Source organism: Crocodylus porosus, unplaced genomic scaffold, assembly GCF_001723895.1.
Source record: "Crocodylus porosus isolate Cpor-Errol unplaced genomic scaffold, CroPor_comp1, whole genome shotgun sequence".
Taxonomy (NCBI): domain Eukaryota; kingdom Metazoa; phylum Chordata; order Crocodylia; family Crocodylidae; genus Crocodylus; species Crocodylus porosus.
Window position 1 is genome coordinate 70116 of NW_017728949.1, and position 119153 is coordinate 189268.

The window sequence follows — 119153 nt, forward strand, 5'->3', positions numbered from 1 at the left end:
ACTCCACCCATGACTGGACCACGGGTATAGAGGGCTATACCCTGTACAGGAGGGATCGTGTAGATAAAAGGGGCGGGGGTGTAGCTCTCTATGTTAAGGAAAGCTACGCGTTCCTGCAAGCTGATATAGGTGACCAGGGTGGATGACTGGAGACCCTCTGGGTTAAAATCCGTGGGGAACATGCCACAGGGGACACAACAGTGAGAGTCTACTACACACCTCCCACCCAAAGTCCTGGGCATGACCAGAAGTTCGCCCGGGAACTGGATGAGGCCGCATGCTCCAGGACCATGGTTGTCCTGGGTCACTTCAGTTACCCGGACATCTCATGGGAGGATCAGTCAGCAGAATCCGTGCAGTCGCAAAGCTTCCTCTCGTGCGTGGATGACCTGTACCGGACTCAAGACATCTACGGGCCAACGAGAGGCAAAGCGCTGCTCGACCTGGTACTGGCTACTGGGGATGACCTAATTGGCGACCTAGTGATCAATGGGAAGCTGGGTGACAATGACCACGAGCTCATCACCTTCACCATCCGCCGTAAAGCTGCAACTCAGTCAGCAACACGGAAGTCCTTGACTTCAGGCCACAGCTCCTTCCAGCTGCAAACCAGCTGGGACCTAAGTACCTAAGGAGCGAAGTCTCTCAGTGAGTTCAAAGCTGGGTGAGAAAGAGTTTCCTGGCATACAAAAGCCTTGAGAGTGCAAATATTCTCCTGTTCTGTATCAGAATGAAGCCAAGAGCTTTTAAAATGACAAAGCAGAAGGAAGATACCCTCCCCAACCCCACGTGAGTTAGCTCTCCCTGACTCCCACCAGGACGGAATTGAACTCTAGTTTCTCCAAACCCAGCTGCACGCTCCAAAGTCCAGGCTATTGGGAGTGAGATGGGGTTGTATGTTTCTCTTCCATATAAAAAATTCCACCCAAACTGAAACAGATATGTCTATGCCCAGGAAAAGCTGTGGCTTTGATGAGGCAGACTTTCCACGGAAAAGCCATCCCACTGGACTATCCCCAACTGGCTTGCCCTAAGGTTGTTATTTCAGTGTTACAGTTCGGAAGGGAATTGTTTGCAAGGCATCACACTCCCTCTTGGCATCCCACCGTCCACATCCAGGTGGCAGGTGGGCACCAAGCACCTCTTCTGGAGGGAAGTGGCTGCGGGGGTTGATGTGAGGAAAATAATATGACTGTGGAAGCATGCTCTGCGGGGGGAGGGTGTTTCTAGGTGGGGTGTTCCTGTGCCCTCAGCCTCACCCAGAACAGAAGTTCTTGCAGAGGCCATAAAGAGCCCAGGTGCTGAGAACAAAGTGGCTGGCCTGCTGTGAACTCCTAGCGAGAGGAAGCAGGAGGGTCAAGCCAGCCTGGCTGCTTCACCCTGTTGGGGCGTGGGGGAGCATGCGAGAGAGCACGCAGCCTGCTTGGGAAATTACTGTTTATCTCTTTCCCTCTTGCCCCTGGGAATTCCCAGGGTCCGACAGCCCCGGCTCCCAGCCCTCTGCACTAATGAGAGGTCAGCGTTTTCCAGCCGTGCTCCCCTGCGAGCTGGGACAGTGGAATGTCGCTGGCTTTGGCCAGGACTTCTGACCCCAGGCCCCCAGTAAACATCCTGCCTGAGACTAAAACAGCTCCCTCCTCCCATCTGGTGGGAACATCACAATGGCGGGTGGGGGTGGTGGGGAGGACTGGGCTGTGTCATGCTCTCCATCTGTTCTCTCCCATCTCGCCATTGGCTCAGTCAGGCTCCTGGCCTTATGCTGCTCATTCAGAAGTTACTGGGCCACATCCCCCTCCCAACCACACTGGTGCTTGCCAGTGACTCTGCTCCTTCTACTGATGCCAATGGGCTGGGGACTGTGTGGCTGGGACATTTGTGTCTGGCACTAGGCGAGAATCTAGAACAAGGCTGAGGCCTGCAGCATGGGCAACTGGTGCCTCCTTAGTCTGGGGGAGCACCCACAGAAGCCAGCGGTGGCATCGGCAGTGGGGACAGAGCTGGCGAGCACCTGCAGGTGCTGCTGGCTGCGTCGGTAGTGGGGACAGCCTTGTTGGGGGGGGGGGCATGTGCTCCCCCTGCCCACATGCCTCCCCTACCAGTTGCCTGTGGCCTGCAGGTTACTCTAAGCTGGAATTGACATCTGGCTGTACTGCATGGCCTTGAGCAAACTGCTTTGTGCCTCAGTTTACCTTTCTATAAATTGGGAGGAATGACACCAACCTCTTCTGTGCCATGCTCTGACTCCTCTGGATGAACACGCAAGGTGGAAGTCCCAGCTCCTGGTGAAGCAGGACCTCTGCTTGGCTTCTTCCCATTGCTACAATTTGGTTATCTTAGCTGGGCTTCCCAACACAGTCACATGCCCCAGGAGAAAGGAACCTATTTTGAATGTTAGCTGGGGTGTGGACGTGTTGTCCCCTGGGGAATACGTGCTAATGGTTCATTCAGCCCTGTCTGCTTATAGAACTGCTTCTTTCACAGGGTATCTTTCTGGGAGACAGCCAGGGGCTGCCCTCACCCTGCTCACACTTCATGGCCTATTTATGAAGTCATTGCAGCTGATGAAGGAAAACCCAGCTCCCTAATGTCCCAGGCAAGCGCTCTGCTGCTGAGCTAGTACATGGGGTCACACTAGTGTGTTGCAATCAGTCTCCTCACCAGACATTGCTTTCAACCTCTCCCTTTGCCCCAACGCAGAACTTGGGTGTACTGTTGCTTTGGGCACAGCAGAAGCAGGGAAGTCACTGGAAGTGCCTCACATCCAGCCTGTCCCTATGAGGGACAAGGTATGTGAGCTACAGGATGCTAGATGGGATTCCTGGCTGTGAGTACTCTGGCATGTGCTGAAGGGGGGGAGGCAGGACTAGGTCACTACAGTGAGGTATATGGAAGGTGAGTGGGGGCAGTCAGGCTGGAGTCCTTTGTGGAAAGCTGTAGGAACTTCCTCCCTTCACACACTCATTCAAAATGGGCTGGCAGGACAGAGCCTGGATGCCCAGCAGAGCTTTTCTACAGTCAACATCATCATCGCCTGAGGGGAGTGTGAGGAAAGACCATGAGGTGGTCAGTTAAACCCACTGACCACAGCGTGTTATCCCCTACCGCGGTGCTCGGCCCACAGAGGATGTGGGCTTATTGCAGCTCCTGCTCCACGGACTGCCCTCACAGCTTGAGCCTCTCCCTCCACCAAAGGCAAAACAAGAGTCGAGGGCTGCACGTTGGGCAAATCCAGACATAAAGGGCAAAGTTTAATAGTGAGAGAATGAACCATTTCTTTGAGAGAAAAGTCTGAGGTGCCTCCCATACCCTGTGTTAGAGGCTGGATTTCAGACACCCTTTGTCAGTGGGGTTCCTATTGGCCAGACCTGGCCCTAGCGCTCTCTGTTGAGGCAGTGATAGATCCAGGTCTGGTGTGGCCAGGTCTTCCCATGCCTTGTAAAGGGCACATTAGTGCCTAATAAAGGGGCCAGGAATCTGCTGGGAGCCAGGTACCTAAAAATTAGGTGTAGCAATGTCTATTATTTTGTACCTCTATGTCTTTTTTCTTGGATCAAACCCCTCGTAGGCTATGATCTACTCACCTTCTTACCCTTATATTTGTTAACCAGAACAACTGACCTCCCAGTGTCCCGTGCTGTAAGGAGTCCTCTGACTATTCCCAGGGCTCTTCTCTGAGCTTTTCCCAATATATTAACAGCATCCTTGTATTGCAGACACCAGCACTGGGAACAGTCTTCCAGTGGCAGTCATTGCCATGCCGAGGACAACAATACTACTACATCCTTACTCCTGCATGAGCTCCCCCCTTCACCTCATGGATCACTTTAGCCTGTGTGAGCTCAGCATTACCCTGGGAGCTCACATCCAACTACTATCCACCCTGACTCTTTCTCATCCTGCTAACACAGCTTGCGTCTTTTGTTCCTACATCTATATTTTTGCATTTAGCCACATATAAAGACTGATTGCTTGGTTGTACCCAGCCTACTGAGTGACCCATCATTTCCATTCCTTGCTGCTCCCCCTGCCCTGTGTCACTCAAAGCTTTAACAGTCACCAATAACACGCTCTAAGAACTGGACCCACAACAGGCAGTGCAACCCTGAGCACCTGGTGTGGGAGGGGACATTTAGGCACTTGGTAGGTGGAAAACCCAGCCCCTGGTTCCCAAGCTGCCTAAAAGTGGGATCCACAGAAGTCTCATTACCCAGCAAATCCTCTACCCTGGAAAGAGGTGCTGGGGTTTGGCAGACAAAGAGTTAAAGCCCCTGTAAGGGATGCCAATTTGCCAGCCCCATCTCCACTCCCTTTCCCCACTCCCCTCCCTTTAACATCAAATGCATAGAGAACCAAGCTGGTGACTTTGCTGTAACCTCAAAGTGATGGGATGGGAAATGTCCCAGCAGGCTCCACACAAACACGCCTATAAGGCCAGATGGAGTGGAGATCCTGCACTGGCAGCTGCGGACCTAACCCAGGAATGCTGCAAGGAGGTGAGTACTAGCAGCCCAGTGTCAGCTGGCACATGGCACTGGACAGCTCTGGAGGGCAGGGTGGGTGTGGGCTGCTCCCCACCAGGGCAGAGCCCTGCTACTGCCTAGTGCACTTCAGGGCACTCTTGCAATCCAGTTCACAAGTCACCTAGATGTAGGATCAGGGTCTCAGCTCAAGGCCTTGCAAGCATTAGAGAGCACAGGTTTGCCTGGGTATAGCCTGTGGGTTTGTCACCAGAGAAGTTTGGAAGGAAATGGGTTTGGAGGTAACAGCCTCCTGGAATCCTTGCCCTGGTCACATGGCAAGCATTGCCCCCATGGCTCATCATGGCTGCAGGGCATTAGCAATGGACATCCTCTTGCAGTCAAGGCCAGCTTGTTCCACCCAGACAAAGGCAGCATTTTCTGGGGAGCAGAGGCAGTGATGGGAAGGCAGGACTCCTGGGCAGAGGTTTAGCTAGTGATTTGTGTACCCTCGATAGAGATGTGTGTGTGTGGGTGAGACACAGGGGTTGTGCCAAGGGCCAGAGAGCTGGAAGATGGGAGTGAGGGGGAGGTGGAAGGGAAGGAGGGCCAAACTCCGGAGGGCCTTATCTGATGCCAGCCATGGCTGCCATTGTGCATGCTCCCCAGGAGGACACCATTTTGGCACTCTTCCATCGAAATTGGTATCTTGGGCCCATGCCCTGCTTTCCCAGCCCTCCTTATACTACTTTGTCTGGGTTCAATATCCAGGCCTCAGAGGTTGTACTATTGGTGGGACTAGAACCAGGAGTCCTGACTCCCACTCCCTACTTGAGCCTTAAGACCATTTTACCTCAGTGGCACAGAGGACAAATGTGGACCCTCACAGTGTCATTTCCCCCAGTTGCTTTGCTTATGGCTATGGTGTAGCCCCAGACTGTAGCAAATCAGTAACACCTTACCTTCTTCTTCACCTCAGGCACCTTGATGGAGTTTTATATCAGCTATTTCCCTTCAAAAAATCATAGGAAAGTAGGGCTGGAAGTGACTTCTGGAGATGGTCATGAAATTTGGGGATCATGAACTTTGGCATCATACAGGCCCCTTGATATATTCTAGCCGTAGAATAGCTAGTGCCAATGCCCACATACTTGCACCAAAGATGCAGCAGCTCAGGCCAGCTGAGGTTTGGCTAACAGAATGGGTGAGAGCACAATGACTAGGTGCAGGCAAGTCAGAGAGGCTGGAGCCTAGCTGGCATCTCAAAAACATGATGCAGCCCCAAGATGAGGGTACAACTGGGAGTGGGGCACAGAAGAGAAAGGAGTGGGACATCTGGGAACCTGCCCTCCTCTCCCTTCATAGTTAATAGGAAGAATAGCCCAGCAGTTGGCACAGGGACCTGGGAATTCACAAGCAGTAGCAGAGCTGGGCTGGGCAGCCTTTTTCTGCAGAAGTCAGCACTCCCGATGGTCTGGTTTTCCCACATCTACACTAGGGAGAGAAGGGGCAGGCAAGGGTTTGGCTGGTTTATGTTGTAGAGGACTTTGAGCCTTGCAGCTGGTGCTGCACATGCTGAAGGCACAAAGGTGCAGGAGCTGTCACTTGAAGACAAGGCATAGGCACCGAGGGCATGCTGGGGGCATGTGGTGTGCAACTCTCCAGCTAGGATGTACGTAGGGTAGAGGGCTGGCAGGTATTGTTGGGTTCATGGGGTCTTGGCTGTCACCATCTGTGTGCAGGGAAAGGATGTCAACAAGCAAAAGCCAGTGGGTCCCTGAGCATGAAGACACAGCCTACACCAAGCTCCTGCAGAAGGTGCACAACTCCCCCTTCATGCTTGTTGGTGAGTAGGAGCAGAGAAGTGAGCAAGGGGACCCCCCAGGAGCTGCTCCACCTGCCCCAGGTGTGGGTGGGTGCTCCCAGCTGGGTCAAAGCCCAGTGAAGACAGAAGTGGAGGCAGGACTGGAAGAGCTACATGCCAGGAGGTCACTTTCACAGCACCTGCCCTGCACTGTGCTTTTCCCTATATACATTCCCTTGAGCTTCAAGTGACAACATGCATTTAGAGACCTTCCTCCCCTCCCCAGCCCAGCGAGGCACTTCCTACAGCAGCTCAGCACAGAGCACTCAAAGGAGCTGCAATGGGCACAACCTCAGGGACTGGGGAAGGGAAAAGGTTAGCTCCAGAGCACCATCCAACTCCTATCAGGTCCATGTGCTGGCCAGCTCCCACAAGTTTGGTCACACTAAGGACAGAGGCTGCCATAGGGAGCACAGTAGAGGCATGTAACCCAAATGCTAGGACAGCCTTCATCCCATCAAGACCCAATCTTCCTGCCTGCCTCAGCAGATGTCTTGGTTAATCTAGGTGCTCTGTGTTCTTTAACAGGTCTAGGAAGCTTTGTCATGGTGGTAGCTTATGGAGTCTACCTCCTGAAGGGTAGGGGGAAGATGAAGATGTCTTTGCACCTGATCCACACTCAGATGGCTGCCCAGGCCTGTGCGGTTGGGGCCATCACCCTGGGTGAGTGACGTCTGAGCAAAACCTTTGAATGGGTGGTGGGAAACCAGGGAGTTGGGGGTGTGTGCGTGTGTGTCCTTAAACACTATGTAGTCACCTGGTACTACTTGAATTTGGCTCTAAATAGAAGACAATACTTTTTTTGCACTGTAGAATAGGGCCAGAGCGCTCCTGATCTACCCAGGGATAGGAGGGGATCATTTTCTTCACTACCTCTAGGCTGCTGCTGAATTTAAAGAAGCACACGTAAATCATGGAACTTTCATGTTACTTTCACGGGGCTGAGAACAGCATCTCCTTTCATCCAGACTGGGCAGAAAAGCCTAACATCCTCTCTCTTCCCCTCTTGAGACTTAGACAAGTATTTGAGACTAAGCAGACACTTGCACTCTGAGAATGCTGCATGGACAGGCTGGCTGGGCTGGGGGCCAAATACATGAGAACTACAAAGATAAACACCACTCAAAGCAAGAGGTGTATGTAAAACTTCGGGACTCCAAGAGCAGCAGAAATGCTCTGTGGAACATGCCGTTAGCAAATTCCACCAGGTCCAGCCCCTCATGAAAGCTCTCCCCACACTTTTGTGATGTAGATGGGTGCAGGATCCTTGCTCTCCAGCCCTGTTCCTGCTTTAGCAACCATCCTTTGTCACTGGGCCAGTGGGTATCACTTTCATCAAGACATTTTAACTGAGAATCAGACCTCCTGATTGACAGCATCCACTTTGATCTTCTGCACAGACCAGAACCTCAGCCAGTGACTCCTGCCTTGTGCCCCACAGTGCATGACTGAACAGCAGCAGCTCTGTACTCCAGTGCTGTCTGCTTCTGCTTTGAAGCAGTGGGGGAAGCAACCCAGTTACAAGGATGATGCTACAGCAGTGCAAGTGATGTAGCTGATTCCTGCCCACACCTCTGGAGGCCTGCACTGATACCACTTCCTCTCTTGCAGGCACAACCCACACCATGTACAAAGACTACATGCTGAAGCCATCCACAGACAGAGCCCAGAAATAAACCAGAGGAAGCTGCATGGTCTCTTCCACTTGAGTGCACAGAGGTGTGCCTGCGGTCAATAAGCAGCAATCTCTTGCAGAACCCAAGGCCCCTGCAGTCAAACCCTTTCTGCTGTACATCTAACAACCCCTGCTTTCACTTTTCATAAAGTCACATCTAAAGGCAAAAGAAGGATCACACAGAGTTGGTGTCAAGGAAGCTGCTGGGAGGCTGTGCTTGCCACTGGGCTGTGCAGGGCTGTGAGTAGGGACTCTTGGGCTCTTTCTGCAACTCACAGAGGGAATGTGGTGAGGGGTTTGGGCTTGGTTTGGTTCTCACTTGTACTAGGGATGCTGTGTCTAATAGGTAGGGAAAATGACCATGGCCTTCAGCAAGGTAGGAATGGGTGTGGGAGCACCATGGACAAGTGGTGCTAAATAGGGAAAAGAGAAAAGATGCTCTTGTGGTTAAAGCCCAGGCCCATGACCTAGGCGACATACATTCAATCTCCTTCTTTTAACCAGGTCCTTCCTCACCCTTTGTCCATGGTGCATACTCAGGATAAGGAACTGGACTCCTGTAGAGGCATGTACACAGAGCAGAGCTACCCACCATTAAAACTATCACCCAACCCCCTCCTGCACAGGAGCTGTCTTACCCTGGACATAGAGGCTTACATGCAATTGGTGTCTCCGTTTACCTTTATGGTACTTGGGACTGCAAGGAGAGCTGGTTACTGGTACCCAGGAGAAAGCTGAACTCCCAAATAACTACTTCACCTTGGCCTTTCACCAGACCAAGGGGAAAACAATGCCAGATAGAGTACAGGATAAGCACGGTAGCAATAATCACCTTCCTACTACTGCCATAGAATTGCATATAACCTATTAAAAAAATTAGACATATACAAGTCAGCGAGACTGGATGATCTTCATCCAAGAGTGCTGAAGGAGCTGGCCAGTCATTGTGGAACCCCTGGTGAAACACTTCCACAACTGGTGGTGCTCTGGAGAAGTTCCTGAGGACTGGAAGATGGCCAGTGCTGTGCCCACCCACAAGAAGAGCAGGAGGGAGAATCTGGGTAACTACAAGCCAATCAGCCTAACTTCCATCCTAGGGAAAAATCCTAGAAAACCTCAAGGACTCTTTCTGTGATAAGCTTGTGAAAGGTAAGATTCTGAATGACAGCCAGCATAGCTTCATCATAGGCAGGTCTTGCTTTACCAACCTCATGTCCTTCTATGACCAGGTAACTCGCCACCTGGATGAGAGAACAGGTTGACATTATATACCTTGACTTCCAAAAAGCTTTTGATCTAGTATCCCACAATGTCCCCGCAAGAAAATTGGAGGATTGTGGGCTCAACTCCGAGACAGTCAGGTGGGTGAGAAACTGGCTGCAGGACAGGACCCAGAGTTGTAGTGAACAGAACTGTGTCATCCTGGCGAGAAGTGGGCAGCGGTGTCCCGCAGAGGTTGGTGCTTGGTCCAGTACTTTTCAATGTCTTTATTAATGATTTGGATGTGGAGGTGAAGAGCTCCCTGGCCAAGTTTGTGGATGACACCAAGTTATAGGGAAGCTTGAAGATGGGTTACAGGCCTGTGCAAAGCGGCTAGTATTTGCTTTGGATTTGGCCAATCTGGGGTACAGTGATTCCATTCGGAGATTTGAATCACTGTCCTGATTCAATTCAGTCGAATCTCCAAATCAGCCAGGCGAGGCCCATCTCCTGCCCCTTGCTCAGCCGGACAATGGCTGCCTTGCCTGCCCCAGCTCCCAGCACGGGAGGGGGGGGGAGAGCCCCAGCTCAGCAGGTGCTGCTGGGTGGGGAGGAATCCCTGCTGCTCCCCACTGCCCCATGCTGTGTGGGGGGGCTCTGCATGAGCCCTTACTCTGCCCCCCCAACCCCCTCATAGGTACCCCACATGGGCCAGCTCCGGACCTTTAAGAATTAAAAAAAACCTGAAGAAACCCCAGGACTCTCCACTGCTGCTGATGAGGGGCAATCCCTGCTGCCCCGTGCCACGTGGGGGCTCTGCAGGAGCCCCCAAGGCTGCACCAGGAGCAGCAAGTCCCAAGGCTTTTCTCCACTTTTTCTTTTCTTAAAAGGCCAGAGCCCTGGCAGGTGGGAGAGCCAAGGGGATGCTGGGGGGAGCGGGGTCAAGGGGGCTCATGCAGAGCCCCCCCATGAAGTGTGGGGCAGTGGGGATCACCCCCTGCCTGGCAGCACCCAGTGAGCACCGAAGTTTTTTTGTTTTTGTTTTTTTTTTAAAGCACCGGGAGCTGGGGCAGGCAGGGCAGCCATGGGGGGCTGGCAGGGGTCCCCCTCATGGTCCCCTCCCCCAGCCCCACCTCCCCCACCCCTAGTACTTACCAGCTTGGAGTGGCTGCAGCTCCCTGCTGCATTTGCCAGGGACTGCCTGAATCATCAAAGCTCTCTGAATCTTTGCCGAAGATTTGGAGAGCTTTGAATTGATTCGGACCTTTAAATTGGCCCTGATTCAATTCAATTTGGATTCAGAGATTCGGCCACCAAATTGGACCAAATCTCCTCCAAATCTAATCACTACCTAAAACTTCACACAGCCCTAACAGATACAGGCAGATCTAGACAGGTTAGCAAGTCGGGCGGATCGGAATCTGATGAAGTTCAATGTCGAGAAACAAAGTGCTCCACCTCAGGATGAGCAACTCCCAACACAGTTACACGCTTGGCAGCACCAAACTGACTAGCACCATGAATGAAAGGGACCTGGGGGTAATAATGGACCACAGTATGAATATGAGCCAGCTGTGCGATGCTGTAGCAGCCAGTATGGCAAATAATACTCTGGCATGCATCAATTGATGCATCTCCAGCAAAATCAAGGTGATTCTTCCACTGTAGTCAGCAATGGTGAGACTGCAGCTGGAGTACTGCCTCCAGTCCTGGGCACCACTTTAACAAGGACATGGACAAGCTTCAGAGAGTCCAAAGAAGAGCCACCTGTATGATCAGAGTCTTAAAAGCAAAGCCATACAAGGAAAGGCTGAGGGATCTGGGACTCTTCAGCCTGAGGGAAAGAAGGCTGAGAGGGGACCTGGTAGCAGCTTACCGCTACACTAGGGGAGTACAGCAAGGGCTTGGTGAACAACCGTCCACTACGGCACCCGAGGGGAAAACCAGGAGTAATGGCCACAAACTCCTGGAAGACCATTTCAGACTCAACATTAGGAAAAACTTCTTCACAGTCAGGGTGTCCAGACTGTGGAATAAGCTCCCTCCAGAGGTGCTGCAATCACCTACCCTGGAAATCTTCGAGGAGACTGGATGGTCACCTTGCTGGGGTCACCTGACCCCCAGTTGTCTTTCCTGTTTGGTGCAGGGGGGTGGACCCAATTATCTTCCAAGGGCCCTTCTGACCTTACAATTTATGCATCTGTGACCCAACCTGCCCCCATGCCCAGGACTGCGCTAGTCTGAGAAGCTCAGTAACTCTCTTGCCTAAGTCTAGCAAGGATCCAGGCATCAAGTGTTTCTCTGCTTGAGAGACTCCCCACCCCCAGCCAGTGACTGCCAGAGCAAGCCTAACCCATGCTGACTGGACTGGTCTCCTCACAAAACACAGTAGGGCCACTTCTTTCTCAAACCCTACTAGTTGGACTCTCTCTTACAGAGGTGCCTAGCGGATATAGCTTTTACCAAAGTGGTGCTCTGGATTCTCCCAAGCTCCTCATTAGACCTGGCCCTCAGGTGTGTGGTGTAGGGATGGTCTCCAGGTACTGTTGCAGCTTAAAGATCCACCAACTCCATGGGGATGCAGCGCAGGGCAAGGAAGAGGTGCACATCTGGGTCAGCCAGAACTCCCCTCTACATTACCCAGGAGCTTAAACCTTTTGTTAAACAGTTATTGCCAAGGAAAAGGAGATCACAGTGGGGGCTCAGGAGCTCTCCCACCCTGCTGCAAGAGGCAGGGGAACAGATACAAGCGGGTCTTGCTCTGGGGAGTGATACCTTGAACATCAATCCTCCAAGCTGTCTGAGGGATAGGACAGCCTACCCCCTGCCTCTGACAAGCCAGAGAGCAAGGGCAGATGCCTCAGTAGCTCAGGCTGCTGTAAAACTATATCTCTAGTACCCTTGTCCTGTGCTACTGCACTTGGAGAGTGGGACAAGTGGCACTTGGCAACAGGCCCTGTGGTCCCAGTCCCCTCCAAGAGGCCAATTCCTCCCTTCTCCCAGCCTACTCTCTAGAACCCATAACAGGCAGCTACATATGGTTTACAAGATGAGGAGCTAAGCTCTGCCATAGGGCCCAGCTCCCTCCATCCCTACAACCTCCTCAGCCATGCACTCCTCTGCCTCCCTCCCATAAGGACAGGAGGTGTGGCCTTGGGCTGTGTGCCTTGCTACCTGTCACTGAGCATGGGGTGCTCAGACCAGAGTACCAGTTCATGCACTCAGGACTCATTAGAGCTTATTCCCTGTTGACAGTACTTGGACACCCACAGGACTTTCAGCCTCACCTTGTGCATGGACATCAAGGCACACCTGAATTAACCACAAAAAAAGGGCAGGCGTGTCCAGCCTCTGCTGGTTTCCCTCTGCCTACAGGAATGGCTGGGAGATGCAGAAAGAGGTCATGAGGGAGGGGGACCTTGCTTAAGCAATTACTAAGGGGCATCTCACCCTGTGTGGATAGGGTAAGGTCCATAAGAAGCATGCATTCATACAGGTTTGGAAAGTCTCAGAACCAGAGCAGGACATTAGCTCTGTTAGCCCCAATGCAAAAGGCTGGGAAGAGGCACAGAAGCAGGTAGTCTGCTATCTATGCTCATACCAAGTATGACTCAAGCAGGGGCTTCGCAAACTTTGGCCCTGTCCAACTGCAAGGGACGAGCAGCAGAGGTGTGGGAGGGAGGTCAGTGCCACCAGCCACCTTGTCACTGGCTCCTCTTCAAAGGCTGACAGAAAATGAGACAGCCGTTGCGACAACTGTATGTGAAGCAAACCCCACACTTTCTGCACAGCCACTGAACAGCAGGCAGAGGAGAAGGAGTCTGGCCTCCCTCTGTGCTAAGCTGCCCTCAAGGCAAAGATGGGCTATAAGGTGTTTGACATGAACAGTGCTGTGAGCTAAGGTGAGAAGGGCCAAGAAGATTTACAGAGATGAGCAGAAAAGGTAAAGTCCGGAGCATGAGTACTCAGTGCTATCTATGAACCTGCCACAGCTGCCCATAAGTGCTCTAGAAAGAATAAGGTGTCTGCACAGAAAGAAGCAGCTACAGCAACTGACGCAGGACCCCAATCACCTGGACTTAGGACCCAAGGGCTCCAAATCTCTCTCTCCAGAAAAGGGAGCACTTACCCTGCCATGTCACATGACTGAGTGATTCACATTTTGCTGTCAGTTGCATTTATATTACTGCCTTACCCGGCACATGCTCCCCAGAAAGCAAGGGGCACAGGGATTGGGATGCATGGGAACATTGGTGACCACTGGGTGGTGTGGTTTAAGAACAGTCAGCACAAGAGGTCTGTGCTAATTACATGGCTCCAGGGTTCACTATGTGTGCTCTGAACCAAGAGGCTCTCCCTTCCAGGAAAGCAGATGGCAAATGAGGACACAGACACAGCCCCAGGTGAGGGGTTTGTATTCAACTGTCACAAGGGTAACAAAATAAAAACTCATACAAAATAGAATTAAAAAGCAAGATTGCCAGCAGGTCATCTCCTGCTGCCAGCAGTGGGGAGGTCACTAGGAAGCCCCCACACAGAAAAGGAGTGTCTGCCTTTCTTCGGCAACCACAGGAGATGCTCTGTCCGGCAAGTGAAGCATATGATGTGTCCCTGGCTGCAGGAACTTGGGGCAGCTCCTGGGTTTAGCAGAGCTGCTGGACAGCAGGGCAGGACTTTCAAACATGTCCCCAGTAACCTTAACATTGTATCCAAAACTGCTGCTGACAACCAAGGAATGCACACGTGGGGGATAACCCCTTTGTGCCTGGAACTGCCAAGTGCAACTAGATGATTCACTTGTCTGTAGCAACTGAAATGACAGAATGCTGGTGACAAAAAGATAAACTCCTGACAAAGGCAGCAGGCATCTATGCTCTGTTTGATTAGGGACAGAGATCACTGTTCTAGCTGGCACCAAACATATAGAGCTTAGAAGCTCAAGGACCAAGATATTTCTGTGGCCTTGGCAGAGGGACTATGGATGCAGTTTGCTGCATTCCACCTACCGTCCAAGAGCAGCAGGGCTCAGAGGGACAGAGATGATACCCTGAAACATGCGATAAGGAGAGGGGCTCAGAAACCTGGGCAGCGGACACTGGAGCAGTCTCTGGTTAGCCTCTGCTGCAGAGAGCCCGATGAGCATATTCACATAGGGTAGTTCAGGACAACATCCTGCTTGGCCAGCTCTAGCAACATGGGATCGTCGAAGAACTTGCTGATGCTGACGTCCTCGCTCAAGCCCTGCAGAATGAGAAGCAGCAATGTGATGCTAGAAGACTTCATGTAGCCCCTAGCAACTCCCCCCCAGGGCAGGCACTTGGTTAGAGAGCTGGACTGACAGGTACAGCAGTAGACCCATTATGCTACAGCACAAGAGATGTGTGTCTAGGGTTTGCTGCAGGCTTTGGGGGCTCCTCAGCTCTAGCTGAGCCACAGCCACCTTTACTATCTGACTGGCTAAGGAAGGAGCTCTAAAATAGGTGGACAAATGCTGACAGCTACCAAATGAGGGCAATCCATTAATAAGTGGAAAGTATCCCCAGATGTGAAGGAGGCAAGTGACCCACAAGCCTCTGCACTTGAGGGTCCAAGACATCCCCAGCATGCTCCCAACCCCACTCCAAGTAATCCTCCTCCCCCAGAGAACAGAGCAAGGTCATATTTGGCACCTATGTTCCAACAGACTGTGCTAATGATGCTCTTTACTAAAGCTGTTGAGTCTGGCTTGCCCCAAAGCATGAACTTAGTTACAGGCTTGCTGAAAGGCACAGTGGTCTCTATGGTTGCAAGAACACTAGGCCATTTCACAAGGGGATGACAGAGTTGTGGATCCCATGGCACTCCTGGGCTGCAAGATGCATGCTGTGCCAACATGAACAATCCAGACGAGTCCTGGAGGCTGCTGCTGGCCTTACCTTCCTGCGCCTGGTCTTGATCATGAACTCTCTTGCTAGGTGAGGTGCTGGCTGGGGCTCTAGGGGTCGAATGATGATGCTCTTGTCCAGGGGATCTCCAGGCACGATCTAAAACAGGATCAGATTGTCAGCCTGGGAGAGAACCATCACTCCACCATGGAGGGCCACTGGTTTAAACTCATATTCATGAACAACCCTGAATTAGAGCAAACTGGAAAGTACTTGAGGGTATGAGTCTAGAGAAAAATTGGGAGTCAAGTCAGCACAACACAGGTCTTCAGTGCCAGTCTGGCTGGGGCAGGATGCCCTAATTGATTGCCTTAGCCAATGGAAACTCACCTGCCAGTGGTGGAAGACAGAGAGTGAGAAGGCCTGTCCCTGCGTGTGTGTCCTCAAGTCGGTTTCAAACCCAAATGAATCAATAGCTGGGATGAAGGCTTTGATGGTGTAAAGAGGGGAACCTGGGATAGGAGCGTCCTGGGTTACATGACCTCTGCCAAAGAGTTACAAAGGATTACTCCTTCCTATATCTGGTCCTGAGGCATTAGACAAAAACCACCCCTCACATTATCTTTTCTCACCCTCCCAGTCAGCACTGTAGACCAGAGCCAAGTATACTCAAAAGGCTGGGTTTGAGCTCTAAGACTCTGTATCAGGGTAGGCAAACCCTGACACATGTGTTATAACATGGCACACAAAGGCTTGGCATGTGTGCTTCAAGGCAGACAGCAGGGAAAGGGCCGGGGCTGCATTGCTATAACAAGGATTGGGCCCCTTGTGGCTTCCCCACTATCCACCCCTGGCACATCAACATCTTACAAGTTGAGGTTGTGGGTGTTTTTGGCACTCTGCCCAAAAATACTGCCCACCCCTGCTCTTTATCATTCCAATCTTGATTAGCCTACACCCCAATCTCTAAGCACAGTAGCATTGTCATGGCAGGTGGGATCTCCTGATGAGGTCAGGCACCTTTCACAGGTATGAATTCTATGTAAATATGGATTCCATTTCAATAAAGATGGACTCTAGCTGGTTTCCTGCATGTTACAACTCCCCAGGGATGCCAGGGGGACAGGACTTCTGGGGTAAAGGGGTATGGCCTTGCAAACATGCATGTGATGCGAATGCAAACAGGCAAACCAGTTTGTATAGCTTACCTCCGCCTGGCCAGGACAGTGTAGACTGCAGATACACAGTCAGCAGGGGCCTGAACCTCCACAAAGTAGTATGGCTCCATCAGACGTGGGGTGGCCTACAAAAAAAAAGGGAGAGGAACTGCCAGGCATGTACCAAATGTAGCATGAACCTGTCTGTACCTTCAGCACTGGTTGGGAAGACAAGGATTTACTGCTGTGTACCTGATCCCTGACCCCAGCCAGTCTCCAGAACAACTGCCTTGTTGCAGACATGCAGGCTCCTGTCAAGCTATTGCAGGTTTCTTGTCCATTTTACAAGCTCCTTTGGGAAAACCCACACAAGGAGCTACCCTTGTCTTGGCTCAAAGCATCTCAGCTGGTCCCTCCCCCTCCCCAATTTCTCAGCAGACCAAACATATCAACAGAACTGGAGACAGAGCAGATGCTGGCACCTTCTCAGCCAGGCTGGGTTTATGCAGTTTGTAAAACAGGCTGACAACACTTATTGCTAGGCCAGCCTACCTACCTCCCAGGGTGTTTGGAAGATTAATGAATGAATGCGCTGATTTAGACTCAACTCCCTGGGATAAGGACTTGCTGGTGTCTGTATAATGCTACACACCTCCTCATCACTCACTACTGCTGCTCACAGGACCAACTGGCTCCTCACAGATCCTGAAGGAGACTGGTGCAGTATTAGCCCACGTCCCCTCTATGCACAGCACACTTCTTACCATAAGGAAAGCAGAGTATACAACTCTCCTGGCTGTCGGGATAATCTGCCCACCTCCCCGGTGTAATGGCTCTTGAGCAATCACTGCATCCAGGATCTTAAACTTCACATTGCGGATCACTGGCAGCAGGAAAGAAGGAAAGAAGACAGTTAATGACCTCCTGGGACAAAAGGGATTCTACAAACCCCAGCGGACTGCTCCTCCCTGGGACTACCTGACCCACTCCAAAGAGACCAGGTGCCAACAGAAATCTAGGGCTGCCAAAGGACATTCTTGTAGGCTTCAACCCAGAAGGGACCATTAGTCACCTGATCCAGGGCTGCAGGGCCCTGGGCCACACCTCCTGACTACATGCTGCACAGGCCAAAGGCCTCACCGTACATTGCATGCCCCATCTCAAGCCACTGCACCGTGACTGCATGCGCCCCCCTGCAGTACCTTCCCAATGCTCCCACACCCTGCACATTGTGTCACATGGATCCCTCCTACTGTGCCATGCAATGGGAAACTTGGGCTGTGCCACATAGGGTCTCTGGATCCCACCCCCCCAGTCATCTGACCGTAGACTCCTTTGGTCTCACCCTGAGGGATGGGTTCAGACAGCAGAATCCTGAGAAGGGAGGGAAAGCCCAGAGACCCAGGTAGCGGCAGCTGCCAGAGCAGTGGGGAAAGCAGTACTTGGACTGTGAACCTTTTGTTAAGCCCTTGGGGGGCTATAAGGGGCCCACAGGTCACCTGCTGGACAGCCCTGACCTAGTCCAACAGCCTGTTTACCACAGCTCAGAGGTGGGGGGGAGGGGAAAGAGACCACCAAGATGCTTAAGGACTAGCGAGTTCACTATTCTGCTTTATTTTCATCTCTTCTAAGCTCTATTACTTACACTCATCACAGAGGGGCCCTTCCCTAGTCCCCCACTGGAAACCCTGCACGATGCTGTCCTTCACAGAGCCCAGCAGTGACTTATCCACCTAGAAGGAAACAAACGTGCATGTTAAGAATAGATACTGCATCCAGAGGCAGAGACGGAGAAGGACACGTGTTTCTAAGAGCACTGTTTGAGCAATCCTCCTTTCCCAGACAAGAAGGAAAAGAAAGAGATCTCAGGACCATAATTTTCAGAGGTAAGCATTCAAATCTAAGGAGAAAAGTGACTTGGTTTTTTGAGTTGCTAGGAAACACTAAAGGACAGACTGCTTCTTTGGCAATTCTGAAAACTTTGGGGCCAAAAATCACAGCAAATCAGCAGCAAAGCTGAGACTAGCCAAGAGTTTCCCCTTGTCCTAATCAGCAGACAGCACTTGTTCAGAACCTTTTCCAGGGGGCCCTGCTTCCTCTACATACTGCAGGGTGGACAAAGCTACTTCCAGCCATTCTGGTGTGACTACACCACACAGGAGCCTAACCTAAATGACCCGCTCCCATCTGCTGCTTACCTCTGACGGCAGTGTGTCATCTACCAAAATGTTTGGGCCAGTAGCATCAGGTCCAAAGGCCCAGATGGAGCGGGCAGCCAGCAGATCCCAGTCATATTTGGTCTGGAAGAACTCACCTAGCTTTTTCCTGATGGAAAGGGAACAAAAAAGGGGAAAAACATTAGGGCACCCAGTTACCACTCATCGTTTAGAGACTTGCTCCCCTTCCTTGCTGGAACAAAGGGGTTTTACAGCTCCCCAGTCTTTAAATGACTGCTCTGCTGGACCATAAGTGCTTATGAACTAGGAGGGTAGACAGTTTAGACCTGAATTCCTTTTGGTTTCCCATTCCATGGGGGCTGTAACTTGGTGTTGTGCAGCTCCCAAGTCCACACATTTCCCTTTGATCTTGCATGCTATCTACCCTTCAAAAGCTTCTGCTTTCCTCAAAAGAACAGTCATTTACTGGGTCACACCATGTTACATCTTGCCTAGTCTGCTGTGACACAGGGAGGCTGAGACTGCATGCTGAAAGGGACGGTGAACTGGGTATGGCATGGGTTCTTTCCATTGTTCTTTCCCAGTTGTAGCCTCCATCATTTAAGATATAGGAAGTTCTGATTCTCAGGCTGTATCCCCAATTCCTATGCTCAATAACTACTGATGTACTTTTCCTCCAAGAATCTGTCCAATCTCTTTTTGAATTTGGTTGTGGAAGCAGACAGTTTAACCTCCTGTAGCAAGGAGTTTCACACTTTAATTACAAACTGTGTGAAAAAGAACTTCTTCATGTTAGTTTTAAACTTACTACCTACCAGTTTCATTCTATGACCCCTAGTTCTTGTATTGTGACCCCTAGTTCTTGTATTATTATTGTAAATAACTCCCTATTTACTGCTCCCTCACCATTTAGTATTTTGCAAACCATCATCAAGTCCCCACTCCAGGATCTCTTTTCTAAACTGAATAAGACTACCCTCTTTAGTCTCTCATATGGAAGTCCTTCCATATCACTAGTCATATCTGTTGCCCTTCTCTGTACTTTCTTTAGTTCCTTTTTTGAGGTGGGGGGACCAGAACTGAGCACAGCATTCAAAGTGTGGGTGCACCACAGATTTATAAAGGGGCGTAATGATACTTTGTTTTCTTTACAGTTACCTGCTTAATAATCCCTAGCATTTTGTTTGCCTTTTTGACAGCTGCTGAGCACGGAGCTGATGTTTTTAAGTGAACTGTCCACACTGACTCCCAGCTCTCTTTCTTGTGTGGTAACAGCTAATGTAGAGTCTATCATACTGTAGGTATAGTTTGGGTTATTTTTATTAGGGGTGCCCTGATAAAGATTTTCTTGGTGAATACTGATAGCCAATTATTCACCAGGCATATTGACTGATACCGATCCGATAACCGATTTACAAGAATGCAGCCAGGCAATGTGGAGAGCAGGGCCCTGCAGGTAAGTCTGTGGAGGGGAAGGGGCATGGGGGATCAGATTGAGGCCCCCATGGTAAGGGAGGGAGTGGGGCAGAGGCAGGGGGCACTGCCCAGCCAAGGTGGTGAATGGGACCCCAGACCTGGGGCAGAAACAGGATGGAGCCATGGGCAGCTCATCCAGAGGGGTGGAGGAAGTCAGCCATACTTCAAACCAGCCATACCTGTTCCATGTGATCTGGACCACCTCATTCTCAATGTCCTCAGCAAGCCCCTTCTCCAGTGGCTCCGCAATCATGGTGATCTTGTTCCTGAGCAAAAAAAGCAATGCCCATTAGCTGGTAGAAGAGATAGAAGTCTTTTGAGAGAAAAGATTTAGCTTTAGAAGGCTGCAGTGAAGTGGAGCAGGCTGGGAGGAACCAAGAGACAGGTACATTGTGCAGTATGTGGCTAGTGAGACTGTTAAGTCTTAGAGCACGCAGTTTCCCAGGGGAAGGCACTTCCACTATCACCCTGGGGAGACCATTTCAGAGCTGAACTTGGAGGGAGAAGAACTATTTAAGCTAAAGGACCCAAAAACCCCACCACAATCTAGTTTCAAGCTGGAGTTTGATGAATGCATTAATGGCATTCCCTGAGTGGTTTATAGTTGCCTGTGGTGGCAGGGGACTGGATGTGATAACCAAGGAAGTTCCATCCAGTCTGATGTTTCCAGATTTCACCCTTCAGCAAATTTTCCTTGGTATTCTGCCTACACTTCCTTTTCAAGCCACCATACACCTCCTAGTTATACCTCCCCCTTTGATACCCCATCAAACAGTCCCTCTTCCTCCCTAGGCTTTACTTCTTTTAAATACTCTTCTTACACTACCTCAGAGGGTGAAAGGGACCATCAGACTGAAAGGCTTCACTGCATTATGGAAGGCATCAAAACTATTATGGGTTACTAAAAGCTTAGAAGCTGGAATTGTGCTCTTGTGCATGGCAGCTCTTGGGGGCAGAGTAAGGCTCCTGGGTTTGTCTCCTCTGGGACCCCAGAAATACATTACTGGGTCTCTGGGATTCCAGACAACAGATGCTCTGAAGAGGAACTGGGAATTGAAGATTACAACTGAAAGAAAGGAAGGTGGAAACTTCTCAGCTGCTTTGTTATGGGGAAGACTGTGGAGGTGCCCTTTCTGTCTGCACCAGCAGATGGCACAAGGGGACATGGAGATGCCTTTCAAATTAGCGGAGATGTACACTGGAGTAATGAACAAGAGCAACCGATGTATAAGGGCATGAACTACACAGTGAGTATGAGCTACTTAAATACAAGGCTTTTCCAGACAGCAACAAATTACAGCAGACTCTTTGGATACTGAGCTGGGAGTTGGTAATACTTAAGTCTACAGTGAAAGGAGGCCTGATCTCTTGCAGTGCCTGATCTAATGGACACACCAAATGCCCTACTAAATGCCCCGAGTACCACATTATCAGGTGACCAAGTCTTACTTCTTATTGGGTGTCTCTGCAAAACACTTCAGGGAGGATGTTTCCACCACGGTCTCACAAAATGTCACAACTGGATCAGCAACCTTCAAAAACAGCAGCACCAGTGGTTTGTCACTTCTTTACATTGATCAACTTTACCGTAACACTCAGACTATTTGAAATCTTTAAACCTCTGACAGTTACTAGCATCTCCTGAGATCATCAAGACAAAAAGTGATTCAATTAGTGATTGCGTAGGTTGTAGCTTTGGCCCATAACTTATACTCTAGGCTCCAAAGCACAACAGGAACATAGACTACAGAAAACCCCACCAAATTCTTTGATAATGGTAATATATTGCCTCTGCACAAAATACCGATTCACATACCTCCTTCTCCTCCCCAAAGGCATGTGGATTGGAATTTTGAGTTGGAAGCGGTCACTGATGTACAATCCATCAGAAGTTAATTTCTAGGAATTACCATTTCTGATTGAGTTTTTCTACTGTATTGAAGTGGTTCTGCTCTACAGGGCTCAGCCATTGCAATGTTGCATGGACAGCCAGCTCTCAATGTCTTTAACCCATGTGTATGTGTATATCATGAAGAGAAGTTTATAGTGGTTTCTCTCAATTGTCCAACATTGGTGGCTGCCAGTGGAACAAGTGTAGCCCCAGCTGCATGTCTGTCTCTATGGCCAATAAATTTCTTTACCCAAATAAATAGTGACTGAACCAGTGAGATGAGATGGATTTCGTTTGACAAGTAGCAAGAACCTGCTAGAAGAGCAGACTGTAGTAAATTCAGAGCTATTGTCTAATCATGAGTCTAAAGTACATAGAACAATTAAAAACCAGGTCTACACTTCAGGTTTTCAACTTCAAGGGTAAATGCTGTGAAATTAACAAAATTAAGACTGTGAAATCAACCAGACTGAGGGGCTCTGGCATTTGACTGTGGAAGAAGCTTGGTATTTCTTTAAGGCAGAGGTAGAAACTGCCTAGCACTTGTATCCCAAAGGGATTTGCCTTAACATCTGTTTGACTAGAAAACAGTTTCCCTACATCTTGTGAACCTGAAGACATAAAGAATGGCCCTAATACACTGTGGAGCAATGGAGGTTGTGGCAACAAATGCAACAAATCCCCTTCACCAATCAATTTCCACACCCAGAGATACTTCTTATGTAGAGTTCCCAACTTTCCTCAGTAAAAATGGCAAGAACAAAAATCTCTCTCACTTTGATGTCAATCTCTGAGTACATCTTCCTTAAATCATGCATCACACAGTCCAAGTAGAGCTCCCCTGTACCCAAGATCACATGCTCTCCAGATTCTTCCACCTGAAACATGAAGAACAGATGGACTTAAGTTACACCCTGACAGACACAATGTGCTGCATTCCTTCTGGCCTATTCCCTTCCAGCCCAGGGCAACATTAACCAGGAATAAAGGTGTCTGTACCAGAACTAAACGGAGAAGCTCCTGGCACCTGAGTCCAATGAACAAGGTAAGCAAAGATAACTTCTGGCAGGCAATAGAGGGAGAGGAGAAAGAGGAACCCCAGCCTGAGTTTCTTGGGAAGTGGTGCAGGACTGTTTGGGTATGACCCAGCTCAGAAGAACTCCATGCCCAGCCTCTTCTGGTAGAGTATGCTAAAATATATTGTGGGAAAAAGGTATCTTCACCACCTTCTTCCATCAGAAGGTATCTCCAGGAATCACACAGGTGTCCTGGCTGGGTTAATCCCTCTGAGAACCAATACAGAAAAGAGCTTGGAAGCAGACTGTCATGAATATGGAGATAAAAAGATGAAGTGAATAATGAACTATTTTTAAACATGTGAAAGAACTCAGACTGGCAGCATTTTTGTGGGCCAAAGAGTTGGACATGGCCTGGAAGCGAAAGGGCTAGGGGCATGAGGATCAGCCTTGCCCTGGCACACACCTTGGTGGTGAGCGATGGATAACTTTTGTTGACTTTCCGCAGACCATCCAACATCTTAGGGAGCTCCGAAGGGTTGACTGGCTCCACAGCTATTTTGATGACAGACGTGGTGTTGAACTTCAAAGGACGAAAGATCTGAGCCTGAAACAAAAAACTCAAAATAGTAAGATTCCTACTCACCACTTTGTAAACTGGCTACAGTTGGAGCCTTGAGTGAGAAAAAGCATGTGGGACCATATCATGGAGGCTGTACAGTTGAGAAAAAGCCTCCACCAAGGCAGAGTGCTTCTTCAATTCTCCCTCCATTCCTGGTAGTAATAGGCATCTCTCAGTACCCTTAAAACTGATCACTTACTGGGGCTACCTTGCTCATAACAGAAAGCAATGGTTTTGTGTATGTAGGGGGCAGGGCAGGGAAGTCACTAGTGCTTGAAAGGACATTGGTCACTGAGCAGCTGTCATATCCATCACAACAATGGCACTGCTCTAACTAGATATCATAGACATTAAGGGTGGAAGGGACCTGGCAAAATCATTGGGTTCAGCCCCCTGCCCAAGGGACAGGAAGTCAGCTGTGGTCAGATCACCTCAGCAAGATAAGCATCCAAGCATTTCTTAAAGGTACTGATGCTTGCACCACTTCTGGGGGGAGTCTATTCCAGAACCTGGTAGACTCAGGTGGTAAATAAGTTTTCCTTATGGACCATCTAAAACAGTTTTCCAGCAGTTTGTGACAGTTAGACCTTGGGATGCCCTGGTGAGCTGATGTTCTCCCAGTTCCTGATGCACATCCCTCATATACTTATAGGCTGCCACAAAGTCACCCCTGAACCATTGCTTCTCCAGGCTGAAAAGTCCCATGCCTCTCAGCTTCTCCTTATAAGGCCTGTTCTCTTGACCTCTATTCATGCGTGTGGCTCTCCTCTGGACTTTCTAAAGCGTGGAGCCCAGAATTGGGTGCAGTACTCCAGCTGCGGCCTCACCAAGGTCGAGTACAGTGGGAGGATGACTTCTTGGGTCTTGCTTGAGATGCATCGGTAGATGCAAGCCAGAGTTTTATTTGCTTTGCTGGTTGTGGCATCGCATTACTGGCTCATGTTCATCTTGTGGTCAATCAGGACCCCCAAGTCTCTTTCAGTCGTGGTGCTAGTGAGTGTAGCACTACCAAGCCTACAGGTATGATGTGGGTTTTTTCTCCTGAAGTGGAGCACCTTACATTTCTCCATATTGAATGTCCTCTGGTTTTGATCCGCCTATCTTCTGAGCCTGTACAAGTCAGACTGAGTTCCCAGCCTATCCTCTAGCATAACCACACTTCCCCATAATTTGGTGTCATCTGCAAACTTAACTAGTCCGCTTCTGACACCCCAATCTAGATCATTTATGAATATATTAAAGAGTACTCGTCTGAGTATTGAGCCCTGGGGGACACCGCTGGTTACCATGTGCCATGTTGACTTGGTTCAATCAACTATCACTCTCTGGGGCTACCACTCTGCAAGCAACTAGGAGCAGTGCTGTCTCACACAGTACCTCCTCATTGCCTCTGGGTTCTGTGATGGTTGCAGTCTTCACAATGGGCTGGTCCACTCCTTCAATCAGAACCCAGTTGCCAGCAGGTACCCGGTTCACCTCTATGTGGTACCTACAATACACAAAATGAGAGTGTACTGAGTACAATCAGTGCTGTGAGGTCCTTCATGGTGCTGCCTGACACAATCCTTCACTTTTCTGAAATCACAGACCCCTCATACCTCAGTTTTCACACAAAGATGTCTGAACTTTTCTCCAAGCAGCCCATTGCCTGGAAACCACAGCTCTGCCAACTAGAGTTGATGCCCTACACCCATTCTAACCTCTCTTTCACTGAGAGATGCAGACAGTACAATGATGACAGGAACACCTGGTGTTTAATTTACGTCTAAGGGCAAGATAATGTAATGAGATAACACCTATATAAACTGTTTTTCTTTCTCTCTCCTCTATACATCACTGTTCCCTTTGCTCACACAAAAGTCTTGGGATAGGGTTACAGCCAAATCTCAGTCTTAACTGTCAGACAAGGGGCCACATACTAGCAGTAAATCACTCTCTCAGCTCTTGAGTTTCCTTCCTCTCATTGAAGTGTAAGATAATGATTATCTGTGATTTTTCTTCCAGAGGAACAAACTCTCCACTGACACTACTATACCTTGCAACTGAAATCCAGAGGCGCCCCACAGTGCAGATCTGGGAATCCTCCTCGTCCTCCAGGGTGTAGTTTTCTCCAAGGACCTTGACAGGCTGCCCTGCATGGATGGTCCCACTCAGTACCCTGCCAAAGGCATGGAACTGCACCCCATCATCCGTGCTGTACATTTTTGTGGTGTGACACATTAACGGACCCTTTCCCCCAAAAAAAGAAGAAAGCAAAATAAGTCAATTCCAAGATATGCATACACTCCCAAAGCAGAGATTAGACCTAGAGGAATCATTGTGAATGCAATAATTGGGGTTTGTTTCCTGGAACTCACAAGAAACATATTTTGGATCCTCAGTTTGCTTCACTGCTTGGAATTATGAATCCTCCTGCCTGTGCTAATGGCATGATGTCTCTCAAGTGAAAACCAAGTCTAGCAGTTGCCATCCCTACATGGCACTACCAATGTAGCCAGCAGCTGGCTTAGTTCACGGTGCAAAGTCTGATGGGACTGCAAGCGAAACAATTTGGAGAAGGCTGCCCCTACCTGGACAGAATACCTTGAAGGTGAGGTTGAAGAGATGAGAGTGACCTGCTGACCTGCCAATTCAGCAAGAAACCTAAGCCCCTGTCCACTGCAAGCAAGCCAGGGCTGTTGGAGGTCCCATCTTTCAAACAGAAGCCAGGTTGTACACACCTGTGGAAGATCTCATGACCATATCTGCCTTCATAAAATCCTACCAAGGAAACTGTACTTCAAATACAAACCGAATCGGATGAGATACTATCCACTTCAGCAGTTTAAGGTGACCACTGCTTTGCTATTCAGAACTCATTCCACTTCATTTCCCCTTCTAAACAGCTGTCTAGCTTTGGTGGTACTGACAAACAGTTGCTGAATTCCATCCCAGGCAAAGCTACATTGGCAGACAAATGCAAGATTCTATTCCACCTAGTTCCAGCCAGCTTTTCCAGTTAAGAATTTTGTGAGAGAATCAGCCTTCACTGAAAATAGCAAAAAAGATCAGCACAAGGCCATGAACAACTAATCACCACACTGCAATACCCAGCAGCTGTGAAGTTCTGACCTAGTCTCTGCCTTTCCTCACATCCCTCCCTCTCTCTCTCTCGGGCTGCCCTGGCAGGCCGCTAACATTTCTCCAAGTGAAGAGACTTGTTTCAGTACCGGATGAGAGATTTTGAAATGCTGCAAGTCAAATCTATTCAGAAGCCTCTCACTGTGGTGAGGATGATATTTGCTAGAGCTGTGCTATGGAAGATTTAGAGAGGGGTAGAAAAGTTTCCTTACATCAGGGTCACACTCGCTCATGGCCTCTCCCAGGTCCGAGTCAATGCCTCCAGTGTAGGTGTGCTCAATTTTGGTCTTGGCTCCCACCTTTGGGGAAGGAATGTGCTGTACACACATGTCCACAAATCCTAGGAGAGCAAAGCTACATGAGAATGTTGCTATTTGGATGAACTGAAAGTACAGAAAGTGAGGCTGCTTGAACACACAAAGCCTTCACCTTCAAGGACTGCATGCATTCTAAAGGTCACAAGTGAAATGAAAGTAATGGCCTTAGCTCTCTCTGGAGTACAGTTTATATACTGACAGTTCAAATGAAGTGCAAACTCCTGGCAGCCCCAGCCAAGAAGTACAGTCTGGGAGCATCAGTTTTGGAAAGTCAAACTTGCCTCTGTGGCACCACAGATCTGAATGTCTGGCTCATACTACAGAGCCTTACCTGTGAACTCCCCAAAGAATTTTTTGCAGACCAGTCGTAGCAGGGGTCGAATGTTCAGTTTCAGCTCCTCCTTGGTCAGGTGAATGCCTAGCTCATCCAAAGTCCTGGGGAGTGTGGTGTCTACATCGCCGACCACCTGTAAGAGTATACAAGTTATTGTGCCAACTCCATGCCACTAACTCCTGGTTGCAGTCAATGATGCCTCTTAAAGTATCACTGGGATAGCATAAAACCTACATCCAGCCTGCAGGTTAATACATTCCTTTTTCACCTCTGTAGAGCTGGGCTCAGACTGGTTTTGCAACTGCCAGGGAACCATCTGGTTCTAAGTTACTAAGTGGTAGAAGTTTCTTAAAAACAAAGCACTTAATGTGTATTCTGGTAAGCAGAGTTTCGGGTGCATTATGGTATTGGGAATAAGGAGCAGGAAGGGAAGGAAAGGAGCTGCCAAACTTCTCAGCCTTCTTATATGCAGGCATCTGTGATCATTGAATTTCCAAAAGGACATCAGACATGCAGAACCATCTAGTGTTCAGTGCTTAAATGCTTGTGGTTTGGAAGGATTGTAACTCCTCAGTGTTTGGGGCTACTTGTATCCAGAGCTTCAAAAAAAGGGAAGGAAAGGAGAGAGCAGGCACCTACCTGAGCCAGGATCTTGTACAGAGGCTCTAGGACGAACTCTACAAAGCTGCGCTGTGAACTGTTGGTTGGGGCTTTTTTAGTGAATTTTCGCCTGTGGGAGGGAGTCAGGAGGAAGGATGTGAATGGCAAGTCCTGTGCAATGTGGCAGTGCTGTCTCACAGGTGTCATATATGCCAGCTCCCCATGAGACCAGACAATCTTATTCCCTGCCCCAGTTCTCTCCTGAGCAGGCAAATGGACTTGACTAGTTCTATAAAGGGTTGTGGAGCTCTACACCTGACTAATTAAACACACATGACAACAGTGTGCCCTTAAAGGAACTGAACCTGCAACCCTTCAAAATACCAAAATCCTCAGAGGAACAGGAAGCAACATCCCTTGCTACACAAATAATGCAGAGGGGATACACTTATTCCACACGTAAAGATTAAAAACGACACAGCCACACCAAGCGGAGCAATGCTGCACTTGCTCTACAAGACAACAATGCAGATTCACAACAAAAGCTGAGGCCTCAACTCAGCTCCCTCTAACCACTCTTTGCTTCTACAGGACAAAGAGCAAGCAAGACACCGATAGCAGCAGAACTTGACAAAAGAGATTAAAAATGCTCCTTACGTCTTGGGGTTGAAATAGATGTCACCCCAAAGCCGCTTCGCAAACTCTTGGTAATTGATATCTCCTAAAAGGGGGAAGAAATACAATTTATTGCGATATTGTGATCAGAGGGAGTTTTGCCCCTCTATACTGGGAGGGTCTGTATTTCTATTTAAATAAGAAGTTTAGGGCTGGGGAGGGGCCACTTGAGAGTGCTCGATATGGGAACTCAGATGGCTACACAGCAAGCTTCTCTCATACTGGTCCTTGTCAAAGCACTTCAGCCTTGACCTGGAAGAAGCATCTGGAGGAGCCAGTGGCAATGGGGGGAGGGGGAGGTGTCTCGATGACCTTCACTGCTGACTAAGGTCAGGCAGGGTAAAGAATTAACTAGTTACTTCAGGGGGCCATCAGAACTGCCACAGTGCCACCAAAATTGTCAATGAAGTGAGAACTGACCTCGCAAACTCATTCACTTCACCAGCCAGCTTACACCCATGTTGCCTTCTGAAAACTTGACACTTTAGCCTGAGCGCTGGAGTGCAGTCGGCACAAAAGCACTTACAGCTTCCATCCAAAACCATGACAGACGGAAGTCAGAAGTGTATTTTAGTGCCCCCACTCTCTCAGCTACTGTATTCAGTCTATTCCAAAATACTTGAGGAATAGACTGGAACATGATTCTAGTCTTCAAGTTGCAGCAGATTTACCAGAGGTAAGACAACAGCACAAGTTTATAGCAGAAGCCAGTGGAAGGCTGTCACTACATCCCTTACAACTGCTGCCCACATGTTAAATTAGCCCCTGCAAGCTGGGAAATCCTCATGCCAGGCACCATGGGATAGTTACAATGCACAGAAGATGCCCATTCATTCCTCTAGACCAAGGGTGCTCAGCCTCTGGCCCATGGGCCAGATCCAGCCTGCAGAGCCATGTCATCTGGCCACAGGGCTCCCAAGAATCCAAAAATGTGGTGGTGGGGGGGGAGTGCTGACTGCACTGATTACCACTGCCTTGCTGCCAAATTTCTGGACATGTGTGGAACCCCACGGTCTGTACAGCTAGATTAGGCATGTTGGGTTGAGTGGAGGTGGCACTGGCAGTATGAGGCTGATCCAGCCTATGGGACCAAAAGGTTGAACACCACTGCTCTAGATGTAAGATGGCATGAATAATGGTACTGCTATGTCAGCTCCACTCAAGGCTGCTTTATTCTACTGTAAAGCTAGGACAGATGCTTTGCAGCATCTCTCATGCCCTAACTTCACTAGTTACATCCCTCAGAAAATTCTTAACACAAAGAACTCACAAGTCCTGGGGGGGGCACAACTGGCTTGTTCCCACAAGCAAAACACAGTTCTTTTACAGATTGCTTTTTAAAGAAAGACAGATTGCCTGGAGCTGGCACCTGGGGATTGGAGAATCAAACCACAGCCAGAAGAGAGACATGGTTACTTAAAAAAGATCTCGGGCCTACGAGAATGTAAAGTCTCTTGGGCCAAGCTTCAGTCTACAGCCAGCTAAGTCTCAGGCTCCTGAGGACAGGACTTATTCGTAGAAATACTGACATGCTTAACCCTTCTGCCTCTGAACACCCTTGCTTTTCATGCCAAGAGCACTGCTCATGCCACCTTTTAGTTAAAACAGCAGCCGTAGGTTTTGACATTATCAGTGTATACACTATTACAGAAGCTTCAAAAGACTCAAAAGTTTACAAAGTAAAGGAACTATAGCAGAACAATATCCAGAAAGTGTTTTTTATTGGAATTCCTGTTTCTTTAACAACTAGAAAGTGGCCAGGTGGTGTTAAAAAGGCCCAGACTGAGCTCCCAGGTCTCCAGATGTTTAAGAATGGGTTTGCAAGCCGTATATGTGCATGAGACTGTGGAAGTCTGAAATGCTGTACTAAATCTGAAAAGGCCGTGCGAAATAATGAGGAGCTGCGATGTTGACACATGAAAGGTTTTTGGCTGATCCTTACCATATGTGTCTGCATAAATCTTTGCAAATGATCCCAGTGTAAAACAGATGCTGTACTGGGAGCTAGAAAAGCAGACATTTCCCAGAAGAGGGGAGAGGATGAGGTTCTCATCAGTGGAATACATGCTGAAAGAGAGAGGGAATGTTACATACTGCATAACTCTACAGAGCAGTGGAGGAGACCTTAAGTGCCATGAACAGAGGAAGATGCTGTAGCCAAGCATATCCACAGGTCAGAAATAAAATCACATAACTTTGCACTGCTACCTGCAGCCTCAGCAGATGGCTCCAGCATGTTTAACACACAGGGACAGAGCAATACGTGAACGTTGACCTTAGCTGCACCAAACTTCCAATGGTAACTAATATGCCCCAACATTCTTAAAAACAAAACAAGGTAGGGATTTGTTGTGATATTTTTTTATTGAACCATCTGGATAAGCTTTTGGGCATCAGATGCCCTTCCTTAAGTCAGGCTCCAAAAGAAGAGATAGGTTAGACTTGATGAAGCCCCAAAGTTTGTTCTACAGTTCTCCCAGCTACACAGCTGGCTCGATAAAAAAAAATATCGCTACACATCCTTGCCTCTTGTATACTTCCTGGTCCATCATGGCTACACCACCACTCTGACCCTACTTAAAAAAACCCAAACAAACAACCCCCTCCCCCAGCAATACTTGCAGCTAAATCAGCTAAAGCTGCAAGTATTTTGTATTTCTTTTTTAAATAAGAACTTCCCTACATTTTAAGAGAATAAGGGTGGGGGGAACTGTCAAACAACTGAGGAAGAAACTGATGCAAGGTAACCAGGGCAGGAATGGAATGCAAATGACATGTTCTCATGATTTTGGAAACATGCCAGATAGGGTAAATTAGTGCAGCTAGACTGCTACTGGTACCCAAGCCAGCTAGCTTACAAGTAGCATGAGTATTTTTACATACTACTGCAGTCACACCTGTGTCTGTTGTGCAGATGTACCCACAGAGAAAGGATGGCTTGCTTGAACAATGATTTACCTAGTGGGGGCAGTCGTGCGGGATGCATCTCTACAGAAGTAACGATAAACAGCAAAATATCTGTTTCAAATTGAGCCCATTTCCCTCTCCCACAGATTTGCTCTGAGGAACTGCCCAGAGTTTCTCAGCACTTTTGAGGATGCTGGTCACAGAGCAGTCAGACCTGCTTACATGGCCCCACCCAATTAATATAAACACACATACATAGGAGTCAAATTAAATCCTCTCTGATGGGAAAAAATCCATGTCTATTTACATGTGCAGGCTGAAAACTTTCTATGGGTGTTAACAGATTCCACAGAGAACATGCAAGTGTAAATACATATACTTGTGAGTCCCAAGAATAATGTTCAAGATGAATTAAGTAGTATGTGGACAGCATGCTCCATGACTGCTCCCTACACAGCTCTGTACCTGATCAAGCCATTGACCTCATCCACAATATGTCGAAGTTTGTAATAGGCATCAGTTGGGGGAAGCTTCAGTTCTAGGATCAGGCGATCTATCTTATTAATGCACACAGTCACTGCCAGCCTCTCCTGCACTGCATGCTTGATCAGCCTCTCTGTATTCAACATAACCTGTGGGAAACAAAGAGTAGCAATGTGAAGAACTAAAGCCCTTGATAATGTGCTATGTGGGGCATGACAGATAAAGCAGTGATCCTTATTCACAGGGCCAGCAGCCTGTAGAAGAAGTCTAAACTCAGCCATCAGTGACCAGCTAATAATTTGAATTTTAGAAGCAGAGGCTTAACCCAATGGTATCCCTCAAAAGGCAGTTCGTCAAACATTCCAACCTAAATAGCCATCTCAGTTTTAGAAGTTAGGGAAATGGGAGTTAAAAGAAGATATGCCACTAATACTAGTTCACAGTCAGAGCGCATCATGTCAAGCCTGGCAAAGTCTCTGGGCAAAGGCAATATCTTTTATTAGACCAACTAAATAGTTGCAAAAATGTTATTTGCAAGCTTTTGGACACACATGTCCTTCCTCAGGCACAAAAAAAGAAATTAAAAATGGTGAGCGATACGAAAGATGGTTAGAAATTCCTCAGGTATGAAAAAAAGTCAGTCTTTAGAAAGCTGTTCTGCAGAAATGCAAATTTAGGAGGGCAGCAGGGAACAAAAACAGCTAGTTTAGCCAGTCAAGCCTGGAAATAGAACCCAGATTCCATGACTCCCCACCTCCATTACTAGAACATACTTCCAGTTCTAATGATCACCCCTCCAAGGAAGTTCTACCACAGCTAATATGTAAGCTCATCTTGTGGTAAAGTCAGGATCAAGGAGCTTCCAAAACACCCGCAGGAAACGCTTACCCCCTCAGCCGCATCAATGAAAAGCACAACTCCATCCGAAATACGAAGGCCAGCTGTAACTTCATCAGAAAAGTTCACGTGGCCTTCAAAACAAAACCAAAGACCATGGTGAGTACACCTCACAGCTGTCCCGTGGCCGCACTGACATGTTCTGAGTTGCAAGCTTCTAGCAGGCAAAAAAAGATGTTATCCATTCACCACCAAGATGGTACATCAGTTAAGTCAAAGAAGCTACTGCCAGCATTGTGTATGTGGACCCTTCTCACTTTCTAAGGCTGTTCTCTCAAATTGCAGCATGACAGTAATGTTGTTTTAAATTAACAGACTTAGCTTTGTGCAAATGCTTGAGAAGAGATAGCAATTAATTAAGTTCAGTGATCTGAAAAGGACATGCTGCATGGTTCTGCTCTTAAGGAAGTGACACGCAGAAACAATAAATCTCTCTCAATGACCTTCTTTCTGGCGTTTCATGTTTTACCATCCTTTGCTTTAGGTTGCAAATTGTTTGGGGTGTACCAAGCATGGTCATTTGTGAAGTGCTGCATCTTATCTTGTTTTGTAATTAAACCCCTACGTGGAAGTGTGGGTTTGGTCAGACCAGTGAGGGTTAAGCTCCATTTTCTTGCCCAATGTGGGCTGCGTTTCTAAGAGAGCTTAGTATGGGAGGCACCTAAGTCTCAAAACCTGACTCTCACAGTGGGAAATCTATGGCAAACATGTGGTCCCCATTATGGGAGATCTTGATGATCTCTGCTTTGTATAAATTTAAAATCAAAACTTGCTAAACCATCTGATACACTAGCTTTCAGTCCGGTTATCGCTGCAGAAATCAATCCAGCAAAGGGCCTATAAGCTGCAGTATATTCTGCCTTGTACATCAGAAACAAAACCATAATAAAAAGTGATGTAAGACACTGTAACACGTGCAGCCCTTTACAATGTGTAAATGGAGTGGAACAAGCCATTCGCCAAATCCTACTGATGTCTACATAACAACAGCGCTTAAAGAAAATTAAGCCAGTCTATTATTACATGCTGGAACATGGCGGACACAGTGTTAGTCCCGTCAAGGCTGGCTACAGTTACATGGAGCCCTGCAGAAACCGAGCAGTCACTGGCACATTGCTTGGCTCTATTTAAGCCATTTAACAACCTGTGTCTGTGCAATAGATTAGACAGACCCTGCCATACACAGCAAAGTGTTGCCAGCAGAACTGTGAGTGCCTATCCAGTCAAGGCTCCCCCTGTGGGAGCAGAGCCCTCCCCTCTATTATCCACAGTAAGTCTTCTGCTGCCACCCAGCACCTGGCTGAAGGAACATACAGTTTCTAGTAGCTACAGCCTGATTTCAAGCGCTGATTGATGAAAGGTTTTCAAACCATAACCATGGCTCAGTTTGTGGATTAGTGATATGGGGGTTATTTCACTGTCAGGCATTAACTTGTAGGGGGCTGCAGGTTTAACCTACTACTATAGGTATCAGCCAATTTCCTGGCTACCAAACAAGCCCACTGTACAGGGTTTAGATTGTACCAGCAAAATATCAACTGCTGAATCCCTGAGGCTGGAAATGATTTCAGAGGTGGAAGGAACCCAGAACTAAGCTCACATGTGAAGGCTAGTCAGAATCCCCAGGAACAAACATGAAAACCCACAAACTCGTCTTTAAAGGGAAGCTTTATAAAAAGCATATTACTCTAAAAAGTCTAAAACACAGCAACTAAGACAGGGATTTCTTTTTTTAAAGAAAAAATGTAAACTGGTTTGTTGCAAAAGTCCATATACTCCTTCCCCAAATCCCCTCCTTCAATCATCTTTCTAATACATAATCCATTTCATAGGCATTGTTCAGTAAGAAGCTAAGGGCATGTTTATACATAAAAGAGCCTGGTGCTACAATGCTTGCAGTTGTATAAATGGCAAAATGCATGTCAGTGCTGAGAAAATGGCAGCTGTGCACTTCGATTTCATAGACATTAGGGCTGGAAGGGACCTTGGAAGATCATTGAGTCCAGCCCCCTGCCCAAAGGGCAGGAAGTCAGCAGGGGTCATAGGATGCCAGCAAGATAGACTTCCAAATGTCTCTTGAAGGCATTCAAGGTAGGTGTCTGAACTACCTCCGGCAGCAGTCTACTGTCTGAGCCCCCAAGGTTTGGAATAAAGAAGTTCTTCATTATGTCCAGCCTGAAATGGTCACGGAAGAGTTTGCGACCATTCAATGTTGTCTTCCTGTGGGGCGCTCTGGTGAACAGATGTTCCCCCAGATCCTGATGAGCACCCCGATAAACTTATAGGTGGCCACCAGATCACTCGAGCCTGCGCTTTTCCAGGCTGAAGAGTCCCATATTTCTCAGCCTCTCATCGTAAGGTCGGTTTTCCTGACCTCTTATCATGCGCGTGGCTCTCCTCTAGACTCTCTTAAGCACCTCAGAGGTGCTTTAGTTCAAAAGTGCACCACCACCATTTTCTGTGTGCTGACACATTTTGCCGCTTATACAACTGCACGTGCCGCAGCGTAGTTTGCCTCAGCTTGCATGTAGAGCAGACTCGAGTAATCTGGCCCAAAGCAGCAGATCTCTGAAGCAGCCCATTGCAGGAAAAAAAGTATGTGCATAAACACCCTAAGACTGTACGACTGTTATTTAGGGGTATAGGCTGTAGTGGTGTTGGTCTAAGGACACAGGCAGAACCTTGTCTGCCAAACTATTATTCAATCGTTTCATTAAGGTCCCAAGTTTGTTAGTGCCTGAATGAGCTCAACGCACCAGGAGTATCCATAACGTTGAAGAGAAAAGATTTCCCTTTGGTGTCTGGTAAAACGATAGTCACTGGAGTACTCTTGATTCCAACACCCCTCTGAAAAAAAGGAAAGCAATTGTAGAAGAAAAAATGTTACTGAGCAAGATAATAATGCAGCAAGCACCCAAAGAATTAAATCAGAGAAGTAGGACAATAGAAAGTTACCCAGCCAGCCCAGTTTCCTAGCTCCTGCCTGACAGACTTGCACCACTGTCACAAATCAGCCAAGTTTCTCCCACCTTCAATCCGACTGGACTAAGCTGTTGATGCATCCACCCCTGTCTAGCAGCAACTAATACCTAGCTCAGTTGAGGAAGGTGAAACCTGCTCAGAACAGTGCTAATTATCCTATGTTGCACATGGAAGAATAAAATCTTTCTGCTCCTCTTGCTACCAGGTTACACCCAGAAGCATGAGATCTGATCATACCCAGCATAATGAAACAGTGAGGAGATAGGGAGAGAAAGAATTGACAGAAGCATCCCAGGCATGACCCTGCAAAAGCATTTAGTCTGTAGGACAAATTAAGTGGTCTTCTACATATAACGAGAAAACCCAGGTGAAGATCCAGATTCAGGAAACCAAATCCATTTATTCTGATCTAATTTATTTTGATCTCAGAATTTTCCTCACCTACAAGAACAGTGAATGAGCCCATTACTCTTTCCTTTTCCAGAGTGACCCCACGTATCCACCAAGATAAACTGGACAACTATACGTTAACTTAATAACCGTTGCCAAGTTTAATTCAATAAAATGTATCCGTTAAAACTTTAGGCAGAGATTGGGGATATGGAATATGAAAAGAAAGTTAAGTTTGATCTGCTAATTGCTGCTTGAAGTAATAAGATTGCTGGTTTACTACTCAGTGCAGAATGTGAATCAACTTTCTTCCCACTGGAGAAAATGCAGTTCTTGAAGGGAAATATTATAGAACATGATTCAGAGCTTTTTCTTCTCCTCCATGACTTTCTGTAGGCAGAAGGCAGCTTGTCATAATAACTGCCCATTTTACAAGGAGGACTTACCTCTTGCTCGGTGAACAGTATATCAGTGTAGCAAAGCTGCAAAAAGAGAGCACAATCCTCAGGACAGATCACTAAACAGGACATTTAAACTGAACATATTGAAGTCTGAGGCACAAAATGATGACTACTGACATGTGATTAACATAGCAAGTAAATGAGAAGAGTAGAAATAAAACCCAAATGTCTGTCTAACTACCAGAGCCCCCTCTAACCTCTATGCAGTGATCTCTTTGTCCATGTAAGCATGAACACCACCTCTGTCCTATCACAAAAAAGGCTTAGAACAAACTAAAAGTATACTTACATCCTGATCATAGCGCTTCCTTATTTCTGGGTGCGTCTGCTCTATCAAGCAATCCACAAAACAAGTCTGAAAGTCATAGAAAGCAAAAGAAAGCAAAGTGACCTTATGTTTAAAAACCAAAGACAGATGTACCATTAAATATCCTGTACCTCTACCTGAAGCAGCATGGAACAGAACTGGTGGGATTCTATTTCCACTGAACTGGACCAAAAGGTACAAAGCTAGCTGCATGTTAGCAAATAGTATCTTTCCGCAAGTTTCTCCCTCAAGAAACTACAACTGTGAGAGCATTAAGGTAAGAAGCTGACAGATGACTGTGCCACAAAAAGACAGAATCACAATGGGGCCCCTCCTTTGGTGGTTAATTCACCTTCATAGGTAAGAGAATCTGAGCTCCAGCAGGCTCCAAAATAAAGCACACAAAAGGTGGAGCATATAGGCTGGGGACACAACGTACAAGCACATGGTGTAGCAGTGCTTCAGCTTTGCTGGCTACATCTGTGGATTTTTTTAAAATTAGGATGAGGAGAAAGGTGAAATGGGTGTGTTAGAAAGAGAACAGGGGTGGTGGGAGGAGAGGGAGACTGTCATAGCTAATACCCTCCCGCAGCAGAATAAGAATTCTGGGGGCAGGGTGGGGGTGGGGGGACAGGCATGCTTGTGGAAAAAACTTTAAGGTGGTAATGGTAATGGGACTCTCTCCTCCTTTCATTAAGTTAATCCAGGTCCTTACTAATAAGTGCTTCCAAACACTTTCAAAGCTGATGGATGTACACTTCCCTACTTAACCCAAAGGGTTATGTACCAGCAAACACCAGCTGGAAAACAAAAAGATTAACATGGAAATTGGTTTCTGGTTTACTAGCTTCATCAATGGGAGACTGAATGAGGCTTGCTTGCTAATCACTGTGAGGTAGTGAGCTGGATAAATAGGCACTCTTAGCAAAATGCGTTACAGTAAAAGACAGCTGTCATCCTTCCAAAAAAAAAGTAGCTGATTCATTAACATAGAAACTGCTCCAACTTCTGTCAGGCAGAGACTCAGCTTTGGTTTACCTTGCCATGGTGGAGGTGCCCACACAAAGTCACATTGCGAATCAGCTCCGAGTTGTCCATCAGATCTGCCAGGAAACTGAAGAAACAAGAAACAAAAAGAGTTACCCGCTTCCATTCTGCCCTTATTACCAGATGCCCAAGTAGCAGCTGATACTTTAGTTGTACCCTTCACCCAATGTCCCTAACTTGAAAGGTTCCTCAACAGGAGAGCCAGCTACTGTCCCAAATGCAGGACTGCCTAGGCTAAGGCCAGTCTCAGGAAGGGAGAGGCAGTTCCAGTAAGTGCTTCAACATTTTTTCCTTCTTCCAGCTCCCTGTTGGGCAGGAAAATCATCTCACTTTAAGAATATGGAAACTGAGGCACACAGACTGGACCAACTATATTTATTATGAAGAGAGGGGCAAGGCAGAATTGTCAATAATGAAGGAAAACTAATTGCTCAATAAGAAGTATTTCAAATTAGTCTGTTTCCCTGTTGCATATTTATAGCACATGACAATGATACCCTTTTCACTCAGCAATAGCTGCTACTGAAATTAGTTATTTTTAAATCAGCATTTGTGAATACATTGCATCCAACAGTTTTAAAAGAGCAGGAGTGCTCTGGACAATTAAAACTACTTTTAGTAAATCTTAATGGGGAAGCTCTCAAGGACAGGAAGAAAACTAAACTGGTGCCAATATTCTAAAACAGTAAACAAGTTGACCTCAGTAGTTATAGACCTGACAGCCTAACATCAGCCCTCAGAAAAATAATGGAATAGTTGATACAAAGTTTGATGACCAAATAATTAAAAGAGGATTACATAACTGATTCCAATCAACACAGGTATATGGAACATAAGTCTAGTCACAGCATCATTTGTTTACAAAATTAAGAGTTCAACTGATAAAGATAATATAGACATAATATTTTGCTTAATTCTATAAGCCGTTTGACTGGGTATCATTATCTAGAGTTGAACAACTCAAGGACCCAAACAAGCAAGACCTCTTACACTACTGCCTCAATGAAAAACTGGTGAATTTCAATCAACAAGAGATGAATGTCGACAGTGCTTGGGGTACCTTCAAATCTACCATCATCAGCACCTGCAAAGAGGCACTTGGATTCTCTATCAGGAAACATCAAGACTGGTTTGATGAGAATGACCAGGAGATCCGAGAGCTGATCAACTGTAAGTGCAAGGCCTTTCGTGCTTGGCAGAATGACACTAACTCTAAGCAAAAGAAACTGAATTACCAAAAAGCAAAGGCAGAGGTCCACAGGGGCCCAACGATATGAAGAACAGATAGTGAGAAGACAAGGCAAAGAAGATTCAACATCTTACTGACATCGACAATGTGTGTGGTTTTTTCAATGCCACAGAAAGCCATCAATAATCTGAGTACTCAGGGATTAACCCCCTTGACACCTAAGGATGGAGGAAACCTGATCAAGGAAAGGAGCGCCATCAATGCCTGCTGGAAGGACCATTTTGAAACCTTCTTGATCAAGACTGTTGTTCATAAGAGTCCCCTCAACTCCATCCTGCAATACCCAGTCAGAAATGATCTCAGAATCTCTCCAGCCCTTGCTGAGGTAAGGAAAGCCATCAAGCAGATGAAGAGTGACAAGACATTTGGAGTTGATGGAATCCCTGCTAAAATCTTCAAGCAGGGGGGAGAGGAGCTTACATCACAGCTCCATGCCCTCATCTTAAGGATTTGGGATCCCAGATGACCTCAGGGATATCATGATTGTAACCATCTTCAAGAAAGGAGATAAGTCTGAATGTGGAAATTACAGAAGTTCGCCTTGGTGTCCACCACAGGAAAGATCACTGCAAGAAACCTCCTGAACTGTCTCCTTCCACTTGCTGAAGAGCTTTTCCTGGAATCTCAGTGTGGGTTTTGGACATCAAGTGGCACAACTGACATGGTCTTCGTGGCATTTTTCCTGCAGCCGGTGAGCAGTGAACAACATAAACCTCTCTACATGGCTTTCTTTGACCTCATGAAAGACTTCGACTCTGTCGTTGAGAAGTGCTGTGGAGGATCCTTCCAAAGTATGGATGCCCACTGCAATTCATCAACATTCTTTGTTGGCTCTGTGATGGAATGTGAGCAGCGGTTCTCACTAATGGATCTATCACAGATCCCTTCGAGGTTAAGATGGGAGTTGAGCAAGGCTACATCATCATTCCAACACTCTTTTTGATATTCCTTACTATGATGCTACATCTGACCACCAACAAGCTTCCAGTCAGAGTGGAGCTAACCTACCGAAGGATGGTAAGCCGTTTAATCTCAGCTGACTCCAAGTCAAAACCAAAATCACTCCAACCTCAATTACTAAGTTCCAGTACGCTGATGATGCTCTAGTGCGCGCTCAATTCGGAAGTAGACCTTCGGCAATTGTCAACATCTTTACCAAGACATATGGGAAAATGGGAATGATGCTTAACATTCAGAAGACTAAGGTCCTCCATCAACAAGCTCTTAATGAGCAGTCCCCAGCTCCTCCGATTCAGATCCACGGTGAAACTCTGGAGAACACTGAGTACTTCCTATAACTTGGAAGCCATCTCTCACAGAATGTTGACCTTGATGAAGAAATCCAACATTGCATCAAATGTGCAAGTGCAGTTTTTGGATGCCTGAGGAAATGGGTGTTTCAAGATCACAACATCAGAAACCAAGTCATGGCTTATGAAACAGCTGTGATCCCTACCTTACTGTACAGAGCTGAGGATGTGGACAATGTACAGGAGACATTTCAATTTGTTGGAAAAGTACCATCAACGCTGCCTACAGAAGATCCTTTGAATCCAGTGGAAAACAGACACCTCAACATTAGTATCTTCTCACAAGCAAACGCCACAAGCATCAAGGCAATGATCATTTGCCATCAGGCTTGCTGGGCCAGCCACATCAGCCAGATGTCTGACTTCAGACTCCTGAAACAAGTTTTATTTTCCCAGCTCAGTCAAGGCATATGCTCAAGAGGAGGACAGAAAAAGCGCTTCAAGAATGTCATCAAGACCAACTTGAAAAAATACAACATCAACATCAACTTGTGGGAGACAATCACCCAGGACTGCCCCAAATGGAGGAAGTCTGCTGCAAGGATCTCAGTACTCTGAAACCTTATAAGGAGATGGAAAAGCAGGAACAGTAGAAATAGCATATCATGGACTGAATCAAGAACTCAGAGCCATGCATCCTGCACAGAAACGCGAGCCATGCATCCTGCACAGAAACGCATGCTTAAGTTGCATGGGGAAAAAAGGTAAAAAGGGGCAGTAGAGATCTGGCAGTGTACCAGAGCTGCCACATACAGCAGCGGTAGAGAGGAGAGGGTGAGGAACAATGAAACACCTTGAGGACTGACCAAATCCATGTCACCGAATGCCTGGTGTCCATACATAACACTGAACTAGTTCACAGTGAATTGGTTTAAAATAGCACTTTATTTTCCAAGTACACTTTTAAGCCTGTTTAAATCTGCCTGGAATGGTTTAACAGGTTTAAACCACATTTAAACCATGCCAAGTGTTACGCATGTTCATGCCATATGTAAGATTTGTATCTATGAGCAGGAAGAAAATATAAACTCATTCCTGTAAAAGTTTACAGATGACAAAAGGATCTGGGGAGAGGCAAGTAACAACGTGGACAGGCAATTGATTTAGGGCAATCTGAGCTCCTGACATGCTGGGCTCAAAGAAACAATATTTGTTTAATACAGCCAATGCAAAGTCACAGACATCTAGGACATCTAGGAACAAAGAGTACAAGCCATCTGGCGAACTCTCTCCTGGGAAAGTGACTGGGGGATTGTGATGGATAAGCAGTTGACTTTGAGAGCCCAGGGTGATAGCTAAAAGCATCAGTGGCTGCGTCTACACATCGCCATACAGCGACGTTGTTACTGCATTGTACTTCCTTAAGGAGGTACTGAAATGTAGTGTGGTAACCTCCCATATGAGCTGTTAAATTTCCCTGTTACGTCGCATACTTAAATTTTCCCGCTACATTAACGTAGCTAGCGATCACATGTAGACCTGCGTGATTGCTACGTCGCCATAGCACGCCATACAGTGACATAGAACTTTGCTACATTGTCACAGGGTGATGTGTAGATGCACTCAGCATAATCCTTAGATGCATAACTAATAAATTTCAAGTAGAAGCTACGTTCCCCCTGTATTTACTAGGGATGAACCGATACAGATGTTTTTGGCTGATACTGATAGCCGATTATTAACCAGTCATATTGGCTGATACTGATCCGATAGATGATTTACAGGAATGCAGTCCGGCAGCGTAGCGAGCAGCATCTGGCCAGTAAGTCTGCGTGGGGAAAGGAAAGGGAGGTGGGGTGGTGGGACAGATCAAAGCTCCCCATGGTAAGGGATGGAGTGGGATGGGGCAGGTGTTGCCCAGCCAGGGCAGTGAATGAGACCCTGCAGGCATCTTGGCCGGGGGGGGGGGCGGGGAACGGCTCCCCACCACTGTGCGCACCGCCAGGGGACACACAGGGGGCATGTGAGCCCCGGATTTGTTTATGGGGAATAGAATTTACCAGTAAATTCACTGATAATGCACCTCTAGTATTTACCAGTAACTTTACAAAGCATTGTGAGGGTAGTGTGTCCTGTGCTGATGTATGCACTTCAAGAATGATATTAAAAACATGAGAAGAGTTCAAAGAAAAGTCATGAGAAAGCTGAAAACATGCCTAATAGGGGCACAAGATCAATCTGTACAGCATAAAAAGAAAGAAAGAAAGAAAGAAAGAAAGAAAGAAAGAAAGAAAGAAAGAAAGAGTGAGAACAAGATGACTAAGGAGCAACCTGTGTAGAGAACAGAAACATAACCAGAAAGTTACTGCCTTGGCAGTTACATTAATAGGATTCCAATACTACTAAAAGGCACATTGACTGCACCTTCAATTTGCAGCAGCTTTCTCCTCAAAGTAACCCCCACACACCCTGACTTTCCTTCCCTCCAGTGGCAAACCTGGGTGGAAAGTGAAAGAGCAAAAAAATACAGGAGAGCTAAACCAGATGTGCACTTAAAAAACAAAGCCAAAAAACTATACAGTACTCACTCCATCTCATATACAGTGACAGGTAATGTCTGCTCCATCAGGGAGAATTTTTTGGTTTTCACAGGTTTAATTATTGGCTCTGAAAGCAAAATAAAATTTTACAGTGAAAAAAAATGTTCTTAAAATGCTGATGTTTGGAGACATTAACAGAGACAATACTAAGCACATTGCTAGACCAGAAAAAGTGATATTTAAGGTTGATGACACCACTTTATCTGCTTTATTTGGGGAAGATCAGACGCAACTGAAACAGATTTTCATTTGCCTTCTTTTAAGATCTTTTCAGCCACAGTTAGTGTGTGCTCTGCACATCTCACAACATAACTCCTCTGGCATTTGCGACAGTGCAGAGATGCCTGTGGGCATCTTTAACAAAGTGGAAAGAGTCTTGGGAGTTCGGAGGTTGAAAAGAATTTTTATAAAGGCAAATTAAAACTGGTAAGCAGCCAAATATTTAGCTCATTTGCAGGCTCAATTCAATTTCCATTATCACTTTTTTTCCTTTAAGAAGAGATTTGGTTCTTTTAATTTATTAATTAAATTCTTCTCTGTTAATACTTAGTAGAATTTCTATTAAAGTGCCAAAGACAAAACAGACCGTCTGAGAAGATGCAAGTAATACCACCACCAGCAGGATTTCAGAGCCTTTCTTCCTTCCATGATTGCCAACAGAAACCTTTCCTGATCTGATTTACTGACCATAATTACTTACCAGTGAGAGGCTGTGTATCTTCTTCCTGCACTATAGTCTCTACCTCAGGCCCATAGACCTCTTCTGCAGTGGGATAATATTTCTTATCCTCATGCAGTACCACCTCCATTCCAGGGTGATCTTCATCATGGTCTCCCATATCGTCATCATCGTCATCATCATCAAGCTGAAACCGACAACAGAAATACTTTATACACCCAACAATCTCAAAGCGCTTTTTAGATGTTAAAATCCACAAAACCCCTTCTAAGGTTTGTATTCTGAACCCCATTTTAGGATAGAAAAACGCTTTTGGTCACATATCAAATCATGACCACAGGTGGAAGCCATACTGACTTACACCAAGATTGGGACCTGCTCTGGGACTGAATATCTCTAGCACAGATCAGAAACAGGTCCAGACAGGAGTGCTGACAATCTCCCCCAATTTTTGACGGCCATTTTCCACACCTTAAATCCATTCCAGAGGCGACTGCTAAATTCACTGGATGGGACTGATTTAGGAGCATCATTCCTACATTCATGCAGGTGGTTGGACCAGAAGGTGCCCTGAAGTCCCTCCCAACCTTGCGATTCTATGCTACCACAAGATGTTGCCTTCTGTACATGTACACAGGCTACCAAAGTTTTGCCAAGCAAGCAGCAAGCCAGGCTACCCTCCACATCAAAGCACAGTTGCAAAATACAGTGCATGAAACTAACTGTATAAGAATCTGAGTGGTAAACTGGTGACTATTTTTCATGTGCCTGTAAACAACACTGAACCACCACACCATTAGGAACATTGTTCTGGGTCATCAGGTGCAGCCCCTTTCACCACGCAACATGTCCAATTGACCACACCTTTGCTCTAGGGTTATAAACACTACTTCTGTCTCTCCATTACATCAGGAAGCAAGGCCGATATGCTCCTTTAGGGAGTAACTAAGATGCACACACATGCACATAAAGAAAGAGTGAGCATGTGCAAGCTTTCATGCTCACTTCATCAGTGAAGCAAGCGTCAGCTCATGAAAACTCGCTCTCTCTCCCCCACTATCCATCTGATCTAGTGCAGCGGTTCTCAACCTTTTTTGCACCAGAACCAACTTGTAAACATCAGTAGCCAGTCCTGACCCCTCACTCCTGACCTGCTGCCTCCTACCCGCATGCCCCAGCCCCCCAGTGTGTGGGGCAGGGGGGCCCAAGCAACCCCTTGCAGGTTGGACCTTTGCCTGCAAAAGCCAGTTTCCCTCGAACGAAGAGGACGGGAGAGAGTCTAGACGGCCCCGTCCCCCGGCAGCCTCCTGTCCCCCGCGGGAAAGGACCGCACCTCGTCCAGGTCCTTGGCCTCCCGGCCCAGCTCGTCGTCGTCGTCGTCCGAGTCGAGCTCGGGCCCGATGTAGTTGCCGAACTCATCGTACAGGTCCGTGTCCATGGCGCCGCGGGGCGAAAACGAGGCCGGTCTTCTTCTTCTTCTTCTTCTCCTCCTCTTCCCCTCCCGAGACGGATCCCCGACACGCACCCGTCTTCACTGCCGCACGCCTGCCCTCCCGCGCGCCACCGTCGCTGCGACTTTAGCGTCGAAGGACCCCCTTCCCGCGTGGGGGTTGGCTAAGCCGCCCGCCTGAGGGGCTGGTCACTTCAGTGCCCCTCCACCAGGCAGCTGCAGTGGGAAGAGCTCGGGGGCTGGGTGGGGAGCGACCGGGCTGAGTTTTGAGGGGAGAAGTGTCTTGGTTCCGAGCAGGCGCTGGGTGGGGCAGCCCCGACTGGAAGGGGCCTCGGCGGCGCGTCCCGCTGTTGCTACGGAGACGCGAGGTGAGGCGGAGAGCCAGGTGTCCGGGACAGCCCTGGGGGCAGAATTGGGCCCGGGGAGTGGGGAGCACCTCAGGGTCCGAAGTGCTGCGTGACACAGGAGACTGGACAAGATGGACCTATGGTCTAAGCCAGTAAAAGGCAGTTTTTGTCTTCTTCTGAGACTTATCTCAGCTGAGCTTGAACACAAGTGCCCTGGACATTTGGGCCCAATTTCAGTCATCATTTCAGACTGGGGTTTGATTATTCACTGTATAATTAACAGGGGTGCACTGATAGAAATTTTTTTGGGCCAATATCAATGGCCGATTTTTAACAAGCTGTATCAGCCGATACTGATCCGATTGCTGATGTGCAGCTGGGCAGTGTGGAGAGCAGCGTCCCGCTGATAAGTCTGTTAAGGTCCGTGGAGGGTGCAGATTGAGGCCCCCGTGCTGAGGGAGGGAGTGGGGCTGGGGGCCCCAGGACGGAGTCATGAGTGGCTCATTTGGGGAGAGGGGTGTGTGGCTACCACCACTGTGCATACTCCTGGGGGAGCAGTGGGGGGCGTATGCCCCCAGATATGCGTGCAGGGCTAGGGCAGGCTGAGTCCAGGGGTGTACTGAGCTCTTCCAGGCAGGGGGGCTGGGCTGGGCTGTGCTCAGGGTGGGCAGTGGGGCTAGGGGTGGGGCTTCAGCCACCCCAAAATTTGCCATAGCCCTCCCAACCTCCCCTCCCAGCACTGCCGCCACCCACCCCAAGTACAGCCCGGCCCAGCCCTGCCCTGCCCCGCCCCGGCCCCCACTACCTGGGAAGAGCGCAGTGTTGCCTCAGCCCCAGCCCGCAGTGGCAGCCTGTCCTTGGCCTGCGCGCGGATCCAGGGGCACCCCCCCCCATGTCTCCCCTGGGGGTGCACGCAGCAGCAGGAGCCAACCCCTTTCCCTGGGCGTGGCTCAGTCCTGCACCCCGCCTCTGCTGGGCACAGCCTGCCTCTGCCCTAGCCCCACTCCCTCCCTCACCACAGGGGCCTCGATCTGCCCCCCCACACCCCCACAATAGATTTACCAGCCAGACCTGTCTACTCTTCACGCTGCCAGGCTGCACTCCTTGCTGCCTGCATGCTGTGCTACAACTTTGTGCATGCACCGGGCATTTATTGGCCATATCAGCCAAAAAAAGCCAATACACTCAATTTGCCTTATATTGGTGCTGATCCAATATGGGACAAATGTATTGGTGCACCTCTAATACCTAGATACTTGCAGCGAGTCTAACAAGAGTTCAAGTAATGAACAGGATGTGAAAGAGCAAGGAATATTCTCCTTGCATGGTGCTCATGCACCCCAAGTAACTCTGGCTTGTGGACAGATAGAGGTCATTAGTCATGTTAGTCTGAAGTCACTCAGAAGGCAGGGTAGAATTTCACCTTGTAGATAAGCGGTGTCAAACTCACCCTGCACCTTAGGCCAGATTTAGGCCCTAAGGTCTCTTGGGGCTGGATCTGCAGAGCCAACAGTGTGTATTGCAGGGGATGAGGCAAGTTGGTTTGGGGGCTGGTGACAGCATGGGTCCAGGGATGAGCATGAGGCAAGCAAGGCCTGTGTGCATGCCACACCTCCTAGCTATACTGCCAACATCTGGTAGCCTGCTGGACTACCAGCAAGCCAGATGGAACAGTTTGATGGGCTGGATCCAGCGTACAGGCCAGACATTATAAAGTAACTAAATCAGAGATGCAGTTATACACTATATTAAAATAGTATATAAAGGGACTTACCACTTATAACCGCTTCATCTGTTAATTCTCATCCCAGCATAAATAGAATTAAACTGAATGAAACAGGTGTAAAGTTACACTGATACTGGAGTGGACAGATGAAATAGTTATGTTGGTTCAGCATGAGTCACAGTAAACTGGTATAATTGTTTGATCTGTGCATGCTATTAATTATGTTTTGCTCTCAGGTTATCATCATGGACAAATCTGGAGCAATAGATTTCTGTGCTTTGGAGAGAGAACTACAGGCTGCTGTTGCTGCTGATGAAAAGTACCGGAGAGAAAATGATGCCAAATTCCGAGCTGTTCACCAGAAGGTGGCGTCCTATGAAGAATTTAGGTTTGCAGGCAACTTGTTTCATATGGCGAGTCTGGAGTTGGGAATACAACAATCCAGTGTTTCTTTCATCAGGATGAAAGTTTGTATTACCGAGTGTCATGTAGTGACACTTTCTGCTCAGAAGTTGTATTGTCATATCCTCCCTCCTGGCTGAGAAGGACTGAATCTGTGAGAGTGTCTGAAGCAATGAGGAGTGTATATGTGACCAGCTCCATGTATTTCAGCCAAAACTCAATGGCAACACAGTTCCTTGTAATAGGAGCTCTTTGTCTAGGCCAGCTTGCTGGGTAAGGGATGTGTAACTCCAGAAGTTCTATCCTTCAGCTTCTCAGAAAAGTTGTGAGATTTTCCTCTCTGTACGGAAATTACTCAGACCCTAGGAATCTGAATGAAAACAAGATGTGTTAAAAACAAAGATGAATGGAATTAAAAAGAAAGGAAAGGTTTACTTAGCATCCATACTATAACATTTCTCATAAATGGAACTGGGCTTCACAGCACAGACCTTACACACATTGCCAGCATAAGTGGCAAACCCCTCTAATATGGATGTAGTTATACTGGTATAAAAACAGCTTGTATTAGTTTGATTTGGGAACTAGTACAGGCTATATTTTGGTGTAAGACATCTATATTTTCATTTAACTGCATCTGCTAGAAAACTGAGAGAACAAAAACCATACCCTTAACTAATATCATTTGGCTGGAAAAACATTTATTTCTAGATTGGGGTGTTCAACCTCTGGCCCACAGGCTAATAGTGGCCCATGGAGCCAATTCATTTGGCCCATGGGGCTCCCCACAGATCCAGAAATGTGATGGTGGGGGAGCAGTGAACATTAATACAGCCATCCTCCCCGCTGCCAAAACCTCAAGCCCTGTGCAGCTGGTTAGAGCACCCCTCTCCTCCCACCCTGTTTTTGGATTATTGAAGCTGGGCCACCCTCTTCCACCCCCTTGGGGCCAGGTTACCACCACCCTAGAGTTGGGTTGGGGCCTGGCCACAATCCCTTCCCTTGCAGGGCCCAGTGAACCTCCTTTCCCTGCAGGACTGCATTGGTGTTGAAGTGGAGGGTATTTGCTCTCACAGGATTTTGCTTACAGGGATATTGTGCGGGCATCACACCTGAAGCCCCTGGAGAAAAAGGATAAATTTGGAAAAAAGAAAAATCTACTGTGGAATTCCTGTGCAACCCAAGCTAAGTGCCAGCAGAACAGCGAGGTGGAAATAGCCCAGGTGAGGAAAAAAACCCATCTATAAACTTGCTGGAGGGGTACCAGCGGGGTTTGGGAGAGACCTTGTTCCCCCGAGCGCCTCCTGGAGTAGCAAGGAATAACGGCTATAGGTTGCTAGAGAATAGGTTTAAACTAGACATTAGAAGTCACTACTTCACAGTCAGGCTGGCTAGGACCTGGAACAAACTTCCAAGGGAAGTGGTGATGGTTCCTACCCTGGGGGTGTTTAAGAGGAGGCTCAACATTTACCTGGCTGGGGTAATTTGAGCCCAGTTTTCTCTGCTGCCCAGGGCAGGGGGTCAGACTAGAAGATCTACAACGTCCCTTCCAACCCTACATCTTCCCATCACTATTGGTTTGTCGACATCTGAAAGTTATTGCAGAACAAGATAGTGTGTGAAATTCAAAACAGACCAGAAGCCATTCAGTAGATAAAGCAATGGATGTTAGGTTGTGCAGAATGAGGATTTGAAAAAGCAGGCCTCCCCCAACCTGAGGAAAGACCACTCAGAAGAAAAAGCAGTTCCATAGGTGAACAAACCCTAAACAAATCCCAAATATTGGAATCTCTTGAGTAGATCAGATCTCCATTTAGTCCTACATCCTGTCTCTGCCTCTGTTCCCTCATTGTCAGGGTGAAAACTAGCCTTTTACTCCTGAACTTTGTTTGCTGTCTCTTCACTGGTTTCTGAGCCATAGTACTATTTTACCTTTCTCCCTGTGACTATTCAGTGTTCTGTGTGACCACCATCCATTCTTTCCTTGGAATGAAATCCCAGCCCCATTGAAGTCAATGGGAGTTTTGCCAGTTTACTTAGGATCCCATACCTCCTTACACACACGTGCATTCAGACAGTCATTAGTGTATACAGACTAATGAGAGGGATTTCAGAAGTAGAAAGGAAAGGAAACAGGAGAAGCCTGCTGCTCACTTATCGCTGTTGGTCTTTTCTTTCCAGGGGTTGGACCGATTACCTGAAACCTCTGCAGAATTCTACAGAGATTGGCGCAGATGCTTAAAAAGTGGGCAAGAAAAATACCAGTTCCTACTGCAGCTCGGAGGCACAGGCTTGGGCAGAATCTTTCAAGCGGATCTCGGCTTTGGCCTCCTGGGTGAGTTCCTCAGGGTGTTGGCAGAGAATGTCTGTGGTGAAGACAGAGAAGCTACCCTGCAGATCTTACAGAGCCTTTCAGAGACTAAGCGCTTTGGGCTCAATGTGGATCTCCTGAGCCAGGTGGAAAAGGAGAGCAGTATGGACTTGTTTGAGAAACTGAAGAGCATGAACAGAAATTGTAGCACTCATGGGCTTTCTGCTGGCAAAGCCAAGGCAGGATCAGAAGTTCTAGGGGAAGAACCAAGAGAAGCTGAGAGGGAAATGCATGTCCAGGGGTGTGGCCTGGGGAAGGAGGCAGATGAGAGGAGGTTGATGGAGCTGATGAAATGTTATCAAGTCATGTGAAGGAGCACAGGCTCACTGCAAGGGTGTGTGGGAGCAGAGTCCAGAGTAGGGATCCTTCAGCTCTGCTCTCCGATCAAAGATCACAGGACTCTTAGGGTACATGACACCTTGTCCCTGGCATGTCCAAAGAGGAATGGTTCCAAATACAGTCCACCCACCTGTTACTTACATTCACTGGGCCTGGAAACACAATGGTGAAGCTGCTTTAAGGGATTTCCACGCAGCCATTGTCAAGCACCCCAAAGACCAAGGTCTTGAGAGTGGCCATGTGAGTAGACATCTCCAAGCAGCTGCACTACCGCATTTCTGTGGCCAGTGCATGTGAGTGGGTCTGTGTGGGGTAGGGAATGCTTGGGGGTACCCTTCCCTGAACATGCAAGGGACCTGGTGTAGACATACCCTGAGTTCCTCTCTGTAGAGTGTTGCCGATCTAATCCTCTCTGTATCTGTCTTAGTACCTAGCTTAGTTGCTTTCCCCAGTACAAATAAATGTTAGTTACAGAAAGAATGGTATTGCAGGAATTGGGAAAGTGCCATGCACAGAAAGGAATCCTTGCTATAAATAGGTAATAATCAGCAGATTATCTGAGGACAAAGCTCCAAGGGAGTCTTTCTGGTATTAGTAGGGTAAAAAATAAAATCAAAATCAATTCCTCACCTCTTTTTGTTCTTTGTGTATATGTTCCCTGAGCAGAGAGACATTTAGCCATGTTAAGTTGAAGTCAGATAGGAGACAGGGTAGATTTGCACCTTATAGGCTAACCAAATCTGCCCTTCTATATATTTCTTGCCTAGAGGGCATTTTTGAGAAACAATCAGTTATATTGCCATGTTTAAACAGAGCTACATTTGGAAGATGTTCATGTACAAGCCTCCATGAGTTTAAAATTTGGGAATGAGTTGAGTGATCACTTTCTTGAACAGATCCAGAATTATTACAGTGCAGATCTTGAGGTGACATGGTCATGCACCAAAGATTAGCAATAATCTCCAAGACATGACCTTGCTGCAGGCCACTCCACCCTAATTAGCATTTTATTTAGATTATTAGAGGAAGTGAGTCTGGACAGACGGGAACTGAAGTGTAGAAAGCTGCAGACTGGCTAGCAGTGGGGATGCAGAAGGATCGGGACATGAACGAGAAAGCAGATTGCATTGGAGTGAAGATAATCATGGGTGGCAAGGTAGAACTCTGGCCACTGCCTTTGAAAGGAGAATTAGGTTTAGGGAGTGATGCAGAGGGAAACAGAGATGGGAAACTGGATGTTTCTCAGCCCTAGGCGTCAGAAGTAAAACCATGTGTAGGTCACAAAAAAGACTAAGCCATGAAGTTTGTGTAATTAAACTGGATGAAACTCACAGAGTACAAATTCTGTCCTTCTGGGTCTTTATCCTGAAAGGCCATTCAAACATAATCAATAGCTGTCAGATTATACCCAGCTCTGGAAAGATGAGTCCTGTCCTCCCCCAATAGTAAAGTAAAACAAATCACATCCTCCTGCAAGCCTCACCAGGTGTTGTTAACTAACTACCTGCCTTCGGGTGTACATCTCCATGCACATGCCCATGTATACCTTGTGGCTAATCCTGTGACCTCCCTCCTGGAAATGCAGATATGTCTCCTCCTAAAGATCCTTCCTCCCTTCCCACAGGTTTGATGAGCAGTGAAGTAGTTAACCATATGGACATCTGAAGGCTCCTCAGAGGCATTAGTGTTGGCTTCCTTGAAATGAATCTTGCAGTTCACACCTCAGAGCCTCTGCTAATTGATGGATAATCTTGTTGCACTAGGGTCATGGTTTGAAGGGATTTTTTGCAATCATAGCAGATAGGGACTTGTTTTTTTAATGAAAGCTGAGATCTGGAGTGCAGCTAAGAGGTCTGTTCTGTGCCTCCTGGCAAATCTTCAGCAACCCATGGGAGACACTGGGCATGTTTTGGGAAATGCTGGGTTAAAGAGAGGTTATTTGGCTGAAATGAACAGAGGGCTTCTCAACATATCAGAATGAAAGTCTTTCATCTTAGAAGCTTGAATCTGAAGTCTCTTCCCCTTACATATTTTCTCCTTTTTTTACATGATACACATAGAGGTTTGTTCTTGTACAGTCCCTCAGGATCTCTGGGTTCTACACACGCTGCTTTATTTTAAGTTAGGCTACCTGGGAATGCATTGATGCTGGTGGTACATTTGGAGCTTTCTGGAATTATTTTTGCAAAGCTACAAAATACTGCTTTTCCATGGAATATACACCTGAGGTTACTGTGCAAATCCTAGGGGCTGCAGAAGGGTAGAGTACCATGGGTTTGAACAAGCACAGCAAGCAATGCATAGGACAGGAAGTGAAGAAGAACCTCCTATCTAACAGGAACTGAAAACAATCTGACATTAAAAGCAGATAGAATGACTCAGCAGAAGTCAGATGTAGTCTTCCTCTGAGAAAGATCAGAGCATATTCACATAGGGAGAGGATAGGAGCAGCCCAGGATTCAATCCAGTCCTGCATTGACAGGAATGAGACAGAGGCAACCAGTTTAGTTCTGTCCCTGAACATCTACTCAAGGGGCAACAGATAAGATGGAGATAACCCCATGTTTATATGTCTAGATAGCATTCCTACATTCTGTTACAATCACATGTAAGGTATTACTTGAATACAACCAAAAGCAGGATCCACTGTATTAATCACTGTACTGAGAAACAGGCTCTGCCCCAAAGAACTTACAAGGTAGATAGTGTTGGATGAAAGACCAATGGGGAAAAGCAATGCTTTATCTAAAACCGTTCATACTCACACACACAGGCCAATCCACTGGTGCTCAGGTTCAGTCATGATGGACAATCGCGGTGCCTCTAGACACAATGATCTTATGGGAGGGACGCCAGTAATTTTCTCCCGAGTTGATGTGGATGGGATACAACGTGGCTGGGGCCTGGTCTTCACTGCCTTTTTATCTAGACACACTGCTATGGTGCCTCTGACAACCTACTAAGCCAATCACATTATTGCTGTTGAGTTGAGTTGCTGAGTTGACTTCATCAAAACTCAGTCTTTTGGTTACATACATCATGGCTTAGGTATGCAGAAGGATGGATGGTAAGGAATTGCTTGTTTTATAACCTTCTGAGACAGGGAGTCTGCTTTTGTTCTTATCTTCTTGTAGATGGTTTATTTATTCTTCTTATCTTCCTGTTCTCAAAGCTGCTTTCTCAGTAGACTGGGTATGCTTGAAACCATATTCATTCACTCACTCACGCATTCATTTAAAATTCATTTTTGATAATATTCTCAACAATAGGAAAAGGGCAAGAAGGGAATCAGGGCCAGAGATTTGCCCAAAGTTATGCAGTGGGTCAGTGTCAGAGCAGGGAATAGAACCAAGATCTCCTGTGCCAGCCTTATGGACTCATAATCCTACCACTAAGCTGAGAACTCTTGAGGAGAAGGTGATGTGGCCAAAAAGATCTACTATGTTATTTGAAGAGCTGGAGGCATCTCAAGACTTCCTTATATCAATGGAATCCAGCACCCTAGACCAACCGTTTGGGAAGCTGACATGGCCTAAATATTAGGTTTAAAGTCCCTAGACGCACAGGGTGAGATGCAGAGAGTGTGGGTCCCTCTCCCCATTTGTCTCTCCAAGAGCAATTCTCTGCAGCTACTGCTCAAGTCCTTTGGGCAAACCTTAAACAGTGGAGGCCTCTGCACCATGCACTGCACTGTTGTTCCCATCTGCATTTGGGTCAGAATTTCGTTCTTCTCACTGTTGTGCTATGTATGCATAAATTTACCTGGTCATGGCCTCCAGCCCCAGGGGCAGCTGTGTTTCAGTGAAGCTATGTGGTTATTGTCTGCAGCATGTTCAGAGCTGAATAGGGCTGTGCGTATTCTGAATCTGACCGTCTCAGCGCTGCACTCGTGTTCTAGAACAGACGTGAGGAAGAAAGGGAAAGGTTCTAGAATGAATGTCTCTGAGGCCCCAATGGAAAGCCTTGACCTTTCAGTGCAGTCTTTGACACAATAGACTGATTTCTTACAGTAGCCTCCCCAGCGATTATTAGGCTGAGCTGACATATTTCTGATGACTCCTGTTCAACCTCTCCCATCTACCAACTAGTGCAGAGGGGAGATTCTATTGTTAAAAACTTACCTACAAACTCTATTTTCATAAAGCACTCCCTAACCCACCACCAACATCCTACTGTTAACCTTGGTGACTAGGAGATCAATAAGGATCTCACAACAGTTACTTACTGTTGGATGTGGATGCCAGTTTGACTTATACTCCTTGGAGACAGTCTAGTCTGACTGGTGACCATGAGGCTGGTTGGAATGACCTTTCTTCTTTGGATGATAGACTTTCTCCATGCTTTTGCAATTATGGAGAAGGAAGACATATTCAAGAAAACACCCTGTCCAGCCTTCCTGATGTTTGACAATGCTGCCTATTTGGCTGACATGAGTTTTGAGCTCCCTTGCAACTGCAAGCCAGAAGAGATCACCTCAGTTGTGTGGTACTTCCAGAACAGCCCAGGCAGCCGGGAGACCAAGGTTTTAACAGACTTTGATGGCACTATGGTTGTGGACTCAGGCCACATCCGGGTGGGTAGTGACATACTGAAGCGTTTCAGCATTAGGATGTTTAGTCTCATTGTCTTTCAGGCCCAAGTAGAGGATTCGGGCCACTATCTCTGCGGCACAAAGCAAGGGGACTTTTACTACGGCTATGACGTGGATGTGCAGCCATCCAAGTACATCACTGTGGCCTTCAAAGACATAGGTCAGCACCCACAAAAGGATCACATTGAAAAGCTGTTCAGCCTGTTCACCACCTTTTGGGACTGGACCAAATGTGACCGCTGCGGGGTACGAGGTGAGCAACGGAGAATTGGTCTCTGCTACATGAACAGCACCTACCTCAACCCCAGGTACCGTACCACCTTGGCAGATGTCGTGTCCTGTGGTTCAAGATCTGTCCCCAGGCGCCTCCACAGCACCATTCAGCTCAGGAAGCCTGAGGTCATCATCCGAAGTTGCATGACACCTTGTCCAAAGAAAAAAGCCCCCAAGGAAGGAGTGCTTGCCATTGCCAACCTTATTGCAAAGCTGGGTGAAAAACCCTGGGTGCCCAAAGTTCCCATTCAGTTCCACAAGCAGCAGATAGGAAGCAGTCTGATTATCTCATGCCCTGGAGCCAGGCCAGAGCATGCAGTGGCTTGGGACAAAGACTTAGCTCCACTGTACCGTACCCACTTCCTCAAGGGAGTCAACAAGAGCATGAGGGTCTTCATTGACCATGGCAATCACCTGCACATTCGATTTGCCCAGCTGAATGACAGGGGCACTTATTACTGCTGGCGAGAGAGTCAAATGATTGCTGGTTTCCGGCTCTCTGTGGGGTTTCAAAGTCAGCGCAAGCGGACGCTTAACGATCCTGAGACAAGACACGCCATCAAGGCCATCCTCACAAGTTATGTCTTTATCACCATAGTTTTCATTGGCATCCATCTTGGCCGCTGCTGCTTTTATGCGTTCAGAGGCACTTTTGTGGGGTAGCCTTTTGAATAAGTGCTTGGCCACAGGCCAAGGGAATTATTTATCTCATCCACTTGTTATGCTCATTTGGAATCTTTTCCCTTGGGCTGTTGAGAATTTTCCTAATGCCTGTTAGAAATAATGACAAGCAAAAAGCTACCGGTACATGCTTGCTTGTTTCCTTTCATTGTGGAGCATGAAAAAGAGGGAGCTGAACTGGAAAGATAATTGCATTCAGAATATTACTGCCATAGCTTGTTGGGGACAGAGTCTGTGAATAAGGAGTCCTGGTCTAGGCCCTGCTTATCCCCTGACTTTGGGCAAGCCTTGCTGCTTATTCATTTCTCAAACAATACTTTACATTTACATTGTGTGTTCTGGTCAGGGGTCTTAAAGCACTTTTCCAGAATAACTAAATATCATATTAGTAGGTTTCTTACAGCTGAACAAATAATCAGATCCCCCCAACCCCCCCCAAATCTGCTTTACTGAAAAAACTGAGAAATATCAGTTTGGGATCAACTTAAAATTAAACTTTATTTTTTCCCTTTTAAGTTTTTTTAATTAAAAAAAAAAAGAAACCTATTTCAAAACAAAACCTGTCCATTGTTTCTTTTTTTTATTGAGGTGTTTTTGCAGCTGAAACAAGTCACTGATAGTAGCACAGGTTTCTCCAATATCAGCACAGGTTTGCAGTGAATCTTCTTTCTGGGGTGGGGTGACATGGGTGGGGGGAGGTTTCAGCTGAAAATCCTAAACCAGCATTGATTCACATCTCTGTTTATAAGGTTTGGATGCTGAGGCACATAGGGGCAGGCTTAGGAGTGAAAGTGCCAATTGGCTGTTCTGAAAGGCCATGCACTTACCCTGGTGTATGCAGTAGGGCTGAGTTTGGCAGCTCCACAGAAAAAGGAGGAAAGACACTGGGCCCTTGGAAAGTCTGGCCTTATCCAGCAGCCGATCAATTCAGCCTTTCTTTAGAACACCTGCTTGCAAGCTCCTCTTCCATGCTATGCTATTCAGTTGCCTCTGTTCATAAGATGCTACCATTGGCTGGTTCCCCCCACCCCACATTCATCCCCCAAGTTCCTAGGTACATTATAGGGACAATTTTTAACTCAGACCTCTCCCAGGAGTGGAATGAAACAAGGTGAAGTGCCTTGCCTCTCCCAGCTCCTATGGGCTGGGTGCTGAGAAAACCCACTCTGCCTAGAGCCCCGGGCCACTTCCTTCTTTTTTTGGAGTGTGCAGTGCATTCTGAGTCACCCTATCCAAGGAACATTTTTTTTAATTAAAATATATTTATATCTCTATATATTTAGTTAAACACATCCTCTATCATAGACTTCCCTTGAACCTTTTTTTAAACCACCAGTGGGTGTCTGTGTAGCAGTCCAGGGGCCTTCCAAGAGATTTTCTGGTGGCTCATGTGAGGAGGAGGCTCTGTGTCAGCCTTTTGGGTGGCACCTTCATGAGTTTTAAAGGGCTGTGGTTAGCACACTGGCTAATGTCATTTGGCAGAGGCAGAGCAGTGCAACTTTCACCTGCTTTAGCACACAGATAAAGCCCAGGGGAGCTGAGGCAATGGCAAGTGGCCTTGTCTATACTTGTGTCCGCTGGCACCTTCCCCATCCCCTTTAAACCCTGCCCCAGAGAACAGTCCCGTCCCTCCTTCCTCTGTAAGGGCTGAGGCAGAGAGCATTGACAGCTACTATTGCAGAGGACCTGCAACCCTCCCAGAGCTAAAAACATGAGCTAAGAAGCTGAGGCTGCCATCTTGGTGCTGTGCAAGCCTCATAGCCTCTAGGGACTCGGTGCAGAGGGGTTCTGCCTGACACATGACGTTACATCTTTGTGCAGAGGGACCTGGTACCCCAGCACTGAAGCTCCATGGAAAAGAAGAAGTATGTGATGAGCTTCAGGGTGGTCCTCTATCTCAGATTGCTTCCAGGCCCAGAAGCTGAAAGGCGCAGCCTTTGGCACTGCAGTGCAGCCCCTGCAAAGGTAAGCTCTGGTAATGGAGGTCAGGGTATGAATAGCCAGCAGCACAATACACCACCCTAGCTGTGATTGGAAAGCTGAGGCATTGGGAAGAGGAGGTTCACCCTGGGAACAGGGTGTAAACCCTTTGGACTGTAGCCTGAGGTGACTCAAGGAAAGGAAGAAGCAGTTGGTGGCCATGAGTTGTGGCACTCTATCTTGGGTAGTTTTCAGGCTACTGTCCTTTGTAGGAGGTGATGGGGAGGAAGCAGGGGGAGAAACTGCAGAGGCAAGCTCGACACCTGGATTATGAGCTATCAGCTGCCAGAAGGACTTTTGTTGTGGTTGAATCTTTCCATCTAGGCCATTGTCTAGGGTGTAAGATAGCACAATTCATCTGGCTGGGCATTGGGTGCCCTGGGTGCTGGCCCAGCTGCCACTGCAGCCATGGGTAAATCCCCACATCTCTGATATGTGTCTGACAGGTCTGTTCAGGCAGTTTGCTGCCCATGGCAGGGCTGTTGTGCTCTCACTCTCCTCCTATGTCCAGTGATTTTCACACAGGGCTCTGATCCTGGTGGGGGCCCTCAGTGCTATTTTTGCACAACTACCTTTTACTAACACAGCAGTGCTTGTTGGTTGGGATGGAAGCACTGCCTAGACAGGATCACAGCAACATGGTGCAGGGACCTCGCACTGGGTGATGCAAGAGCCCTTTGCCATCCTTCGTTCTTTACCAGCTGCTGGATTTGCAAGGGAGGATCCTGACCAGCCCAACCCTAGCCCTATCAGCCTCTGCCTGTACCCTTTTCTCAAACGACTCACCAGTCTGAATCTTAACCATAACCTGGAGAGCCCCAGAACTAGTGGTAGGAGCTGTAGGAATCCCAATACTGACCCTAGCCCTGTGTGGGCTCCTAGGACTGAAGTAGCAGTGTGATTCTGGGGTGGAAATCAGAGGCATTTGCCTAGTTCGGGGGCCATGGAACAGCTGGGGGATGTCAGCTGGGACTGAGGGGCACTGGCAAGTGGAACCTGTCCAAGGGTTGCCCATGCAAGGGCCTTGTAGGCCAACTACCCCCTGCTTTTTGAGAGCCCTGACAAGGGCTCTCCTCCAGATCCCAACTGAGGTGCAGGTTGCAGTCATATGACCAGTGAGACCAGGGCGCTTGCTTTAGCTTTATTTCTTTTCTCACGCTTTGGCTGCTGACATTAATGTATTAATTCAGGAGTGACATGTGCTGCAAACACTCCAGCAGGAGACTGCTCAGTAGCAAACCTGAATCTTCCCAGAGACTAGGGAGAGCTTTGTGCAAACAAGGTGCACCACAGATGGCCACCAGCAAGCCCTCTCTACCAATGTTTTCCCTTAACCCAGGCCCTAAGCAGACCTCAGGCATCAGGGAAACAGCCAGGGCTGCCAAGCTCTGCAGCTCATTGCTTCTGGTCTCTCCCTCTCCTTCCAATAATAGGATGAGAGTCATGATTTAAATGTACCATCCTGAAGGCAAGGGCTCCAGACCAGGATGTCCCATCTAGGCACACAAGGAACACCCCTTGGAATTCCCTTTTGGTGAACTCCAAAGGGACAAATTGCTTGGGATTCAAAGCATGGGCTTGGGAGCCAGGAGAGCTAGATTCTGTTACCACCTGCTGACATCTTGCTGCATGCTGTTGGGCAATTCTGTCCCTCAGTTTCTCCCATGATAAGGAGGGGATAAAAACACTCACCTGCCTGCCAAGGAGGCTGCAAGACCATAAAACACATGCCGGCCCCAGGATGAGCGAGCTACAGGTGCAGTGTGCATGGGCGTCACGCTACCTTGTCACTGACTGCTCAAAGAAAACCTTGAGACAAGCGGTCACTGCCTTCTGACTCCTAAAGAAAACAGTGCTCAGGGCAGGGGCAGGGCTGGGATCCCCAGCAGCTTGGCAGACAGAAAAACTCAGGGCCATGAGAGGGCAGACACACTCCAACAGATGGAGCAAAGAGAGCGCCCTGTGCCAATTTGATAAGTTACAGCCAAGTCTGGCTCTGAAGTACCAAGCACACTTGTGGAGCAAGGCTGGCCACCCTAGCCAAGGCTTTGGTCTGAGCCTGCATGCTCTAGCATATGCTGCAGAGGCCCAGTAGCAACGGGCTCAGGCCAAATCTCCCCTTCATAATTCAACATACATAGACCGTGAGCCTGCTCTGAGCTTGCTCCTGCCAAGGTGCCAAGTGCACCAAAGTCACTGGGAACACAGGCAACTTCATACTGCCCAGGATCAGGTTGCCCTATCCCCCTGCTCATCCCTACCTGAGACTGGGACAGCATGGAGATGGGCACAATATCTGCACCTAGATGACAGGCCTAGGGTAGGTTCCAAGGGACATGGCTCCCCAGCTGGGATGGTAACACCTGTGTGCCAGGACACCAAGCCAGGGAACCACCCTCATGGCTCCTGTTCTAATAATGGAGGTCTCTTTCTTCCCAAGCATAGCTTGGTCTCAAGGAGGCCTCTTGTGCACCTGACTACATGATCAGGCTCCCAGATGGGGCCAGCCCCATCCTCCTTCACTCTTGGCCCTTCATTCCCTTTCTCTCCACCTTCTTCATTTTCACTTGCGTTAGACACCATCCAGCTGAGGGAAAAAGCACTGGTTCCTGATCAGCTGACTACTTGACTCCACAACCCTAAGAACCACAGCACATGCCTAGCATTACTACACTCTGTCCACCCAATGCTGCCATCCAGCCACCTCCTAGGCAGAATGCAGCAGCCTGTGTAGCAGCACACACTACTGCCTTGAACTTCAGGGCAAGCAGAGACAAGCAGCTTTGCTCCAGTGCAAACCCCAGAGAGGGCTGCTTGGTGCAAGACTGGATTCTGCTGCCCATACTCCTCTAGGATAGGCCTATTTCGCAGCTCCTTTGAGGGCAATGGGACCCTCTGGGTTCCAGGATCTCAGGTGCTCCTTGGATCTGCAGTTGGTTTCAGTGCAGAACCCTGAGTTTTCCCTCCCAGAGAGAATCAGCTAAAGCTGTCCCTCCAAAGTGCCCAGAGGCTCCCCACCCCACCCTCAATATGAATGAGCTCAGCCACCCAGCACACTTGCACAGGAGGGAAATGTCACTCCAATGCAAGGGAGAAACTGAGGCACAGAGAATTAAGGACCTGCTTTCATAGGGAGACTCCCACCAACTCCAGCAAGAGCAGGACACAGATGTGGCCCATGGCTTGCAGCACAGCAGGGGGCAGAATACAGATCACCCAACTTGCAGCCTGGGCACTGAGCTGCACTACTCTAAGGGCCCTGACAGCAAGCGCTACTCAGTGCTACTTCAGTGAGGGGTACTGGGAACCCTGACCACGAGACAGAGGAGATACTATGCACAACCCCTCCCCTTGGGGCCCTGCTGCTCACACTCATGCTTGCATCCTCCTCTGGCAAACCCCCAGTACAGGAAGGCAGCTGCGTGCCCTCCCTCTGTGATCATTACCCTGATGTCCTTGCTGGGGCCTCATGATATCTTGACAGCAGCAGAAAGGTGCCTGTGAGGCTCTGTCCTCCCCTCTCCCCAAGGGTAAATTGGATCTCCAAGGCACATATATCTGGCAGACCAACAAGATGGACAAGGGCATGCAGACGAACCTCACTAGGGCTCCAGGGCCCCTGCTCTCCTGTTTCCAGACTCACCAGTTCTATTCTACTGGGCAAGAGCATAGCCCAGGCTCCTAAGTGGACCACAGCACTGAGTACAGTACTGCTGCCTTTGCAGAAGGGGGTGTAACTCGGTAGACTATTCCCATCCTGCCTCTTGTGCGCTGGCAGGGAAAGGAGGGGACAGAGCCTGCTTCACAGGGCCATACTGACCCTACTCCAAGGTGCCAGAACCCTACTCCAAGGTGCCAGGAACAGAAGCCCTACACCTTTGGGCCGTGGGGCACTGCAGGAGGGGCAGCAGCATCCCCCTTCAGTGAAGCCTTTCTGTCTGACCTGCAGATGGCCAGACAGCAGTGGAGTAGGGATAGCTGGGGGTGTGTGCAAGGGTTGCAGGCTGAGCTACAAGAGAGCTGCTCTCCCCAGCACCACCCCGCTTCTAGACCTGTGGGAGTCTCCCAGGCAATCAGGAGGGCCAGATACTGGGTTATCCTCTTCTGCACAGAGCATATAGCCAAACCCCTTTCAACCCCAGGGGCGGATTCTGCAGTCATCAGGCCACAGATTTTGGCCTTTCCCTCTGGGCAGGATTGGGGTGTTTGGTTGCTCTGCCTCCCCCTGTTCTCCCCTCCTCTCCCCTCCCCAGCAGCCTCCTGCAAAGCTACTGCAATAAGAGAACTATCATATTAGTGGATTTAGGGCAAGGGAACATAGCGCAGCCCTATGGCTAGGGGACTGCCAGCTGGACCTACCCTACCTGGTGGGGACACAGCATCTTGTGGGCAGCTAACTCTGATGGGGCAGGATAATAGAATGAAGCTGAGGGTGAGAACTGGGAGGGAAGGGAATGATGGACATCACTTGTTCCCACACAGGCCGAAGCACTAGTCTACCTGCACAGTGACCGTCAGCAGCAGGTCTAATTGGGGGGATGGGAATTGGTTGCTGTAGCTCTTCCAGTTGGTGACACCTGCTCCTCCATGTGGTGGCCGAGCCAGCTGTGGGCTTCAGGGGTGGCTGGAGCAGCCATGCCCTCACATTGCCACACTGGAAGGATGGAGTACCAGCTAGGGTCTATTGCTGCTAGGATCTACAGCTACAAGCTTCTGCTGTCCGTGTCACCCTCCAGCTCCGCCTGCCTCACTCCTTGTGCTCCTGGGTGGACTCCTTGATCACCTGGAGGCAGATAGAGAAGAGAAGGACAGTGACCTCTTGTGCCAGTCCCACTGCTGTCCTCCTCAGAGGGATAAGGCTCTCTTGGGGGTCAGGGCTGGCTGAGGATACCCATGCTCCCCTGTAGGGACAGGTCCCTACCAGAGGCACACTGCTGCCAGGGGTGGGGGGGCAGGGGTTAGCCCATGTGGGGTGAAGACTGGCACCCAGACAGGCTGGAGGAGCTCAGGCTTCCTCTGTCTGGCAACTCCCAGGCTCTAGCAGCCTTAATTTGTGCCCATGACTGCCCTATGAAGCTAGAAGCAAGCAAAAGTTATTCAGCTACAGCGCTGCCCATCCATACCTCTTTACATGCTCACTGTGTTCTAGCCTGTCCTGAAATAGCCCCTGGGCTTGAAAAATTCAGTACCAGGGTCCTCACCCCAGCCTCACAGTCCCCACAGGCCAGTGGTGGGGACAGCTCAGGGCAGGAGCCTATCTGCCCCGCAGCACAGGGTGTCTGTGACACAAAGTGCAGTCCCAGTCTGCAGGACAGGAGTCTTCCAGATCCAAGACACTCCCGCTGGAGAAAGCTGGGAGGATCTGGGCAGCTCATGTCCCCAGAGCTGGACCAGTGTTGGCAAACAGCTGCTTTACTTCATCCCCCTGCTGCAGGCTTTAGAAAGGTGTCACGAGAGAGTCCTGCAGAGTCATCAGCCCAACATTGAAAGTCCCTGTCATATTCAGGGACCAGTGATCAGGCTGTCAGCAGCCGTCATGAGCATGAAGAAAGAATACGGCAGAATGGTGTGTTGTGCTCAGCCCCGCAGAGGGCACTGTGTAGTCACTCAGCAGAGCTCCCACTGGGATCCTTTGTGTGTGCATAATTAACAAAACCTCCTGACAGGTGCCTGGTTTCAGCGGGATACTGTGAATCTCCCTCCCTCAGTGTGCAAGCCAGAGTGAGGGGCCGATGGCCAGGAATAGAGCTCACAGGTGCTGTGCAAGCATCTCCCATGTTGCTCTGCCAAAACACCTCCCGCTGACTCACCAGTTTGGGCCACAAAACACTTTGGTCCTGTCCTGCCCTTCCAGCCCTGGCTCTCCAACCCCCCAACTCTGCCCATGCACCAGCCGGGCATTGCCCATCTCCACAGGCCGCCTCAAAGTAGGACCCAAAATAGGGAACTCTTTACTCTTCTAAGATGCAGCACTGGGAAGAAGATGGTTTATTGTCTTGATCAGCACGTAGGAACTAAAATCTCTGTGGGACTTTTCCCAGAACCTCCCAACTCTGTCTGTCTTTCCAGATTCAATACCATTATCTCCTCTTCCTGTGTTCCCAGGCTGGTACATGAGCATATAGTCAGAGACCTGTCTTGTGGGGCTCACAACCCCAGCCCTACACAGCTGCCACCTGCAGGTACCACCTGATGGTCAGGGCTGGGATGAGGCAGGTTCATCTGCTGACAAGGTGGTACCACCAAAGGCCCTTGGGGCAGGTGCAGTTATACCGTCAGCACTGCACTGTCATGGGGATGGAGAAGGGAGACAGGCTCATTCACTCTGGTTTACAGATGGAAAATTCAAGGCCAAAGACAGACACAAACAAGTTCACTGACTAGCCCAGAACCCAGACCCCCCTGATCCCTATGCTGGGGCCATCACCCCAACGCAGAGCCAGCTGGGAGCTAGACTGTCTGCCCAGTGGGCAAGCTGGATATTAAAAAAAGAAAAGATGATTTCCAGATTGAAAGAAAAAGTAAAATTTCCCATGAAACGGGAATTCTCAGGCATCTAGAGTCAGACCCATACAGGTGGGTAAGGTCATTGCTGTTGGATCATTTTGGTTTGGTAATACTAAAGCAGGTAGTATCACTTTTCTTGTCTGGATTCATTCTGTTTAAGTTTTTTGATTAGATTAAAGAACTAACCATGGTACACAGAGTCAAAATGGCATGGGGAATTGGCATTATCCGGTTTTACTTCTTCCTGCTGGGAAGTTTCACTAGCACTGACATGTTCCATTGAAACTGCCTATTTTCTGTGCCCAGCCCTCCAAAACATTCCTCATCTGCTGTTCTCCCACAAAGTTTTCCCTCCTCAGTGCCTTCCCTGTGGGACACTGGCCTTTCTGGGCTCCCGGTGCACATGAGGGGCTAGTCCCAGAGCCAGTACAGCTGGCAAGTGGTGAGTTGTACCAGCAGAACCAAAGGTGGCTGCTCCTCTCTGTGGAGAATTCCCCACCCTGAGGAATGCACAGCTGCATGTCACAGCATTCAGTTGCCTCCTCAGGACCTGTCCCCCAGTAAGACCTATTGCTTGGGAGAGGTGAACATTTCTAAGTCCCAACAGCAGTGGAGTGGAGTGCGGCAGAATCAGGGAGCTCCAGCAGGAAGGGAAGCAGATGGATGACGGCAGGGAGGTGAGGCCATCTCCTTACCTCTCCATCTCTGGTCTCCACAGTTTTGACCATGATGTTCCTCTTCAGCTGAGCCTCAGACATGGACTTGGTATCCAGGCTAGTCTCTGGGGGTTAGCACAGAGTTTAGTCACGGCTTGCCACACAGAGCAGGCCAAACACCCCGCTCCTGACCTCCACCATAAGCCAGCTCCTGACCCAAGCACCAACTTTTGATACAAGGGAAAAAGCCAGGCTCCCCCAGAACATCTGTTTCCCTGACAGATGACAAAGAAATCTTGATGGTCTCCATCGTAGAGTCCAGAGCTACAAATGCCACTAGTTGTAAGACATCAGTTACCCAGCTCCCCCCACACTCCCAGTCTGCTGTCTCCAGGCTGATGGTTAATGTCGGCTCACGCCAGTGCTGCACCTTCCTATTAGGATAAAGCTTCAAGGCCACTGGGCTTCGTAGCAATATGGGAAAGGTGTCACATCTCACCAGCCCACACACCCCCTTCCCCAAAGGAGACATACAGTGTCCTGACCTCGGATCTGCAAGTTGGAGAAAGTCTGCACGGGGATTGTGATCCTGTGGAGACAAAATGGAGGAGCGAGGGGTGTCAGATGGGTCTCAAGACAGGTTTTCATGACAGCAGCCCTTGCAGGGTACCCCCCATGGAAATCCAAGGCTTCAGTGAGCTCTGGGACAGCAGGGTGGCTGGAGATATGCTCGGGTCCCATGAGTAACCCTCTGCTCTCACTCACCCTGTGGGAGTCAGTGGGACTGCGTGGGTGTAGCTGAGAGCAGATTTGGGCTCATTCAGTGCCTATTGCATGGATCAGTTGGCCTCAGTGAGTCCCAGGTGCCATGTTTGGCTCCAAATCTGGACTTTCCTCAAACTTGACAGGAGTTTGGCCCCTGGTTTTGGGGGCAAAGCATCTCATGCCTGGTCCTCATTGCTGCCATGAACTGCAGCACCTGTTGACTGACATGTTTTAGGGCTGGTCACAGTGTGGGGAAGGCAGAGGCTGGCTGTGTATACAAAGAACAGGCTGAACATGGGCAGCAGATGGAACACCCCTTCCCCAAAAGGAAAGAATGAATATCCCTGCCCTACCCTGCCAGTGTGGGAAACCTTGGAGAGACCCCCCACACTGAGGGAAAATGGCATCTGTGGACACCCAGAGAAGGGCTCTGGCATCCTTAGGGGTGGGAGGTGCTGGGAATAGGACTATCAATCAGCACCATGAGGAGGCACAGCCCTTCCAGGGCATCATGCTCCTCTTTCCATCCATCTGGGGAGGCTCACCTGCTCTCCTCTCCCTCCAGGAGCCTGCGGTAGGTGGCAATTTCAATGTCCAAGGCCAGCTTGACATTGAGCAGGTCCTGGTACTCCTGGAGGTGCCGGGCCATCTCCTCCTTGAGGCTCCGGATGTCTTCCTCCAGCCGAATGACTGTGTCCTGGTAACTGGCTGTCTCAATGGCATAGCGGTCCTCCATCTCCCGCAGCTGCCTCTCCAGGGATTCATTCTGAGAGGCAAAGGGGAAAGCAAGGAGATACTAACCCCTTCATTCTCTAGAAATCATGGTGTCATGGACCAGGCCCACTAGGGTTACAGGATCCCCAGGGATATTGTCAAACTGCAGTGCTGTTACTGAGAGGCTGGCTTAGGCCACTGGTCCATCTAGTCCAGTCCCACACCTTATGTCCATGCACTAATGCTGGAACCCTCCTGCCTCCAACCTCCTGGAGTGGAGCCCTGGGCCTCTGGCTTGGCAGCCTCCCTCTCTGCAGGTGACAGGGCCACAATGAAGCACAATGTTATTTGACTTCTGCTGGGTTCTCCCTCCCCTCTGCGCCTGCCTGGGATGGAGCCATCATAGCCCACAGTGGAAGAGAAAGTTAATGTGATTGGGTTCACTTGAAACTAAAGAGAATTGATAACCATAACCCAGAACTGGGTTATGTGACAGTTGTTGTTCACTATGGGGAGATGCTAATGGAAGGCACCTCCATTGCCAGCACAAGTAAACCTGCCCCAAGCAAAGGTCCAGAGCCCTATCTCACTGCCACCTCCCCCTCCCCAACACCTTCACCTACCGACCCCCGCAGGGACTCCAGGTCGCAGGTGAGGGCCTGGAGCTGGCGCCGGTACTCGTTTGCTTCTTGCTTGGCCAGGCGTAGTGCTTCGATGTTGCGAGCAGCAGCATCTGTCAGGTCTGCAAACTGGGAGAGAGGTGTTAGCACATATGGCACCAAAAGCTAGAGGACTGCCTCCTGGGGAAGTGAGTATGTGAAGGGGCTTGGTGCTGTGGGAGCGAGGAGCAAGAGAGGAGCTGGGGAAGTGGAATGTTTGAACACAGACAACCTGCAACCCTGGGTTCCAGTCCTAGCCCTGGGAAGGACATGCAAGATGGGGAGCCAGGACTCTGGGGCTCTATTCCCATCCTGCCTCCACCTATCTGCTGCTCCTCACCTTCCCTGCCTGTAAAAAGGGCACAGCAATCCTGGAGACAGGAGGGGCAGAGACAGCCATGGAACACTGCTGTGAGCTGGTGGAGGCCTTTAAGACCCTGCTAGAAAAGGCCTGCTGCATAGCTAACACTGTCCAGCACTGTCAGTGTTCATCTCCTGTCCAGCCTGTCTGGTGACTTGTCTGGCAGCATGTGGCAAAGATGGCACCAGCCTGGAAGCATCTGCAATGCAGCGCCTGCCAGGTGGATAGTGGTTGGCTGGTTGCAGAATGGGGAACAAACAGATGTCATCAGCATCCTGTGCAAACACAGCTCACCAATGCTTCCCAAGCACCCCCTGAGATCAGATGGCCTTCATCTTGGGCAATGTTACCTTGGACTTGTACCACTCCTCTGTCTCATGCATGTTGTTGGTGGCCATGGACTCATACTGAATGCGAATCTCCCGCAGTGCAGCAGTCAGGTCCGGCTTTGTCATGTCCATCTCAATGTGCACCTGGTGCTGGGCCAGCTGCTCATGGAGCTCTCGCAGCTCCTAAAAAGATACAAGCAATGAAGGTTGGAGGTGAGGAACAGGGCTTGGCCATACTCATATGGCTGGCAGATGGGCAAAGAGACCTGCACTGAGATGCTCCTACATGGGGTGAGGGTATTGCTACTGCCTTAGTGGCCACGGGGTGGAAGAAGCTGCCTGTAGGGAAGAGGTTTCCAGTCACAGCTCTTCTGCAACATGCTCCGTTGGTCACTGTAAGGTATGACACTGTTTCTGGGGCTTCTTCAGAAGACTATCCATTCAACCCTCTGTTTATGGTGCTTGTATAAGACAACAGAAGTCAACCAGCAGTGCCTGGTTTTAAGATAAGTGTTGGTATTGCTCATTCTAAAAGGAAGGGATATATGTCATAGGGTCTCCTTGTATGAACATTTGCCTCCCTGGGGGCTGTTGGTGTGTAAGTAATATTGACTTAGGCTCTGTGACAACTGTTCGCTAATGCAAAATTGACATGTCACCTCTGGGTCAAAGATTTTCTTCTACTTCTTACTCTCCCTGTCAGAATAAACAGGCCATGGTGGAACACAGCCAGCACAGAAGGAGCCAAGGGAGGAAGGGGGTGAAAGGCATGGACAGATCTAGGATTTTGAAAATGGAGGTGCAGGTGATATGGTGCATCATTGCATATACACAATACATTTTATACATAAAGTTTAAATAACACAACGAACTATAGTCAAAATAGTCAAAAGACATTGCATCATTAGTCCTGTAGTCATTATAGTTAAATGTATGTCTCTTATTCAGATTCATAAAACAAAATCTAGCCTTCCTGAGTATCTTAACAGCACCTGCAGTATTCCACTATCAGTCATTTCTACACCAGTGTTAATTTTACCACACCTGAGTTAGATTTTCAGCTTGAGCTAAAAATGGTTGGCAGGGCTGTGAAAAAGAAGACAGATATTACCAGAAATGGCTAACAGACAGCAGAATTGCAGAAGAAAGGATAGTTCGAATAGTGGAACATCAAGATCAGTAAAAAGGGGAGAGGGTTATTAACACCTGTGGAGTAAAAAGAGAGTAGCAGGAATCAGGGAGATGATAGTGAGTCATGAAGTCAGCTGACTTTCTCAGCACTGCCTGAATAGAAATGCTGGTGCCATTCCCAGGCAGTTGGTTTTAAAGTTTGGGTGGAGTGAACCGCACAACTGCACCCCACCCAAGATCTGCCCCTGGTGAGAGGCAGAGCTCCCAGAATACAAGGAAAATGAAGAGCCCCTCCCCACCCCCCCAGACCACTTGCAGTGAGCAAGGACAGATGTTTGTAGGCCCACTCTATGCCCAGGAGCTGTGCAGGCTGGGAAAGCAGATCTACCATGTTACCTCATCATGGACTTTCCTCAGGAAGTTAATCTCCTCCTGCAGGGACTCAACTTTCCGCTCCAGGTCCAAGCGAGCTAATGCAGCATCATCAACATCCTGGCAGGAGAGAAGCAGGGGAGATGAAGGGACAGACACCATCTGGTTCAACCAGCATCAAGCAAGGTCCAGTCTTTCTTTTGCACTTCTTTATAGGCCACATCAGTTCAGTTACATGTGACAGCAAATATCTTTACCCTGCTTACTTGGGTCTGAATCCACCAAGCTAGTCACCAATAAAAGTTAGCTCTTTGCCTCCTGGTCTGAATCTTACCTGCTTCCAAAACCTAGAGGAACAGTGGCCCAGCAGGGCATGCCCAGGTTCAGTGGCCTGGCATTACTGAACCCAGCTCCCACAGTACAGCTACCTTCTCTGGAAGGGCATGAGGAGACAGCCAAAAGAGTTCCTGCTCTCCTGCAGGGCCAAACGCTGTGTCCCTGAAGTGCTGGACTGCATGTGGGGGGAGCTGCAGATGACCTTGTTCCTTCTAAGTCCAGTGACACAGATAGGACATCAGCTGGCCAAGCCTGGCTGTGCTGTATGCCTGCATTTTCCTGCCTTCTCTGCTATTCTCATAGTGCTAGAGGTCAGATGAACAGGGCATTAGTGGCCTCCCCTCTGGCTGGAACTGTTGACTGAGTGGGACAGAGTGGCACCTTGTCTCAGGAGCCCAAGTACGTCGCTTCTGTTGTGCACACAACCGTGGAGGCTGCCCCCTCGTTCCAAGGTGGTGTGATACTGCCTTTGAGTGACAAAGATGTTGGGTGGGGGGATTTCAGACCAAGTTAGTTGCCCTTCTGGGAGGAAGGAGCTCAGCAGGTGGAGTCATACTTTTGGATGCTGGGCTTGCCTGTCCCTTGAACCTGCCTGCCATCTTGAGTCCCGGTCCTGACCCAACTCTGAGTGCCACCCAGGCCCAGGCTTCTCCAGCCAAGACACTCCGGTCTCTAGGGTTAAGGGTCCAATCCTGCAATGTGTGGGGCCCCACAGCACCCAGTTTTGGGCCTGTCTGGCAGGAGGCAATGCTCCCCTCACCTGTCTGTAGGAAGACAAATTGTTTTCAGCTTCCAGCCGCAGATTAATCTCATCCTGCAACCTTAAACAAGAAACAAACAGGGAAGTTGGCACAGTTTTAATCTAATTATTGGCTTTTCTGTTTCTTTCAAACAGCTAAATCCAAACAAACAAACCCTCAAGGTCAAAACAACCACACAGCATACAGACCCCATATAATTCCCTTTCATTAATGCACGCGCACACACACACCTCTTTGCATACACAATCCTCCTCATCTTCCAACCCTCACATGCACCATCCTCCTCACCCACACACCCAGAATTTATCTCCATCTCACACAGACACGATTGCCCTCACCCAAGACTCCTAATATACACCTTCCTTCACATGGACACCCACAGACAATCACCATCAGGCATACAATCTCCAGGCATCTTCCTGTCCTCAACCACATATACACACTATCTGCCCCCCACCTCCACAAAGCCTCATGATGCACACCCCAGCCCCCTCCTCCATCAGTGCACTTGTTCCCATCCCAGGTGCAGCATTAGACACCAGCAAGCACATCTCCCTTACAGCATTGTTCTGGGAAAGGCAAGAGTGGGCCCAGGGACACAGAGGTGCCAAGTTTCATGGAAACTATTCCCAATACTGCCTAGTCCCACACTGCAGAGCAGCTACACAGCACCTCTCAGGTCAGGCCCAGGGGCAGAATCAAGGTGCCAGGGCATGGTGGGTTGGGAAGGGCATTGGGGTAAACCCTGCAATGTGCCTAGAGTGAAAAGCAGGTTTCCTGAAAGATGTAGGCTCTTGCAGGGCCATGGGGGGACTCACATGCTGCTTCCCTTGGCAGCTGCCTGGCCTTCAGGATCTGGTACAAGCCAAAGATGGTCTGCAGAGAGCATCCTTTCAGACTGCCAGCCATGAGGGCACAGGGGAGTATGCTGGCTAGAGCCCAAGAAGGTAATGACAAGGAAAGCCAAAGGGAGGGTGGTGGCAGGGAGAAGCACGTGGGGGCAGGAGCTCCAAGTGCTGAGAAGGCAGATAGCTAGCGGATGCGTGAGAATACCTGCCTCAAGGGTTTGGCTGTAGAGCCCAATGTGTCCTGACTGTCAAGGTTCCTGTGGTCAAGGAGGGTGTCATGGTCAGCTGGAAGCAGCAGAACCTACCCAGGGAGGCGGCAGATGTTGGCAGAAATCTGCACTGACATGGAGCTGGCTGGCTTGGGTTGCACATGCTGACAGGCTGTGGTGGGTACCAGCAGGAAGCACCTTGGACTGTGTTGATGGCCTAGGTATCTAGGTGGGCTGCAGTTTGCAGGCCATGGGGTAGGGAGGTTAGGAGTCTGAGCATACAGGGGTTGTGTTTGCTGTGTGCATGCTGTGGGTGTGGAGTGTGCAGTGGGCCCAGTGGCGCACAGTGCATTGGCTTGTGTTTGTTGTGCACGCGTGTGTGCATGTGTCTGTGTGTGTGCGCACATGCACTGTGGAGTGCAGTGTGTTGGGTGGTCTGTTGTGTGTGTGCACTGTAGGATGCAGCATGTTGCATCTGTGTTTGGCTGGGACATGGGTAGACCTGCTGCTAACAGCCTTCAACCAGTAGCAATAATCCTGGGTCCTTGCTCTAATGCCAGCTCCTGGCATACGTTACATTTAAGATGTGGTTGACCAGTTCATCATGTCTTAAGTTGTCACTCAGCCACACATTAATGCAATTAATGGTGTCATAAAACAAGGAATAAGTCACAAAACTATTATACAAAAATGCTGAATAACTTTGTGGCTGGTTGCTGTCATGTCATCAATTGAATGTGTGGCCTGGGTGAGCCTGGCTGGGTGCCTTGTTGGCTGATGGTGCTGCCAGTGGCATGGGAGCTCTATTAGCTGATCCAGGCTCCCAGCTGGGGGACGCAACCTGCAGGTGGGAGCCTGGATCAGCTGACAGGGCTCCTAGACATGATGCACTCCAGTGGCTGGGTGCCACATCAGCTGACAGCTCCCAGCCCTGGGAGTGCATCGTGTCCCCCAGTGGCTGGGAGCCCCTTCAATTGAGGGGTCTCCCAGACATGGGAGCTTGCTACTTGCAGTGCAGGGGGAACCCAGGAACACTCCTGTGCTGACAATAAGGTGCGCTGGGATCTGATGCAGAATCCCACAATCATACCTCCTGTCATGCACATGGAAGCACAATTGTGGGGATCCTGCATCAGACCCCATTGCACCTTTACTTGCACGTCTGTCGGGGGCCTACGTTTCACAAGGCCTGTGGGTGAGCAGAGCCCTCCCTCAGACACAGCAGAGTCAACATCTTGCTCAAACGGCTGGAACCCAGGAGTCCTGACTCTCAAACCCTTGTACCCATGCTAACATGGCATCCCAGTCTCAAAGCAGGGGACAGACTGGGAACCTGGTGCTAGAGCATACTTCTTCCAGCCTGGACTGGGACATGCCACTTTGGGTGTCTAGTTGTCTAGCCAAACTGTTAGAGCACACTTCCTCCAAAAAACAATGTGTGCTGGTGTATGGCCAGCACAACCGTGCAGCCAGCACAGGGGCAAGCCCTTCTCTAATGAGGCTGGTAGCCCTTCCCCCTCCTCCTTCTGTCCTGCCCTCAGAGCTTCAGCAGAGCAGAGCTTTTGTTACATGTACAGTGTGCAAGCAATTTGGCTCACAGACCTAAGTCTTTTCTCCTGAGCCTTGTTCCAGCATGCTGTTTGTCACAGAGGGCTGCAGTGAGGGAGGCAGGGAGAGCAGGTCCCTCTGCTACATGCATTTACTGCTGCCCTGTGCTGGTTAAACCACTTGGGTACATGTGCCTTCATGCCTGCCCACCAGGGTGTACAGCAGCTCTGGGGGATCAGGTGGGGGTCAGCATGGGTACACTGGGTAGCTGGGCACCTAGCTCTCAGACCAGGGTTTGAAAATGCAGGAGTACAAGCCCACACTTTCCTGCATAGTTGCTTTTTTTCCCAGTGCAATATGGGAGGCTAGTGTGAGGTCACCTGAAAATCTGGCCGTGGATAACACTTGGTTCCCCTTGCGTTCACAGCTCCCTCCCCCAGCTCTCCTTACAGGCAGTGAACATTAGTCAGAGAAGGGGAGAGTGAGCTGACTGATGTCACCCAGCAGGCCAGCAGCAGCATTGGGAACCATACCAGCAGATGAGTCCCTGGGTCCTACCACTGTCTATTCATCTGTCTTTTCATCTTCCCCTCCCTCCACCCTTACAGAATCATATCAAAGCATCATGGGAAAGCAAGGCTGGCAGGGACCTCCGGAGATCACCCAGTCCAACCCCCTGCTTGAGGCAGGATCATCCCTATATCCAAACCATCCCAGACAGGTATTTGTCTAACGTATTCCTAAGCCCCCACAAACAACCTGCCACATAACTAACTACAAGGCATGTAGCCCAAGGATGCTAGGAACAACCTAACCTGCCGCAGGCAAGGCGGAGGCGGAGGGCACTGCCCTACTCCCCATCAGTTTAAAGCATAAGGAAAACTTGTAAAGTGTACTGAATCTCCAGCTACTCAGCCAAGGCAAGTGACTACTCTCTCTTTCCTGGCGTGACTTGTCTGCCTCTATGCCTTCGGCTCTGTGCCATGCTTTCACTGCACTGACACCACTAGGGACAGCAGCTGCTCCCCTGCTCTGTGACAGTGCCTTACTTTTGCCGGAGGATGCTGACGTCCTCCAGCAGGTTGTCCCTCTCGATCTCCAGCCTGGCCTTGGAGTTAGACAGCTGGTCCACCTGCCGCCGCAGCTCCCGTAGCTCCTCCTGGTAGATGTCGGCCAGCTTGGTGGGCTCCTTGTCTCTGATCTGGTTGAGTTCTGCCACCAGGACCTTGTTCTGCTGCTCTAGGAAACGAACCTTCTCAATGTAGCTGGCAAAGCGGTCATTCAGCTCCATCATCTCCACCTTCTCATTGGTGCGTGTCTCCTTGAACTCAGCGTTGAGGGCATCAGCCAGGGAAAAGTCCACCTTGTCTTGGCTGAAGCGGGGGCTGGTGCGGAAGCTCAGGCTGGAGGTCTTCATTTTGGTCACGGAGACCCGGGAGGTAGGGCTGGAGGACAGGAGCCTGCGGCCAGGAGAGTACCTCAGGGACTGGTGGATGGTGGCTTGGGAGCCAAATCGCCTCCCATAAGAAGACAGCCTCTGGCCCTCCATGCTCACACTCATGCTCCTGCTCCTTTGGGCCAGGCCTTGTCCTCTGGGCAGTGGCAAAGCTCCGACAGGATGCTGGCTGCTCTGCAATGGGTTTTATGCAGAGGACTGGCCCTCCCCAGACAGGGTGTGTGTGTGAGAAGCTAAAGGAGGGGGGAGCCTGAAGGGGGTGGGTATTGTGTGCCTGGTCCTAGAAGCTGCCACATACCGTGCCAACTGCCCAGTCCTTGGCAGAAGAACAAAGACTGACAAATGAAGCAGAAACCCTCAGTCATTGTCCTGGGCAAAGGAGAGTGAATACCAGCTGACGTGCTACGTGGGGAACGCGTGGGCCACAGCTTCCAGGGCCCCTTGTCCCCCTGGTGGGTGGGCATCAGCATCCCACAAACTCGTGTCATGGCTGTGTACTCCTGGGAGGTGGCTGTGGCAAAGGACACCCTGTTCTGTACATGCCCTTTTTCCCAGAGTCCTGGAGACTAGGACGAGCCAACATGTTCTGGAGTCTCAGAGGCATGGTGGGGAGGGGGGCAAGCTTGTCAGAGTAAGTCTCCAGTTTGTTAGAGGGATGGAGCAGGGACTTCCTAGGGGAAGAAGAGTTCTGTTCAAGCAGTGCATGAGGGGGTGCGTGCAAGGGGTGACTAGGTGTGTACACATGCATGTATGTGTGTGAATGTATGTGTGTAGGCACACACAGACAGAAGGGATCTTGCTTTGAGCTTACATTACTTATTTACTCACAAGGGAAAGAAATCTTCCTGCCTTTATGTATGTCCACTCTTTGGTAAAGTCCAGGCTCCATTGTACACTGAGTTCTCTTCCGCACTGTACCCCTGGAAACACGGTCTCATAATATATTTAAAATACCTCAGGCCCCATCAACATATGCATTAAAGCATGTTGTTAGGACACTGAAAACCCAGCCGACCATTCTTCCTAACTTAGATGTGCTTTTGTACATACAAATTACAGCATTGGCATGTCTACAATTAGGCCCAGAGTGGGGAGAGGATAAGTTTGTATTGTTTTGCACATTTTTTAAAATCTCTGTATTACTTACAAATATCAGCTGGCACTCCAGACACCTGGGTTCTCTTTCCTGCTCTGCCACTGCTCTGCTGGGTGACTGTGGTCAAGTCACCACCTACCTTTGTGCCTCATTTTTCCTCCTCCCCTTTATCTGACTTGCATATAGGATCATAAGAAAGTGGGGCTGGAACGGACTTCATGAGGTTATCTAATCCAGTTGCTGCTCAAGCCAGGATCATTGTGACTAAAACACCCCAGCCAAGTATCTGTCTAACCTGGTCTTGAAAACTTCCAGGGTTGGAGAATCCACAGCTTCTCTAGGTAGCCTTTTCTAATGCTTGATCGCCCTCAGAGTCAGAGCATTTTTCCTAATCTCGAACCTAAATTTTCTCTGCTGCAGTTTGAGGATTATGACCCACCATGTGGGGGACCATCTCATACTATGCATACTTACAGAGCAAGGTGTAGTGGGCCTGCTTGGTGCTCACTGTGATAATGGGTGATCATTTTAATAACAACCAACTTCGCTTATCTGAAACTAGTCCTGTAGGACTTCTCTGTGCCCCCCATGAGCACTTCACTTCATTCTTTCACACATTATAAACTCAAGCATGAGGTTCTGCTTAAAAACATAATAGTCACAAAACACTCTTCCAGCATCCTTTCACACCTGTCCTCGGCCCTCCATTATGGAAACTTTGGAAGAACAAACCTTTAGGGTCTAAAAATACATGTGTAGTTCTGTCAGGCATTCTCTCGTGATCTGGGGGCAGCTAGTGCTCAGGGCTCCACACTATTAAATATATTAAATATACATCCACACTATAGACCACATTTAGCAAAACACACATACACACATCAGACTTCAAACATACATGTTAGAGCCCAGTCAAACCTTGTTCTCTGCTCTCCACACAAGAGCATTAGATGGCCAACTGTATTCCTGGACATCCCACCTTGTTACCGTCAAAATTATCTGGATGACAAGACTTTGATTTCTCTTGGATGGAGACTCCTTTTTTAAGAGGCCAGTTTAGGCAGACAGCTGAGAAGCTAATTAAGAAAGACTTAAATTGAGTATCTGTTTGAAACCCCTGAACTTGGTTTCCACTCCAGTGGTTCTATAGAAGCAGTGGAAACTTCCAAGTAATTTTCTATTTGTTATTGTGGGAGTTTTGCAGCCTGAAGTTTCTAATGCCACTGTGTCCAGCCCTGGGCTGGAATTCAGGACTCCTGGGTTCTGGCAAGAGGATGGGATATAGTCATTAGAGCAGGATGCTTGAGAGTAAGACTCCTGACCCTGTGTAGCCTAGCTATTAAAAAGAGTAACTCAGGACTCCTGGGTCCTATTCCCAAGTCTAGAAGAGTGTTACCTAAGGAGCTAGAGCAAAGGTCTGGGAGTGAAGATTCCTGGGTTGGGGGAAATAATACCATCTTGTAGCAAGATCAGTTTCCTGTGAGGGGCCCAGGACTCTTGGTATCTATTGCCACATGGCCATGCTGATTCTGAGCTTGTCACTCACTTCTCAGATGGGGCTCCTTCCCCCTCAACTCTTGATATCACAGCTTGGAAGGCCTCTGGTTGTTAAGAATGAATCCATGGTGGGGCATGCAGAACATCTGCTGTTTGCAGGACTGTGTGCTCCCCACATCTCCAGCTCTCCAAGCTCCTAAGGGATATGCTGTTTGAACCATCCACTGATCAACATCAGCATGACTGCCTCCCAAGGCAGGGTAGAGTCCAGGAGCCAAGACCAGGGTCCTAAGCTGAAGGTCAAGGCTAGGAGCCAAAGCCCCCTAGGGCAGGAGTCCAAAGCCAAGGAGTCAAAGAGCTGCAATTAGGACGGAAGACCTCAGGAGCCCAGGAGGCAAGGCAGGAACCAGGCCTGAGCCAGGCCTTCCAACCAGGCAAGAAGCCAAGCCAGCCCAACTAAGTCCCCTCAAGGCCAAACAGCTTGAACCCATCTGTTCTGGGTTTATATAGCCCTGAGTGGATGGGGCTCCCTTGGTATAGCCCAAGGGATGACTGGGCCCAGGCTCGTTACAGCCATGGCCAAGGAGCACCCAGAAATGGCACTCCCAGCTCAAGGCTTAACAAAGACATGACATAAGGGTGTCTGGCCATAAGTAATCACTGGTGAGGCCTAGGTGATGGGGAGCTCCTTGAAGCCCTGACACACCAGAGAGAGGATGAAAATGGGGGCTTTCCTTCACTGCAGGATTGACTGAGTTACAACCTGAACCCCATCTGCACACGAAGTCCCTAACTCAGACCCAGTGGCACTTTAGCATAGCATAGCTGCCCCATAGTGGGAACCAACTTATGCTTGAGGGAGCATAATGCCTCAGCTGCCAGCACAACCACTGTGCTGTGCAGGTACAGGCTAGTACCACTCAGGTGCTGCTACTCCTCCTGTGCCTTCCCACAGTTCCCTCTTTGGCCCAGGAAGGAGCAACAAGCTCTCTCCTCATTCACTGGGAAAGAACTCATGGAGCTAAGAGTGCTATGAGCAGCAAGACGTACCCCCACAGCTGTTGGTGCCACATATGAGTGTGTCCAACGCCAATGCAGATGTGGCAGCTCCAGAGTCATTATGCAGTGGGACTGTCCTCCCTTCAGCCAGTGTAGCTTAAGTGCAGGTGGCTTGTCATACAGCAGGGGAGAGAGGAACCCGGTGAAGCCTGACTGACCCAACATGAGACTCATTTCATGGCTTCTACCTGCTTCATGTAGTCCTGGTGGGAAACCCGGAATTAATTCTCTGGGGGATGGAGAGGGGTCCTTGCTTGGATCAGCCTCCAGCCTGGGGTGCATTGGGATCAAGTGAGGCTGTTCCAGATGGGCCCAGCATCCTTGTTGTTATTAATTATGTTTACAGGGGCAGAGGCAGGAGGCCCCAGCTAAACCAGAGCCTCATAGTGCTGAATACTGTCCTGATGCAGAAGTAGGTACGGTCCCCACCCTGGGGGAAAAGCAGGAGAAGGGGTATTCACAGTGAAGGGATGATGAAGAGCGTGGCCTATGGACTAGTGCAGAGGGCAGGACTCATAGGCTGCCGCAGTCTAGGTGGGGCTGGTCCTGGCAGTGCTCCCACTGCCCATCCCCAAGGCAGTGCTGCGTTCCCAGGCTCCCAGCAACCTCGGGGCCTTGCTATGGAGAGGCTCACACAGGCTTAGCTATGCCCTGCCACGGTACAGCCCTGCCGATCTGTCCCATGTTCCTGGAGCCAGAAGCCGACAGCTCCACAAAGGCCTTATGAATGGGGTTGAGGCCATGGCATGAATCCCGCCGTGGGGCTGGCACAGAAGATACCCTGTGCTATGATGTCTGTCCCAAGGTACTGTCCAGGCAATGATCATTGCAGGAGGATTGATTCCTGCTGGCTACCCCTGTTGGGGGCCCAGTCCCACCATAGGAACTCACTGTCCCCGGCAGCTGGGGGACTGAGGTTCTGCCTATAGGAAGAAAATTACCAAGGAAGCCCCTTGTTAAGTCTGCTGTTCTGGGAGACAGGCTGAGGGGCTGTGAGAACCACAGCAAATGGCTCAGCTCCAGAGCACATGGGTCTCCCCCTGCTTCTCCTGCCTCCTCCCAGCCCAAACCTTGGGCCACAAGTGGAGGCTGCAATCTGGAAAACAAGGGGTCAGGAACTCAGTCTGTGCCCTGCCAGGAGGAGGTATGTCTGCCACCCCCAAGTAAAGACCCAGTCGCCCTCATCCCCATACCTGGTGTGCTATCTCTGCTCTCCCTACTTCCTCCTGCCTCCACCAGAGGAAATGCACTGTTCTAGTTGTACTTCATCTGTGAAGCTGCAGTGCCTGGAGGCTTTATAGCTCAGCACTGCCTTCGGTGCAACAGCTGTAGCAGCAGACACCACTCCCTAGTCTGCCCGTGATGCCCTGAGCAGAGCCCAGCAGGAGGGCTACTCCCACTCAGGAATGCCATGCCATTAGGATAGGATAGTGAAAGATGTGCTCTGCTCCCAACAGCTGTTAATCCTTCTGTGTACTGAGCCTTGTGAGGTGCCAGGGTCCCACGCCTTCCTTGAGTGACAGCCCCTGTCCCCGCAGGTTGAATAGTTGGGAGCCTGCCCATGTAGTATTACAAGCAGAGCCAGGGATTGGGCCTCCAACATGGCTTGCTCTCCCTCTCCACTAGCTGGACCACAGATGAGTTTATGATGCTGCTGGGGCCAGGCTGTGTGGTCTGGCTCCATGATTTGAAGGTTAGAGACTTAGGCTTTAACACCCAGGGGCCCCTAGGCTCCTGCTCAAATTGTCTGCATGTTCTGTAACTACTACACTAAAATATACTTCCACAGCTAGGGGTAGAAGTGAGCAGGTCTCCTGGGCTTGGGACAGAAGTTACACATAAACTGATTTAAGTGATCAGAAACTGGTTTAAACCTGTAACAGAACAGAAGCTCTGTGCACATAAACCAGTTTCAAAATGGCTGAAAGTGGTTTAAGATAAACCTGGCTGAATGTAGTATCAGACTTAACTGATTTGGGTCAAACTGTTTTATGAAACTTCTGTCTGAGACCCCTTCTTGTTTCAAGTTAAATCACAGTCCCCCAGCATCCCAGCATGCTTTCCAGCTCTGGACTGGGCTGGGCTGGGCTGGGCTGTCTGCTTCTGCTCCAGCCCCATCCCTCTGTTCCCTAGCTGGAGCAGTGAGGGCTGGTTGACAAAGGAGTGTTGGGGGACAAGCCTGACTGGGGATGCAGCCCAGTCTATGGGGAAGGGAGAGGGGGCTGCCCCCCAAGCAAACCCTGGCTGGAGTCTGGGGCCAGGGAGGGGTGTTAAACACCCCTTGCTCCACTCAAATTTACTGCCAGTTGCAACTGTGGACTACAAATCCCAGAAGCACCTGGAAGCTGGAAGAGGAAGTGATGAACAACCCTGTAGAGTCCTGTTGGTACGAGTCTGGACTGCAAATCCCGAAAACCTCAGGTGCAGCAGGAAGAGGAAAAGGAAGTGAACTCACAGCCAGAGAGCTGTGCTCTAATGCTCCCTGGCTTCTGGCCTGAGCCACTGCAGGCATGTGGCTGCATTTCCTGGATCAAAGGTAAATGTCTGTTCATGTCTGTTTCAATTTAATCTTCGAAGCTTAGACTAACCTGAAAAGAGTGAATTGATTCAGCCTCAGGCTTTTTGACTGTCTTTACTTAGCCCTGATGCCCAGTGTCTGTGTGGGTTTGTAGCATGAACTGAACTAGTGTAGCTTATGTTAACACAGAGTGTAATAATAATGAAATATAACCATGTTAGTCTTGTCCTGCAAGCAACTTAAAAACTCCATTTTGTATCCTTCTGCTTAACATAAGTGAATGAATTCTGTGTAGCCTTTATGTATGAGTGTGTGTAAAAGAGTAAATAGCGAGAGAATGGCATAGAGACAGGAGAAGATTTAACTGTTTATGTAAGCAAAAAGGCACCAAATGTAAATTACCAGTCAGTAAACTAATTAATGAATGGCTGAAGAATCGCTTTTAGACCTAGGGCACAAGGAAGATAATGAGGAGAAGGAATGCACCCATCCTGCCAGACGGGCAGCAAGAACACTTCAAGGCTGAGATAAGCTGAAGATAAAAGAAGAACAACCACAAAAACAAAAGCTGGGTATAAAAAAACCCCAAACACTGAAACAAAGGATGCCAATCCCTATAAAAGAACACTTTGAAAATGCCAGGTTGGGTGAGTCTCTTTCTCTACTGCTGTTTCATCAGAGCACAGATGCATCTGTTCACCCCACTCCAGCTGGTATCTTCAAATCTGCTGTCTTCAGATCATTATTATCTACTCAATAAGCCTGGGTTGGACACCCTAGGCTGATATTGAGCAACTATTGCTGGTAACTATATCTGGTGTATGTGTGGATGGAATAGTTGTTTTGTGTACGTGCATGCCTGTGTGTAATGATGTGTATGATGATTTGTGTGTGTTTGTATGAATGGTGTGTCCAAACCTCTATGTCTAATTTATGTAATCAATAAATGTGGCACCTTGCCTTATCCCCCTTTATAAAGTCTTGCTTGTGATTTGAACAATTGGCGATTTGAGTAACAGGTTCTCAGAAGCTGGAGTAGCCCACAGTAGAGTGTGCGCTGTGCTTTCCTGTATGGCCTGGATCCCTGGAGCCAATGCAGAGCACACCCCTCTGAGCCTTACCCTGCAGGGAAGCACCCTCTTTCCCTGAGTTACTCCCGTGCTCCTGAATGCCTGTGTAGGGCATGTGGAGGGAAGTGAAGGGAACCTGCTAACAGTGCTGGGAATAAGGATACGCCCCAGCACAGACAGGCACTGGTTCATGGAGACATGTACTCTGCCACTGGGATTCCCTTCCTCCTGTGGAGATGGGCACGTCCAAGGTCACACCTCAGCCAAGATGCCTACTCTCCTACAGGGGGACACACTCCCCCATCTAGGCACTTGCTTTCATAGGAGGGCATGTGGTTCCCAAACACACACTTTACCAGAGACTCATTTTGTTCCAGGTGGACACCGCAATGCAGGCATAAACTGGCATGGACACACACATTCACATGGACACACTCCCAACTAAACATATGCTCACAAATGCCCACACGTGGGCCAATGCAGACACAGATGCATGCACCTCCCTGACCCCCAGAGGTGCCTTTTACAGCCACAAAAACACAAGGAGGGGCCTGGCAGACCCCTAGGTCCATGGCTAAGCTCCCATCCGGAGCGCCTGGCTCCCTGCCAGTTCTGGAGTCTTAAAGCATGTCGTCTATTGGAGCACTATGAAAGGAACATTGTTGTCGTGGTGCGGCTGCCGGGTGATGATCTGCTCCCCATGAATGGGGGGTGCGGGAAAGAAACTGGCTGTCTATGCATAGCAATGAGGCTGCCTTTATCCCTGAGCTTTCATTGAGTTGGCATGTCAGGAAAAGAAGTGTGTGTTATCCGGCTCCTTGATTCAGCGCCACTTGGTTCTGGGAATAGTGCAGCTGAAAAGAGTGACAAACAAGGTGGATCACAGGGATTTCCAGTCCCTGCTGCTGCTCTTTGACACTCATCACAAAGCAAGGGAGGCTATAGCAAGCGCTCCCTTCTGGAAGGGAATGAGGGGTGGGGGGTGACATCCCTCAAAGCATAAGGGTCTGACTGAGATGAATGAGCCACATCCAGGCCAGGCCCCTCACTGGGATCATCTGCATGAGGCCATTTGGGTGAAACAGCACATGGATGTACACAGGCTCTGCAGGACAGTGACACACATGGTGCCTTGCCCCTGCAAGCTCTGTGCTGGGTGAGCAGCCAGGGCCTGGGGGAGAAGCAATGAAACAAACACATGGCAGATGAGCTCCCCCCAAAACTGTGCAGCCTAGTGATGGTGATGGCACAGTGGGAGCACCCCTGGCTGGCTGTGTGAGACAGTGATACTAGCGGAAAAAGAAACTTGGTCTGGCTGATGAACCCTGGGACTGGGAGGGGAGGAGAGATTTGGGGTCAAGCTCCTGCTTTCCCCCTCCTATTCACCCCCACCCCGCAACACACACACACATCCTCTGTGTTCACTCACCTCCTTCCTACACATTTCATATATACACTACCTTTCCACAACCCTCACACCCCCCAGGCTCTTCCAGTACACACTCTCCTCTCTTATGAACAGCTCAGCCCACACAGCCACCACACTATGATGAGGTGGGGGACCTCTGGACTACCAGGACAAGCTGTGAAGCTGTTCCTCTGGGGACAGCTGTTGAGCCCTGCCCAGCCCATGGCCCATTAGTAACCAAGGGAGATGATGGGTTTTCTATTCTCCTGAGCTGATAGGATTTATATTCTGAGCTACAGGGCTCATTAAGGGAACAGATGCTGGAGAAAGGCCTCCCTGCCCCTCTGGCCCCAGCAGGTTGTTCCCACCGCCTTCCTCCCCTGTGCAGGGCCCTGTCTTTCTGACCCTGGCTGAACAGAGCAGCCATTCATGGTTCCTGAATGGACATGGGAACGCACCGCACCATGGCCTTGTCAAGAGTCTCCTGAGTCACAGCCATTTGGCTCGAGGCAAGACCCTCTAGCCAGGGCACGAAGGAAAAGGGGCCATTGTTGTTCAGCTGATTGGTATGCAAGCACCCAGTCTTGCAGGACTGGCTCACTGAGGGCTGGGCAGGGCTGCACCTCACTGCTGGGTCTGGGGAGTGCACCTCAGCCATGGAGGCTGCCTGCAGTGGGGCAGCCCATCACTCAGCTGTGGTCTCCGACACTTAGCAAAACCAAGGAATGGTGCCAGAGACAGGGAGGAGGGTCAGGGGTGACAGAGGAGGCTGTATGGGGCTGGGTACAGCCAGATGTGAGTTCCCCATTGGCAGCTCCCCTCCACACACTTGCCTCTTCCCGCAGCAGCCTGCCCTCGTGGGCAGACCGCTGCTCCATAGCTACTGACTCCCTGAGGTGCCTGGGCCCCTGAGCCTGCAGCCTACTTTGGGCATCCCCTGGCTTACCAGCCTCCAGCTGCCACTCAAAGCTGCAAAGGACAGTGGCCAAGGCAAAGGAAGAAGCGTGGTGGTGGCTGCAAGTGCTGAGGAGCAGCAGGAAGCATCCCTGTCCTGGCAAATATAGGGCAAGTGGCACAGTTCAAGACTTATTAGAGGCTGTGAAAAATGGGGTGATGGGCTCATTAAAGACAGGAACTCTGGAGAAGAGTCCTTCAACCCTGATCATTCCCTGCAGAAGATGCTCTCATGTTTGTGTTTTGTGCCACAGACAGCAGCAAGTGCATCAGCTACCCAAGAAAGTCCTCCACCAGCTTTGGTCTTGTTGAGCAGGGGCCTACGCCATAGCTGATTCTGGGTGGAGACCAGGTGCTCTCACCTCAGACAGAGCCTGGTAGTAGACACATCATGATTTCAACCATAGGAGTAAGCTGGCTGCCCCCCATGCCACCAGCCTTTCACTGAAATTCTTCAGATATGCACCGCACGGGGGTCCACTTGAGCAATGTCTTAACAGGATCAGGCAGACAAGGTTCTCTGGGTGAATCTGATATCTTTTATTAGACCAACTTAAATAGTTGGATAACAATTATTAAGCAAGCTTTCAGGTTCAAAAACCCTTCGTCAGCCTGAGGAAGTTTCTGCAGTTGGTGTGTGCACCAACTTCTTGCTGGATGAAATGAAAAGTAAAGAAGCCAGAGGCTGGGCTGGGCTGCATACAAGACAGGCAGTCAGGGAAGATGTAAGTTGAGGAGTCAATGGGTGAGAGACAGGCTGGGGAGGGGTGCAGGGAGAGAGAGAGAGAGAGAGAGAAGGGGGATGGATAGTGGAGAGGTACCTGGGGAGTCAGCTGTCAGGCAGGTTATAATGTGTCATAAATCCAATGTCTATATTTAGTCCATGATTTTTTAGTGTCCAGGAGGTTGATTAAGTGGAGTTCATAGGCTCATCTCTGGGAAGTGTTTTGTAAGTTCCCTTTGAGGATCAGGACTGAGCGATTGGAGAGAGAGAGTGGGTTTCTTGTCTTGTGAGAAATGTGCCCCCACAGGTAACTGGGTATTTCTGTCTTTGATAGGTTTCTGGTGTGCATTCATTCTGGTGCGCAGTTGTTGTTTGGTCTCTCCTATGTATTTTCCATCAGGGCATTTGGTGCATTGGATGAGATGTATTACATTTCTGGAGGAGTAGCTGCAAGATCCGGGAATGCTGATGGCTCTGTTGTGGGGTGTAGTAATCGTGGGGGTGGTGGAAGTGTGTTGGCAGGTTTTGCATTTCTTGTCATGGCATGGTCTAGATCCATTTGGTGTGTTCTGGCTTGAGGAAGTTTGCTTCTGGTAATGAGGTTAGCGAGGTTTGGTGCTTGTTTGAAGGCTAGAATGGGTGGCTCTGGGAAGATCTCTTTAAGAATAGTGTCTCTTTCTAGTATGGGTTGCAGTTGTTTGAGGATTTTCCACATGGGTTCGAGGGAGGGGTGATATGTCATAACCAGCAGTGCGCGATTTGTGAGGGTTTTTCTTCTGTGCTGCAGCAGTTCTTCCCGTGGTATCTGGGTGGCTCTTTCAAACGTGCAATCTCTCTCTCTGGAGCAGTGTCCTTGTTGGGTGAAAGCCTTTTTAAATTGGGGAGGTGGCAATCCCAGGTATTCTCCTTAGTGCAAATGTCCTTAGTCTATGTCCTTAGACCAACACGGCTACAACCTACACCCCTTTAACAGGATTAGAGCTGTCTCTCAGAACGTGCCAACAGAGCGGCACTGAGCAAAGCTGTCTACAGAAGATGAGCCTGCCCTCTGTCCTGACCTGACCTGACCTGACAGTCACCCTGGATTTAGAAATGGACTTCTGGTACCTTTAGGCAAGGCATGATGAGTTTCCTGGGATGACCTTGCTCCAGGCAGCCTCAGGATGCAGTGATGGTTCATTATAGCAGGCTGGCCCTGGAGCAGCAAAAGGCAGGGGACAGTGCAGACCTCTATGGGCTCTGTGCATGGGATCCTGCATTCCTGGGTTTTCTATAAGGCTCAGGATTCAAGCTGCCTGGAAATCCTGGGAAGCAGTGCCTATTTCCAGATCAATAATTCAGCCCAGGGATGGCACATTGCAGCTCTGCAGCTAGGACCAGGGCTAGGACATGACAAAACAAGTCCCAAGGGCTTCCCCCTAGGTGCCACCCTAACTCTGCCTATAATCCGGGTCCTCTGTATAACTCTATACACTGGGGATGGGCAAATATTTCAGCTGGAGGACCACTTAACAACTTTTGGTGAGCTGTCGAGGGCCACAAGGGTAGCCCTGCTCCTTGACAGGTGCCTTACCCCCTAGTCTCCATCTGGGGACTGGAAGTCCCACCCCTAACCCCTGTGCTTTGCCACTGAAAGTCCCTGCCATTGTCCCCAGAAGTACTCTTTTTGGGAGGGGGAGTTTGTCATCTTGGAACCAGAAAAAAAGACAAATCATACACTAAAAATCTGTGCTGCCACATGCAGTCCCCAAGACTCAGACAGATCCATATACCACTGTGGGGCCTGCTGCTGCTGCTCACTGACGGTGGGAGCTTTGTGCCATAAGGAGGGGGGGGGGGGCACACCTATGTTCAAGCCCCACACGCACCCACACACATTCCCCAGACCCATCCACACACACGCAAGCCATCAGACCAGCCGAGCTCCATGCTGCCACGCGCAGCTCCTGGCACTACAGGCGGGAGCTCTCCACCCCACTCACCAGCTGTCCAGTCACACGCCATTAAGCTCGGTGCCTCCTCATGGAGTTCCCAGCTGGAGAGCTGGGAGTCCCATGGAGGTGGAGGTACATAGCCTGCCTGATCCAATGGCACGTGACCTCTGAAAGCCTGCACCTCCCAAGAGCCACAGAGGGACAGCCACAGGCTGGGAATAATTGTTTTTTTGGAGGGGCTCCGCAGGCCAGAGAGAATGGCTTGGTGGGCCATATTTTTCCTACCCCCTTTCTTTCCCACTGCCAAGCTTTGACATTTTTTCAGTATCAGTTGGGAGGTTGTCCCTGAGTCCTGGCGTGTCTAACCAACTTAACTGAACTCTCTTGGTCTCTGGGCCCTCCTCCCACAAACCAAATCTTCTCTGTCCTCTGTGGGCATCTGTCATGCCAAGGTGGACCTATTCAGACATTAGACATAGACATTAGACATTAGAGATCCTTGGGTCCAGCCCCACCACTATAGGTGATCCCAGCAAGAAATAAATCCAGCTGTTTTTTGAAAGAATTCAGTACTTATGTCTGGCTGGCACCACTTTGAGCCTGTGGTCACCACCTATGACCCTACTGACCCTGATTAAGCCTTAGAGCCTTGATCATGGCCTTCCCCATAGCCATGCATATGCCTTGCGGGTGTCACTGTTATCACATACCTTCCTGTACAGGCCTCTGCTCTCTTGGCTTTAGCTCACCTGTTGCTCTGTCAGTAGATGTCTAGCCTAGGCATACATGCTCCCTCCTGGCTTCTCAGTCTCAGTCTGCCTACATCACCTCCTTTTGGCCCAGGTTCTGGCTCTTTAAGCCTCAGCCTGTCTCTGTTTCACTCTCAGGATCAGCCTCTGGCCCTTTTGATTGCTTCTTGCTTTTCATCATACCCTTGCCCCTGGCAGGGCCTTTCAGGCACTCTTGTATGGCCTCCTAACTACCCCTACAGCCACAAGCCAGTCCTCCAGTTTTAAATGAAACAAAAACGTAAGCAACCTGCTTCCAACAAAACACCCATAGGCCCCTCTGGGTCACTATCCTGATGCCAAAGCCACCTTCCCACTTGCTGGCTCTCTTAGCCCTGGGAATACCCAACTTGTCCTGCAACTTCTGCCCCTTTCCAGCTGGAGATGGCAGGAGCTCTCCTCCTTGCAGGGTTCAAGGCCACACTGGTCCCTTTGCCTTAGGAACCCAGGCTTCTATTGCCTGAGTGCCTCCTCTTCTGGTCAGATGTTTCTCTGCCATAATGTCCTATTGCTAGGCAGGTAGCCGTGCAGTAGGCACTTGCAACCTTATACATCCCTGGCTGCCTACTCTCCAGCAGCTAGCTCATGTTCAACTGCCTGCACCTGCCTGTAGACATATCTGCTGTGGTTTCTTTCTTAAATTAACAGGAACCTTTGGATCCCTCTTACAAGTTGGTAATGAACCCCCAAAGCCTGGGCATTGCTACCAGACACAGGGACGGTAAGGCTACTTCACCTGGCCCAGGAAGCAAACAGCTAGCTCCTTGCCCTGGTCCCATTTGTTGCTGCTGGGGCCAGGAAATGGCCATGTTTCCCTAGGAGCTTGTTTCACTACTTATTGGACAAGATGCCCAGTCTGTTGGACTTTGCACAGCAAGGCAGGCCCAAACGCATGGAGGCTGCAGGTGAGAAGTTAGTCTACACTACAGTAGGCCTGTCCAACCTCTAAGCAGCCAGGGGCCACATGCCATGTGAGCCACAAGCCCCCCAAGGTGCACAGTGTGTAGGTGCCCCCACCCACAGACACTGAACCATGCATGCAGGCAGCTTCCTGGCCTGTATCCTCACCTCCCCAGCTGTTGGTACCCTAGACCATGGACTCTCTTGGAGTTGCATGGCAGGAAACACAAGCCAGAGAGGGCGAGGGAGCCTGGAGCCCTCAGATGCTGCTGCTGCTGCAGCTAGAAAATGGAGGGAAGAACAGCTGTTGGGAGCCTGGGGGCCAAAAAGCAATCCCTTGGAGGCTGCATGTGGCCTACAGATGGCCAGCTGGACAGACCTTGTCTACAGTCATCCCAGCACTCCCTTTGGCAGAAGCAGACTCAAATCCAAGAGGCACTGTTGGCTGATCTCTGTGCCAGGACTCTACAGAGAGAGCCCAACACAAATCCCAAAGCAAAAGCCCATCTAATTCAGTCTCCCTGTCCCTCTCTCCCTTGGCTCTAGCACCCATCAGCTGAGGGTCTTTACAGTCATCTAGAGCATTTTATAGCCATCCATGGACTAACAGCCTCTCAGCACAGGGGAGGTGGAGGCAAACATTAGCCTTGCAGTACAGAGGGGAGAATGAGGCACTGCAGGGAAGGGGCTCACTCATAGTCAGCAAGTGAGTCAGTGGCAGAAACAGACTCCACGGGGCCTAGGGCTGGTGCTGTGCTGTACTCTGCTGTGAGCAAGGCTGGCGGGTGTGTGCCATGCTCAGCAGAGACAGAGTTGACAGCTAGATGGCAGTGGCTAGCTAGAGAAGTGGCACACCAGGCTCTTCTGTCCTAGAGTGCCCTTAGCTAGGCTGAGCATAGGGAGGCAAAACCTCTGGCCTAGCTGGACTGCTCCTGAACTGATCAGAGGACAGAGTGCAGCAGGAAGCCAAGACAGCCCACAGATGTCTCCTGCAGGGCACTCACCAACACAGATGAGCAAGGCCTGGCCAGGGAAGCGGACAGCTCTGCTTTGCAGCGAACTACCACTGATCAGGGAAGAACAGATAGACACTGGCACAAAGCTGTGACCCTGCCCTAGGGGCCTGTGACCTCTCTCTATACGTTGGCCATGGCTATCCTGCCAGTGAAGCTTCCCTGAACTGGCTGCCTCCATTTACTGTATTATTAATTATCTGGGCTGCAGTAGAGCACAGAGGGCCCCTGCTGCCCAGGGTCCTGGTATGGCCCCTGTGGCTCAGAGCTCAGACACTAGGAGCTCTCAGGAGTGGGTGTCAATGATGACCAGGGGATGCTGGGGTTGAGCAGGAGGCAGTGATGGGTCTCCCCAGCAGTCTGGCAGAGTGGGAAAGGGGTCTATAGGTTATAGACAAGGAAAAGAGCCAGGACTCCTGGGTTCTGTCCCTAACTCTCCCCTGGCTTTGTATAAAGAGTGTGGACACATTGAGAGGGTTCATTCATCATATCTGCAACAGTAGCTTTGCAATCCCCCAGGAAAAGACAAAGGGCTCTTATAATTCTAACTACAAAAACCCTGGAGAGGTCCCCAGACTCTGAGAGCCAGGGAGGGAGTGGCATGCCTGCCCAACTTCTAAGGTCATGGCTGTGTTTTGATCAAGGTGACCACTGCCATATCCAGCGGAGGTCAAATCCCTCTGTGCACTGAGATGGCAATCATGACAGGTGAAGCAGTGAGAAGTGTGTTAATGTGATAGTGGCAGGCCTGTCATTCTCCAAGTGAACAGATGGGGAAACTGAGGCACAGCAAGGGATGGAGACCTGCTTAGGATCACTTGATGTGTCAGCTGGTAGGCAGAGCCCATGAGTCCTCACCCCCAATCTCTTCCTCTGATCTGCCTGCAAACCCTCCTGCTAACAGAGGCCAACAAAGCAGAAATGCTTGGCCTTGTAAAGCTGTTGGAAATTCTTTGGTGAGACCAGGGCCCAGGACTGTGTAATGACAGAGATGCTCTTCCTGCCCCTGCTGCTCCATTTGTAGAGGAGGTCACAGTGAGGCACGCTATGGAATAACTTACAGGGTAATTGCCATCTAGAACAGGAGTCAGTGTGGCTTTCATAATGGCTGCTCTGCTCAGACTTTACCTGCATGGTCCGCAGATAGCTTGTTCGCTCATTCTGGGTAAGAAAAAAACTCCATTGATTTGTTTGCTGAGCCTTGACATCGTTAGAGCACTTAATTGCCTCTATCAGTGTACTGTACATCGCTTAGGAATTACTTCCACTCCAGCGAGAGGCCCGTTGTTCGGATGACAGCTCGATGATTAACCCTGAAAACAGCAAGTGCGCGATCTTCTCCAGCGAGCTGCAGCTCAGGGCAGCTGCACTAGGAGCTGCTTCTGCCAGCAGTGGCTTGAGATGGTCCCACCAAGAGCCTGGCTCCATGTCTGTTTCCCACGCAGCCCACGAGGCCACAGGTCGAGGAGAGGGTTGGAGAAGGGATGTGCTAATTTTTTTTTTTTTAATCCAGGCACAAGGAGGCCTGGGGAAAGCTCCTGGTAGAGTGGTCAGTGAACAGAGACAGTGTGGTTCTAGGATAACACTGGCTTTCTTATTCCTGTTAAGCTCCACTTTCAGTGTCAGAAGCAGTGTTGTCTGTGATGCTTTGCCACTGTCACAGAACAGCTGGGAACACACACAGCCCTTGGGAACACCCCCAGCTCAACTAGAGGCTTTATTACGAACACAGGCATTGCCAGACTGGCTCAACCTGGAGATCTCCAGTGCTGACCTGCACCAGCTGCTTCAGAGGACAGTGTAAAAGCTTCACAGTCATGCTTGCTGCCCTGGCAGGTCCCATCCTGGTCTTCAAGAGGCTGTCATGGGTCAGAAGCACAAAGGTTAGGATCCCACCAGAACTTTGTTCAGGTTAATCACAGCGACATCCAATCCTTGTTTGGATTTGGCCATGCTTCTGGCTTCAACCACGACCAGTGGCAGTGAGCTCTACCAGCTGGATGACATTGTGTGGAAGATGATTTCCTTTCTTTGTTGCAGGCCTGCAGTGCCACAGCCAGGTCAGAAGCTCTGGCTCACACCTCCATCTCCAGCCCTTGGTTACACCCCTTTCCAACTCCTTGCTAAGGGAACCACCCAGCCTTTTCCATTTTTTTTCCCTTTGCAAGTTCCTGGGCTTGTGATCACTGGCATCAGTTTCTTTTCACCCCCTGTAGTTCTGTAGCATCCTGTGTGAAGCAGGAGAGCAGTCTGCACCTGGATCCAAAAGCAGCAACACCACTGGTTTATATAGAGGCATTAGAATATTTTCCCTGGTGTTCTCCAGTCCCTCAGGTGCCCTCAGCCCTGGTTAGCTCTTATGAGAGCAGTTGCACAGTGAGCAGAGCTCTCCAATTCCTTTGCTTACACTGACATGCAGGTCCCTTTCCTGAGGTGCCAAAGCCAATTCAGAGCCCTGTATGGTGGATGAGTAGCTGATACCTTTCCCTGGGGCATGTCTGGCTTTGTGTTCTTCAGTACTGAATTCATTACCTGATAAACATTCCTGTGATCTCTCCTGCATAATGACAACTGCCTGAGAAACTCCCGCTCTGCACAGATGGCAGAGCTGTGTCACTTGGGCCTGGATCTTGAACAGTCAATCTTCCTATCTCCTTAGAGTAGCACAACCTGTTTTATGGATGGGGAAACCGAGGCACGGAGAGCACCGGGAGAGAGGCAGTGATGGAGCTGAGAGCTCTTGGCTGGGAGAGCTCTGCTTGGCCTCTCCTGATCTCAGCAGAGCAGTATTTGTTTCAGACAACACGAGAATCTTCAGATGTTATTATTAAAAGTAAATGTCAAGGCACTGTGCTTAATTCAGTCCAGCTAGAACTGACAGAGAGCGTGGGGGACGGGGGAAGGTTCCTTTTCAAAGGCCTGGCAGAGATTTTTCTTTTGAAAAATCATTCTGGGGTGGGGGCAGCCAAGACGATTCACAAATCTGGGTTGAATTTGGCATAGTCCCTCCCCCCTCTCCCCGGCACACACCTGAAACCATCAGAAACATCGAAGTAGATCCGTTTGAATCATTCTGATTTTCAAGATGGATTCACCAGGCGGTTCACAGACTCAGAGGGAAGAAGCCCTTGTACCCCCAGCCCAGGGGTTAAGGCAGCACTCCATGGGGTGAGAGACCTGAGATTATGCCTCCTCCTGCCCAGTTCAGACCAACAGTTGAATAAGACTCTTCCAGTCCCCAGGAGAGGACCTTACCTGCCGGCATTTCCAGGGTGGGCTCATCTTAATCTCTCCTATTGAAACTGTTCCACTTGGTATAAATAATTGAGGATTCACTGGAGCAGGGACTGGAATGCCTGGTGGTGTTCCCCTCTCCCCCAAATGGACTAGAGATTCAGCTGCACTCTTGCTCTGCATAAGTAACTGTTCATACGATTGCTCTTGGCATTTTCCTCTAGCTTGCTTCTTCGGCCTTTTGGCTAGAGGCAAGTGAGACAAGGGGGCATCTGAACTTCAAGGCCTCTGGGCTTGGGGCTTGTATGTAGGATCCCTGCCATGGATTTGGGAATATCTGAAGCCCCAGACTGAAGAGTCTGGGAGGTAGGATATTTGTCGGTGGTAGTGCTATGCAGACTCAAATGATTGAGCTATGCTTAGCTGTTAGTATTCAGAACTGATTTGGCTCGAGACACAGAATTTAAAATAAAATAACTATTTTAACTATCTGACTCAGGCAGAGAGACTGGACCCCAGATTCCTGCATTGCAGTGGGAAAGGCCTTAACCGTTGGAGCATGGAGGGTGGCTCTAAGCCCCTTGTGAGACTGGCTCTTTATTTCCAAGATTGCCTTTGCATTTACTAAAAATGCCTGAAATTGAAGTTTTATTTCGGGTGGAACACCACACTGCAACCTGCCCAGAGGAATACTTTTTGATTAGCTAAAATTCTTGGGTTGGTTTGTTTTGGGTTCACTTGCAAAGAATTGCCTTTCTGGTTGTTCCTTTTAGCCAGCCAGCTTAAAAAGAAAAGAAATCAAATTATTCCCCCAGCAATACTGCTCATTTGGGAACTGCACATTTTCTTTACAAGAAATCAAGTGCCAGGTGAGACCACTGACCATTAAGCCACAGAGCTCTGTAATAAAGCCAACACATGTGAATATGAACAGGTGACAGAAGCACTACTTAGAGACCCAATTACTTGTAGCACAGCAGCTAAGCAGGTTGAAACAAGGTTATTGTGAGAAATGGGCCTGACATGGCAAAGGAGCAGGGCTGTTTGTAGGGCCAATGAAAACTCTGCTTCCCAAATGGAAATATTAATAATCAACAGAAAGACCTGAACTGCATCTACTGAAAAATGCATGCCCAGGCAGAGACAGGCTGCAAGGCAGAGAATAGGGTTGCTTAGCAGAGCATGGCAGTGGCACCCATAGGATCAGAAAACCCCTGAGACAGCCATCACTGAAAGGTGCCCATGAGAGGTGATGTGGAGAAGTGCAGGACGTCTCCCTCCATTGCCTCTGTTGTGGGCGTCCATCTGGCTTGAGCTATGAGGGTGCCCACATGGGGTTGCTACGTGATACAGGCAAGCAGTTTTCTGAAAAATAAAGGAAGATGTAACAGAGGCAATGGGAGTGAACACTGAGCTCTGTCCTCAAGCCTGGGTGTGAAGATGAGAACATCCACTGCACTTCTGCCCTGTCTGACCAGGGCTGGCCCTCCCCTCCCTGCCCCAGGCTAATCAGTTGTTTGTTACCCCCTCTTGTTACATGCCTTACCTTAGTTTGTGAGATCTCTGAAGCAGGGGCTCTCCCTGTGTTTCTGTAGGTCACCTGGCACAAGGGCTCTTGATATCAGCTGGGTCCTTTGGAAGATAAGTCCCACAATCTGCATTAATTTACCCCTTTGTCACTGAGAACTAAGCTACTGTGGCTTAGCTCCCAGTCACACCAGGGTAAGAGAGAGCATGGTGGCAGTGGTCAGTTGTCTGAGCCACATCTCTGCCACACTTTGAGAAATGCACCTTCAATTTCTGCATCACGGCTCTTGCTTGAGCATCCCCCAGATCGCCCACCTCAGCTGGAGCAGTAACCTGGTGTGCCCATAGAGCTCCTACCACTGGAAGGGAATGGATAAGTCCTGATCTTGTCCCAGGGTCAACCTGTAGTGCCTGAAACTGTAGTGTCTCATATCATTTATCTCTACACTTTGCATGACTTGCATGGCCCCTGTATGCTATTAGTATCCATACGTAGCTAGTAGATACACTCCTTGGCTCATTTGAGCCTGGCCTCTACATCTGTGACATATGTGCCCACGCCATTTTATATCAGCTCTTAAAAATCTGTAGGACCAATGCTGATCCTCTTAAAGCCAAATCCTTTTTGCATACACTTTTCTGGGCAATGTCTTCTTCCTCACAACTTAGAGTCTCAGTACTAAGCCTTCTAGTTGCTTGGTGCATTCAGCAATGGCTTCTTTTTGGCCGATCATCCTGAACATCCAAGTGAGATGAATGGGGTTACCTTACTGGACACGACATGGCTAGTCTCCCTTTCTGCCCAGGGAGATTGACTTAATCCTTTGCCTATGTCCCTATTATGGCATCACTGTGTGTTAACAGTCTCAGGGGCAAAAAAGCTTCTGCTAGGAGGGCATAACAATTGGAAAGATGGTCAACTCTCTTTGCACATTGCTGGATCCCTACCTGGGGCTCCAGTCTGCAATCATATGACAGGAAATGGTCTGGGGGCAGGGTCATGAGCTATCCTATTTCACAGAACAGAGACATCAGCCAAAGGCCATTTGCAAACCATAGCTGCAAAATAATGGTGTGACCAGCCCTGAGTCACGCTGGGCAGAGAACACATCTCTTTGCTCTGCTTAGTTCACCCCCTGCCTTCCACAGCACCACACTAGGTGAGTTGCTCTAGCTTTGCTCCTCCAGTCGCTTGAGTGTTACAAACCAGATCCCAGACCACACAGCTCCTCCCTTAATGCCAAGTACAGGTGAGAAGGGGCTGCAGCATCTGGCCACACCTACAGCCCCATTCCCAGGCTGGCAGTCCTAAGCAGCATCCCACTCCTTATAAACAGGCTGTTCTGACCCACTATAAGGCTTCTTAATTGCTTGTCTATCTCACCTTGCTGAGGAGGGAAGGCAGCATGCCAGCCAGGAGCCACGTTTGTCTGCTTTGCTCCACAAGCTTGTTATCTTCAAGTCAGTGGCTTTTTGTGCAAGTGGGAAGAACAGTGGGAGAGAGAGCAGTAGCAGCAGTGGATGGGGGGTGGGAAGGGAAGGTCTTTGGGGTGAACTGAAAGTCTCAGCTAATCTCCCCAGATATTTGTTTTTTTCCCCAGCTCCCACGCAGACAGGATCAAAGTGTTAACATCTCTTGTGAGAAATGCCAGTCACTCCAGCTGCAGGGAGGCAAAGCTGGGCTCTCCCCCTTCTCCAATCTTCCTTTTAATGAGAGCAACTAACTTTAGAAGAAGCTGGAAGTTTTAATTATGATCTGCCAGACTCCAATACAAAGTTGCGTGCACGTGAGCATCTGCCTCTGCGATTCAGCTCTCTGGCTTCATGGTAGAAAGGGGCTAAGATAACTAGGTAAGAAGTCTGTAACCCCACTCCCCAGAGTGAAGAGCTCAGAAGCAGTGGATCTGCAAGCAAACCCAGGGCTGAGAGGCAGGCACCAGGCTGTCAGAAGGGGTTGTGCCAGGAGCCAAGGGGATAGCTAATTGAGGAATCAGCCTGGGGTAGCCTTACTAAGTAGATCGCCATGTTTAATATCCTTGTGTTTCTCCTGTACCCCCTTCACTGGGTTGTGACCTTTTTGCACATCTTCCACTGGGGAGTTTGCCTAGCTTCAAACTTTTCTGTAAGAAAGTCATCTCCACTGAACAAGGAGCTGCGTCACCTCGACATGTACCAGTACCAGAGGCTTCTGAGAACCCATATGGGTAGGGTTACCATATTTCCAGTTCCAGAAAAGAGGACACCTATCGGGTGGACACTTCACTCCCAACCCCCAGCCCCTGCCAATGCCCCTCACTCCCAAACCACAGCCCCCTGCTGCTCAGTGTCCCACACTTCTGGCCCCCAGCCCCCCACTGTCCCTCATTCCACCCACAACCCCCTCCAGCCCTGCCAGTACCCCTTGCTCCCAACCTGCAGCCCCTTGCTCTCCCCAGCCCTGCTGGAGGGCTCCCAGCTGCTGTCATCTTGACTGGGCTGGAATGTGGCAGCTTTGGTGGCTCCGGCTCAGGCTGGAGGGAGGAGGGGACGCTTGTAGCATCCCCCACCTTATGCTGGGGCTCCTGCACTGTGCCAGGCAGCCTGGCCATGCTCACTCCCCAGGCAGCATCTCCCAGGTGTCGCAAGCACGGACACCAGCCCACAGTGTCACTAGCCTGGCCCCGCAGCTTCCCATTGCCTCTGAAGGGATGTAGATGCATGAGTGCTCCCTGCCTCCAATCACCCATCATCTTCTCCACACTCCCACCAGTGGAGCGGAGCAAAATCCCTGACATTTGTTCAGATTTCAAAAACCCACCCGGACAGAGGTGGGGGATACAAAAAGAGGACATGTCTGGGAAAGCCCAGACCTATGGTAAACCTGCACATGGTTGAGTGCCTAAGAGCCCCTTGCGCTAGCACTTAAGTAGTAGCAAAAGACAGGGCCCTGGAAAGGTTTATGTAGGTATCAGCACCCTCACAGGAGAGGCAGAAAAACTACTCAAGGCTGGTTCTGAGATGCACTGGCAGAGCTCTGGTTACACCCTTGGATAGCATAGCAATGGGGACCCAAGGCCAGGATGAAGGTGAACAGGCATAGCTGAGGTGACAGCTAGACTGGCAACTATGCAGAGGGCCCAAAGCATGGGCAGCTCAGGGCTGATGTGCAGGCTGGGAGAGCAAGGAGGTTGCAGCCCAGACTAGAAGTGTAATGGCAGGCTCTGCAAGGGACATGACCCAAGCCCCTCCCTACATGCACAGACTTAGCCCAGGAAAACAGCCCCCAGACTAAAAACAGCAGCTTCCTCAAGGATTCCAGTTTTTCTTTACCAGCCAGCCAGGCCTCACAAGGGCAGATGATTATGGTCTGCTTCACTCAAGACTCCCACTAGCTGCCTGGGATGCAGGTGCAGAAAGGGCAGATTGGAGCCCTCTCCTCAGACCGTGGCTGTGGGCTTTCAAGTGGAGACCCTAACTCCTGCCTCTAGACCATTCAGGAGAAAAGTACTGCCATGCAGCTCAGCTTTGTGACAGGCTTTTGCACACAAGCACCAAGAACACTGTCAGGTGCCAAGGTTTCCTCCATGTCCATCACATCAAGCAGCCACTAAGCAGTGGAGCTTGGCTAGGATTGGCAGCACCAGGAAATAATAATCTATTTACTGGGGAGAAGTAAAGCAGCTTGGAAGTTTTGTGAAGGGCACTACAAACTGAAAAGGCATGGGGTGTGTGGCACTTCTGACAGGCTGAGCTGAGCAGGTAGGGTCTACAAGAGTGTTAAATATCAGGCCATATGAGGACCGAGGCAAATGGAAGCAGAGCAGATACTAGGGATATCCAAGTGTAACCTACGCTGCTTGCTCTGAGTGCCTTATGGCTAGGGACAAGCAAAACTCAGGGGCATCTGAACCCCAAGCCTCCATAATTGGGTCTGCAAGTAGGATGCCCACCAAAGGATTTGGAAACATCTGAAGCCCCGGGTGCGCGTGGAGGATGTTTGCTGGTAGTAGGACCACTTATGGTTCTAGACTTTTGGATTTGGAATTAGTTTTGGCTAATGTGGCCTTGGATACACCTCCCCCCTCCCCAAAGAAAAAAACCAACCCAAAAACCCACGCAAAATGTACCAGCCGCTTTTTACTACAAAGTGTGTTCTAGTTTTCATGTTGCCAAGTGCTTTGTTTTACTTTAAATATGATTATGGTTTTTTCTTTTGTTTGCATGTGTCTGATTTGTACACCATGTACCCTAATCATGTTTTCTGTATTTAAGTATCTTGTCTCTTCTCCCCTGCTTGGTTAATCTGAGGAGAAACTGCACTAGGCAGATATGCAAGACAGAGAAAGCTCTTTTGTTCAGGTCTTATGTCTCAGAAACTTTCTGGTGTTTACTTTAAACAAACAACCTGGCTTTTGGGGATCAGACCCTTAGCCTAAGTGGCTAACTGGGCAGTGTTCTTTTTTTTCAAATCAATTGGTTGAGAAAAAATTAGAAGCCTGGCCACCCCTGATTGATACTTGGAGTGATGTCACCCCAGGTACATAGGAAGAGAAGAAAGAGCTGGGGGGAACCCCAGGGAGAGCCCCAGCTGGTGAAGGGGACAGCTGAGTACCAAACTGGATTGACTTGTAATAATGGAAAATGATAAATCAGATTCCGAGCAGAGCTCCAAGTGCACCTAATTTAAGTGCAGGCAAACTTTGGGAGTTCCCTTCCACAGCGGTTTCTTTGACTGGGGCCCTCCGTGGGGTTCTCCCCAGCCTCTTTGTCCTATGTACCAGGGGTGACATCACCCCAATTATGTAATAATAGGTCACCAAGCTTCTAGGTTTTTTTTTTTCTCTTAACCAATTAATTTGAAAAGAAAGAGCACTGCCCAGTTAGCTACTTAGGCCAGGGGTCTGCTTTCCCCCTGCTTATGTGAGAAGAAGCCAGGTTTTCTGGTGTATAGTAAACAGAAGGGTGGGTTCTAGACAAAAGGTCTCTAACAAAAGTTTTTCTGCCTAAGTGCTGGCACCTTTCTTTTCAGATTAAGAAACAGAAGAGATATAGCAGAGCAAACACATATTAAATCTGGTCATATTCAAACTAAAACAATATTTTACAACAACATAACACTAGAACACTTTGCAGTACAAAAGGCTTATACATTTTGTGTGCATGTGTTATATACAAGCCACTAGGAGCACAAGGAAAGCCAATGGCTCTGCTAGGCTGTGGCATTTAATCTGAGTTGGTGCTTTGGGCAGGGTCCTGACTTCAAGCTCTATAGATTGGGGAACAGAGACTGCTTTAGGGGACAATAACTTTTTCCTCCTGGGGCAACACAGAATGTAGTGATAGGAAACCAGGTCTGCTGCTGGAGTTGGCCTGGTGCCAACAGGAAGTAAAAGAGCAGGCATCTCAAAATATTGCTTTCATGGTAGTTGAGGGATGGCTATTCCATGCTCCCACTTCCTTTTTTGAACTGGACAGATGGACAAGGAAGCAGGAGGTGCCTTGAGAGAAACGCAATCCCCAGCCAAGCTGACCTGAAGCAGAGTTTACAGGGAAGACATGGACCAGCAGTTCCTAGTCCTTGTTGAACCACCATTACATAGACACGTCAGGCAGATGCAATTCTTTTCTGTCTCTTCCCCTTTTCAGTACAGGAGCCCACATGGAATATCCACCCTCAGGCTCAAGCCCACTTTTAAGTGTAACTTGCACCACACAACTGGGTAGGCTTCAGCTGTCGAGGCCGAAGCATTTGATAAGCCAGGTGGCAGAGATCACCTCAGGTTTTCACAGCCTGTGATCTTCTGCACCAGTGTGGGACATCTTCAGCCTGTCCCAAAGGCCTTTTACAGGGTTCAGGTTGGGGATTCAACCCATTACCTGAGTCTTGGCTGCAAACCACAGGGAATGGTTCAGGGGCAGCAAGGAACACACCAACAGATCCATGCTAGATTGTATTTGGAAAGGCAAAGAGGAAATATCCACACCCACTTTGTTAAACTAAGAGTTTTAATAAAAATAGGCATTGCCCATCTGTTATCACTCGACACCACAGAGGAGATTACACAGGGACTAAGACAGAATAGCAATAATCCATCTGGTATTAAAAAAAAATATATATATATATATATGTGTAATGTTCGATTAGGGAAGAATTCTATGAAAGGGATTATATGATGTGGTTGCCTGCAATAACAGGGGACTAAACTCTATGGCCCTGGATGTGCTGCCCAAGCCATAGAAAGCAGCCAGGGCAGGACACTTGATACTTACCTTTCAGAGAGCCTGTCCTGCAAACATGTGTAGGGAACAGAAGTGCGCATTGCTCCTTCTGGCTAGCTGGTAGGATCTGGGTTGTGGAAGAACCTCCTGCAGAAAAGGCTCCAGTTTCACTTTACATCTCCAGGTGAGGCTGGAACAACACTGCGTTTAGCCATATGGGACTGCACCACTGATAATCAACAAACATAAGCAACAGGAAAGCAAAGTTTGGTAACCAATCCAGGTGCAGACCATATGCAGGACAGAGGATAAGGGGAGGGATAGGCCGCTTGCTCAGAGAACTCTGTTACTGGGCGGTGAGGCACTAATTCAAAGCTGTACATGAGTGGAAATCCATGCTTCAATTCTGCTGGGTACAACTTCCTCAGTGTTCGGTCCATGGCCTTATTTGGCTCTTCACTTGACAGCACTGGTCTGAGGATGCTTTAGTAGAGGAGCTTCATGGCCTGGGACCTGGGCCCTGCCAGCACATTTCCACTCACTGGTATCAGCTCTTTTTTGCTCGTCTTGCTGCCTCTCCAGGCAAAGCTGCAGGAGGGATGTTCTGGGGGGAAAAGATGCAAGTCAGAAAGACAAATGTAGAAGTTGAGCCAGGGCCTGAGGCTCCTCGATGGAACTACTGAGAACTCAGCACCTCCAAGTGTTTCAGCAAGAGAGAGGAAGCCCCTGGGCAATCAGCAATTCATGAAGTTAGTCCCTCCGGATGGATCCAAGGCACTGCCACTGTCTGCTAGTCCCTGCAGATTCTATTGGCTGTAGTCAGTTAATTTCACGCCAGTCTTTAGTCTCGTTAAAATGACAAGAGAAAGTTCCTTCTTCCCCTCCCCATATGCTGTGCAAGCAGGAAAGATCTAGGGAAAATGTTCTATCAGGATTCTAGCAGTGCTGCTCTAACAAAAGTACTGCAAGGCGTGCTGGCACTCAGTTATTGAGCATGCCCTTGGGAGCAATGGCTGGTCCACTGGGGATGAGTACATGCACACCCAAAATGGGAATCTGGATACAACAGGAACCTAAAGATCTGCTTATGTTTTCTTGGTTCATAAAACTCAAATTTGCTGATGCTACTTTAACAATGCCAAGTTAGCATTGGGGTACAGTTGTTCTCTAAACCTTTCCTTTGTGTGGATAGAAGTGCTACTCAAACTGTGTGGATGAGTTTGATTGGAACCTGTACCCAGCAATGCCAGGCTCTGTGCTCATCTGACAACAGGGATTGCTCCTACAGCCCACTACCATTTAGGAAGATAGCAGGCCAAGGGGCTTCCTTCCCTGCCAGTCTGACTAAGCACTGAGGAGAAACATGATTACCTGGGACACTTGGGGTCTGCAAGGACTTCCTGGTGTTGCTCTGGAGTCGGGCAATTCGGCTTTGGCTTTGCAGACCACCCAGGGAGCGAGAGGCAGTGCTGAAACAGAGTCAGGAATGAGAATTACTTATGACACAGAAAGGCCATTCTGAACAGGATCATGTCTGGCTGGGATGTGATTCCACCTTTCAGTAGGGCTGTGCAAAGCTTCGTGTGGTGATTCGATTTGGAGGAAATTCGGCCCAATTTGGTGACTGAATCTCCGAATCCGAATCAAATCAGGGGACCAATTTAAAGGTCTGAATCAATTCAAAGCTCTCCGAATCTTTGGCAAAGATTCCAAGAGCTTTGATGATTTGGGCAGTCTCCGGTAGATGCAGCAGGGAGCTGTAGCCACTCCGAGCTGGTAAGTACTAGAGGCAGGGAAGAGGGGCTGGGGGAGGGGACCATGGGGGGGACCACTGTCAGTCCCCCCATTGCTGCCCCCACCTGCCCCAGCTCCTGGTACTTTAAAGAAAAGCCCTGGTGCTCACTGGGTGCTGCCAGGTGTGGGGGGTGATCCCTGTTGCCCCCCACTGCCCCACATTGCATAGTGAGCTCTGCACAAGCCCCTTCGACCCCCCCCGCCCATGATCCCCCATGCCTGCCCTGTCTTTAAGAAAAAAAAGCGGAGAAAAGCCCCGGGACTCACCGCTCCTGTTGCAGCCTTGGGGCTTCGGGGGCTCCTGCAGAGCCCCCAGCCTGACACGGGGCAGCGGGGATCACCTCCTGTCGGCAGCAGTGGTGAGTCCCGGGGTTTCTTTAGGTTCCTTTTTCCTTAAAGGGCTGGAGCTGGCCTGTGCGGGGCATGAGGGTGCTGGGGGCTGGGGGCTCGTGCGGTGCCCCCCACACAGCATGGGGCAGTGGGGATCACCCCTCACTTGGCAGCACCTGCTGAGCTGAGGCTTTTCCCGCCTAAGTGCTGGAAGCTGGAGCAAGCAGGGCAGCCATTGCTGGGCTGGGAGAGGGGCAGGGGATGGGCCTGGACTGGCTGATTTGGAGATTCGGCTGCTGCCAAATCTCCAAATCAGATTTGGCCAAATTGAATCAGGACAGTGATTCAAATCACCGAATCGAATCACTGCCCCCCCAGTCAGCCGAATCCGAATCAAATACTAACCGCTTTGCACAGGCCTATCTTTCAGCCACATTATTTCACTCAGTGGGAGACAGCAAGCTGGGGGCTTTGTCAGTCAAGTCATAAGAGAAGCATAAGAGTAACCAGTAGAACACTTCATACTCTCTTGGTCCCTCAGACAGGAGACTTTCTGCAGGGCTTCTCCAGATAAGAGAGGGAGTTTACAGTTGACCAGCAAATAGTCTTGTCTGTGGTTGGCTACTCCAGACAAGCTCTTACCTCACAGAACGCCTTCTCTTTTGTCCAGACACCTTAGAGACTGATGAGGATGGCTTTGTGATGCTCCCACGGGGGATAGAAGAACCCTTCATGATGAACACTGGTACAGAAGGCCTGAATAAAACAAAGTTGTTAGTACACATACACTAGAGACCCTCTCCTATAGATAGAATCTCAGGCCCTTTTACTTTTGTCTGTCCTTTAATGTCCCAGGCCACATTACACCAAGACTATTTAGGAGGCAACTCCACAAATATTCAGGGAATTGCTGCTCTACATACAAGCTAAGTGATGTGCAAAGCTTTATGATATAATTCTAAGAGTTGTAGTAGTCAGATTTGGGCAGACATTTGAGTTCAGGCCTCCTTGGTTCTATTGATGGCTCTAGTACTAACTTGCATAGTGACTGTGAGCAAAACACTGCCCCTCTGTTCACTTCCCCATTATGTTTTAGGAAGGGTGGCCTGTTGTTACCATGGACATTCATAGGCACCACTTAGATTACCACACTTCGCATTTACACAACTCAGCACAAAGACAGGTTATATTTCTGAAGTGCAGGCAGAAGTCACAGATAGTTGCAATGTATACTCTTAATCCTCATTTGAGGAGTGCTTTGGACACAATAGAGTCTACACCTCAGAGGCAAGCAAAATACGGCCTCCAGGCTAGATCCAGCCCATGGAAAGACTTTGTCCAGCCTGCAGTGGGTCCCTCAGTCTTGCTGGGCCTAGGTGCTGTTGGGCCCATGGCTGGTCCTGCTGCCCCTGTGTATACAGTGGACCTGGGGCAGCTCCGCAGCTGGACTCCAGTACTAGGCAGCCCAGGCGGTAGTACTTTCTGGCTGCTGCTGCCTCTGGCCCCACCCCTATGGAGACTGATAGGGACCCACGCACATAGCTATGGCCCTAGTCTTGGCCCAGCCCAGACTTGCCCCAGCAGGAACAGAACAGCTCCAGACCAGCCAGGACCTACACGCATAGCCCCGACCCCAGGATGCCCTGGGGAAAAATGGCTGCCACCCCCTAACTGCTGCCCAGGCTGACCTGTGGCTTCTCTCCGTCACTGTCACCACTGCCAGCAGCACCACCTCCTGGCCACCCAGAAGTGGAGAGGAGCTGCGGCACAGCCTGGGCACAGGCTCTGGGTAGCTATAGCAAGCAGGGCCCAGCAGTGGCAAGGGTATAGGGGCCGTTTTTCCTGAGCCCAGCGGCACCACTGCTCAGCATGGGTGGGTGTGTCTGGAGCAGGTGTGGGGTGGCCCAGGGTTGGGGGTATGTGCATAGGTTCCAGCTAGTCAGCTCCAGCCAGGGCGAGTCCGGAGCGGGTACAGGGTGGGCTGAGGTTGGGGCTGTGTGCTCAGCTGCTGCTGCTGGGTGCTGGTGGAGGTGGCAGGGAGGAGCCACTGGACACACAGGCTCTAACATGTGTGATAGCTGATCATCTCAGGCTTCAAAAGGAGAGATGTAGACAGCTCTCAAACCTCCAATTTCTTTGTAAGTAATTCACATGAATTTTTGGACTGGTGTTTGCCAACCCATTAGGTTGAATGGGCTCTTTGGATGACTGCGAGTCTCAAAAAGAATTCTCTCACAGCATTGGGACCAAGTCACAAAAGCATGGATGAACTACACAGTGAGGCTGACTAGAAGCCAAACTGAAAATCACCAGCCTGGCTTCCCTGTGCAAACCCTGAGCTGCCAAGTAAGCAGACTGACAGCCAGCTGCTTCTCTTGGCCACCTGGGGAAGAATTTCCTATGTACAAGAGATCAGCAGCACTAACCTGGACATTAAAGGGTCATCTGGCTTGTTTATGAGGCACTGGACATTCTCCCAGCCAGGGAACTCTGGTGCACTGAACTTTGTTGGTTTAGTCAAGCCTGATGAACAGCTATCCTCAGAAAGGTCAAAGGTCATGTTCAGGTCTCTGATGGTCACTGCTGATGGACTGCAGCAGTTCTGGGCAGCAGATACTGCCAAGGGCACCCGTCTTTTGATGACTGTTGATGGGCAGCATTTGGGGATGTGATCATCAGGGAACAGAGATGGCTTGGCTTCCTTTGGAAGAGGGGTGCTATGGCTGCGAATTTCTGTAGGAAGAGCCACTTGCTCTATGGAGCTGCCGTTCAGGCCAGAAAGGGATGATTTCCGTTGGCGTTTCGCCTGCCTTTTCAGGGTGGGAGGTGTTCCTGGCTTGGAGGGGCTGCTCATTTCTGACCTCCTCCTCTTCTTCGTTGGCACATTGAAAGTCTTGAGTGAGGGGTTGGGAAGCAGCATCAGCTCCTGCAACCGCCGTGCAGCAGACCTTGTCACTGGGGCAGAATGTTCTGTGACAGATGCATATTGTCCTGAGGGCACTAGTAGAAGTGCAGGTAAATAGAATATTAAAAGGGCATCACTACATTACTTCCTACACTGGCCTCTAAGCACCATCCCATCCATTGCAAACGCTGGGGTTTTCACTAAGCAGTACTATAGTAGGAGCTCTCTTTTAGCCGTACTTGCCCTAGGACAGGTAACAAAGGCCTTGCCAGGATCTAAGAAGCAGGTCTGCAAGACTCTGGCCCATGTACCTGTGAGTATAAGACACATATCAACAAGCAGAGTGCTTCAGCTTGCAAGCAGGCTGTGCTCAGGGAGGGATATTTGGCATTGGCACTAGCTCTGTCCGACACCCCTTTCTAACCTAGCCACCTCAGAAAAGTTACCTTGGAACAAAGTCAACCTTAGAACACTGAGTTAAGAGTCTAAAACTGTATCAAATCATAAAGCTTACAGAATTTACTCCTCAAGAAGGGGGAGGTCTTAAAGAGTCTGCAAAGCATCCTAAGAACTTTGTGATTGGTTTTGCAAACTGTATAAAATCTTAAGATAGGTAAGCTTGAGGTCTCCTCTGCATTGTTTCCTTAAGTTTCAGTGAAGGATAAGCTTCTACAGCTAACAGCCCAGAGAAACAGCCCAGAGAACTCTTTGCTGTCATTTGGTTGAGTTCCACACTTGCACCCAGACCACCTAAGGCCAAATACATAAAATAAAATAAGCCCTTGAAACTTTGTGCTTCAGTTAGTTAAGCTGAAAGATCAGAAAGTGCCCACCTCACAGCGAAGCCCTTTAGAACCTCAGCTTTACGGTGCTAGGAGACAGTGTATAGGGTCATGCTTCCCAAGTTTCTGGAGATGTGGTTAGATTGCTATGCATGGCCCCTTAGTTGTGAAGATCTATCTGTAATTCCACTGTGGTAATCTTAAGAGAAATCTGGGATTTTTTAAAACCAAAAATCCCCTCTGGCTCTTAGTGGTTCCAGCGACTTTCAAACATGGACACTATAGAAACTCTCTGCAAACTCGCACTCAGCTACAGTCAGAGATTGAACTAGATGTGTTATTTTAAACAGGTGCAGTCGCATCCATGCAGAAGGCTGTGGAGACAAACTCGCAATCAGACCAACAGTGACTAACTCCATTGTATCAAGTGAGGTGTTAGTTCTAACACCTATTGCCAATGTTAACTTGATCATTTTAGACCAATCAACAGTGTGATCCTACATCATAGCTGTTTGTAGAGGCAAAACACTGTAATGGGATGAGAACGTGCCTGTTAAGTGCTGGGGTGAGCCAGGAGGAAAGAAGAATAGATTATTCTCTGTCTAGAAGTTCTCTTTGGCAGCAGACTGCAAGAAGCAGGTAAACTCTTTGGCATTTTGGCAGCTGGCAGAGTGCAGAGAAGCCACAATCAAAGCAATCCCAGGACTGTGATAATAATTCTGCCCCCAGGAAGATGTCTGTTCTCTTTCCAAGCACTGCTATGGCACCCAGCCCAGTGCCTCAGGCACAACATTCACTCATTCATATTTGCTTTACTGGGGACCTCAGCATGCATTTAAGAAGGTCACACATGCCAAATTATTACTCCATGAACCCAGCAGCTGTATGCTTCTCAATCAGAGGTGCTTTAGGTAAATAGAGTTTCCAGTGTATGGGGAGCTAGCCTGGAGCACTACTGGCTCTGAAGCCAGCAGCCACTGCCTCTGAGAGGAAGGAAAGCAGTGTAGCACAGCAGGGACCACTACACAGTCAAGAGGCTAAGAGAACCTCAAGTTCCAGCACTGTGTCTGTAGCTATGAACCACTGCTCTAAGCCAGGGGTGTCAAACTTGCAGCTACTATAGAGAGGGCAGCAATTCAGGGGTGGGGTCTGCTACTGAAATCTGAGACATGGAGCCCCATTTACAACATGGGGGGGGGGGCGGAAATTAACAACTTCATTAACCCCCATGGCCACTGCCACATCTGAATACAGATGAGAAGCTCTGGGGGGCAGGCAAGTTTGACACCCCTGCTCTAAGCCATTCAGTCTCTTCAGAGCTGTCATAATGTACACTTTAACCCTGAGATGAAGCCAGGAAGGTGGTGATCAGGTAGAGCAGCTCCTAATATCACACACCATGAGCTCACCATTGTCTGAGTGCTGTCCTGCTTCTTGGGCTGAGCTGGTCTCATTGGTCACCTTGGACCTGTCTAGGTTTCTAACTTGCTCTTGATGTCTACTGGTCTTCCCATGTACCAGGTGTTCCAGTTCTTCAAACTCAGAGATCATGTCAGGGGTTAGGAGGTTGGCAGCCTTCAGCAGAGAGAACTGCTTTTGGACAACATGCAATATAGTGGTTACCAGCCTGAAACAGAAAAGAATATGGCAGTAGATAGGAAAAACGCCAGCCCCAACAGTTTTTCAGTGTAGCATGCCTCCTGGGCTGGGTGGAGGTCCAGGATCACAGCAAGCAGCGCATCACCTCAAATCACCACCTCTGTACATGTGCCTGTTCACTTCTGGCTTCCCCTTAGGTTTCTGCTAAGTGTGCTGTATTGTAAGGGGTGGGCAAGCTTAGCACAAGTGTAGAATGCAGCTTGCTGGGAGTTCAAAGGCTGTTAAATAGATCTGTCAGTTAAGTCAAAGGCAAGGTGATAAGATCTGCTCAGACTTCTCTAACACATCAGTAGCAGGGAAAGACTTGCTGCTTGAAGAGTGCATGAACAACAGAAAGTGTAAGTTATCACCTGTGGGCACACGGTATGACTACAGAGCAGACAGCAGGGGGCTCAAGGCAAGGCTTCACACACTTCTGGCCAAACAGGCTCTAGTCAGCCTTTGTGTATTTTAAATTCAAGTTATACACACACAAAGCCAAGCCAGCATCCTGCTTACAAGTTACATTTTAAAGGGAGCCATTCTGGTGGGACACGTGGGGCAAAGACACCAGCAGCCTTGGCCCTGAGTACCGTGCCAGTGCAAAACCTGTAGAAGCCTAGTATATAATGAGCACTTGAGAGGTAACTGAGTGGTGAATCCTTGAAGTCTGAAATTCAGACTCGCACATTTGCTGTGTTTAGAATTCTACCTCTACTCTGCTAGTGGAATCTGTATCACTGACACAAAGTATTTTAAAGTATGGACAGAAAATACACTGAGTAGAAAAGGCAAAGGACACAGCATTCTATCATGGAACAGCTGACAGTTAAAAAAAAAAAAAAAGTGTTTTCTTTCCTGTATTAAGTGAAAGCTAAAACCATAGCAACTCATCCCCGAATAAAAACAGGGTTAAACTGCCCCAGTTTACTGTATAATAGGAGCAGACACACAGGAATTACCACAGAACAGCTGATGCAGGGCCAATCTTCTTTCCCCCTTTTTAACTTAATTGGTCTGTTTTCCCATGCCCTTGTTTTGGCGCCAAGAGTACCTTAATATATCAGTTCCTTAGACTAGGCCATTATTGTTCTTAGGACTCTGAGAGCTAGTCCCAATTTTGATGGCATCATACAGAGCACAGTATCTCCCAATCATGTAGCAGAAACCCATTTGATCAATTTTATGTGGGCCATTGTATAGGTTTAGTAACTGTTTAAAAGCACAAGCTCCATATCCTTAAATATTCTCTGCTTCAGAATTACCATAAGGCACACAAGCACCAGGTAGACCGGGGTGGGCAAAATGCGGCCCGGGGGCTGGATGTGGCCTAGCAGGCCATTCTATCTGGCCTGTGGGGCCCCTAAAAATTTTAGAAAATTAATATTAATCTGCCCTGGGCTGCCTGTCATGCGGCCCTCAATGGCTTGCCAAAACTCAGTAAGCGGCCCTCTGCCCAAAATAATTGCCTGCCCCTGAGGTAGACTGTCCCCAGTATGGCTCTTTGAGCCTGAACACAGTCATAGTGCTGAAACTATACACCAATTTTTCCCAGCAGGCTAAGGCACGGGTTCCTTCATGTGTACACATACAACAGGGAGCACTCACCTTTCTGTCTGGGTGAGCCCCTGTAAGAGAGGGCTTGCTCCTTGGGTTTTCTGCTGGGCATCTGTGCTTTGGAACTCTACGCAGCTGTGAAGTTTCTTCTCTGAAGCCTGAATTGGTTGTAAGGAGAGCATCTTAACTTCTGATTACTTTGCCAGGAGGTAGCAAAACTATACAGTAATCTTATCTGGCACACAAACAGTAGAGGGGTGCACTCACATACCAAACCATAACTGACTCCTTCATCCTCAAGTCATATTTGCAGTGTATGTGGGGGTTTTCTTACCATTTACTAGCATCTCTGTAGCCTGAGTAAACAGAGGCTGCAGCACACAGATGTCCTGCTCATTAAGTAGGGAAGCTTATACTGCATTATGAAGGGGACAGCTCTTCAGCTGGAGTCTTGCCTTAAAGCAAATCCAAGAAGGCATCTTTCTGTGCACCATCAAAAGCATTCCCTAGAGATCCAAGAGCTGAGTATAGCCTCAGAACAGCCTTACCCTTTTCCCATGCTAATGTTTATTTTATCCCCAAAGACAGTTCCCAGATTCTCTACTAACCCTGCTGCTCACCCTTCCATCAGTTATAGTATATGCTGTGCTACTCCTTAGCAGTGTCCCACTACCTCTGAGACACCTTTATCCATTCAGCAGTGCCCCTATTGCACACCTGTTATGGTTACTCCAGGATGCCATACCTGTACAACTGTTCTTCTAGTTACCAGCCCTTCTCTTACCTCTTCTGTTCCCAGCTCCTGCTGCTGAAAAGATGGTTTTATGTTCAGTTCCTGTTGCTGTGTCACCATTTCCTGAGCCCCCTTACAAAAGGCTTCATCATTTGAGCATACCTCCTGGGCCGCCTCATCTGACCTACAGCAAGCCAGAGGAAGCAGCAATCAAAGCCTGAAAAAGCTCTTGAGAAGAAACAGCTCCCAAGCCAAAGAAGATCCAGATACAAAGCTGAGGTGTTTGCTTGAGCTTGAACAGAAATAGGTCCTTGTGGAGAACTTAGTTTTATAGTCAGATTGTGCAAGGTTTATCCTGTACTCATTTTGACAGGTCTTTGCAAACCACCTTTCTCCACACTCCTTACCACTTCATTCCACACTAGGTCCAGGCTCTGGCAAGCACTGGTGATTAACAGCCTGGTTTTATTAGCACCAGAAGTGCCTGAATGAAGGAAAGATGCACTTGGGTAGCTAACATGTTTGTCTGCCTTTGAGTCAGCTCTGCTCTCAGACATATAATTTGGGCTCTAATCAAGAGTATAAATGGGCCTAAAGCATCTTGATCTGAGGTTTCCTGGGAGAAGGGGTGCAGCATGCAGCACTGTTCGCTCTTTGTCCCACTTGGAAGGAGACTGAAGGTAGGTAAAATGTTACCTGAGCAGTTCGGCTTGGTGAGGGCTACCGTGTGCCAGAGAAGCTGGCACCTGTTGGTCTGCAACTTGTGCATCTCTCTCGTAAGTTTGGAGCTTTGCTCGCAGAACTGCCACCTGTAAGGGAAATTCTGCCCATTTAGATCAGATTTCTCCCTACCACTCACAATATTTGCCAAAAAACTCTAGAGCAATGCATTTCTTTTGAGAACAGCAGCCTACACTGTGCAGGAGAGAACTGGACACTTGGGTGGGCTGCTCTGTCCCTACTTTCTCTTGACCTTTCATGGGACCCTAAGTAGCAAGAGACACCATATATGGGTCACCAAGCAAGAAACCCACCTGCTCATGAGTCATTGCTCTCAATTTCAGGGATTGGTATCATGCTGCTATCATTTCTGGCTTTCTTTCTATAGATGTAAGCAGGCAGTGCTCCATCAGTTTTACTCAGTTCTCATGAGGGATGCTCACTTTACAAGTAAGGGGCAGAAATTTGTTTTTTGGAAGGTAAGATCTTAAGTTCTAGAACAAGTGCCAAAGGGTGACAGAATAACACAGGACCCAGGAGACATCCAGCAGTAGAACTGACTGCTGCTCCAGAAGTACCTATTCAAGTCTACTACTCCTTAACATCACAAAACGCTGCCTGCAGAGTGAGTTAAGTAGTATCACAAAGATCTCATGAGAGTACTCACAGTCCCAGAGAGGTGCTGGCGTCTGGCAATGACTAAAACAAAACCACCCACCAGACCTCCTGTATGTAAGGCACGTTACCTCTGCTTTCAGCTGCTCACAGATAACTGCGTAATTACTGAAGTGGCAGTCCAGGCTGAGCATGTTACTCTTCAACTACAGGATAGAAATGGGAAGAGGAAGCATAGAAAAGGAAGAGACTGGGTTAAACAAACAGACCATCAGATGCAGGACAGCCCTTTTACCGTGGATTGTTGGGAGAGAACTAACACTGCAACAGAATTCAACAACAATCTCAGGAGTTCATGGATAGATTCTGTGCTGTAGTTTAAGCCAACATGCTTGGATACCCGCATCATTTGGAGAGCACTTTTCAGGGACAATTCTGTAAGGGTCATGGATAGTAGCCTATAGAGAAATTCTAAGCTCCAAGCAGCATTAATAGAATTGCTAGTATAGCTTAATCTAGCACTCAGCACCATCAGCACCACTGAAAGCGGCTGGTCCTGGAGTACAGTCTACAGGGCACAAATACAAGGACAAGACACGTGGGAGATTGTAACTAAGTGTCTACCAGTAAGTACACCTTGATCCCTTTAGTTAGATAGGACGTTATGAAACCCACTAAACCAGCTCCTTCACAGCCTATTCACCCCTGGTCTCCCTTAATACAATGGTACTATACGATTACAGTTTTGCTTAGAGATGTTTGGTACCCACCGACATTTTGATCTCCTTGGCTCGACTGGCATATTTCAGTGTGTTGTAGGTGTCCTCATAGGCCAGTGTACATGGGGTGATGGCAGCAATCATGACAGTCCGACAGTTGCCCCCAATAGAATCCTTCAGCAGGCGGGTGAGCTTACTGTCTCTATATGGGATGTGGGGCTTTTTGCTCTGTAGTGAGAGAGATCAGGGGACTCACCTCAGCTCTCTGATATCTCTAAGGAGCCTAGCACTGGCAAGTACAAGTGCTCACTTATTCTCATTGCCTTAGGTTAAGAAGCCAGGGAAAGTTAGAAAACGAAAGTTAGCCTACCCACTACTGGTCCTTGTTTTACCAGAGCTATTTCCTACTAAGAGTATGGAGCTGATGACATTTGCAGGGAGAGCCTTGTATTAGCCATACTGTCTTTGCTTTGTTGCCCTTTGGGCAGTAGGAACACGAGGGAGTGATCCATGGAGGAGTGTTACCTTTGTATCTGCCAGGGCATTGATGACGTTGATCAGGGCCAGCAGTGAGCGATTGATGTTGGCGCCCTCCCGGAGCCGCTCACCCTTGGTGTTGGCAGCTGAAGCTCGCTCTGAGCCAGCCAGGTCAATCAGGCTCATTTTTGCTACCTGCAGGTCCTGAGCGATGCCAACAACACGGTCCTGCTGCTTCACATAGATCTGTGAAAGGGGAAGAGTAGTGAGGGGAAGATACAAGCTGCTTGACAAAGTCAACAGGCTTGAGAGATAGCACAGAACCCCACAGAGACTCTTTGATAGTTTAGAAGGTAGACCTCTATGGACAGTATTTTCCTCTTTTACTGTGCCACTTTGCCAAGCCTACCCACTGCTGGGAGATCAGAAGGGACAAAGCACAGGCTAATGCTAGTGGCTTAAAAACTCTAAGGCTGGATCTTACCTGTCTGGGTTTGCATGGAGAGAACTGATAACAGCTACAAGATGCAACAGATAAGTGCATGTCTGGGCTTACAGCCTGCAAATTCCATTTTGATTGTAACTCACATGATAACAGTGGTTCTCAATCTTTTTAGACTGGAGGCATCCCTCCAAAGATTCAAGACACTCCTTGGTAGAGGTAATACCTGCCACCTAACATAATAACCGCCATCTACTGGGTCAGACCATAGGTCCATCTTGTCCAGTATCCTGTGTCACATAATGTCATAAAGTGAATGTTCAAAGGGAGAGTGAACTGGGTATGACCAGGGTATTTTTCCCTCCACTGTTTCTTCCCACTTGCAGCCTCCAGTATTTAAGGTCTAGGAGGTTCTGATTCACAGGCTGTATCCTTAACTTCCATGCTCAATAGGTACTGATGCCCCTTTCCTTCAAGAATTTGTCCAGTCCCTTTTTGAATCTGGCTAAACTGTCAGCTTCCACAACATCTGCTAGCAATGATTTCTACACTTTAATTACACACCATGTGAAAAACTTCCTTTTGTTAGTTTTAAACTTACTAGCTACTAGTTTCATTTTGTGACCCCTAGTTCTTGTCTTGTGAGAGACAGTAAATACATTAGTTGAGACACCTCTTGGAAAAATGCCAGATCTTAGTTTTCACTCTTTATAAAATTCTAGAGCAATTCTTTTGCTGCACAGAACTTAAAGATCACAACAGGTCAGAATGTGTTTATGACTATGGATCCTTATTTGAAAACACAGGTTTCTCCTGTGAATCATGTTTGCACACCTAACAGTGCTAACATTATGTTGCACTCCATAACACCTCTCTAAGGTCTTCAAGGTATCCTCATTGAGAATCACTGCACTATACCTTCACTTTTGCCTTATACTCATAACAATGTAGAGTAATCGATGGTTTTATATTCAACTATAAGCACCGTAGGAAAAAAAAGCTGGTAGCAGCTGAGGAGAACTAGTTTGTAGTTTAGTTGCTAGGTTACTAGTTAGAACCAATTACCTGATGAAGAACTTTAAGTTGCTGAGTGGGGGAAGGAGTTGGACCTTTACAGAAGAACCAGTTCTGCTCTTACCAGGGGCTCTATCTCACTGATCAGAAAAAGGGGCAAGGCTGGCCAGAAGAGGAGAAATACAGGACCCTGGAAGGGTTGACCAAAAGCCCAGAACTGATCTGGCATACTGAGGACACTGAAAGAAAAATTTTGTGTGTAGTAGTTCATTGTTTTTTGTAGCTCCCTCTTTCACATGTATTACCGATGAGTAAAATGTGATTGTTTAAGAAATTCCTTTGCAGAATCTGTGTCCTTTGTTTGAACTGTCAATATCTGAAGAATTAAACAGTAATCACTATTTACTTTTAACAACAGATGGATGGGTCACAAAGGATTACTGGAAACATTAGGAGAGAATGCTGTCTACCAGGAATAAAGATCTAAAACACAGATTTGAGGATGAAGAGGATTCTCATGGAAGCAGGCAAGAATCCTTGTTCCTCTATAGGAAGAAAAGATATGGTCAAATACCCTTTGACCAGGATAAAAGATGACTTATGCTAAGTTTGGGAAGACATTTAGAAAATCTAGAACAGTGGTTCTTAATCTGCTTGGAATCAAGGCACCCCTTAGAACATGCCAGATTAGTTCTCAATTGTTTTCTGACTACAGTAAAAACTAAAGCAATGCTGTTGCAAAGAACTCAGAAAGACCACAACAAGTCATAACGCTTTTAAAACTGTGGATTCCTATTGGAAATCTGTGGGTTTATCTTGTGAATTTTGCAGGCACACCTAACAGTACTAATATTGTATGGCACCCCAGGGCATCCTTGAAAGGATCTCACAGTATCCTGGTTGTGAATCACTGCAGTAGGGACATCCAAGTACTAGCGCCACAATACAAGACTCCTTTAAAATACTACACGCACCTACTGTGTTGCACAATCCGCCATGATTCTGAAAAAGTGTTTTTTCCTTACATTTTGCCTTCCAAAAAGGATGTGCATATATTATTTAGGGGTGTATGATATGTGAAAGAATACAGTGACTCCATGTCCCAATTTGGGGATGCAAATACTTGACTTGGTTAAAATACTAGCAACCTACAGCTTTTGGACCAGATCTGGCCCAGAGTGGGAGCTTCAGTGTTTAGCTGTGAGAGCATTGCCCATGCCATTTCTGGGTACTGGGGAGCTTTGCCTGTGCTGCATTGCAGCCACACAGCAGGAAGAAGCAGCGATGGAGCCAGGATCCTAGTGCTGGTCACAGTCCTTGAGCCCACGCTGAGCCATTATAGCCCGCTGCTGGAAAACAGTGCTGACTGCTGGTTTAAACTTTATAAAATAAAGATTGAGAGAGAACATGATTACCTTTTTAATATATATATATTTCATGGGATGAATTTTAGGGGAGAAGAAGATGGGGTTTTTTTGGTTAAGGCAAAACTCAAGAGCATAAGATCAAGTGGTCACAACTAGTTATGAATAAATTTGGATTGGAAACTAGATTAACTATCAGAAGTGTTGAAGATTTGAAAGGTCTTCTGAGCAAACTAATGGAGGCAAGAATGAGTTTATGATCAAACTCAGTAAGTTTCTGAAAAGGGAGAGTATAATAGGAGTCGGAGCTCTTGGTTCAATCATGTGTCATACGTGTAATCAAGTATTTGCATCCCCAAATTGGGACATGGAGTCACTGTATTTTTTCACATATCATACACCCCTAAATAATATATGCACATCCTTTTTGGAAGGCAAAATATAGGGAAAAAACACTGTTTCAGAATCATAGCGGACCGTGCAACACAGTGGATGAGTCTACAAGTGCGCTTCACTGCGCAGTAGACTAATTTACTGTGCAGGAAAGCATCACTGATTATGTACACTGCAATTATGGCACATTAGGTTAATTAACTTTTGGAACAGGATAGTCCTGTCAGACACAGGTAGTATCCAATGTGGAGTAAATCACTGCACTTATTAAACTAGTGGTTTTCAAACTCTTTGAGCTGAGCCCTTCTGAGTTACAATTTTGTTCACGCCCCACCCCCGCCCCTCAGAGAAGCAGTGCAACCCACTGGCGGAGCCTGCACAGGGCTCCCCACCCCTGCATTCCCCCCATAAGGCTGCAGCGGTGCCAGCTCCTTGCAACCTTCTTGCCTGTGCCCCTCCAGCATTCCTTCATGCCCCCCTGTTGGGGGGAATTGCTCCCCACAGTTTGAAAACAACTGGCTTAAATGCATGTGCAGATGGTGACAGTGGGATTAGTTTACTCCAGCTCAAATCGCAACAGAGTTTATTCAGTCACATTAATTGTATGTGTAAATGTGCCCAGTAAGGTCTTCTAGAAGGTTCTTCTTCTTATTATAGTATTAATTTACAGGGACTCATGTAATGTTTCCAAACAACAAACCTCATCAAGTTACTACAGACTGCATACAGCAGTTTACTTGCCCTGAGCCAGCCTAGTGGCTCCTTCAGGCACAATCTACAGTGTTCAGCCAATAGCTACTGCAAATTCCTGGGCAGGTGTGAGAAGGTTATAACTGAACTCCACTCCCTTCTGCCTGCTGGGCCAGAAGGAAGTGATAGCAATGTTGGATGTTGGCAGCCATTATAGCACAACATCTCCGTGCTTCTATTTTGCCATACTTTATTCCAGTGAAGAAAAATCAGCTCTCACTTAAGACACATCCCCTCCAAATTTTGGAAAAAAGGTTGCACGCGGTGTGGGAGTAAATACAGTAGCTCTATTGCAGTGTGGTAAATGCCTGACAATACCACGCACTTTTGTCGATTATCTGCAGGGACCAGGAAGGAAGCCCTCCCCCACCCCCTCAATACAGGCACCTTCATGAATGCTACTGGCTTATGGGGTGGTTTCCACCCTCCTCTGAAGCAGTCAACAATGTCCCCAGCAAAGCTGGGGGAGGAGGGAGGCACTTGCTGACTGGTGCTTCAGTTGGGACTTCAAGAAGTCTGAGGTTCCTGACTCAGGGGAAAATCATTCCAGTCATACAAGCTTAGTGTGTGCAGAATGCAAGAGAGGATTTGGGATGAAAGGCAGCACACTAGAAATGAGCTTGCAATCAGAGGTCTCAGGGTCTCTCTGCACAGGCCGGGTGTGACCGCTTTTTTCAACTGAATGTTACATTATAAAGATACATTGGAAGATTTCCGAGAAGAGAACAAATAATCAGTAGGCTGGACAGGGTATTGACAGCCAAATCAGTAAAGCTAGGGAAATGCTGAATAGGATGGTATGGAAAAAAACACCTATTTATAAGTTACCATGGAAGGAGTCTAAATATTTAATGTAGGGGTTGGCAGTCTTTAAGAACTGAAGGCTGTCACTTGCAACAAGGCTGCAGATTCCTTCTCTGCAGCACCCCAGCCTTTCCTGCTGTGTGCCACTGGCCACTCCCTTGCCCCTTCCACCCCAGTGAAGCCTCCATTTACCCAAGTGCTTCAGATTTCTATCCTCAGCAGCAACTGGGAAAAGGGACTGACAGTGAGGGTAAGTGAAGGCTACAAAACAGCCCTCAAAACAGAACAGAACAGACATCTGCTGGATACTGCGGAGGGAAGTGGCACATGACAGAGCAATACATAGCACAGGGCAGTGGAGGTACTCTCCCCTGCAGTGGGCTGAATTCACATCTCTTTGCAGGCTGCTGCAAGCTGTAGGTTGCCGACCCCTGTAGGTTGAAAGTAATAAATACACAGGAGCACAGGAATGAACAAGGGAAAACATAAGCCAAGTTAAAAAAAGCTTCCTGACAGCTGGAAGGGCAGCTCAAGCATTTGGGACACTTAAAACTATTCTGAATGCACTGCAGAAAGAATCCTGCACTTTGGTCAGAATTTACAGCAATAGGTGTTTCCTAGCTATAAGAACATACTGGCAGCCAGACCCAGCCCAAGTCCTGTCTGACAGTAGCTCCTGTCAGATGCTTCAGAAGAAATCATAACCTTTCTTCACAATACACTTAATAAAAAATCATAAGGAACCCTTAAATGCCAGGCCTCACAAGATTTTGATTCCCATCTTCACCTGGGTCAATTTGGGCACCCATACCTGAAGTGAAAAGCCCCATGACATCCTAACAGAAGTTGGTGCTGCCCCTTACCTGGAAAACAGCATGTGAGCGTGAAGAAGTGGCATTGACATCTGTGGGGTGCTGTGTGCGGTTTTTGTTTCCATTAGCCAACATTTCCAGAAGCTGCCTAGCTGACTTTGGCTGAAAGGAACACAGAGAAAAAAGTTAGTACCAAAACATTGCTTCAAAAGGAAGGTTTTTGTAGCGCAAATCTAAATAGGGAAGCTGCACAGCTTTCTCCCAAGGGTAACAGCCACAGGTACCCACATAAACTACTGTCCTTCTCAGTACAAGGAAACTTTATGAGGAGGGTGAATTTTGAGCTGGGGAAAGGTGCCAGGTAAACATGCCAGGCAGGCGGAGCTGAAGTCATCTACACACAAGACAGGTACAAACATGGGATACAGCAGGACAGGATTCCTCTGTGCAGATCTGATGCAGCACCTTAGCACTAAACATGAAGGACTGTCTTTGTTATGAAACATAAACGTTTCAAAGTTAATTTATTCACTGGACAACATGCAAATCAACCACAATAAAGACATCTGTCCAACAAGAACTAGTTGATTTTATACACAGACATCAACAGATGGTAATGTCAGCTACTGCAACAGATGTCAGCTATTACAGAACTGTAGGGCTAAGCAAAGCTTTGGGTGGTGATTTGATTCAGAAGAGATTTGGCCCGATTCAGTGGCTGAATCTCTGAATCCAAATGAAAGCTCTCCAGAAGATTCGGAGAGCTTCAAACCAATTAAAAGGTCCGAATCGATTCAAAGCTCTCTGAATCTTCCTAAAAGATTCAGAGAGCTTTGATAATTGGACAGTCCCTGGTGGCTGCAGCAGGGAGCCGCAGC

At 48.8% G+C, this 119153-nt stretch overlaps 6 protein-coding genes across 10 annotated transcripts in view; 3 read left to right on the forward strand and 3 right to left on the reverse strand.

Annotated features, from left to right (window-relative positions):
• The first annotated feature begins 4346 nt into the window (after nt 1–4346).
• On the forward strand, nt 4347–8159 carry HIGD1B (HIG1 hypoxia inducible domain family member 1B). 2 transcript variants are annotated; one of them, XM_019553623.1, is made up of 4 exons: nt 4389–4493; nt 6200–6303; nt 6850–6984; nt 7933–8159. In XM_019553623.1, exons 2-4 carry the CDS (start codon nt 6207–6209, stop codon nt 7995–7997), a joined length of 297 nt encoding a protein of 98 aa, XP_019409168.1. In that variant the 5' UTR covers nt 4389–4493; nt 6200–6206; the 3' UTR covers nt 7998–8159. The 2 variants fall into 2 exon arrangements, with proteins under 2 accessions (XP_019409167.1, XP_019409168.1); XM_019553622.1 differs by lacking the exon at nt 6200–6303 and having other exon boundaries at nt 4347–4493.
• Nucleotides 8160–13594: 5435 nt separating this feature from the next.
• Nucleotides 13595–45240, reverse strand: EFTUD2 (elongation factor Tu GTP binding domain containing 2). Its single transcript, XM_019554292.1, has 27 exons — nt 45031–45240; nt 43719–43884; nt 43007–43085; nt 37911–37986; nt 36855–36920; nt 36551–36586; nt 35489–35579; nt 32724–32806; nt 31818–31984; nt 30388–30512; nt 28428–28491; nt 27810–27900; nt 27168–27303; nt 26732–26859; nt 25435–25628; nt 24777–24888; nt 23244–23384; nt 22538–22639; nt 21320–21402; nt 20050–20136; nt 18416–18542; nt 17863–17950; nt 16982–17100; nt 16269–16363; nt 15451–15604; nt 15112–15219; nt 13595–14437 (listed from the first exon to the last, which is right to left on the reverse strand). The coding sequence occupies exons 1-27, from the start codon at nt 45133–45135 to the stop codon at nt 14342–14344; spliced, it is 2919 nt and encodes a 972-aa protein (XP_019409837.1). The 5' UTR covers nt 45136–45240; the 3' UTR covers nt 13595–14341.
• Nucleotides 45241–45685: 445 nt separating this feature from the next.
• CCDC103 (coiled-coil domain containing 103) lies at nt 45686–50961 on the forward strand. 3 transcript variants are annotated; one of them, XM_019554582.1, is made up of 4 exons: nt 45686–45702; nt 47457–47608; nt 48713–48845; nt 49804–50961. In XM_019554582.1, exons 2-4 carry the CDS (start codon nt 47466–47468, stop codon nt 50302–50304), a joined length of 777 nt encoding a protein of 258 aa, XP_019410127.1. In that variant the 5' UTR covers nt 45686–45702; nt 47457–47465; the 3' UTR covers nt 50305–50961. The 3 variants fall into 3 exon arrangements, with proteins under 3 accessions (XP_019410127.1, XP_019410126.1, XP_019410125.1); XM_019554581.1 differs by lacking the exon at nt 45686–45702 and adding an exon at nt 45728–45749; XM_019554580.1 differs by lacking the exon at nt 45686–45702 and having other exon boundaries at nt 46954–47608.
• Nucleotides 50962–54369: 3408 nt separating this feature from the next.
• LOC109322582 (Ig-like V-type domain-containing protein FAM187A) lies at nt 54370–55872 on the forward strand. The gene has a single exon (XM_019553625.1). It carries the CDS (start codon nt 54621–54623, stop codon nt 55857–55859), a length of 1239 nt encoding a protein of 412 aa, XP_019409170.1. The 5' UTR covers nt 54370–54620; the 3' UTR covers nt 55860–55872.
• Nucleotides 55873–58983: 3111 nt separating this feature from the next.
• GFAP (glial fibrillary acidic protein) lies at nt 58984–74684 on the reverse strand. The gene is made up of 9 exons (XM_019554575.1): nt 74103–74684; nt 70448–70508; nt 69376–69471; nt 67870–68031; nt 67123–67248; nt 66331–66551; nt 65566–65609; nt 65060–65145; nt 58984–62640 (listed from the first exon to the last, which is right to left on the reverse strand). The coding sequence occupies exons 1-9, from the start codon at nt 74612–74614 to the stop codon at nt 62605–62607; spliced, it is 1344 nt and encodes a 447-aa protein (XP_019410120.1). The 5' UTR covers nt 74615–74684; the 3' UTR covers nt 58984–62604.
• A 25511-nt stretch (nt 74685–100195) lies between these two features.
• KIF18B (kinesin family member 18B) overlaps nt 100196–119153 on the reverse strand; it is a 27803-nt gene continuing 8845 nt past the window's right edge. Inside the window, exons 5-16 of one of the 2 annotated variants that reach the window (XM_019554593.1) lie at nt 118327–118437; nt 112745–112942; nt 112271–112447; nt 111632–111706; nt 110862–110974; nt 110217–110349; nt 109484–109590; nt 107647–107864; nt 104977–105550; nt 103193–103306; nt 101798–101895; nt 100196–101030 (exon numbers count right to left, since the gene is read on the reverse strand). In XM_019554593.1, coding sequence (XP_019410138.1) covers nt 100912–101030; nt 101798–101895; nt 103193–103306; nt 104977–105550; nt 107647–107864; nt 109484–109590; nt 110217–110349; nt 110862–110974; nt 111632–111706; nt 112271–112447; nt 112745–112942; nt 118327–118437 — 2037 coding nt within the window. In that variant the 3' untranslated portion in view covers nt 100196–100911. Of the gene's footprint in view, nt 101031–101797; nt 101896–103192; nt 103307–104976; nt 105554–107646; nt 107865–109483; nt 109591–110216; nt 110350–110861; nt 110975–111631; nt 111707–112270; nt 112448–112744; nt 112943–118326; nt 118438–119153 lie in introns of both variants that reach the window. The other variant, XM_019554592.1, reaches the window with a different exon arrangement.

Coding starts and splice junctions, on each gene's coding strand:
- GFAP (XM_019554575.1), bottom strand. CDS start 74,614: ATGAGTGTGAGCATGGAGGGCCAGAGGCTGTCTTCTTATGGGAGGCGA. Junction 66,552..67,122: donor TGGAGTCCCTGCGGGGGTCG/GTAGGTGAAGGT, acceptor TTTGCCTCTCAG/AATGAATCCCTGGAGAGGCA. Junction 65,146..65,565: donor CTCCAACTTGCAGATCCGAG/GTCAGGACACTG, acceptor GCTAACCCCCAG/AGACTAGCCTGGATACCAAG.
- CCDC103 (XM_019554580.1), top strand. CDS start 47,430: ATGCTATTAATTATGTTTTGCTCTCAGGTTATCATCATGGACAAATCT. Junction 47,609..48,712: donor GCGTCCTATGAAGAATTTAG/GTTTGCAGGCAA, acceptor TTTTGCTTACAG/GGATATTGTGCGGGCATCAC. Junction 48,846..49,803: donor GCGAGGTGGAAATAGCCCAG/GTGAGGAAAAAA, acceptor TTTTCTTTCCAG/GGGTTGGACCGATTACCTGA.
- LOC109322582 (XM_019553625.1), top strand. CDS start 54,621: ATGAGGCTGGTTGGAATGACCTTTCTTCTTTGGATGATAGACTTTCTC.
- HIGD1B (XM_019553623.1), top strand. CDS start 6,207: ATGTCAACAAGCAAAAGCCAGTGGGTCCCTGAGCATGAAGACACAGCC. Junction 6,304..6,849: donor CTCCCCCTTCATGCTTGTTG/GTGAGTAGGAGC, acceptor GTTCTTTAACAG/GTCTAGGAAGCTTTGTCATG. Junction 6,985..7,932: donor GGTTGGGGCCATCACCCTGG/GTGAGTGACGTC, acceptor CCTCTCTTGCAG/GCACAACCCACACCATGTAC.
- EFTUD2 (XM_019554292.1), bottom strand. CDS start 45,135: ATGGACACGGACCTGTACGATGAGTTCGGCAACTACATCGGGCCCGAG. Junction 43,086..43,718: donor AGATACACAGCCTCTCACTG/GTAAGTAATTAT, acceptor TTTTGCTTTCAG/AGCCAATAATTAAACCTGTG. Junction 18,543..20,049: donor GTCCAGATCACATGGAACAG/GTATGGCTGGTT, acceptor CCTTTCCATCAG/GAAAAAGCTAGGTGAGTTCT.